Raw genomic sequence first — 127041 nt, 5'->3', positions numbered from 1 at the left:
ACTTTTTCATTTCCATTTTTTCTCTGTATAATGTTGCTTTGTGTTCAAGTATTTTGAGACTTAGGTTGAGATTGAAATAACTTTATTTTTTTGTTGTAAGTTAGAAAAGTCCCTTGAAAGAGATCTTTAGATATCATTATATAACTATATAGGCCGTGTTTGAGACTTCATTATTTCTATTTCTATTCATGCCATTAATATTTACTATAAAAAATATTTCTACTATGGTATTGACTCATTGATTGAAATTTTGAAATAAACATCAAATTATTAAAACTGAACAAAACTGGCATGTTCACCAATCAATAATTTACACAATCTCTTGAATGAGTAGTTGTAAAGGTGCTATTAAAATAATTGCAACTTGCTGGACTGTCGACAAAAACATTTTATAATGCAATTCGTCTTTATATGGCATTAAATAAGGAATTTAAATAAAATATAATTTATTTTGCAAAGTTTAAAAAATTAATTAAACTTTACATGTTGCTGCCCACTTCTATTGCAGTACAAGAAATCCAGAGGCGGCTGTAGTAAAAACATTGCTGGTACAAAAGTTAGAGCATCTCCAACAGCGGAGGACATCCAATAGTCCTCACATAGTCTTTCCACTGCCACATCATCAGCACTAAAATCTTCCTACCATATCATCTGGACATGCAACTGGACATCCAATAGCCCTCACATAGCCTATCCACATCACTAATAACAATTATACTCCCTCCGTCCGCGAATAGGAGTCCCATTTTTCCATTTTTGTCCGTCCGCGAATAGGAGTCCCGGTTCACTTTTACCATAAATGGTAATAGGGTCCCACCTTCCACTAACACATTCCACTCACATTTCATTTAAAACTAATATATACAAGTGAGACCTCTATTCCACTAACTTTTTTCCACCCACTTTTCTTAACATTTCTTAAAACTCGTGCCGCCAAGAAATGAGACTCCTAATGGCGGACGGAGGGAGTATAATTTAATTTACAATCGTAGCAACATACGGAATTTAATTTACGAGACAAATACGAGAAAATTGAATAATACTATTAAAATTTTAAAAAGTACAATAATTTTTTAAAAAGTACATTAATTTAAAAAAAGTACAAAAATTAAAAAGTACTCGTTGTTGATCTTGTACAGAAATTAAGATAGAGAGAGTACTCGTTAAAACAAGCGGTGCGAATGAAAATGACGTCCAAAGCGTGTATATATAGTGTTTCGGAAAATTTTTAAAAAAATAAAAAATCTGATGCCGGTCTGACGCCGATCCGGGGCCTACAATGGCGCCGTGAGGATCGGTGTGAGAATCGGCGTGGGCACGCCAATTTTGACGCCGATTTCGACGACACCGCTTGCAATGGTTCGGCGTCAGGGAAAAATCGGCGTGCCGACGCCGACGCCGCCATTGGAGATGCTCTTATTATTTTCTCACCTTTTTCCTTTTTTAAAAAGTTAATGCAATATTTTTGCAACCATCATTGCAAATTTAGATTAAATCAAAATATTCGATTCAATTTCATCGTTTCCTGGATTGTGTTAAACCTATGGTAGAATATGATTGTAACATGAAATTGTAAATGCAACAATTAACATTTGATCCTTTTTCCTTTTATTTTCTTTTTTTCCCTTTTTTATCTCTCTTATATCGAACTACTCCATCCTTCGCACAAGAATATGCATTCTTTTCTTTTTAGTCCGTCACACAAAAAATATGCACTTTTCAATTATGGAAACCCTTTTCATTTTACTGAGATGAGACTCATTCTCCACTAACAATACTACTTTAATTACTTTTTCCCTTTACCTTTCTCTTACTTCACCAATTTTGCATTAAAACTCGTGCAGAACCAAAAGCGTATATTCTTTGGGGACGGAGGAGGGAGTAATTATTATTGAATACTGATGAACCTGACCTAACATATGCATGTGAAAACATTCTTTTTATCTTTATATGATCACATGCAATGAAATGGTAATGTGTAGTATATAAACATATATTATATGTATAACTAAGCAACTTGGAAGTTAAGAAAGAAGAGAACCAATGAAACAGACATTCATTCTCACTTATGCTAAAGTTGAATAATAATAAAAAATTAGAGCAGCCAAAGCAAAATAAAGTCGCTTTCTATGTAATTAATTAGGTCCACCAACTTGGGTATATTGTGTGTACGCACAAATTGTTTTGTTGTTTTCACTCAAACTTTCCCCATAACCAAAAGCACAAAAAATTTAAAAAATAAAAGTAAATAATGATGGGGTTTTTTAATTTATTGAAAAGACCACAAGAGTGTATGTGCCAGGGGTAGCAAATTAAAGGACGGTTGTAATTTCATACAACCCCCTCACATTTTAAACTTTTAATACCTTTATAAAAACAAAGACGTTCTACACAATTTTAATCATTTTATATCTATTACTCCATTTATATCAAGAATGGATTCCCTCATTGAATTTTTGAGCTTTTTAAGTCAAAGACCCCACAATCACTGTAGGAAAAAAATAGTAAAGTTAAAGTTTTATTTTTATAAATTAGTTTTAAAATAATTGAATTGATAGAAAATGAGGTCCACCTGTGGTAAAAAATAAAATGTAATGAGGACCATTGGGAAAAAAAAGTGAAATATTTAATGAGAACCAGATGGATTATTTTATATAACCAGTCTTAGCTACGATGAGCCAAACGTCCAACAGTAAAAAAATACTGAAGTAGACGATGCCGAAAGAGAGAACTATTTATAAAGAAACAACAAGAGGAAGCCCTCTACTCTACGGCAGCCAAGAAAGAATTTGTGTGTATCCATTTGAAAGTGTATCGAATTTTGGGAATGGTACATGTTTCAACTTATTGGGAGAATTGTAACATCCAATTACTTGGATAGATTTCAACGCTATTACTCATTGCCATTTTGAGACAGAATTTCATTGGAGGGGTGAAAAATGTGTTTGGGAGAAAGCAATAATATGTACTATTTTGTCATTTGTGGGTATATATATTCCATTGAATCTTGGTTGTGATGGGTGAGTGGGGATCTATGCGTTGCCTCTGTGTTCGTTAGCATGTGGATATCTCTTTTGAGAAAACGAAATTTCACTTCACTTTAGACTTTTATGCCTTTTGGTCTTTCCTTAATTGATCACCTTTGGAAATTATGTAAAAAAGCTTTTCAACAATCAACTTTTTATGTCCTCTCCACTCCACCATTTCCACCTAGCCACCTAAGGGTCAAAATGCAAAAATAACTTTTCTATTCTACCAAAATGCTAGCTTCAAAAACTCCCATGCATATTAATAGAATTGATCTAGATCTAGTAATGGAGTGTGAATTCTTGACTCCGAATGTCTCGGTTAGGATTCCATGACCTTCTTCTAGCTTGGTCGAGCATATAGCATGTGCGCGCACCCTTGGTTTTGCAAGTATGGTTTTTCCGTCGTACGTACTCATATTATTTGTATGCTATCTCACATATTAGTCAGCTCAGATTGCAACATTTGTCATAATTTATAATGCTAAATGGTTGATATCTGATAATTTGTTAAGACATTCATGTATATGTATATGTGCAATGAGGTTTAGTTTAAGTGACAAAGTTGAGAATCTTTTTTCTAAGTAGTAGGTTTAATAATGTCTTGGTTCAATTCCACTAGGATGCAGGTGAATAGTGTTTTTTTTAAAACTTATATAGTACTAGTATACTAGTTTGGTTATTGATTGGGATATAAATTTATACAAATTTGATTAATTTTTGTGGTATAGTATATCAGAAAGAAATATTCTATTTGTATTTTTATGGGGTTGGCATGTAGGCGTGCCCATGGAAGGGACGACACATGAACATTTATTTGGATGTTGAAAAGACTAAAGATATACAGTATATCTCTATCAAAGTAGTTCATTAATTTCTCCACTTGACCTAATTCCAAATTTAGTATATCTCTATCAAAGTAGTTCATTAATTTCTCCACTTGACCTAATTCCAAATTTTATGAGTATGGACTGTGGAGTGAATAGTAATAATAGTTGATGGCCTCGATTAATGAGAAAGCAATGTAAAACCAATATAAAAGGGTTGAGGAATTAGTATGGAATAATAGAGCATATACTTGTAATAAAGTAGCCTAGCTAGTTTGGACAAATAATAGAATGTGACAAAAGTCATTTAAAAATATATTTCAAGGTTGTGGTAGAAGTTTGTGATTCATATTTCATTCATCCTAAACATACCATATTGTAATGTCTCTTAATTTAAAATAATATAATAAAGGGGAAAAGAAAAGAGAAGGTAATGACACATGAATTGAATTTTTCCACATCAGATTCACTATGATTTGTGGGATTACACGCAAACACCACTTCCATTTTGCCGACTTCTTACACGTGTCATTCTTCCAACTAACCCAAACGGCCAAACGTGACAAAAAAACGTTCCAAAATACATAAACTTTTACTACCTACACCAGAATTTTTTAAAATAAGAATACTTTGGGTGGTCATTTATTTGTTAATCCTAGATTATTATTATTATTTTAATTATTGTTGTTGTTGCATTAAATACTACTCCACAAGGGTAATAATGATCACAGTAAAGGGATTTTTTAAAATATTTTTTGAAATTAAAATGATTACCATCTTTTTAGATGACCCAACTTACTAATTGGAATAAAAATGTCTTAAGGGATATATTTACACGCATGATAAAAGTCAAATATTTTATATAGGCAAAAACCTCGTTTCTATTTCATTCCTTTTAGGACTAGTGACACTTGATTTATTTTTAAAATGGAGAATTAAATTAATAAGATGTGTGGATCTCCAAGGATATGACATGAACAGAGTTTTTCCACTACATCCCCATTTAATTACTGCTCTAGATTTGGGAAATCCAAGCTTCCACTAAGTTTTTGAAGACTGATAAAGCATCACTGTTGAAAGTAAAAATAATGTCAAATTAGTGTGTATTGGTAGTGTGGTTAACGTCTGATGTCAAAAGTCTTAGATTCAAGTTTATCGTAATGCACCTTTTAAATTTCTGTTCATTTATCAATAAGAAAATGTCAAATTATCTTGATAGTGTGGGTTCAAAATTATTTGTCTATACCTGATAAACCTTTATGTGCAATCAATTGCAAATCACATATGTGAAATATAATACATAAACTTAAAGAGAATCATCGTTGGAATCTGAATTAAAATATTTAACCTTAGAAATACACATGTGATCACTAGTGCATTACTATTTTAACATACCCTCTCTACATAGACAATGACGAATTTAGGTGGGCAGAGGAGGTCATCTAACTCCAACACTAACCCATGAGAAAAGTAGCAACGCTTCTTAAGCCTTCAGGATTGGGTTCACTTTTGTGCTTCATTCATCATCTATTGCTAACAACGATCTTCTTCACTTTGTCCAACTCTACGAGTTCAGTATCCTATATCCGTCGTTACTATACACATATAAGCGAGCTCTGAACACGTTATTGACCATGAAATTTAGGTCCAGCAGAATGGTCCATAAATAAGTAGGTGCCAAGCTAGGCAAAGCATATAAAAACAACATTGGTTAATGCTTTAGACACAATAGTGGTCCAAAAAAGTATTACAAATAACGAAAAGGTATAAAAGCCACATGAAATTTATAATTTTGAATGAAAATGACAGCTATCTTTGGGCCAAGTTTTCTTAATCCTAATTATGCATCTTAAACTGTGCTAAGTTTGACTTGTTAATTAATTATGTGCAAATCTGATAAGGACTCGTCATGCTTGAAAACTCAATGTCACTTTACTTTTCTTTCATAGTTAGTTGGGGTTTTGTTGGCATTCAAATATAAGTGACATTTCCTGTCTAGTTTCAATTTCCGTCAAGGAAAATCAACTTCATATCACTAGGACCTCCCTAGCCGACCCTCACTTTTGATAAATCGACTTTAGCAAAATCAAATTTGGTCGGATTATGGACCCAAATGTTAGGAATAATTACTCAAATGTGAACAATAGGATATCCTGAAAGGCGTGAAACACTTTCAGATCAAATCAATTTGGTGGTTCTCCCAATCTTTGATCGGATATAATTCAGGTTTAGAAGTTTCATATGTTGATTCTGCAATAACACTTTGAACCGAAAATGATCAATAAGAAGAGGTCTGAAACGAAACGTCGCGTCTCTTCGTTTCTTAACCGATTTTAACTGTTTTTCCAAAGGGTTTCGAAATTGCAAATTAGTCCTTCGACTATCAGAAATTATATTTCCGGATGAATTTTCTATACATCAACTTTAATGGAAATAAAAATTTCCAAGCTTGACCCCAGCCAGGGGCTGCCGCACCTTGGACCCCGCTACTCGGGGGCGCTGGCCCCGAACCCTCGTCTAATCATAATGAATTCAAACAAGAGTGCACTCCGCACTTCCCAAACTTGTATGATGTCTCATTATAACAATATTGATCAATCAAGTTAATTCAATTACACTAAAATAACCAACACCAAATTTATACAAAAATTATATATGTAAGATACTTGTAAATTCAATACTACTAATATGTTATGCATTCACTAAAAGATCTAGGCATAAGATTTCCTTATCAAAAACCCCTAATTAAACTCCCAGAAATGTCCATGACGAGCTATTTAACGATATAGTATGTTCGTATTCCGACATTCAATTAATCTATAATGGAATAATCCATTTTAGCGACGAGCCAATTTTCCCCTTTTCCGTTCAAATTCATTACAATATTTGCTATCCATAATTTTCTCATTACAAATTTGCAACCAAAGAAAACACTAACAAACATAATAAGAGTATTCTCCGCGGTTGTAAATTTATCATGAGAAGTGCGATACAACTTTCAGAATACAATAAATAGGCTTTTACATTTTCCTACAAAATGTATTTGGGCTTTTCTATAGGGATCGTCGCCGTACTCTCATTTAGGCCCACGATTAATATAAAAGTATACTTAATTACTGTATTATACAGCTTACATTTTTCTCTTTATAGCTGAGCTGAACTTCTATTTTAACCTTTTAAAATTGAAGTTTATCCGAAGTTTTCGAAATATTAATTTTATTCATCTTTTAAAATATTATCAATCTATCCCCAAATTAAATTTTCATGCTACATTATGTAAAAGTTACTACTATTCTTTTAAATCAAACGGTAGAGGTGTTCGATTTGTGTGTATTATGGAATGGAAAAAGGTGTAGAGTTGGAGAAGGATTGAAGGCTCTGAGATAAAGATTATGAATTAGGTTTAGAGGTATTTATAGGTTGGAAAAAGGTTTGTTTTTGATAAATTTCGTGCCCTACAAGAAATAGGAGAGATTTGGCTTCACAATATACTAATTTCTTTTCATCCGTGAATTTCCGCCTAATTTCCGCCAGATTTTGACTGCACTGCGCGATGTTTGTAAAATGGCCATAACTTTCTCCACATAACTCCGATTTAGATGTTTAAGGTATCCACGGGAAGGTCTTTCGAAGACGAAGAGACTGGTATCTATTAGGCACTGATTGGACTTCAAAATCGCTTCCAGAATGGGCTCGAACAGAGGCTGCTGCACTTTGGCCTTTTTTCACATTTTTCTATCTTTTTCTATCATTTATCAACAAACACGTCAAAATACCAAATGTATAACATATGCAATTTAAGAACATAATTTTCATGATTGACATTTAAAACAAGTCAAATCTAGTCCTTAAAAACATGCAAAATCTGTGTTTGCCACATATTTACGTACATTTTTTTAATGTAATAAGAGTATGAATTATTTAGGCAGAAATGACGTTTACCTTAAACACATCATCCACAAATAATGTGAAAGAGATATTGGGAAAATTGTCCATCTCCAGAAAGAGAGAAAAAGACATATAGTTTAGATGTGTAGAGTCATTAAATCCACGAAAATAAGAAGAAATAAAGGTACATAAACACAGAATTAAAAGTACCAATGATTTTGACATTAACCCTTGATCGTAATTTCGAGAATGGATAATTGTTGCTGATTTTCGTCATAAATATGAATGCACTTTATTTAAAAAGTAAAGAGCGAAAATGACAGATAATATTATGCGGCAGAAAAGCAATTTCATATATAATTCTCAAATTTATTTTCTATGTTACATTTTCATCCACAATTCTTTTTTAGATACTTTAGTCATGTTATCATCGTCATGCCACAAAAAGCTAATATTTCTTTAATAATTTAATTCAAAGAGAAAATATGTGAAGATAAATATAGGCCTACGACGTAGACACGTAGAACTAGTTTATATAGATTAATACATCTTAAATATTGGTTTTTATCATCAAATTAGTAGTATTGTTTATTATGTTGGCGAGGTTTGCATATGTTGTGTGATATGAAATCGATGGCGCTGTTTGCATATGTTGTGTGATATGAAATCGATTATTTTTTAAAGGATACAAATGAGACTGATATTGTTATGAGATTGTTGTTTGGTACTATTTGTTAGTTGATTTTTGTCATTTGTTAGTTTCTGTGTTGCTTTTTTGGTGCAGATTTGGGATTTAGGAGTATTAATGTTTTAACTGCTTTACAGTATTGAAAAATGAATAAAGATATTTAATGATATTTAAGTAAATCTCGGTTTTGGATTTTAAATGAATTGGGCTTAGCTATGTTGCTCAACATACCCCAATTCCTCACACGGCCCAAAGGATATCAATGTATATACACTCATATAGCTACAGCATTATATTACTCCAAGTCGATTAGTTTGTGATAGTGGTGTGTTGATCATTTTAATAAAATAAAGAAAATAATTTTGGTCTTGGATAATGATGGCGTGAGGAGGCAAAATCAGAATTTATAATTGTAAAAGGGAAAGTATAAAAATGAGATTAGCAGCGTATTGATAGCACGCGAACCAAAACTTAAAAGATTAACTTTTGGGAATTCCTGCCGGCCATGGCCATGGTCTGCACTCTGCAGCTTTAGCGTTGATTTTCATGTTTTATTTCCTAAATTCTTCAACAAAATTTAAAAAAAAAACAGATTAACTAACTTGTCTTATAATAATAATAATAATAATAATAATAATAATAATAATAATATAAATTCAATGTTATAAAACTTTATAATAAATTACTGTATTTTTTAATCTTTAATGATGGTTGACACTTCTAAAATATCTCAAAAACCAATAAATTCTTTACTTTTTCTTTTTTAGTAGTACCCCTTTGTTAAAGATATGGTATTTTAAACCTCAATTCCTTTTTGTTTCCTAATCTGTTGGGTGGCGACAAAAGAATACAAAACTTTCATATATGACTAATCTTGCTAGTTACTACTGATTATGCTCTACAATACAACTGAAAAAGCTAGTTTGAGAAATTACAGACATTTATTCCCTAAATTAATATCTACAGTTAGCTTTAAAAATAAAATAGCAACATCAGGACCTTTGAGTAATAAAGTAGGTATTTTTCAGGCCAAATATCTTAAGTTGAAATATCACTAATGTCTCTATAATTTTAATTCGACATGTCTGATTTTCCAAGTGTAATTTGACTGAAAAATAGCATTGATCCCCGATTTATTAATTTAAAATTGTTTATTACTATATTGTTTTCCGAGGATTGGTCAAACTGACAAGACAAGATGATGATTCGTACTTTACATTGTGTGACTAGAAAATTATTAGAGTACATAAGTATTATAGTACAGTTTTCATTCAAAAATAATTCTAAAAGGTCAATTGGAAAAACATTAATAGTGATTTTATTTTATCTTATTTATATCCGGGAAACTTTTGCACACTTTAACTTGTGAAACAACCACTGTATTCAATTGAGGTAGGAATGAGAAAGTAACTATTCTTTATCTAATTTATTTATCAAAGTAGTACTCAACCTTACTTATTTGTTTCAATATGCAAATATAGACAAATAAAAGGTTGGTCAATTTGAGAGTATAAGTATATTTTTTTCATTAATTTAAAAGGGGACGTTGATGATCGATCACCTTTGTCTATATATTTCGTTTAAAGATGATGACATAGAAATTATTACAGAAACCAGCCTTAATAAAGTGATGTTATTCTCAAGAAATATACTCAAGAATTAATTATGGCCCCCACATTTTTTTATATTTTCTCGTATATGATTACAGCTAATAATTTATTTAAAGGCCCACCCTCTAGAATATATATCTATATACAATACAAATATTACAAATATATAGATATATAATTTATATTAATAAAAATTATTTAAGTGAGTATAAAAATGAGAAAGAATTCAAAAATGAATAAGGCCCCAGTGATTATCCCTACCTCATGTACATATCACATGCAAGTTGTTGGAACTCAATTCAAAAATTTTAGTATTCCAAATAATTTGTCTCAGATTGTATTTAATTCGAGGGAGTTTGGTGAAGAATTTGTCAAACACGAGAGTTTTGGAATATGGAGATTTAATTTTTGGATGAACTGTGTAACGTTGAATAGTCGGAAAATCGGTGATCACAAATCACAATAGTAATATGAAAAATGGAGTATTTGATATTACAAATATGAGAAATAGGGAATTAGTAGCAATTTTTCTGGATGAGAATGGGGAATAACCTAGTACATTTTTGCAAAATATACATCCCCAATTATAACAAACGTTTATTTTAATTAATAAATGGTAGTATTTGAAACAATTTTGCAAGTTAAAGTATTATCCAACTATTCATGAACTTGAAAGGCAGTATTTTCTTTCTTTATTTTTCATAATTTGTATATAAAATTTACTGTTGGATTCAAATGATAGGTAATCTATGGACTCTTTGGCTTGAGTAATAAGACACTCCTACTGGAGTATAAATTATACTCATCTAAATGATCCCAACAATATGTCCCCCTCCAAAATCATCATTCATAATTTTATTGAATGGCTACACAGCTTGAGTTATACACTTAATTAATATATGTCGCAGCTATAATTATGCAGAACCAGTAATCACAGCCATCATAAAATTTAGGATATATTATTCTGCCTTAAAACTTCACAAAGAAGAAAAAACTCCCATCTTTTCTGAGTTGGAAAAGGAGAAAATAAATAATAAACAAACCAAATATAATGGAAACACACACAGTGCCATGAAATGAAACTGTGTGGACTACTACTACTAGTTTCCAAGGCTTACAATCTTTGACAGAAACTACTTCCTCAAAAAGACAGATTTCTGCATTATATTTTGTCATGATAATACAAAACAGAAAAAAAAAAGATGAACCACCACCATTCCATTTTACCATGTCTTATCCTTTTTTTTGTTGCTTCAGTCCTTGTTCATTACATACCTGAAAATTTTCAAACAAAGCATTGGACTCCAAAACAAGATTTCATCAACATTGATTGAAACACGGAATTTAGTGAAGTTTTTAATTACCCTGAGTTCTTTTGCAGTGGAGCACTGCTTCATAGATTGAGCTCTCCGAATCGCAAGACCTGCGCCAGTTATCATCAGCGGAGTAGGCCAAGCTCGTCCGTGGTGAGGTCGCAGCCGACAGCTCCCAGTTCCGGTTGCTGCTCATTGCGATGCTACTACTGCTATCCCGCCTCTTCCTATAAAGAAGAGGCCTCAACAAGAACTTGACATACTTCTGGAAGAATCTCTTCGACAATCTGTGGCACCTCCTCAACGAGGCACAGCGCACACGCCTTGTTGAATGCACCGTTATCTCAGAAGTGGAAGCAGTAGTTGTTGGCATGTAGCAGCCCTTGTCGTCAAACCTGACCATCTTCACTTCCTTGACAAAAAGGGGGACGAGGAAGCCGTTGGAAATGAGCTCATCGGCGTGAACAAGGCCTAATGGGGAGTCCGAGACAGGGAAATCGAAACCAAAATCAGAGGAAACTCGGATGAATCTCTTTGAGGGTGGCAGCCTTGGATCCATCTCGATGAAGGAGGCTCCTTCATCGTGATCGGATGAGATCAATGAGTCCTCGAACGATGATGGCTTCAAGTTAGCCAGCCAACTGTAGGAGAAACTCTCAATGGAGGGAGTCTGCAAGCTAGCTTCCATAGAGAGAAAAAGGGGGAAAAAGCTCAATTGTTTTTGAAGTGTGTTTAAGGTGTATGAGGCTTATAAGAAGCCCTGCTCTTACATAATGCAAATGTACATGTATTATCAAGTACATATTGTGTTTCTCTCACTATGCTGACAATAATATTTGTGGTGGTCTGACTTGATGACAAGTGTAATTAATAATTGACAAGGAAAGGAAATGGGAGAAAGGGAATAAAAGTATTAGCCCCACAAAGTACTCATTTTTGGGTCTAGATTTCTTCATTACACATTAAATACAAGATAGTGTTGCAAATACACACTGATAAATGCATTTGAAACTAGTGCAGTCACTGATTAATGCAGTAATAGACATCCAATATGCATCAAAGGTTCTACTAGACAGTCTAGACTTAGTAAAATTTTCAGTCTATTCATTCACTTATTCTAAGGTTGTTTTATTCTTGTCCTTTAACATTTTGTTGTTTATCATTCTCTCTTTCTACGTTACCATAAAAGTCGCAAGCAACTGTGGAATTTTTGCGTTCAACATTCGACATATTTGACTACTAAAGATTCATGTGGTAACAGCATGGATGGAGGAGGGCTTTGCCTAATTTGAGGAAATTTCACTAACTCTACTAATAGAAAGTCTAGTTTTGGCTCAATATACTAGTACCATCATCCTATATAGTTCAAGCATTCTGCATAATGAATTCAAGATTGCTTAATTAGTTTGACATTGACAGTTAAAGAATACCATTAAAAAAGCTAAATAAATCAGAGCAAGGAAACAATAATTCGATGATGGATAAGATTCGAGTGAAGCCAAATTACTCAATCAGTCATGCTGTGGCACATGTTGCCTAGAAGTGGCAGATAAATAAAAAACATCAGACTTTCAACACTACAGAGAAATTATACGAATTTAGAAATAGCAGTAAATTACCAAAACTTGAACTTCTAGTAGTAGGAGTACTAAACAAGTGAACTGACTTTGTCCTAAATATCCATCACACATGTAAGGAAATCTAGATATTTGAGTAATATGTTTCATCATGAGAGCTTTGAAATTTTGAAATCCAAGGGGAGGCCGGCAAAGAGGATAACCATATCGCGCTCAGCTTCATCAGCTAGCGGGACACTTGATCGTATTAGGGGAAGGAAATATCAGGACGTTCTCATGGTAAGGAAGTTTCGGGGCATGACATCCACCAACAACCTGAGTGGTGGTGATTCCTACAATAGTAGCTTTTTTCATGATAATGCTAAAACAGTTGTCTCTTTCGGGCAAAGTCCAGCTATTATTATAGCGCTCGCAAACAAGTTAGAGAAACAAAAATACCAGACAAAGGTCCCCCCTTGTTGTCTGAGAAAAGGGTAGCTGTTAGGAAGCAAAAACCACAACTCAAAGTGACTCGAGGCACCATTGGTCCCCCTTTGACGTTGCTCCCTATAAAATAAAGGTGTAACTTTGAGGAAAGTTATTCAAAGAGAAACCAAGCCATAGCACCAACTAGACTAGGCCTAGTGTTGTCCACGGATGTGAGGATTTTTATCAGGCAGACATGATCTAACTGCAGAAATAATGAAGATACCCTTCAATAATGAAGTACCAACGAGATCAAGAATAAACATAGACGACCACACAAAGCAGATTCTTGATCTCAAATACAGAATAATTCACAAACCAATGATCAAACACATGGGGGGCATTCATGAATTATTATTTTTTCTTCTTTTTCTTAGTATTGAGTAGTAATTACTCATCTAACAAAAACAAGCACAGAAATAATCTTTCATGCAGTAAATATATCACAAGAAGAAGAGCTGAAATAAGTCGAGTCACGATATTGATGTATACGAAAAAACCAAAAACGTTGTTCACAACAAATTGGACAGGAATATATTATGTGACCACATAATAAATTAATTTCAAATAATTGGAGACATTATTATAAAGTCAAATAATAATACTATGAGATGTTAAGAAAATCGATTGGTTTTACTGTAGATCCACATATTCTACCTGAAATGATTATTGGTATAATAGCATCAAAATTTTATTGCATCTAATCAACTCGTTTCTATGAAAAATATTTGAAGATCTAATTGAAGAAAATTGGAAAAGGACTTGAAATGAACTTAAATTGTGAATGCGTCTCTTAAGAGACAATTTTTTCCCAAATGCAATTAATTTTTTCCTAAATGCAATATGTATGCAATATTTTTAATTTTTTTTTTCTTTTTACAATGAAAATGGATTTTTACATTAAATCACTCTCATATACAGTAAAATTATTGGGCTCGCACTTTTCCTATTTCATCGTATTGTAGATGTATATCATATTTTCCTACTTCATATGCAGACCATTAAATCAATGTAGTGCCTATAATTCTTAAAAAAAATCATATAAGTATATAAATAAAAATTAGTTACATCGTGGAACCTTATAAAAATTGTTAATTAAAATTAAACTCCAACCCGGAACAGGTAAATAAAAGAACTTTTAAAGGGCAATTCTGTACACTAATTTGATTCGCTATAGATCGCCGAAAATGGACTATCCATTTGGGCTTATAAATAGCCATTGGGCCTATGGCCTCCTCAAGGCCTTAATTTATATTTTTATTTCGTCTATTCAGTTATTGTTTAACGGATATTATAATCGTTCATTCAGTTATTGTTTAATGGCTCGTACACTTGTTAGTCCCACTTGACTTACTCTTGAAAGTGCCAATTAAAGAATAATACTGTAGAAGAAAGTGAATGATAAATTCAAATAAGTATTAAATTAACAAGTGTAAATGTAACTTTAAATCCTAAACCATATAAGAAATACTCGTCTTTTATATATTAAAGTCTAAACTATCAACTTTGTATCAAAAATATCATTTTTCATTTTGAAGTACTGTATTAGAGTACCAAACGACGCCGTTTGTGTGCTCATGTAGAAAGTTAAAATACTACTTCCTCCGTCCCGTTTTAGCAGTTCCAGTTGCTTTTAGGCACTCGTTTTGTAAAAATGATAATAAATAGTTAAAGTGAAGAAATGGTAAAGTAAGAGAGAGGATAATGTAGAGAAGATTCTTGTCTACGTTATCCTCTCACTTACTTTATCATTTCTCCACTTTAATTATTTATTATAATTTTTACAAAACGAGTGCTTAAAAACAATTAGGACTGCTAAAGCGGAACGGAGAAAATACAGATTACACAATGACATCGAGTAAGATACGTCAAGGTTCTGGTGGAAGAATACAAAGTCAATAATTTAAGGCTTAATTAAATATTTCTCATAGTTGGATAAAATTGGTTACTCTATTACTCCCTCCGTCCCGGACTACTCGCACATTTCCTTTTCGGCACGAAGATTAAGGAATGAGTGTATAGCAAAGTCAACAATTGCGGCTGTAGGTGATAATTTTTATTAAAAATGGAAAGACTGCAAATAACTTGGGACGCCCATAAAGGAAATTAGTGCAAGTAGTCCGGGACGGAGGGAGTATTAATTTTAAACTAAAGCTACTACATATCAGTCGAAACTTGACAGCATACATTATTTACAAAAAGGACAGGTCTTAGAAAAATGTTAAATTTCAAGACTGAAAACTAAACAAATAAATTTGGCGTGTAAGTTAGTGTTAGTCCATGTAGTGAGGTAAGCTAAGACTAATTGCGCAAATTCAATCATTGAAATTGTGACTAGGAACGTTGACCCACTCAAGAATTAAGCCTACAATTAAATTCAATTTACTTCAAAAATACAGTTTATATGTAAGGCGACTTTATAAAATATGTGACACATTATCTTATGGATGTTCCATCTATGAATATAAATCAAATATGAAAAGAGTATGGATTACACAGTTTACTAAATTATGAAATAGACTCTTTGTGTGCAAATTAGTCGCTTTGCATTAACTGCCACGCCCTTTTCAGAGATGTGGATTTTGTGGGATAGACAAGTCACAAGAGGATTGGGGACTTTTAAATTTTTTTTTCATGTAATTAAAAGAAGAAAGAGAGATTTTCAAGCTAGTTTTTGGTGTATCATATTATATTCATCGAAATTTTGTATCAGGTAATGAAATAAAAAAATTACACAAAAGTAATGAGTAAATTAAACGAGAGATATACACTTCAAAGAAATAGACTAATACAGTTACTAATAGAGTGTTTTATGGGAAACGGCTACGGTTGTGAACATATGACTTTTGATGACATAATGAGAAATTGAAATGAAAAAATAAACATAAAAACTGCCTATTTAATTCTAAGCTAACTTTTCTCTCTTTAGATGTTGAAAAATTAATACACGCTTTAATGTAGAATTTGGTAGACATTAATTAGACTGTAGATCACCAAAACCCCTTTATTTTAAGTGATACACGAGAAATAGAATGGTTAAAAGTAGAAATGAGTAATTGAAGAATGTAAATTATGTTTTAAATGGTGTCTAAACCATGTCTCAAGCACCATGTTTTTCAATATACATAATGCAGTTCGACTATATATTTTAAATCGCTCATATTGGCATATAAAAAAAATGAAACTCTACAATTTTGATTGGACTGATAAAAAGTGAAATAATTTTGTAAAAACACTTAGCATCCCTGCAAGTGTGAAAATCAGAAAAACAGGGTGTGACAAGCATTGCTTCATCTAGATCTAGAATTTGAAATACTTTCAAAATCAAACCTAACTCAACATACATAAAATTAGACACGTGTCGTACATTATCCAGCCGACCATACTTCAATTTTCAACATTGTAGCTCAACAACCGTTGCCCACGTGTCACCTTACAACACTTTTACTCTCTCTCCACACAACTCTACTTCCAATATACATCCTCCCTCCAAATCCTTCTCATAAATAATGCAACCCTCAACTTAAACCTTCAACCAAGGCTTCTCCAAATTGAAATGAACCATATATTTTAAGTCATTTGTCTCTTCTATTAATATGCTTCGGTTCTATTATTTGCCCGTGTATTGGGCAGTCCTATCTCTATTCGGATCCATTGTGTCGGGTCGGGTCACGCCTGGCTCACGATTGGTTGCGCGGGAGAAGCAAGCATGGATTTCAGACAACGGGACTTTTGCCTTCGGGTTTGCCGAGGCAAACTCAAGAAATGATCAATTTCAGCTCGGAATATGGTTTTATCAACTTCCTAGTGATCGCACGTTTGTTTGGTCTCCTGACATGTAAGTAATGCTCATTTCCGTAATTTGCTCAAATCTCTCACTCCGTTATATGCCAATAAAACTCTCTTTTGCTCATTTTAGTCGGTCATACTCCCATTTTATTACTCTATAAAATTAATATACAAAAAGAGAAATTTTGTATTAGTATATACTCCATATGACGATTACTATACTTAGAAAATACGCGACACAAGTATTAATGGAAGTTAGAGTAACGATTAAATTTGTTGGCCAAACCATTCATTTTATCTAAATAATCTAAATATAGAAATTCTCCAGTCAGCAAAGACGCAATCCTTGAGTTCCAACCCAACGGCAACCTCGTCCTCACCGACGGCCGCGCCACCGTCTGGTCCTCCAACTCCACCACCCCCGGCTCCCCCAGCGCCACCATGTCCGACAACGGCAACTTCATCATCTACGGCCCCAACCAAAGCGTGGCGTGGCAGAGCTTCTCCCACCCCTCCGACACCCTCCTCCCCGGCCAACCCCTCACCGCCTCTCTCGAGCTGACCTCCTCCAAATCCACCTCCCGCGACGGCTACTACTCCCTCAAAATGCAGCAGCAACCCACCTCCCTCAGCCTCTCCCTCACCTACAATCTTCCCGAATCCCCCGATTCTCCGCCGGAGCCGCTGTCCAACTTCTCCTACTGGTCCGGGCCCGACATATCGAACGTCACCGGCGACGTCGTCGCCTTCATGAACGACGGCGGCAGCTTCGGCATCGTCTACGGCTCCTCCGCGGACGGCGCCGTCTACGTGTACAAGAACGACAACGACAGCGGCGGCTTATCCGCGGCGATGAACCGGACGAGTAGCCCGGTGGTTATCCGGAGATTGATCTTGGAAGCTAACGGCAACCTGAGGATGTACCGGTGGGACAACGACGTCAACGGATCAAGGCAGTGGGTGGCGGAGTGGGCCGCCGAGTCGAATCCATGCAACATCGCCGGGATATGCGGCAACGGGATATGTAACCTGGACAGGAGCAAGACAAATGCGTCTTGCTCCTGTCTGCCCGGGACAACGGATTCCGAGGAGGGAATCCGCTGCTCTGGGAATTCGTCCGCAATTATGGGAAAGTGTGAAGTGAATCATGAGAATGTGACGCCTAAGTTGAAGATGTCTGTGCTGAAGGATACGAATTACTACTTCTCTGATTCGTCGGTGATTGCGAATTATAGCGACGAGGGGACGGTGTCGAAATGCGGAGACGCTTGCTTGTCTGATTGCGATTGCGTTGCTTCGGTTTATGGTTTGAATGAGGAGAAGCCGTACTGTTGGATTTTGAGGAGGTTGGATTTCGGAGGCTACGAGGATCTCGGCTCGACCGTGTTCGTGAAGGTGGATTCGGATGGGGATGGGTTAACCAGTGAGGAAACAGGGAAGGTTTTGGTGCTGCCTATTGTTTTGAGCATCACTGTGCTGATAGGCCTTCTTGTTTGCTTGTTGTACATCAACGTTCGTCGGAAGAGGAAGCTGAGACGAGCTCTCGAGAGTTCTCTCATCGTGTCGGGCCAGCCCATCAGTTTTAGCTACCGCGATTTGCAGTTCAAGACCAGTAACTTTACACAGCTACTAGGAACAGGTACTGAGACTTATATAGTGATTTCAGTTTTTTCTTTATGGAAATAATATATAGATATGAAGATGTGTTGCTGATTCGTTTGTATGGATGTAGGTGGATTCGGGAGCGTGTACAAGGGAAGCCTAAGCAACGGGACATTGATCGCGGTGAAGAAGCTGGACAGAATCCTGCCTCATGGGGAGAAGGAGTTCATTACAGAAGTGAACACTATTAGCTCGATGCATCATATGAATTTGGTGAGATTGTGGGGATATTGCTCGGAGGGGATCCAGAGGCTTTTGGTTTACGAGTTCATGAAGAATGGATCGTTGGATAAGTGGATCTTCTCATCCAGTTGCACCAGCAGTAGTAGTTGTAGTAGTAGTAGCAGCAGGATTCTAGACTGGGAAACTCGGTTTCAAGTGGCGGTAGGTACTGCACAAGGCATCGCCTACTTCCACGAGCAATGTCGGGATAGGATAATCCACTGCGACATAAAGCCAGAAAACATTCTCCTCGACGACAACTTCAAGCCCAAGGTGTCGGACTTTGGCCTAGCCAAGATGATGGGGAGGGAGGCGTCGCGGGTGGTGACCATGATACGTGGGACGAGAGGGTACCTGGCTCCTGAATGGGTCAGCAACCGCCCCATCACTGTAAAGGCGGATGTGTATAGTTACGGGATGCTGTTGTTGGAGATCATAGGTGGGAGGAGGAATTTGGATATGAGCTATGATACAGAGGATTTCTTCTACCCTGGCTGGGCTTTCAAGGAGATGAAGATGGGGAGGGCCGCGAAGGCGGCCGACAGACGGCTGGAGGGGGCCGTAGAGGAGGAGGAGGTGGCGAGGGCGCTGGCGGTGGCGTTTTGGTGCATACAAGATGAGATTGCAGTGAGGCCGACGATGGGGGACGTGGTGAAGATGTTGGAAGGTTCGGTGGAGATAAACGATCCGCCGATGCCTCAGGCTGTGGTGGAGCTGATCGAAGAAGGATTGGATAATGTGTACAAGGCTATGAAGAGAGAATTCAATCACTATAGTTCATTTACTATCACTACTCATCCTTCTTCTCATGCAACATGTAGCTATTCCACCATGTCTCCTAGATGAATATCTATACCTGCATTTGATTGAGATTGGAAAAAAGAGATGAGATACATATACTAGTACTACTATACAATTTTAATAGGACTAATTGGACTTAGCTGCTTGCTTCACTTGAGCAAATCATTTGTTCTAAATTAACCTCCAACTAAAAAAATCACATTTTCTTGCATAACAGTGATGCATATATTTGATTGGGATTGGAACAAGAGATGTGATATGCTACTATACAACTCTATAATACTAGGATAAAATGGACTTCATCTCTTTGCACTTCATTTCAGTGATTATGATTCAAATGGATGGGATCTACTTTTGCACGTAATAGCTTCCCCATGAAAATTTACTTGCTAAATAACTTTACGAAGTCCTACTCTAGATCACTCTAAAAATATGTGACATATTTACTATGGAGTAAGCTAATAATATTATATAAAAATGAAATAAATATAAAAAAAATATTTCTAAATCCAACAAAAATTATAAACTATATTACCGGCCTACACGTCAGATAATCTCATGGATGTTTATATTTTGTTTTCTATAAAAAAAATAGACTGTTTCAGTTATGGATTTCCCGAAATTTAGCAGCTGCAATTTTTTTGCCGTGATTCGGGGTGAAGAAAAGGCTCTGTGAAATCCTACAAACCTATATATATCTAAGCCAAGATTCTTTGCAGATGAGAATCAAAGATTCAAGGAAGAAGGAATGGAGCAACTGCAATTCGCGGATGGATTAGTGAAAGAATTCCTCTTGTACAGAGGATTCACCAGCACGCTGCAAGCTTTCGAGAAAGACTTAGCAACTGATGTTGGCGAAGGATTTCAAGTCGACGACATTATGAACCTAATTTTCGGCGTCTACGTCCCCCAATATGAGGCTGCCAAGTTGATCGATCTGCTAATCTTTTTCAACACTTACACAAATTCGGATCAGAAATGCATTGATATTGTTGCGAAATTGCAGCAGTCAGTCTTGCGTTATTACGTTGTTTATTGCTTGAAACATGAGAAGAGAGACGCAGTGCTGGAGCTGTTCGAATATTATGGGAAAGGTCTCGCGCGGACTGATCCGAGTTGGTGTAATTGGTTCTGTGAGTATAGCTTTCGATTAATTCAATTCTCTGCACTGTTGTTATGGCTCTGATCTTGTTGATTTTTGGTCGTTGCAGCGCTTCCGTATTTGCCGAATCCGCTTTTGGATTCACGGTTTAACGTCTTCTTTTCGGATGTGTGGTTCCAAACGTTGTACATTTCTCTTAGGACTTTCTTGAGGAAGATTCTCACTGGAACTCATATCCTTAACCAATAGATTGAATGCTAGTATGTAAATAACTGCATCCGTGTTGTAATTGTAAACAATAGACATATCAGCTGCTTCTGGTTCATTGCAATAAGAGACTTTGACATGATTGATGTGTATATGCATATATTCAAGTTATTTGTTATGTTTCGTTTCTTTTCTTGTCTTTATCATTGACTTGGGGAGTAAATTATTTGAATTGTTAGTGTCCACAACTGATTACTACTTGTCAACTAGTGGAAAAATCAACTTCTCTAGATTTGCCAAAGGATGATATATGAGTTTTTTCTGAGCTTATCCACGTACCCCTGCCTTATTGGAGATAGTTTCTGAAAGGGACACTGTGAAGCAGCTGCAACAAGAGATACAGCAGCTTTCTCTCAAGTTATCTCAAGCTCAGACTTCGTTGAAGGCAAAGGAGGCACAATCCAGTGTGAGTCCTTTATCACATACCAAATAAAACAGCCATTTTCTTATTGGATACAATACTCAAATGGTGGAATGATGTGTTTCTCAGTCTGGTTCGAACGATCCTGCTGTTGATAGTAGAAGTAATGATGATAGCCAAAGCTGTAAAGAAGTCTCTGTTACAGGTTAGTCATTCCTGAGTTGTTTGGGTCTTTTACACAGGCAAAGCAAACTAAGGATGTTACTACTTCTTTGTTCATGTAGGATGAGATATAGCAAACACATAATACTATATGCACAATGCATGTTATGAACAAATCATGAATGGGCTATAGAAATTCACACGAAGTGCCTGCTGCCATCATAGACAGCAGCCTTATTGCTGATGTTAAATGTGTTTTTCCATCACAGGCAGTGATTCTGATCAGATTAATGAAGAAGATTTTCCTCAAGTGAAAACAAAGTTTCAGGTTAATGCTTTTGACAGAAATTACTACTCTAGTTGTTTTTGTGATATATGAATCTTTTCTATGTCTTCAAATTGATGGTCTTCTACTCCTCATGTACTTTTTCTGTAGTATACGTTCGAGGGCCACACAAGTCCAATCAGTTGTAGCCGCTTTTCTGCTTCTGGTGACAATGTAGCGAGTGCTTCTGTGGATGGCACAGTCAGGTAAATTTTGTCAACTTACTAACTCTTTGCGTAAGAAGCATGGCTCTCTTATACAACCAATTAAATGATGAATTCATAGGCAGAATAAAAATGTATAGAACTGCTACAGACAGAGGTTATTATTTGTTATGGCCATGGTAATCTTTTGTCCTGTTCAAATAATAATTTCAGATTTAATTTATGCCTCGATTCTATTGACATACTTGTTGGCTATCCTTTCTCATATTGCTGTGGTACAGTATATGGACCTTTGATTCATCAGCACCGACATCAAGAAATGCAACCATCCACTGTGGAGCTGAGATCATGTCTCTTGAGTGGGATTGCAGGTCCAATAATTTGGTATGTTTCTGAGTGTTTTTATATTTAAATTGAAGTTTCTTTTGGTTTAATCTTGTGAAATACATACCAAGTAATGAAGACTGAGCATCTGCTTGGATTTTATTGTCTGTTTGACTAAAGCTACTCATGGGCACTTCTGATGGATGCATAAAAGCATGGAATGCAGATGCTAAGCGACTTGTTTGTGATCTAAATTCTTCAGAAGCATATCCGAGGTGCTCTGCTTCTGTCCTTTGGATATTCATCTATAACCCTTGTGTCAATTATATTTGCTTCTTTCGCTTTCCACCTATCCTGATCATCATCATCATACTTCAGTATTTTGGACCTGAAATGCAGTCCCGTGGAGCCTATTTTGGTTTCTGCAGCAGCATCTGGGAGGTACCTATGAACTTTCCATATATCATTCACTTTAGCCCCGCAGGCACGCAATTCTCTTTCTGAGAGATGATAGTTTTAGGCTCTACCATTGTAACCAAGAAAGAATCAAAAGAATTTGTAAATCTTAGCATCCAATACCCTTTGCAGGCAAGTTTCTGGTAGTTCTGAATCTTCTGATAGCTTGGGTTTTGCCTCATTGACTGTATGGAACTTGAAGTCTTGGAAAGCTGTGGTATGTAATCGTTCCTCATGACGTTGTATGTGAATCAAGAAACATTAATACATGCTCTTACCTTTCCCTTCTGAATAAATAATCATAAATCCTCACTTCAACTTTTCTTGAAGACTGTCCTTCCTCTAGGAAAAGATCCACCAGCAATAACCTCTTTGAGCTTCAATGGCAATGGAAAGCTTTTAGCAGCAGCTGGAACAGGTGGATCGATTCATATGTTTGGTATCCTTACTCTATATCTTGTAAAGAATATTTGTTTCTTAGTCTTTTACACGTATAATAGCAAGTTTATAACATGTACCAAATACATTCCTTAACTGAGAGAAGATATGTCTTCTTGCAAACAACTTGTTGGATGGACTGCACATGATTGTGCGATTACGTCAATTCTTTTTGGGCCCAATGAGTCCAGTATCTTTAGCTTGGGAACTGACGGAAATGCAAGTACCTATGATCGTGTTGCTTGCACTAGTAGTATTATATATGCGGTCCCTTCAAATAAACAGAAATTGAGTAACAAATCTAACCAGAAAATTTTGTGCTCTCAGATATGTGAGTGGAGCTTGAAGAATCTAGGCAAAGTAATTTCGTCAAGAAATTGCAGCAGGTATAAAGTTGTTACTTACGTGCTACTATTATTCATGTTTTTCATATAGAATTAGCATGAAAGTCTAATCTCTGTTCGTGTTTCATTTTACTCTAGAAAAAGTGTTATTAACTCTCAGACTGTTACTATGATATAGGTTTTGCAACCTCGAAAATTCTTCTCAATGGAGACATGAAATGGCTTTCGATGCAGAGAGGAGTAGACTTCTAGTGACTTCTGGTTTAGAAACAGCACCAATATACCGGGTAAGCAGAATAGCATTCTCCACTCTCCTAATTCATTCTTGGCCGCATGACATTGGATGCTGGTTTGCTGATGCATTGGACTTGTTATTCTTTGTCTGCTGCGGACAGCTTCATGGTCAAAGTAGCATGGGAACTCTTCGTCATAAGGGATCGATCACAACAGTAGATTGGCATCCACGCTTGCCCATCCTCTTGACAGGGTCATCTGATCATTCTGTGATGGTCACATCAATATCATTAAAGTGATAATTCCTTTTTTCGATTGGTTGGGGCGTAGGTATGTTTGATTAGTTCTTGATGTACTACTATCCTAGGTTTTTTAATGACATAGTCGGAGTAGATGATATTCAAGGTTGCCTTGCTTTGTAAAACATCTTTATTATTGAAAATTTGAAATGTATATGACCGTTGCCTAAGTTTTGTTGCATTGGCTCATTTGTTGGTTTTGTTTTATTACTATAATTCTTATTTTGATTCCAAATACTTGTTTGCAAGTGTTATAGCATACAACATGAAATCACGTTCTTGATCATGTTGGCACAATCTTTTCTTTTTGTTATTTACACCGAGACTCTGGATAAGCCAATTCATGAGATTAAATGTAGCAGAAAGAAAGCAAACATGATGGAACAGAGAACAAATGCCAAAGCATAACTATTTGAAACAAAGCCATGCCTTGACATGGTTTGCATTATAGTTGACTATTCTACCTATTTGCAGCATTTTATATTTAGCTATACACAGTATAGATATGGTCATTGAGAATGTTATTCCTCATCATCTTCAAAGTCGATCACCATCCTCCTCTGCCTTCTCGATGCACTACTTTCCTGTGTGATGCTTACGGGCTGTGTGTCTTCATCAAAATCCGCCAGTTCATCACCGAGAGCTTCTTCGTAAGTTCCCTCTCCAATTGTTTCAGTTGCTAAGTCATGAGAGTCTTTAGCAACTGAAACATCAATCTCTTTGGAACCCGTCTGCTTGGATTGTACTATATCGGCCCTGATACTGGAGAGAATATTAGGAACTACAAAAAACAAATGCAGACATATACTGCAACCAATACTTGAAACCATTTTTGTTACTTTCTGAGTACCTCTCTGAGATTTGGGTATCCCTGCCAACTAAGTTGGTATCAGATAAATTCTCCCCGAATGCATAATCCAGAACTATATCGTCATCATCACTGATACGGGGTTTTTTCTTTGTTTTCCTGAGTAAAATAACAGAGTACTTAGCAACATATAACAAAGAATTAGAACGGAAAGAAGCTTTGCATGGTAAAACCAGCTTCTCTATGGTGACTGTATATGGTTGTATTTTTCACCCTACAGCCTTTTCTCATATACCAATTAATCCTAGCATAGGGCAGAACTATATAAAGCCTGCGAAGGTAATAAAATGTACCACAGCAATTTTCATTATTGTGATTAATAAAAAGTTATGTACCAATCAAAACGAAGAATAAAATTGAAAGAAAACAACATCATTGGCTAAATAAGTTACTGACAATAGAATAGAACCGAAGTTAAATACATATATCATACAAGGAGATCCTTAGATATTCCGAAAAATGATTTCTGAGATCAACCGTGTTTTCATGCTAAATATGGCAAAACAGAACATACATATTAACACGTCCTATGTATGGCTTTTTTCATACTGACACAAGTACCACTAGTTAACACTATAATCCATGATGTACAAGTGCATACTGAGAGAGAGAGGGAGAGACAGAGACTTACGCCAATACAGAGCTAAGTAATTCATCATCAGAGATGTCTCCTGGAGATTCCCGTGCTACCTTCTTAATTTTACTCTTATCAGTGTGCTTTCCATTTCGATTATGTTTGCCCCTAAAAGAAACACAACAGGAGTTAAATACTCTAACATTAGAACAGGTAACTGTGCCATTTTAATGTGAAGGAACTCTATTGCTATTTCACTAACATGCAACTGAGAGTTTGTAGCCTCAGAAGAGAGTTTAAGATGTGAAACCATTTTCATAAATAAAACTACCTTGTTTTCCTTTAATCAGATATTAGGCTCTTCATAGTTGGAAAATAAAGTACTAGGTCTTTTTGTTCAACTATTAGTTAGGGCTTGAGATATGCAATGACACACAAGAATAGTATTACAAATGTAGATGCAATTTCATGCAAAGAGTTGTGTGGTTTGAGATTACCTAATCTTCAGAGACGATAATGTTTCACTATCAGAGTTGCCTGCACCTTCTGAAGGAAATTTTCTTACAATCTCATCCCTCAAATGCATGCTAGCCGGAGGCTTCTTTTTTGGCCTAACAAGGCCAAGTTGCTTAAGTTTTCTAGAAACCTGAGAGGTGGAAATGCTGCCACTGCTATCTAGTGCATTAGCAATCATGTAGCTGCACCTCTTGTGATCTTTGAACCTTCAACAAGTTAAATATGACACGAAAATATCTTAATTATTTGAGTAAAAATTCATACAAGTAAACTACGCATGGCATAGTTCGAGAACTCTTACTGTTCGAATAAATCTTTGATCTCCTGTTCCTGACTAACACTAAATGCATCTACCCTTTTTCTAGAGTTCCTGACAAGGAAGAGGAAGAAGGCGCATCAATCAACTTGAACAGAAGACAGATAAGCTTGTTATTCAAAAATTTTCCATTTCAATTAAACCGACCTATGTGATAAATCAGAATTTAATAAGCATGAAGTAGGGCATATAAACTAGCGATAAACACAGATCATGCATAATGCTCAAAGCACTTACAGTGGTCTCTTTGGGGATGAACTTTTCTCTGTTGGAGTTAAATTGGGATGAGTCGTATCTTTTGAAGCATCCTTCTTGTTTCCCTGAAGTTGATTGGAGGTTTTAGAGCTTTGCTTCTTTTCTTTAGCTGGCAGTTTAAGTCCAAGCTGTCTAAGAAACTTAGAAATTTGTGGTTTTGAAATATCTCCATCTGGATCAAGCTCTCCAGCAATGAGCGTACTACATTCTGGGTTATCCTTATACCTAACATACCAGGATCTTAGTAAATTATTGCAATTTGGAATGTCAAAGCAAAATAAAAGTCTCAAAGTAGCAGGCAAACTAAACCAACAGTGATGAAAAGAATACATTCAGTTGATTAATAAAAGCTGAGTTCATGCTAGAGGACTAGTGTCTTCTTATGGTCCAAAAAGCTTTGTCAGTATAATCAAATTTAGGAAGAACTAACTTTTCATAGAGATCCTTAAGCTTTCCAGTAATTTCATCAGTAAGTATAAGGCCATTTCCTCTCCTTGATGATAGCTTGCCAGATTCCTCTTCAGAACTCTCCCTGAATTATAGGAAGCAACAAAAGATGAGAACAAAAAAAAACCCAGAAAAGAGCTAAAATTGTAAAGAGACCATACCTGTCAGATATTGCAATCTCTTCAATCATTTCTTCCACTGGATTTTGCCTGAACTTCTGAAAGTTTTCTTTGAAAGGATCATCTTCCCTGTACAACATTCATCAGAACCTCATCAGAGAAAATATCAACATTCTGAACTAGAAAAATGGAAATCATGCCAGTCATTATGCATTGGGTCACATCAGTAAATCCAAAATAAATTAGCTCTTATTCTAATTCAAATGACAAATTAGTTTGAGTTTTTAGCTCCCTCTAGAAAGCTGCAAGAAGAAATATGAACTGATCTTGAAGATATCTTACTCTTGGTTGTCATAATCATCATCACCTAGGGCATCAGCTAAATTCCTGCGAACCCATTTTTGATCATCAAAAAAGCCACTTCCACTCTTTTTGGTTCCATTTCTGCCTTCCCCAGATTCATTTTTTATACTGTTTAGCTCATTTAGCATAGATCCACAATTTATATAATGGCTTTCTTTTCGTGTCTTCACAAATAGAACTTCAACCAAAAGAAGGGGATAATTCTTCATTTTCCGCAGCATTCTCCGTGTCAAACTTGTCAAAAAGTCGACAATGTTTTCATATTCTTTGTGTGGCCTTGATTTCTGCTCTTCCAGGATATCAAAGAATATTGTGAGGAGTGATAGCTGTAGAATTGATTGAGATATTATCGTTAGACACTTGCATCTAAAATTATATTTTCCAAATGAAACAAGGTATATATTGCAAAATAACTGCTCATATATATACCTGATACAGCATCGGGGACAGTTCAAGATCATCACAAATACGTCGGAGCACAGTTACTATATAATGATTCGTCATGATGGAATTGGTCTTATAGAACTTCAGCAACCAGCACAACTTCTGAATAATAGTGTTGCTAGCAAGAGCGGATACCAAAGTAGATACCTTAAAATCAACTTCATCTGCCAATATTGGCTGCTCATCAGAAGAATCATCAGTGTGCAGACCATCGTTTTCAGTAATATTTCTGTCATCCACCTCTGCATTGTTGCATCCCAGGTTGGCTGGATTCGTTTCACCAACCTTAATGGCATCCCTGATGCTTTCATCAGCCTCTGTATTAAACTCGTCATTTGTTAATGTCTCTTTTTCCAACATGTTGACATCATTTGGTTCTTCACAAGTGGAGCTGCCTATCTCATTCTGGATACTAACATCACCGACACTTGGTTCACAAACATTTTCATTCTTGGTTTCTGCCTTCTTTTTTCTCTTTCTCAACTTTTTTGAGACCTTAATTTAAGAAAAGTTAAAATCTTAAATATACAGAACGTACAGTACAATATATATTGAATTTGAAAACATATAAGAAATGATGAACATTTGAGAATATGTGTGTTGTTTTCTTCAAACATATATAGAAAATAGTAAGATAATGCATTCAAATGCTACTCCTGTCCAAGTCTTGGCAAACTGATAACTCAAAGAAAGGGATAAAATTATCGCTTCAGAAATTTATGCTAAAGGAAGGCATGTCATAACTTGAAATGTAAAATCAGACTGAATTAAAACATGCCAGACATCATTTTGTTTCTCCAGACAATTTTCTATTGTGTAATTGACCTTTCTACAGAACATATACTGAGCCCTTGCTTTCGGCCAAGAAAGCGAAAAATCCAGAAACCCACTATGATTAGAATCAAGTTGGACAATGTGCAGTCGCACTTAAAAGGTATCTAATAAAAATTAGGACAAAGATTATAGATAAAATCTAATCACCTAAAAGAAAGACTCTTCAAATTATGCAGTACAGCAGTACAAGAAACTCCAGGAAATAAGTTGGATAACTTATAGCTCTACAATTTAAAATCTAAAGATTTTTAGACACTTCTGTGTGCAGCTTGATGAGCAGAGAATCAGGAATTTGAACCAAGTCTATAGAAAGCAAGTAGCTATATATAAAAAGTTATTGCAAATCAAATGTACCCTCAGAGTGCCTCGTGCTTGGAGGTTTTCCAGTAGTCGCAGAACCACATGCACAGTTTCCACCAAGTTGGCAAGATCACTAGAAAAATCATTAAAGCATGATTAACAAAGCAATACAAAAAAAATTAACATATATTTATTTTCGGAGAATAAAATTACTAAAGCCAATGCATGATGCATCCCAAATTTTATTCTAGCATGTGCATGTTGTGTATTCAAGTTGTGCATTTAGTTTCTAAGTTATAGCATAACATGATGCTGCTATAGGATTACCAGTACTTAAGAATTTGAAGCTTAAAGTGAATAAGGTAAAATAATTGACTCCTCTCTGCAACAAACAAGCTAAACTGGCACAGAGTTGCAGGTGAATCTAATAAGATATAAAATGGTGATTAGTAGCCTAATTTAGAGGTTCAAAATAACTTACTTTGCATTCATAATATAAAAACCAATCCCAGCCTTACAAAAATTAGACTATTTATAAGAATTGTGACTTGATTCAATACCAACAAGAGTAAACAACTATCAGCCATATTAAACAGATAATAATTTTCTTCATTGTGGGAGAAGTGCTCCTAAACACCAAAAAGTATGATAGTTGAAACACCCAATGCCTTGACATAAATGATGAACCTCACCATCAGTGGTAAAACTAAGACCAAGGAGCTACAAATTAAACAGAATGAGTAATTCATTTGTTGATGCAAGAGATTTCAAAGACAAAATCATATAGCATGGGTGTTCAAGTCAAAATAAGTTGCACTCTTTAGGTGAGCACAGTTTTTGTTGAGGTGAACACTTTTGTGATTAACAAAAATTGTTATAAAAATATATGTGGCAAACAAAAATTTGGGAGCACAAATACTCCTACCTCTAGTATCAATTGGCAGTAAAAAAATACTTAAGCACGGTGTTAAAGGAAATAAGTGGGAAACCTTTTAGATTGTTTATGAGTGTCAAAGGATTTAATCAGATTCAAGAGAAATCGAGTCATCCCTTCCTCAGTTTGATCATAGAATAACTTGTATAGAAGAATGCGAGCTGTCTGAGGTTCTTTTGAATCTTCTAGGGATTTCTTTAGCACCAAATCCAGCATTCGTATCTTCAAAGGAAATAATTGTATATGTCAGAAACAGCAACACATAGCATGCTTGCAGAAACTCATGGAAAAAATCCATTAAGAGAGAGATGTACATACTTCTCGAGTAAAGTAAAAGGGCATGCAAATTAGGAAATTGATATAGCAAGAGGTGTTATTAAACATTGAAGATGAATGAGGTAGAACTTGAGCCTGAAGATTAATTACCATAACTTTTGCAAGGGACCCTGCTGCTGAAAGAAACTTATAATCATTTGTTTGTTTCAAGGCTTCAAATGCATATCGCCATTTTGAAATGACCAGTAGAAACATCGACTCAGTCAATGTTTCAGCAATTGGGCCGCATATGCTACCTTTAAACAAGGCATCGTCATCAAGAGAATTTGCTGTCTCCTCATTGTTAGCATCAATACTAGGCTGTCAATGCATGCAGCAGCCTATGTAAGCTTTGAAACATGAAGCAAGAGCCATAAGATTTACAATAGGAAAGTATGATATATTTTAGTTCCACCGGTTGTTTCATACCTTAGAAGCTACACACTTGTGATACTGAAAAGATGTGACAAACTCAGCAACCTTAAAAAACATGATAACATCAGTGCTCTGAATCTCAAGATGCTCTTTATCAATATCCTCACGGATTGACTGCATCAGAACTGGAGGAAACATAATGTAAATGAGATCATATATTACACAGAAATCACACAGAAGGAAAAAAAATGGTAAAATATCCATGTTAGTAGCTAAAAAATTAATACCATTGTATCCTCCCATCAGAAATTGGCTTATAAAACCATCAAGTAATTGCAGGGTTTTATTTTTTGTTGACGGTAGTTCTCTATGTTCCCATTTCTCTCGTTTGGATGGACCTCGGATAACTTTAGGACCTTTTAACAAAGCATCATCAGAAGGAGAAGGGTTTCCCTTCAGAAGTGCTTTAGAACCATCCTGTTGCAGATTTACAGTTAACCCCACAAAATATAAATGTTCAATATTTTCACCAGAACTATAAGGCTGGAACATCAAGAGCGATTATATGTCATACCAAGGTGACTCTCGTATATGTTCCAGTAAACTTTGAATAGCAACTTAGATTGTGAAATCTAGTAAGCCTTCTTTTCTCTTGTTCCTCTGTCATGAAGGACTGGAGACTGCTAACTAAATTTTCAGAATCATCTTCAACCTAAATAACATATCATAAGATGTAATGAAGATGAAGCATGATCAATGAGATAGAAAGAAGCCAGGAAAGGTTCAATGGACACAAAACATACATACGGACATTTGATTAATATCTTAGAAAAAAAACAATCCACAAACCTCATAGCTCTTCAAGTATGCTTTTGCAATCAACTCAGGATTTTGACCTTTAAATATGTGATAGTAAGTCTCTAGTAAAAGCAAGTTATCTTGACGAAGGTAGCCCTGAGAACCACCAGTGTGTTGTGATAATACCAAAATCAGGTCCATAACATTTTCCTGGAACAATAATTCTAAAAATTTGTCTCGAATAAATAGAAACCGAGTGGCTGATCCTTCAGCGTTCTGTTGGGTTGAAATATCTTGAATAGCAAGGACATTTCGAAATAAAGTGAGGACCAGCTGAACAAGTTTCCAGTCATCCTCTGTAAAAGATTCACTGCAAAACATGAAGTAAATTTTCATGTTGGATTCAATGGTAAAATTTAAGACCAGAGAAAAATTAGGATGGAGTAAAATGCTATTGATCAACTTAAACATGCAAGTTGCAGTCTTTCATACTATAACAAGCAATCGCTATATCATTCACCACCTTCTTGTCTTTCGAACAACTAATTTTAAGAAATCATGTTGCCACTAAGTTTAACATTAATTTTATCTCCCTTTCATCTTTGCCACAACCGAAAGTGAATTTAGTTCTTTAATTTTCAGAATGATACACTCATCCTCCCAAAGCGTTAATTGTTTAGTGTGACATATCAAATATTTGTAATTGTATACTACCCTACCAATTATGAGAAGCCAAAATTGCCTGGACATTTCACAAATAATCAGAAGTAGTAGTATCTAAGTTCATAAAGTATCACACAAAAATGAATCACATTGATTCATCCGACAAAATTTTGGAACATGCTTCCATACTCTGAAACATTTTCTGGCCAACTACCGAAAATCATAATACTCTCATAATAGTTCTTCCCAACAGGTAGGAAAACCCAACATTGTGACAGTCTCCACTCTCCAGGCTCAGAGACACCACTACAACTCCCATTTCGATAACAAATGATAACAAAATCAATTGAAGTTCCAATAATCTAATCTGTGATGGTCACCAAAAAAAAGTAAACCAGTTGTTTCTGCAGGTAAAAACATTCCCATCAACAAACAAAGCTGACCTTTCAAGATTTTCTAATGGGTTTTCAAGAAGAGACACTATTACTGGAACAATATTACTGAATGTAATAGAAGACTTCAGCCCCCAAAGATACTCGATTTGCTGCGATATGTCAACCGATGTAGGCTCAATGGGCATAGTGAGAAATACCAGCACTTTCACTACAAGAAGACAAGAACTTGATTAGTCATTATTTCATCTAGAACGTCAGCATATTACACTCCTAAAATTCCAATTCAGTCTAACCTGCATTCAACACCAAATTACGATCTTCGTGGAAATACTCGATAATCGGTATTAAATCCTTCCCCACGGTATTCCATTTACAGATTTGCTTGAACACATCCCTTTTCTCCGGATCGTCCCGCCTTAGAAACCTTAATAGATCCTTCAAGTTATCTGCCAAATATTTTGAGCAAAATCGAATTAAAAACATTTAAATAAACATCTCTGTTATTTTAATTTCTATTAAGTAAAGATGAAGAAGAAGTGGCACCTAAACAATACTCTCCCTTATTATATCCAATGCGCTTCCCATTGTCATCTTCTTCGACTATACCTAGCCCAGCGCAAATGGTTGATAATCCATCCATGTTCCTCGAATTAAACCCTTAATTTTGGGGAAACTCTAATGCTGGTTGAAGGGGTGTAGGAGGTGTGGATCTGAGAATATCTGGTATTAGGGATTAGAGTTTTGAGTGATGGTAGTAGAGTAGCCAGTGGTAAATTTCCCGCCTTATTTCAAGAATTGGCGCGATTCAGAGCGTTGTTTATAACGTTTATTCATTTTCTTTTTCTCGCACACATGAATTAAAAGCACAGTAATTTATTTTTTGTTTTTGCTTTTTCAAATTAGGGGAGATGAATAATAATTTAATGAACGCTTAATTTGACTTTATTATATTGAATTTATGTGACGAAGGTTTGTGATCAATTGCTAACTTGATATATTATGTTGATATTATGTATTGATATTTTAATATATTGCATTAATAAATTAAAAAAGTTTGTAATTTAAAATGTTAGTAATATAATACACTTTTAAGAAATGATATATGGAATAATTTTATATGAGCATTTTATGTGAGAATTATCCTCTCCAATGCAGGTTAATGTTGGATATATAGCTCCACGCCAGGCGTGGCCTTTAAAAAAAATTTGAGCTCCAACCCTAGTAAATTGAATGTTTGAGAGGAGGAAATGCATTTCGCCCCAATTTGAATTTGGGAAACCCTATTTTAGCCCTTAAACCCCTATGCTGTCAACCTTGTGTGCTGTGCTGTGCTGTGCTGAGCTGAGCTACTGTTGGGGAGATCACCAGCCTCCATTTTTTTTCGATACAAACAAGAAACCGTTCATCCTAAATCATCGACCATTTCTCCCATCTCTCTCACAACTTATAAATTACTCTCCTCTCTCTCTCTCTCTCTCTCTCTCTCTCTCTCCACCTCTTCTCGTCCACGCTCTACAAGAGGTTACTTATTGCTGCAATGGCACAGGCGGCGGCGGCGGGGTTGACTCATGGCGCTGTTGCGGCTAATCCGGCCTCTGGATCACAGAAGATCCGTGTTGACAAGCTGAGGCCAGCTCGTGGCTTTGAAGCCAAGGTTTTGGGACCAACTGAGAAGAAGAAGGGTCACCGCGGAGTCACCGCCGTGCGCTCTGAACTGCAAGTGATTCCGGTGTGTTATTTGAGGATCAAGTTTCCAACGTTATGAGTGTTGTTACTGTTGGGAAGAGTTTTTTATTTCGTTGGCCCCATATTTTTTTCGATATGATTTATGCTTTGGGGCAGTGGTGTGATTTGCTTACTGTTGTTTATACGATCATTATTCATATGATTAATATTTGACATCTAATGCTAAAAGTTTCTTCCTTTTTTCTTAATAATTTGTATGAAACCTGATCTTGTAGGACATTGTTTCCAATTTGACCCAATCAAGTTAAGCGAGATATCCTGATAATATCTAATTTGATACTAATGGTTAGATAGTCTTATGCGGCATCTGAATGTGTCCAATGGTTTGCAAATGTCTAGAGCAGATAAGTCCATGGATATACTCCTACTAAATTAGTTTTCTACAAATTATCTTGACCAGGCAGAAGAGCAGAATCAATATGTACAAGTGATTCCGCAACCTGGAGGAACATCAGCGGCTATATGGTCTAAGCCTACTGTCGGCCGGAAGACAAAGATTGTTTGCACGATCGGTCCCTCCACTAACACCAGGGAAATGATATGGAAACTCGCAGAGGCTGGAATGAATGTTGCCCGCCTCAATATGTCCCATGGAGACCATGCATCTCACCAGAAAGTCATTGATTTGGTCAAGGAATATAATGCTCAATCCAAAGACAATGTCATTGCCATCATGCTTGATACCAAGGTGAGTAGATGGTTTTCTTAAAATTCACAACATGGAAACCAAACAGTTATGATGATATTTTCAGTGTTTCAAATGAAATTGCTTCTAATGCTTTTGTGACGTGTAATGGCAGGGTCCTGAGGTTAGGAGTGGTGATCTACCTCAACCTATTCCACTTAAACCTGGTCAGGAATTTACTTTCACAATTCGAAGAGGAGTTGGCACGGCAGATTGTGTCAGTGTGAACTATGATGATTTTGTTAATGATGTCGAAGCAGGGGACATGCTTCTTGTTGATGGTATGATACTACTACTACTACTACTACTACTACTACTACTACTACTACTACTAACTAGTGATTAAGATTGGCCAATAATCAGATTCTACAAAAACTGTTGACTTGTCGACTGTTGCTATAGGGATATCTCTTACGTCCTGTGTGTCCTTTGTATTAGACGGGGGAGATGAGTTGTTGAGTTACTGGTTAGGAAGGTGATAATTGCTGCTTACTAGTTGGCAATGATCAATGATAGTACATTTATTTTATTAGCTTAAATGGTAAACAAGGGCAGGATGACCTATTTCAAACACATAAGAAAGAAGTTTCCGTTCTAACATAATTATACTTGAACCATCATTTCAAAATTCAAAGGGAAGCTGAGTATAATATACTATGGTTTTTTTCCAAAATGTATTACTATTAGAATTAGAAGATAAAATGATCTTCATTTGTGTGGGTGCATTTCCCTTTTACCTTTGCAATCTATCTTTAGAGGTTAGCGGACAGAGACAGGAGGACTGGGTGGGGACACAATATTATGGTTCGCACCAATTGAATTTCACAACTTGGAGATGATTTCAAGAAACTTTTGTGAAGATGTCTTTGTATTTTTGCCTGTTTAATGTCTACAGCTGGATGATGCAGGTGGTATGATGTCATTCTTGGTGAAATCAAAGACTAAAGATTCAGTGAAGTGTGAAGTTGTTGATGGTGGAGAGCTTATGTCCCGAAGGCATCTCAATGTTCGAGGAAAAAGTGCAACACTGCCGTCAATTACTGGTTAGATCAACAATTATACTTTCTGACATCTGTGATGCTTTTATTACTTTCTGGTACCTTTTTCTATCAAATGTTGACTTTCCCAATTGTCTATAACAGAAAAGGATTGGGATGATATCAAATTTGGAGTGGACAACGAAATCGACTTCTATGCTGTTTCCTTTGTCAAGGATGCAGCTGTGGTCCATGAACTGAAGAATTATCTTAAAGGTACAAACAGCATTTGTAATTAAGCTTACAAGTATCTACGGTACGTTTTAATGCCGAATCTTAACTGAATGTTTATCCCTGTAGATGCTGGCGCAGATATCCATGTCATTGTAAAAATTGAAAGTGCAGATTCAATACCAAATTTGCATTCAATTATAACAGCATCTGATGGGGTAAGTTGATCAATGGTGATCACTTTTTGGAAAGTGATTTGCTGTTATTTGCACTAGCCACTTAGTATTGCATTTTCCAAAATAATTGGATCACTCACCACTTCTTGAAAAAGAAAACCTGAGATAACATTAGCTTCTGACACATGACAAACTAGTGCCAGTCGCTTGCTTGATTTGCTACTGCTTTTTTTCCTTTCATAATATCATCTATATTGATGCTAGATGGCAGTTTTAGCTGAAACTTGATTTTTTTTCAGGCTATGGTTGCCAGGGGAGATCTTGGTGCAGAGTTGCCGATTGAAGAGGTCCCTTTATTGCAGGTAACATTAATAGTGTGGTGTTAAAGGAAGACATATCCTTGTTATTTGCCTATGATTCTTGACTAGACTGCTGGAAAGATGGGTCACTGGATTTATCCATGCTAGTGACATCACTCAAATCCATACATCGTGCTATCAACACAAATATGCCATTTTTTTGCATTTGCAGGAAGAAATTATTGGATTATGCCGTAGTATGGGCAAGACGGTCATAGTGGCAACAAATATGCTGGAAAGCATGATTGTGCATCCCACTCCTACCCGAGCAGAGGTATCAGACATTGCTATAGCAGTTAAAGAAGGGGCTGATGCGATTATGCTCTCTGGAGAAACTGCTCATGGGAAGTGAGTTAACTTTCCGTTGTAACTAGGCCAATACTCCGGATATCTTTGCATTGTAATTGATTGGGTTAAAATTGCTCATTAGGTTCCCACTGAAGGCAGTTAACGTCATGCACACAGTGTCATTGCGGATGGAAGCTACGATAACTGCACCACCAACTCCAGCAAATCTGGGCCAAGCCTTCAAGGTAGGGCTAGTGTTTTCTCAGCGATGGATTATTCCATACTTATCTAATATGTGCTACATGATGTGCATGTTTTTTACTTCTTATTTTTGTCTTTTGCAGAACCATATGAGCGAAATGTTTGCATACCATGCAACAAAGGTGTCCAATAACCTTGGAACTTCAATTGTTGTCTTCACTAGAACTGGCTTCATGGCTATTCTACTGAGCCATTATAGACCGCGCAGCACAATCTTCGCTTTCACAAATGAGTGAGTTGTCTAATCTACATTATGTTAACCATATAAGCTTATTGATGATCCTTTTATGTCTCTGTCTGTCTCTTTATATTGAGATAATAGTAAATCTTTAAGAACAATTTGATATGCAAAACTAGACTAATTATACATCTTTTTAGCAAGTATGGCTTTTCCATCTAATAGATTTAATGCTTTACTTTTCTAACAGGAAGAAGATACAACAGCGATTAGCTCTATACCAAGGCGTTTGCCCCATACACATGGAGTTTTCTGCAGATGCTGAAGAGACTTTTAACAACGCTTTGACTTTGTTACAGGTGAACATTTTTTTTATTGACTACCTATTTCTGCTGATATCGTGGGAAATGATTATAATACAATATTTATTTCCAATCTTACAGAAGCAAGGACTAGCGAAAGAAGGTGAGCATGTCGCAGTTGTTCAAAGCGGTAAACAACCCATTTGGCGCTCGGAATCCACGCATAATATTCAACTAAGGAAAATATAGTTGGCAAACGGGAAATCATAACCACTGTTCATGGCCACACAGATTAGACGACAAGTAAACAGATTGTTAGCATTGTTCAATGTTTGTTGGATTTGATTTCATTTCATTTACCATTGGGGGAACTCATTTGTTCGAATAATGTATTGCATCCTTTTGATCTTCAATTTTACTTGGACTCATGTAATGATATTTCTAGTTGAATGAAATCAAGTTGAGAATTAATTCATATCTATAGATGGCTATAAATGGTAGTCGATTTTGAGGGATAAATGGCTAATCATAGTTTTGAACAATATTTTTGTCTCAAAAATTGCTAATTCAAAATGATCAAGGTAAATGGCAATGGCATTGAACCCCGAATGATTGTACTCGTAATTTTATTTTTTTCCCCAAGACATTTGTATACTATATGCTTTTAAATAGAGGGTTTTATCATCATAATGATGTGCTCCACATTTCATTCTCTACAATAATAATTCTCTCTCTATATATTCTAAATAAACTAAATATATTTTCAAAGGGTCCTCTTCCAAATAAGCATTAGTTAATTCATGATTGCATTTTTTTATTTATTTCAATGACTACTGATTGTCTGATGATTAACTTATCTTAAAATATGATATTTAACAATATTTATAACTTAAACATTAATTTGTTAATGATTACTCCTTATTTGATAAAATTGAGTATAATAGTTTCCTAATTTTAGATCATTACTTTCACTGACTCACAATATTAATATAGTACTCCTATAAGATTTAAACTACTCCGAATAAGTATTGTTATTAGAAATATTGTGATTACACAATCTGTTTCTATTTTTGTAATAACTAAATACGGAGTATATCAGTTTTCATAATACATAATCCAACTTAGATTAGTAGGAGTACTCAATAATTCTTCACAAATGGAGTATGTAGTAGTAAAATATAAGAACTGTATATATTCTCTGTTATTCCTCAAGTTCAAACTAGATACAAGATTGGGTCTGAGATAATGAAAAGCATTACTCAGTTGACTGTGAACTCAGACAATACACTTTAACATGAAGTAAAAAACATGAGACAGGTGAAGAAAACCAAACCAACCTAAACATCAACAAAGCATTTGTTGAGCTCCACTTTATCAATATCCAGAGTATCAGTTGGGAAGGTGCAGTCCACCTCCGTCTCCGCCAGCTCCGGACAAGCCTTGGGCGTCACATTGCTCGACACCCCTCCCACGTCCTCGCACTTCCACGCCTCCTCCTTCTTCTTATCCTCCTTCGCCAACTCCACCGTCACATTCGATATACAAATATTTGTAAAATCATCCCCTTTTATCCCCGACAAGGCCCCCACAACCGTCACATTCTTCCCCTTCATATCCCTATAGTTAATATTACTGATCTCGGGCAGCGCCTTCGGGTCAAACCCGGGATCCGGGTGGGACCCGTAGTCGCCGTTCATCCAGAAAAAGTACTCCATATTCTCCATTTCCACGCCTCTGACGTAGATGTCTTTGACATAGCCTCCCCTCCCGACTCCGGTCTTGATCCGGATGCCGGACTGGGAGTTGAGGACGTGGATGTCCTCAGCGCGGACGTCGCGGATGCCGCCGGACATCTCGCTGCCGAGGGCGATGACGGCGCTGTCGGGGGAGATGCAGGTGAAGGAGCGGATGGAGAGGCGCTGGGTGGGGGCGGCGTAGGCGATGCCGTACTGGTCCCAGCCGCTCTTGACGGCGATGCAGTCGTCGCCGGAGACGACGAAGGAGTCGCGGATGCGAGTGTCGGAGCAGGAGTCGGGGTTTATGCCGTCGGTGTTGGGGACGGAGACGGGGGCGAGGATGGTGAGGCGCTCGATGATGACGTGGGTGCAGTAGGTGGGGTGGACGTGCCAGGAGGGGGAGTTGGTCAGGGTCAGGTCCGAGATTTGGAGGTTGGTGGAGTGGAGGATCTCGATCATGTATGGTCTTGTGTGGTTCAGCTGTTTGCCCTTGAATTTCTTCCACCAGATTTCGCCCTGCCCGTCTATCGTTCCATTCCCACCTGCGTTCCATTCATACTTAACCAACTTTCTTCAAATTCACTACATTTACCAACTACACGGTAAAGTCCAAACACAAAAAAGTGATAAAATAGTCATGACATGAGACAAATTCTCAAAATATAGATTTTTTCGTAGTACATCCTCCATTCCATTTTAATCGACATATCTTTTAATCCTCACAGATTTTATACATTGTTGCTTTATAATTTAAGTAAAGAGATAATAAAATAGATAGAATAATACTAATTTCTATTTTATGAAATGCGTTACACATTTTTAAAAAGAAACTATGCCACTCACTTTGATTGAGAACGAATGAAGTATTATTTTCATAAAACTATTAATAACACAAAATTATCAAAATAACTCTCAAATTTTGTAATTTGTGGTATTACTATGATATAAACGAAGGGTGACAAATTGTGCAGTTTAGATCGTTATCGGGTCAATTGATAATGATCCAACCTAATCAGTAATCAGGCCTAACCTGAAACTGATTCACTTGATAAAAATTTGATATTACACCTACACAATTAAATCTGATTTTTAAATCTAATTTTAATTTATACAATAAACCCTTATTTTTTATATTTTTTAAAAAAAGAATTAAAAAATTAATTAATTAATAGCGATATTTTTAGCGATTACCCCAATTCCTAATGGGTTGGGCCCGATAAGGATACAGATCAATAACCAAGGGTCGGGTCTGTTAAGGATACGGATTAATAAGACTTGACTCAAACCATTTAATTTTGTGTTGTATTCGTATATTTGGCTGAAACAATTTAATTTTGTATTCGTGTTCGTGTCGGATTTTTTGCGGTCCTAATATAAACATATTGTAAATCAACAAAATACTTACCTGTTACTACGACATCAGTAAGATTGGTGCCAACAATTAGACTGGAGAACCTTTTCCCTGGAGCTTCTCTTCCAGCTCCATACGACGGCAACGGATCGATCAGAGGATAATCCGACTCTTCCTATAATTAATAAATGTACATTTCACACATAACATTAACTTTCACACAAATTCTAGTTATAACTAAATTAATAATGAAAGAGGCTATGTATATATATATATATATATACAACCAATTACCTGCGATCCAAGAATAACAGCCTTTTGGTCTACATACAAAGTGAAATGGCTAGCCAGACCGAAGGATCCGGTCAGCCATTTCCCTGGAGGGACGACTAGCAGCGCCCCACCATCGGATGCAACCGTGCTCAGGTTAGCAACGGCCGCCTTAAACGCGGCCGTGTTTGATGTGACTCCATCGCCTTTGCCTCCGAAATCAGTCAAATATGCAACGTGTTTGCGGCAGTTTATCGCCGAATATGGAATTTGCTGTTTGTAAGCTTTGAAATTTGTTGATTCTGCTGTGCTCACAAACATCAATCCTAGTAGAATGAAGGTCAGTAGCTTCTCCATGATCTGCTAAAAATTAGAACAAAAAAATGAAAGAAATTAAATCAATTGGTTTTGAAATGAAAGAAGGGAAAATCATCAAGTGTGTGTGATGAGACTAACATGGGGGGTTTGGACATGTCATTCAAATGAGTGTGAGATCCTATTTATATGTTAGAAGAAGAGAAAGTAGCAATTACTGATTTTAACTAATATTATCATGTGGTAAAGAGAATATTATTAAGTCGAATGGAATTGACAAGATCTTGATATGTATTTTATGTCATCTGTCATCTTTAAGAGGATCCTACAAAGCAAAATAAATAGAAAGTGCAAAAGGGTTCAGATTTTTTTTAAAAAGGGTAATGAACACTTTTTATTTCCATTAATTACCGATTATTAGTGTTATAATGAGAGATTGAATGAGCCGGATACATAATTCAATACTTGAAAATTTGAGAAACATATCCGAATGGGTATTGATAAATTAACAAAAATTGTATATACAAAATTGGATATTTTAGGTATTTTATATTTATAATAAATTTATGATAATTACTTAATTTAATGTATTACATAATTATCCTTCAATGCTCATTTAGGAAAAATAAGTTTTCCGTAATCTATATTTATTTACACATTTATGAAGGATTTAGTAATCAATTCCATAGAAACATACATTAATTGCATAATTTTTTCTACTAATAAAAAAGACTGCATCATGTATACGTAATTTTTAGTGTTAATCATCCAAATAAAAAATATTAGTATTTTGTATCTAATTTTTATTATTAAATAATAATTCTTAAAATTTTAACTTACAAATGGCTATATGCCTGTATACATAATTTCTAATTGTCATAATCCAACAATTTAATCATAGTCATTCACATCCAATTATTTTATTATTAAGTTATTTTTTAATTTCTAAATACGAATTAAAATACATGCATACTTGATTTCTTTGGGCTAACATCAAATGAAATAATCATAGTCTTCACATCCAATTATTTTATTATTATAAATTTTAAAATTTCAAGTTATAAAAATGGCTACATAATTATATACATAATTTCTTAGTGTTATTATCCAACGAAATACTAATAATATTAGTTATTACTATTAATAAACAATTATTAATATATTCTCATCTAGTTATTACTATTAATAAACAATTCTTAAAATTTTAAGTTATAAAAACAACTACATGCATATATACTTAATTTCTTCGTGTTATTATCTAAAACTTTATTCATAGTCATTTACATCCAATTATTTGTTATTTATAATTTATAAAAATGACTACATGCATATATACTTAATTTCTTTGTGTTACCACCAAACAAAATAATCATAGTCATTCACATCAAATTATTTTATTATTAAATAATTTTATAATTCTATGTTATAAAAATGAATACATGCATATATACTTAATTTGTTAGTGTTATCATCAAACGAAATAATAATACATTTCACATCCATTTATTTTATTATTAATTAATTTCTAAATTATAAAAATGGTTCTTAGTGCTACCATCAAACAAAATAATCATAGTCGTTCATGTCCATTTATTTTATTATAAATAATTTTTACAATTTCAAGTTACTAACAAATAACTATTCCTACATGATTATATACTTAATTTCTTACTGTTATCATCCAACAACTACATGCATATAGACTTAATTTCTTAGTGTTATTATCCAACAATTTAATCATAGTCATTTAAATTTGGATTATTTTACTATTAAATAACTTCTAAAATTTTAAATTATAAAAATTACTACATGCGTATAAATACTTAATTTCTTAGTGTTAGCATCAAACGAAATAATCATAGTCAATCACATCCAATTATTTATTGTTAAATAAATTTTAAAATTCCAGGTTATAAAACGACTGCATGCATATACACTTACTTTCTTAGTGTTATCATCAAACAAACTAATCATAGTCATTCACATCAATTTTTTCATCATTAAATAAATTTTAAAATTTCAAGTTATAAAAACGACTACATGGATATATATACACTTACTTTCTTAATGTTATCATCAAACAAAATAATCACACTCATTCACATCAATCGAAATAATCATAGTTATTTATATACAATTATCTTATTATTAAATTATTTTTAAAATTTTAAATAATCATAATTGTTCATATTTAATTATTTTATTACTGTAAAATTCTAAATTGTAAGTTAAATCATTTTTAAAATTTTAAATAATCATAGCTATTCCATATTTGCATCAAATAATATATTTTTTTGTAAACATAAATTTATATAAGAAATTAATTTAAAATTATAAAATAATTATATTTCCAATCTATTTTTGAATTGTTTAAGTGCAATTTAAAAAATCAGAAATAATTGCACCCTAAGATATAATTACAAGTAGATGGAATAAAATGACTAGGCAAAAACTATTAGATACAACACTATTAAAATCGGCTACCAAAATTTATTAGTATACTTCAATTTATGAAATTTCTCTAAATAAATGGCTCCATTTTGTTGCCTTGTTTATTCATATTTTTCCTATTTCCATATATAATCATGTAATTTGGTAGGGATTTAACTTAACAAATATAACATAAAGGGTAATCAAGTGAAGGAATAAGTAATTTATAAAAAAACCGGTTTAAATAAAAATCGGTTTAAAATTTAAGTGCATTTTGTATATACATTTTTTGTTAATTTATCTTTATTCTATCCGAATAAAGTAGTCTTTTCTTTAGATAAAGAAGAAATTAAATACTGTCATTTCTAGCAAGTGGTATTTATTTCCACATTATTATAAGTAGGAAATAAAGTGGTATTTATTTCCACATTATTATAAGTAGGAAATAAAATTAATGAGCTTTTAATTGTCATATTCAAGGAAATTTTATTGATTGTATAGATTTTGAGATGTGATGGTCATAATTATTCAGTGCTTCTTCTTTATTACTTGCCTTTTTCCTAATAAAATTACAAAGTCTACTATGAGTGTACTGACTTTAAAGTCAAATGAAATTATATACTTGTATATATATTGAAACAAATAGATAATATGTAATACGATAATTTTAGATAAATCTGCAATGTGAATTCTATAATTATATTTATTGATTTAATATTTGCCGATAAATTTGATTTGTACGACTGTTATATAACCATCAAATATACATCACATCATATTACTATAGAAAATCTGGTTCTGACACTTAAAAATTACAACAAATTTAGTCAATTTCCTTTTTGTGTTTACAAATCAAATAGGAAAACCCATCACAAAAAATAGCTTGTTTTGTCATAAGAGTTCATTTGATCTATGACAAGATCAACATTTCATGAGTTGTAACGTTTTAAGTTGTAATTAACGATGAGTTGAAAGGTTTTCACTTTGTTCAGCGAAATAGCACAAGAAACGTTTTAATTAGAAAATTTTCTTATTCCCTAATCATTAATGATGGTTATAAAAGATTATTTAATTTTTAAAATCCTATAAGATTAACTATAATTAATTTTTATGATCCTGCATTGAGGGGCTCTCAACTAAATGAAAAAGGACGCCTTAGTGGATCTTAATCCGGGTCATTGAGTTTTGAGTGGGTCTTTATCCGGTCGAGGGCCGGATGTTATCAAGTTTTGGGCCATGAGAAGACACGGGCCACAATTTTGGGCCTACTTATTCTCAAATTCGTAATCAATTCTATATCCATGATTAATTCACTACTTAAGGGGTGTTCGGTTTGCAATATTGTATCTGAGATTAAATTTGTAAAGTGTTTGGTTCATGAGATTCAATCTCATAACTCAATCTTAGATAAATAATCATGGGATAATTAGTCATAGCTAACCCCTATGACTAAAATAATCTCACAACTCAATCATAGATTATCTCACAATTCAAACCTAAATTATATATTGGTATTATTTTATCTTGGCAACCGAACGCCACCCAAATATAGGTAAAGAATCCAATACCAGTTTTAGAAATGCCTATGTATTAGCTAAATTTGAAAATTTTAAATTTGTTTTGCCGAAACAAATTCTAAAATTAATACTTATCGAGCAATTATAATAAATATATGAAATGAATTAGTAAAATTGAGTTAAATTTTATTTTGATTTCAAAATCAAAAGACAAATACATTCTGTTTCCCGCGAAACCAAATAAAGTTCCCAAATTTCACACTTTTGCAACAATGGCGGAGCTGTAACCACTCTGATCATCCCAATACTTGGACCACAGCATCACTCCCCCATAGTTGTTCGACCTCCGAATCACCGGTAGAATCTCCGCAGTAAGCACATCCGCCGCAATGAATCCGCTACCCGCGGCCTGCGGTGCCGCCGGCAGCCCTAGAAATATCTTCCTCGCCTTCACCGATCGCGTCCACCGCATCCACGAATTCACCAAATTCCCCGAGTTTCCTGACGCGTACTGGCACGGCGGATTATTGTAGAACTGCACCCACACGTAATCGAAGAGGCTCGTGTTCAGCGCCGCCCCCAAAACCCGATCGGGGAAGGGGCACTGCGGCGCGCCGCTCACGTACACTCTCCTCCCGTATTTCCCCAATCGCTTCAGATATCTCACCAGATCGTCGTAGTACAGCACCGATCCGTGCTCCACATCCAAGTCGACGCCGTCCAGAACGGCGTCGCCGAGGGGGCGGGAGGCGGATTTGCCGCCGAGGAAATTGTTCCATAGGTAAATTGAGAAAGCTAGGGCGTCGTCTGTGGAGGAGAGAGAGTAGTTTCCGATGCCGCCGCCGATGGAGAGCATGACCTTGATTCCGAGGCGCCGGCAGGCGCGGATGCCGTCGCTGACGACGCGGCAGGAGTTGGTGGCGGGGTTGCAGTGGCCGGCGAGGTTGAGCTCGGGGGTTTGGCCGCCGCCGAATTTGTTGAGGAAGGCGATGTTGACGTAGGCGAATCTGCCGGTGGCGCAGGTGTCGGCGAGACTGCCTTCGTTACCGTTTTGCCCCCAGTAGACAGCGATGCCGCCTCGTCGTCCTTCTCCTCTTGCGGAGGTGCGAAGGAGAGCTTGGAGGAGGAGGACGACGAGTAGTGAAGATAGGAATTCGCGTCTGCTTTCCATTATGGTTGATTTTTGAATGAGCATACATTGAGTTAAGGAATGTTACTTATAGAAATAATGGTTTGAAATTGTACTAGTATTTTACTCTTTAGGATATTGTCAGTTTAATACACTAATCTACAAGTAATAATGGGATTGGAATATTTTGACTAGTGAAGGTCTAACAATGGAATACAGTAGGAGGGTTGATCTAGTCAAGTCAACCACTAAGCTCAAATTGAGTTTTTTGTTGAAAATTGATGAAGGTGGATGCACTGTAGATGCACACAAAACTTTGCTTATATGGTAGAACATATTTTCTTTGTTATCCATATCTATAATGGAGTATTTGATTGTTGTTACTTGTCATTGCCATTTACTTCGAATCGAATATTCCAAGATATTTATTTCATTGTATATTGGGTCTAGTTGGGATGTTACCATCAAATTGTCAATACAAGTATATTCATCATATAGTCTTCATGCTCCAATAAAATATATGAAATGAATTATTACTTGACCAGGAGACTTGCAATAGTACATTTGGAAAGAGGCTTGAGAGTTGAGAGTTGAGACAAACAATGTGACAGACAGCACCACGATATTTTGATACAAGTTGTGAAGTGTAGAGTATGAATACATCAGTTACTACGTTCAATTGCTGGACACATCGTATTAGATTTAAACTATGCAAGTATATAAGATATACATAAAAGTAATGAAAACAAATGTTTCTTCACCAACTTATTGGCCATTAGTTTCTGCATAAATCAATTGAACGGAATCATCATCAGTTGTCTTGAAACAAAGCCTTGGAAACAGTAGAGAACGACGAGCTGCCAAGATCATGTGTTCCAGCTCCAGAGCAAGCTCGTTTATTTCCAGTCATTGGAGTCTCACAAACCACACTATAGCTGCGAGTATGCCTATCCTTCCGTTTTGATTTGTTGGGGCGAGGATCATACTTACATTTAGTCGCCTTGGGTTGCTGCTTAGGTGCCCAGACTCTCTGCAGATCAAGAGCCCTACTTACAAAGGGTGCAAATCTTCGAGCCTTCTCCCTTCTCTCACGAGCTTCATTAAGGCTACGTGCATAATCATCTATTCCACTCTCTTGTAGACTAATGTGCATACTTGTGAGAGACTGTGAGGACTCTCCTTCAGCAGAGACTGAATGGTTGAGGTTGTTGGCCTCGCCTTTGTCATTTCTATCGTGCTTATCTCGCCATGATTGACTGCTATCCTCACTGTTGAACAGGAGGCTCGGAGCTTCATCTTCCTCACCAAATGGCAGCAAGTCCATTTCAGTGTATATGTCTTTCACAACATCTTCGAGCTTGTCTGAATACCTGGAGCAAATATGGATGTTAGAATTCCAATCATACTCCATTAATCCTCCCTTCCTGTTTATTCAGGTGTAATATTGATAACCAGTTCCTCACTTTATGCTGAACATCATCCAGGAATGATCTGAAAATCAAAAGCTTAATATAAAAATAATAAAAAGTCGTTTCATATTTCTTGACTCAGGACTCAATTCATAGCATAGAAGACTGCAAAAGGGGAATGACACTCACTCGCAAAGCAAATAGTACAAGTAACCATAAGAGCAGAAGATGGATTAAACCAAAATGCTTTATTGCTTCTACTTTCAAGTAACTTTACTTGAGTTCTGCATCTTTTCTTTTTCATGCTTAGCTACATTTAGAAAAAAAAGGCTAAATGCATAGATATCTACGTGGGCCAATTGTTGATTAAAGAAGAGTGTTTACCTTGCTGTGATAGTATGCTCAACATAATCGTATAAGCTAATATGACCATGAATCCCACCTGCCACGAGGAACTGAATGATCTCTAACTGGGAACATATCTGCTTCAGTAGCTTCCTTTTGCTTGATTCTCTTATCAGTGCTGCAACATCTGACCGCAGAATCTCCATTCGAAGCAGAATCTGCAGCTCATATCTTGTGCAGGTCAAGGGAAAGCTAAGGGCTAATAATTTCTATTCGAAAAGAAAAGCTGAAGTAAACTGACTCAACAGAATAAATGCACAAAAAGGATACTCTCGAACTATTGCTTCCGATGATAGAGAGGAACTTGGATTCTGGTGCACCTCCTTCATTTCCGTAGGTGATCTAAGTAGGAGTTTAATTAACTTCCCAACTACATCCTCACTCTTAGGATCATCTGAAGTTGATTCCCGTGGTTGAGCTTCAGTGTTAACTTCACTCTCATGCTTCTTATGCAGCCAATGAATGGAGAATTTGACAACTCGCTCTGCCAGCTTCTGCAAGTCCATACCCGACTCCAGGCCATGACGGATTCTTTTAGAGAGAATGTTCAAAAATGCATCTTGAGTCTCTACTTTCGAAACAGGCACAACTTCCTCTTGCACGGGAGAACACTTGGACGGTAATACATTAAAACCAGATGTTTCCCCCATGGACTTGATTCCAGGCAATAATTTCAAGAAAGATTCTTCAACTTTGCTAATATGTTTCATCCAGCATTTAAGGAACTTCAGCTTCTTGGATTTTTCCAAATATCTGGCAGTATAAAGCTCAAACAAGTCAAAATTTGATCCTTCAAAAGCGGCTTTGCGGAAAGAACTCCATGTCATCTCCTGATAGAGATGCCTTTGGCTCCTTTTCCTTTTTCCATCTCCGTACTGTTTACAGTTACCAGACGTTGATGCATCAGTTTGGGAGCCTGAACATGTGTTTGAGTCGATCATTTCCTCAATGCAGAAATCACGACTGGCGCCATCAAATCCACTTCTACCTCTCAGAGAACCAGCATCTGAGATGTGGAGGACAGCCAAATGAGCTGCCAAAGGCTTGAGACTGCCCACTAACGTATCTCCCTTGCTACTCGAGAGGGAAATCGATGCCCAGTAACCATTCATGTGAAGAAAACTCAAAAACATTTGCCAGGTGGGCAACTGATCCCTGCAAGCCAATCCGCCCATTTCTTCATGCAGAATCTCAAGAACCCTGTCTGAGAAAAGGTCAGCACCATTCTTCTTCTTGTTCTTTTGTGACTCCTGGAAACACTCACGCACCAAAATAATATCTGATGTGCCTCCAGTATTCTCCTGCACATCATAGCTATGAACACTCTTAACATGTAGCTTCATCGTTCCTTCACCAAATTGAGCCCAAAATGCGTTTCGGCTGAAGAAACTATGTGAATCTCTAGATTCCGCTCCATTAAAAATGTCATCAGTTTCAATAGTACAAGGCAGACTCTTTAGGATCACAAGCTCAAGGTCACAGAACTTACATTCTAAAGGCTTCCCTTTCACATCCAATATCTCAAGATTTAGTTCTCCACTATATTTTCTTCTACGGATACCACTGAAATCAGCAAAGTCGAACGACAACCCAATTTGGGGATAGATCAGCCCAAGAGGCAACAGAACCGAGCACAAGACAATGAAATCGCTAGAACAAAAACCCCATCCAATTTTCCTGATCCCATCCCTTATCGTCACTAAGTTATCCCCACACTCATTTTTCTTCTCATCAATTTCAATCTTAACATCAACCCAGCACAAATGAATATCCCTAGCAGAAAATGCTTCTCGTACAGCGCAAAATGCACCATTAAACTCACGCAATTCCAGATAATCAACTAAAGAATTAACTGATTGGCCAATCGGTGAAAACAGAAGAACCAAATTAGAATGAATTTTCACAAAACCTCCATCTAGAAATTCACCATCACCTGAGAGCTTATACTGCTCGCTCTCCCACGCGTAGTCGTGAACTAATTGAAGCAACGAGCTGGCGGCATTCGAAGCGCGGGGGCAGCACGCTGAATTCGGCAGATCGGAGCTAGATATGCAATTTAACGTTGTGGAGAGGGATTCGAGAGTCTCTTGGGGGAGATTGAAGGATAGGGAATGTGTAGAGAGATCGCGGGGGAGAGCTGCAGCACAACGCAGCGGAGAGAGGGAGGAGAAGAAGAGTTTGAAGGCGGAGAGGGTGGCCGCGAGCGGAGGAAATCGGAGGAGGCGATTTGCCGCGGATATGATGGAGGAGAAGTAGGGGGAAGGGTTTTGGAGCGTGAGAATTGGATCTAGGTCAATGAGGAGGACTACACGTTGAGTTTTGGAAAAATCCAGTGACTGCCGATTAGCCATTGACGGTTGGCTCATTTGGGGGTGGATAAGACTAACGTGCGCCGGAGGTGAAGTATTTCGGCATCAAGATCAAGCGAAAGGAGAAAACTTGATAAATCTCAAGGTATCTAATATCTATGCTGCGGCTGCGGGCGGGAAAAACAATTTGCAGAGGCGGGCGAATTTTCAAAATCTTTTTTATTCTTTTTAGGGCAGTTTCGACTTTGGGAAAGCTAAAACGACGACGTACTAAACCCTATCTTCATCATCTTCTTCTCCAGAACAATCATTTACTCCATAATAACCAGAAAAGGGAAAGAGCCCAAAAATAGAAAAAATGCCCCCACTTTCTGCTTTCAAATTTTCAATTCTCTCGCATCCACCACTCTCTAGCCGAAGATCATTTTCACCGACAAGCCCTTCGATTTTAAGAGAATTCCGGCCTCGCCCAGATTTATCCTCGCCATTGTCCATTTCCAGAAGGGCCCTTTTCCGGCGAAAATCGTCGGAAGAAGAGGCGGATGTTGCAGAAGCGGAGGACGAGTGGCTGCAGAAATTGCCGGAGAAAAAGAAAGCGTTGTATTCTCACAGTTTGCCGTGCGTAGAGGCGTGGCTCAGAAGTTTGGGGTTTTACCAGAGCAGAGATGATAGAGCTGTTTGGTATGTCGAGAAGCCTGATTGGCATGCACAGCTCTCGCTTGATGTCACTGATTTGTACATAAGGTTTGCGCTTCTAAAGATTGCTTTTTTGCTCTTCCGGAATGTGTTTGCTGAGTATTTATCTGTTTGATTGCCATGCAACTGAAATTGGTGTTTGTGCTCTGTTTCTTGCTCCAAGTAGTTAAAGTAATTCGGTGTGTTATGGAAATGAAGTTGGTTTAAATCGATAACTTCATCATTGTATGTCTCTGGATATCAAGTGATTGAGTTTATGATGTGATTATTATGCATAATATTTTGTTAGACTTTATTTGTATCAAAGGACAAATGGTATATTTGTTTGAATAAACCAAGAGGAAGTGAAATAAGTATTTAGTACGTGTATGGAACTAGGGAGTTTCCTTTGGAGGATTCGGTAGATGAAATGGTTAAGTCTTAAGTCTGTCACTACATAAATTTGGAGATAAATTGTAAAACTTGATGTTAGGTTCTTTACAATAGAGTTCTATCTAATTTTGATTTCTTGCAAAAGAGTTCATTTCACTTGTATACAGGTCTAACTTCATTCTCTATTAAAACGTAAATGCAAGGTTGTGTTAACTTTATAAGAAGGCTTTAACTTCTGGCTCATGCTACGCTGTTGTGTGTGAAGCTGATTGTAGGCAACGCTACCGAGACTGCTGGTCAAGTACTTAAAAATCTAGTTGCTTGACTAACACTTGAAACTTTTTCATTGATCTATGTCATAGCTATAATTTTTTTATCGATCTATGCCATAAGTAGATGTATCTTACTACTATCTTTGCAAAGTTAATGTCTTCTTGTCTACATTTGTTTCATGTGCTTGGGTTATTTGTATTGGTATTTCTTTCCAATTTAATTTGATAATGTGTAGTCCATTTGGATTTTGGATATTAATCATCTTTCGTTCTTCAATCATCTCTTCATTTGGATTGACTATCATCTCCCACAGTGATGCACTTGGAATATACTTTGTTATAAGTATATATTTCAATACACGACTAAAAATCCCAAACAATTTTATGATTGCTACTGCAAGATAGGAAGCTTTTATATAATATGATTTTACCACAAGCTTTAGCAGAGTCACACTTATCCGAATTCAGTCCCTTAGATTTGACCTTTAGCAAACATTATATGCTTTCACTTGTGTTGCTCATGGAAAAAATTGCTTGTTGGACATCTATGATCTATCTGCATCCACTTGATCATGTTAAACTAGTGGAGATAATGCTTTTTGGAATAATTTTTCTGGTAATGATATCTCTTTGTTTTGCTTCCCAAGCATTAAAAACATAGCTGTCAATTTATTGAAGGGTACTTCTTCAGTTGTTTAAAATCTCACAGAGATTCTCAATGTTATGTAATATCGCTGAACACGTTTGCTGTGCAGGTATCTGAAGAGTGGAGCAGGAAATCTCGAGAAAGACATCGAAAGACGATTCAGCTATGCCCTCAGTAGGGAAGATATCGAAAATGCCATACTGGGAGGACCATGACGGCACGAATATATTTCTCTTAATCATCATAATTTGTGAGAGTGGTGAATATCCATCTAAAAAAATAGCATGGATTTCTGATAAATCATGTACCAATTGTCATCGGGGTTATGGATATATTCTTGTTATACAATATGTTGTGAAACCTCAGATTCAATGTGCATCTTTGACTCAAAGTTATGACATCAAAATGAAGTGCAACTTGTACATATCCTACTACTCGATTACATGCCTTATGGATCTTGGCCTTCTATGAAAAAAATAATTTTCGTGCCAAATCAATCTCGGATAATATCAGTATATTTTAACCTTGAGTAGCCAAACTGCCAAACGTCCCCCAAACTAAAATTGACATTTCTTTTTTTTCTCTAAACCCTAAACTAGAAATGACATTTATTTCGCCACACTCACGTTTGCTTATAAAAAATTTATCCAGAAAAAGGGATTTATCAATGGTTTAACAGGGGTTTTTATTCTCATTCAATATAGTAGTATTAAATAAGTACCATTGGTCAATGTTATTTTTCCGTTACAATTATTACCACCATGAAACGTATTTGGATAAATTTTGTAGTAAAATCATTGACTGTCATAACTTATTCTCAAATATTATACTCCACGTAGTCCCACACTCCGCCCCCGACATCATGTGAGGAGGTTCAATCAGGGTACGCAGTAGCTCGTTAAGAGGGAGGCCTTAACCCACTAGCTGCCAGAAGCCCATCTCCCAAGGCCTCACAGTTGTGCCTAAGAGATGAAAACAACTACACGACAGTAGTGAGATTTGAACTCAGACTCATTGCAGCAAGATCTGCCCCTTCGTTGCCAACTGCACTGCATCTGCGGGCACTCCACAGAATCATTGTTCCAACATATACTCATTTTTATTTTTAGCAAAAATTAATAAATTTTCTCTCTTAATTTATCCACTCTTTATTTTTCTTACTTTATTTTTTCTCCTACTTTATTATCTCCATTTAACATAATAAATATTTATTTTTTAATTTCTTTGCCAAAGAAAACACCTATATTAACAAGAAACGGAAGGAATAGTTACTAACAATTCAATAAGCGAAGACAATATAGCTAGAAAAAAATTTACACTTTTATTACTTTCAATAATTCCATTTATTTATTATATTGTTCCTCTTTGAGCCTCTTTGCAGTCCATTTATTTTGGGCCTTTTCTAATTCGAGCCCAATAAATCAAAAACATCATAATCAAAAATGTAAAACCGTAATCTCGAAGGAGTAAATAGGAATATTGCGGTAAGCTTTTCTAAATCTAGTTAAAAAAAAGTCTTACGAATAGTAATCTCTTCCAAAGGAAGAACCAGAAAAATAAATTTGATCTTCTTTATTGTTTGGCACTGAAATCCACACTCCAGATTGTCCTAATCGTTCGCGTTCTCTCTCTACACTTCATTTTCAAAATATTTTACTTCTATTGAATCGGAACACCGATTCAAATGAGTGTTATTGCTGATTACTAATTTCCATTTCGATTGTAAACACTCCGATCGGCTGAATTAGACTCAGTAACTGGATTGAATTGGAAGTGAGTTGATAAGCAAAGCAAATGCAGAAAAAGGAGTCGGCTGTGCAATTCACGGGGATGGTGATTCGATCCCGAATTTCGATTCTCTTGTTCTCAATGTTTTCAGCTTTTGCGTCTCTATATGTCGCCGGACGGTGAGTTTTGGCTGTGTGGTTTTATGTATTTATACTATTTTTGTTTGTAGCAGTTATGAAAATGCGTTTATTATTTTTTGGGTGGTTGAGTTAATTATTTTGTAGCTGATGAGGCTTAATTAGTTGACAGTATCATGTTACTGGTGATAAGATGCGAATGCTTTTGACACATTGGTATTTGAAGCTGGAAGCCAGAAATTGTACTTAATCACATGTAAATTTAAGTGTGGAGAAAGTATGCTATTGAACGTAAATTGAATTATTTGGTTTAAGGGGAAATAAGTTAAAGAGACAAAATACTTGTATAACCTGCGGTTTTTGAAGCTGGGGCTGCATTATATCAACTGTATACCGAATTGTTTATTATCATCATTAGAATAGGAAACAAGGAAAGTAAAAATGTAGTTTGATGTGTGGAATTGGGTGTGGCAGATTGTGGCAGGACGCAGAAAACAGAGTTTATTTAGCTAAGGAGCTTGATAGAATTACTGGTCAGGTATTGAGAATGTTTTTTTACCTCGAGATTTACTTCCTTGACTGGTTTGAGTAATCGAGAAATCGGTGACCTTTCTGATCCTTCATTTGTGCTCAGTTCATTGCATATGTTCAATCTTTTGTGTTTTATATACATATTCCCTTATGTTATAGTTCATTCATTTCTACTGTTAGTTTAGGTAATTTTGGATTCACATTTACTTTTTAGATTTATTGTTTTAGGACAAGTTGCATATTAGCTAGCCTATTTAAGCAGTATCTTTATGGCTGAATTTGCTCCCAGATGTCTGTCATTGTCTCTCAATAATATTTCGTCATAGTGATTCAAGTATTGTCTTTTGGAACATCTTATGTTGCTATTGTACTAAATAAAAAAATTGTCTGACATGATGCAAACTGGCTTATGTACTTACAAATTGTCTCTCAATAATATTTCATGAAATTGTCACGATACATGGCATTGGCTTCCCTGATTTGTAAATGTGGTCAATACCCTGATTTGTTTATTGTGTTCAATTATGCAATGAACTGCAACATCTTGTTCATACCCGTGGATAACTTCTAATGTCTCTTTTATACTCAGGGAAAATCTGTGCTGTCAGTTGCTGATTCATGGAAAATCATTGAATGCAGGTGACATTAACTTGTTTCCTTTTCTTTCTATGTGCAGTCTTTGATGTTAGAATGGTTGTGAATGCAGCAATAATCAAAACTCACATGCAGGGAACAGCAGAAGATATTGTCCGGCTTGGAGATGGAACTTGCAGCTGCTAAACAGGAAGGTTTTGTTTCAAAGCTTTTGTCTGAAACTGATAAAAGCCCTAAGAGGAGGCCGCTCGTAGTGGTTGGAATACTTACAGGATTTGGTCGTAAGAGCAACAGAGATGCTATAAGGAAGGCATGGATGGGCACAGGTATATGATTAGCTTTACACCAATTGTTGACTGGGTTGTACCTTGAATGGAATTGCTCATATGGACTGTTTTCTTGTGTTCTGGGATACACTTCGATATCTATCCATGCTTTTTAAAGTTTTCTTCACAATTTATAGTTATTTATCAGAATGATCACATCTAACTCATATTTTTCTTCTTCACAGGTACAACTTTGAAAAAGATGGAGGAACAGAAAGGCATTGTTATCCGTTTTGTCATCGGCAGAAGGTATGCTTTTCCTGCTCTCTCCACTTTCCCCCCTTCCACAGGTCCTACATGTAGCGAACTGCTGAGGTAGTATCTATTCAATACTCACTTAATTTGCAGTTCCAATCGAGGAGACAGCTTGGATAGGGGCATTGATAACGAAAACGAACTAGCAAATGATATTTTTATCCTTGTAAGTCATTTGACTCCATGTTATTATTTTTAAATTGTTATAGTCTTGTAATTAATGCAGTGCTGCTTAAAAGATAGTATTACTACTTTGTTAACTGTTTGGGATACATGCTGCAAATTTATTCTCTGGCAGTTGTTCAGCAATCATGGTATAGGGAAAATTACACCAGTCAATTTTTTACGTGAAATGTGGCCACTGTCAACAGACTCTCACTCTTACGCTGTAGTTATTGATTCCTCTAGCAAATTTTTAATCAGGATAACCATGTGGAGGCCCCTGAGGAACTACCAAACAAGACAAAGTTATTCTTTGCTCAAGGTGCCGAACATTGGGATGCAAGCTATTATGCAAAGGTCAATGATGATGTCTATGTAAATATTGGTAGGTCTAAAGTGCAATTACTTGCAGATACTCTATATGATTGATAATTGTTATTATTAGAAAACATTCTATCTTGAATAGTGAATGCATCACAAGAGGTGAATGACGCATATATCTTCTCTGCAGATGCCTTTGCAAATGCACTTGCTGCTCAAGAGTACAAGCCTCGTTTATATATTGGGTGTATGAAATCAGGAGAAGTTTTCTCTGAAAAGTGAGTCTGATCAAACTTTGATGCTGTGATGATTTTGAAAGCAGCTATGGACCGTACATCTTGATATCATATAGTATCATGAATTGCTACTTATAAGCTCGTCACTTTGGGTAACTTGACAGGGGCAAAAGATGGTATGAACCAGATTGGTGGAAATTTGGGGATGGGAAAACGTAAGCATATTACAGTACGCTTTCATATAACAGCACACAGTTTCAAATGTATTGTTTCATACCGGCACATCTGTGGCTTCTTTAACGAATGCTTCTTGCTTGTGTAAACAGTTATTTCCGCCATGCTTCAGGCGAGATGTTTGTGATAACTAAGGCTCTGGCCAAGTTCATATCAATTAACAAGTAAATTCTATAATTCTATTTGAACTCATTAGCATTCATTGGATGCTCGAACCAAACCTGAGCTCTCCCTCTATTTTTTGGTTGGCAGATCTTTCCTTCGTACATATGCACATGATGACATCAGCGTAGGATCGTGGTTTATTGGTCTGGATGTGCAGCATGTGGACGAGAATAAGTTTTGCTGCTCATCTTCTTGGTCCACAGGTTCGATATCTGCAAAACCAGTTCAATAGTATTATTACAGCAATTAACGAAGCAAAGTGAATTATGGTCGTTTTGTTTTCAGGAGCCTTGTGTTCAGGTGTATGATGTTGTTTTAAGATTCTGAGAGAGCTCCTATTCTTTACAGCGGCGTTGACAAATCTATTGCACATACGATGATTTTAGATGAGGAGGCATTCTTTTGTTCTTGGCCCCTTACATGTTCAAAAAATTCACATATATATACTTTATTTTGAGATGTAGTAGCTTTTTGGAACCACAGTGTTTCTCTGTAGCAGTTGTGCTCTAACATATACTCCTTCCATACGCATATCCACTCTTTTCTGCATTCACCATGTATTCGGCATACATTTATATCGAGTAGATGTTCGATTTTGTCATCCTTACTTTTAGCTCTCTAGCTCAATTCTACGATAGTTGCAAAAACGTACCTAGCGTTCCAGGAGCATTTTGTCTTGACATTTTTTTGGCAGGACATCTCAAGATTGAAACATTGCATACATTTTTACAATTATCTTGAAACTGATTACATTTTAGCCAATAATTAAAAGTTTTTTTAATTTGTTGTGCAATTTGTCACTACAAATCGTTGGAGAACATACTTATTTTTGTGTACATATCTATTTCACAGTGTGTGTTTACCGTATGCTACTACTTGCATTGCACTAGGAGTCTTAAAAATTCTGAAAATTAAAATAAATTATGCCATAATGTTCATTAAAAAAATATGTTATCGTACATTAGTGTAATATCGATATATTTTGTATGCTTAGATATGCAATTATAATCATTAGATCAAAATATAAAATAATAATAATGGTCTACTAATCATTATTAGCATAGCCGCCTAGGAATCTATGTGTATGTGTATGTGTATGTGTATGTGTATGTGTATGTGTATGTGTATGTGTATGTGTATGTGTATGTGTATGTGTATGTGTATGTGTATGTGTATGTCAAAAATATTTTCCATAATTAAATTCCTCATTAAAATTTTTATTTTCTCGTCAGTTTTCAGCTCCAAGTTAGAATCGCGTATGTCAAAAATATTTTCCATAATTAAATTCCTCATTAAAATTTTTATTTTCTCGTCAGTTTTCAGCTCCAAGTTAGAATCGCGTTAATTTTCGATGAAATTAAATAACAGCGCCTGATTTCCACCAAGAAATACAATGGAGTACGATTTTAGAAAACGGAACCCGCCCCAGTATGATTCCAACACGCCGCCGTACGGCAGGGCTCCCTCCTCTTCTCATCCGGCCTACGGTCAACAGTCCTTACTATACCCTAAGATCGGCAGCGCCGACCCTCATTCAGGCGCGCAGCATGTTCGCAACCCTCCGTTTCACCATGCGCCGCCTCCACCTTCTAATCGTAAGTCGCCGTTTCATTTTCCCCTTATATGTGTGTTTAGTTGCTTAGGATTCTTCGGCTACGATTGATTTCTGCTACCGTTGGGCTAATTTGCAGCTGGGATCGGGATTAGGGTTGCGATCAAACCTGAATACAGAATCACTCCGCCGGTATATCTCTTTATTTTTGCTTTAGATTTCAAAATTGTCGTTTATTTGCCTGGATTTGAAAATTGATTAATTTGATCGTTGTAGCCTCCGTTGCTGCCACATCTGGGTGAAATTCCGCGCAGCAATTTCCACTTGGATTTCGACTTTGAAAGGAATGTGCTGACGGAAGCAGTTAAGGAAAACCCCAACTGGGCTAGGCTTGGAATCGACAATTCTCTACCAAAGGCAACTGAGCCAACACCATCTTATGTACGTGCTCACTTCCCTTTCAATGTGTGTGCTTGTGCCTGCTTATCAATCCAGAGTGTGCCTCTTGTTGAATTTGGCTGGTGATATTCGGCTTTTGAATTCAGGGTGCGGCTGCAGATCCAGTGGTGAGCAAATATATAGCAGCTGGTCTCAGCAGAGAGGCTGTGCCGCTTGCAGTTGCAAATTATGGAGACAATCCCTCCAAGGTAATATCTCTCTTTCTTCGTTTCATAGTCTTGAAAATGATGTGTTCGATCAGTATATCTTGTTGTCTGCGTTATTGCAGAAACCTACTATGAACTACCACTCTTTTGGTGTTGCATGTATAATTTTAATGTGAGATAGGATTTCTTACCATAATAGTATGTATTATCAACCCACGATTAAACAGAACCTATATAACTCAACTTGTCACAGGTTAAGGAATTCACCAATGGATTTACTCTACTACGAGAAATGGGATTCCCGTCGAACAATGTAGCTGAGGCCTTAATTATGTATGACAACGACACAGACAAGGCATTGGCTCAACTTATCAATGCTCCATCCTGAATAATGCTACTCCATATCAGAATATTGCAAGTGTTGTTTGATACGAAATCAGTTAGCATCATGTATTGATTGTCGTTCGTTGTAAAGAGTGAAATTCTATGATTGTATACACATTTGTATGCCCCTTTATAGCAATTACCATTTTCTTTCCTCTTTCTTTCTGTGCTTCATTCCAACATCAGTTTAGTGCACTTACGTTCATGATGAATACAAACTTGTATAGAATATACAACATCATTTGCATACAACTACAAAATAATTCACTGTGGATCACAAGATACAAACTGCCAGGTTACAAATTGAATATATTGTCGCTACTAAATATAGATGTATTAAAGTGCCTTGTATTTAGGTCACCGCCTTCGAGAGCAGAACTGAAACGGTCGAGCCACTGAACCGGGCTTGGGTTTTCAGTCTCTTCGACCCATTCTGAAGTCATGTCAATGTCATCCAGCTGAAGGGAATCTGCTTCCGACGAACTCGATTTCAAGGATTTGTCTAGTTTGAGGTTGTAATAAATGTAGAGTAGGTCGTTCAGTGTTTCCTTATCAATCTTGTTGCGCTTCTCTGAATGGATTTGTTGAAATGTGCTCCACTGCCTCTCAGAAGTCGACGTACTGCACACTTGGCTCAGTACTCGAATCGCCACCTGCTGCAGCGTTGGAGCTGCATCGCCAAATTGTTCCCACCATATCCCTGCAACGCCATTCACCATATATTTAACTCTAGAAAATCTACCTCAAGTCAGAGCTTGCACAGTTATACTGATACAGAGCATTATTTGAAAAACTTAACAATTCCCACCCTATATATGAATTGAACGCAAGTGATATATGCAAGAACAAATCACGTGAATTTACCAGGTGAAACGCTATCAATGGCCTCCTTTGCAAGGTTGCAGCCAAACATCCCCTTACCCCTTGAAAAGAGCAGAATCTGGTTGGTTAAATCATGCCTATGATCAGGTGTGGGAAGAAGCTTCTCCAGAACTGTATAAAAGTCTTCCTTAATGGCTGGAAAAAATTTGATCTCTGGATTATATTGGATGCTTGGGTTCAGAAAAGCTGCCGCAGAATGTAGAGGAGAGTGAAGGTTGTTCTGCCAGTGCTTATCTACAATATCCAAAAAAGTCTTGCATTTTATCTCATCCATAATGTAGTATGTCCGAATCGACTCTTTTGCCCTAGTCATCAATTCATAAATGAACCCCACTGCAGGCTTCCCTCCCGACACTTCCCTCATTACTTTCAAAAATGGCTCGGACACAGCAACACTTTCTTCTGCTGCTTTCCAAAATTCATTATCATCAAGAATGCTGACACAAGTTGCTGCCTGAGGCTTGTTTGATAAAGCTGATCCTGTTGAAAACTCCGGACTATTGAACATATGTTTCAACCTTGACTTCTGTTTCAACATGGATTGTAAAGAGAGAAAATTGGACACAGACTTAGTGATGCCACTCCTGATGATGTCATGTCCTCCTGTAAACATCCTCATCATGGCAAGCATTGATGAATTATTGTATATATACTTTGAAACAGCCTGTGCCTGTAAAATACACCTACTAACCCAATCTACGTTGCAGAACTCCTCCAAAATCCCATTCATGCATTGTGAAGCACAAGGGGTGACGAAAATAGAGCCATAATTCTGCAGGATATGGTTTGCTAAGCCAGGGCAGTTGAGCTCATTATCTATGATAACTTGAACTACATTCTCAGGACCAAAATCTTGAATGATTGAGTCGAACAAATCAGAGAGGTACTTTATATTTTTATAATACGAAGATGCATCAACAGATTTGTGGAAGAAGGTTCTTGAAGGGGATGAAACTAAGAAATTGATTAGAGCCCTTGATTTGTTATCTGTCCATGTTTCTGCAATAACAGTGCAGCCAGTCATAGCCCATTCTCTTTCAATATCTTTTGATTGTAAACTTACTTCAGACTTAATATTCTCCAACCATGTCGTCTTCAAAGTATCTGCTGATGGTCCTATAAATCCTACACCACACTTCCTTACTGCATCAATCATCTGCTGATAAGATGAAGAACGAGCTATGCTGAAGTCCAGTCTATTTTCAAAGAAGAAGAGAGCTATACTTCTCTCAGCATTTTCATGGTCACTTCTAGAAGTAGAACCCGATGTAGTGCTGGATGAGAAGAATTTACCAGTTACAGGTGCTGCTTCAACAGACATTAGAGACTTCCCCGTGGAATTACTTACAGCAAGAGGAGATTTAAATTCAGGTAACATTTGCTTCTTAACAGTCAAGGTTTCCTTACTGTCATCCTTTGATGCAAGAATTTCCCTCACCTTATCTGTCACATCATCCCTCACTTTTGTGCACGGATTCACACCTTTACTCGGAAGTCTAGATAAATGATGCTTCAACCTGCTGATTCCACCATTAAGAATTCTGTCACAGAATTTGCATCGCACCTTATTTCCTTCCAACCTATCAGCATATTCCCAGCAAATATCCTTCTCCCGAACCATCGAGACAACTATCAAACAAATTTCATACTCTACACGCCTACGTAATCATATGTTCTTTCAAAGACATGTTTACTGACCAGCATTGTATTCTTTCAGTTGAGGAAATCCTTCATGGCAAGACATAGACTGCGAAACTACATAAAATCCAATCAGATTTTTACATGTATTCAGGAAATGCCTAGTAATGCTCATATTAGACACACTAAAATTTATAAACATTCATTGCACTTCTCATTTGGGCAATTGCAATCAAGATAAGTTCATTTGAACAATTGATATAATGATTTCATTAAGCTTGTCACATACCATGTCAATAATCCAAAACTAGCAGAATGAAACAGTTAAAAACAGAGTGTTCAACCATAGCATAAATTGTGTATACAAAACCAATAATTCGTTCTGCAATAAAATATAGGAAGAGGATCCCTCTCAAAACAGACTTAACAGAGAAGTCTAACTAAGGAACATGGTTAAAATCAATGACTGTACAAGCAAATAAGCTTCTTAGTACTAAAATTTCATACTAAATTTTTTTCTTATTAAACATTCATCTGACTTAAAAATCCATCTAACCACTATCTTCTCCGTTTATTTTTTCCCAATCCAACCGAATTTAATTAGTCAAGTTTCAGATATAGGTATCAACAAATATTCAATCGATTATGCATAACCAATCATAGTTTAGTTGCAAGCTGCTTGCATGAACCAATCATACTTTAGCTGATCGTACGATTCACGCTTCTATCCATTGTTTTGCGGTACGAAAAACAGTTTATAATAGATAGATAGATAGATAGACAGAGAGATGAAGATAAAGTGAAATCGGAGAAGACGAGAACTTACAAGCAGAGAAGTTTCGCAGATCTGCAGAGACAACTCGCCTTATTTCTCGCGATATTTTGATACTCAGCTGCCGATTTTTTGTTTTTCTTTCTCACCTACGCTACGAGACTTATCTTTTGCTTTTTGGGCTGATTTTACATTTTCTAAATTCTAGACGGAGTTTGATGACGATATATCGCGGCTTTATCTATATATACGTGCTTAGCATTTATATTTAACACTTTGGAAAGATTGCGCGAAATTTTGTAATATCAATTTCAGTCGAAAAAATATTTTACTCGTGCACGGTGCATGATAATTAAATTTGCCAATTTTTATGCTAAACTATTATATACTCAAATAGAACCATTTATAGAGACGACTTTTTGTCACTATTTATTTTAATATTTATATACTATTACTAATGTTAATTATGATCAACATTCAACAATTGTATAAAACGGATTATTTATCACAAAAAGATTGACTATCCGTGATAAGCGCCATATATTCATAAGACAAAAACATTGTTAAAATCTAAAAATATAGCAAACCAAACACGGACTATAATTTAATTTATCTGTAAAAATTAGGGTTTAATTTAACGGTAAAATTTAAATAAGCACAAATTAATTTCTTGTTTTGTGAAAAAAAAACAACCATTAATTTATGTCGATTGAAATCTGAGTTTTAGTAACGGTAATTGGATCTTTCATGGCTCAACATAATTAGAGCATCTGTAACGCAAGGGGCCGGGCCGCATCTCGCGAGTCCCGGCCCGTCCCGGGCGTTGCACGGAGGAGAGTCACGGCCCAGGCCCGTCACGGGGCCGCGTTCCCGGCCTGTCGCGCGTCCCGCGTCCCGGCCTGGGACGGCGTTGCACGGTGACGGGCCGCAACCAATTTTTTTTTTAATTCAAAATTTTTTTCTATAAATACTACTCCATTTTCATACACATTCAACTTCATATTCAACTTCAAATCTCTTCCTAGAATTCGAAAAAATGCCTCCACGTCAAAGAATATTCGAAGATCAAATGTCCCGGTCGTTAGCAGAGGCGCTACCGGCAATCCAAGAAGAAATCAACAACGAAGTTGAACGCTACCAAGCTGTTATTCAAGCTTGGAACGAACAACAAACCCGGGTACCACGTACCCGGATGTATATTCACCGAGACCGTGAACAAGCTGCCTTGCGGCTTTTCACGGATTATTTCTCTAGAGATCCGCGTTTGGACTCGCACCAATGTTTTCCAGAATTGACGTTATGTTTTTATGTATTTTATTTTCAGTTTTAAAATTTCTATGTTGTAATTTTGCAGTATTCGATGAAATTAAATTTTCCGTGTTATAAATTTCCAGCATTTTTTATTTTACGAGTTAAATAGGTTGGAGTTGTGAATAGTGTCATTTATTAGTTGCGGCCCGGGCCGCAACCTGCAGGGCTACAGCAGTTGGGGCCTGGGCCGCAACTGTAGAGGAATGATGACGTGGAGGGGACTTGAGGCCGGAAATGGGGACGGGGTTAATGATGCCCTTACACTCATAAGTTTGAAAGAAAAAACACTCATAACCATCGTCCAAGTTTTATTACCAACAATACATAAATAGTTAAATTTGATCTCCATAATAATTACTAAAACTTACTTCTTTCCAAAAAATAAATATAATACTCCATCATTAATTTGCAGTTCTCGAAACACATATAGTACTTTCTTCGTCCGCGCCGTTCACCATTACTTATAATTAATTTTCTTTTTAGCGTGTCCGTCAATATTTATTACACTTATTTTTTTATTATTTTTAATAATAAATTTCACATTCTATTTACAATTTATTATAAAAATTAATTTATAAGAATATAACTCACATCTCATTAACTTTTTTCATTAATATTTTTTTATATTTTTAAAAATCTAAATCAGATCAATATTTGACAATTAGATAAAATAGCACTACCATTTGAATTTTAAATGATTAAAGAAATTAACTCCGTTTGTTAATAATAGCCTTATCGAGGGTCTTCAATAAAACAGTTAAAAGAAAAAATATTTTAACAATTATGTCATCCAAATAAGAGCCTAATTAAGAGCCTAATCAGTAATCAGTTTTCCTGATCTGATTAGTAGTATCATTATCAGGTTCTCTCTATAGTAGATTTTTAAAATTATTCAAAATTGAATAAATCTAATTACAGAAAAGCGTGATTAAATCACCCAAAATGAGAATATTCTAACATTATTACGAGAAGACATTCAACTTTAACACTTCCTATTTTGACATATTTCATCATAAATATAACAGTAACACCTTCTTGCTTTCTGAGTAGCCGTCCAAATCAAGCAATTTTCTTCTAGATTTTGCGCTATAGCACGTGCAGATCCCACTCTTCCAGTGCCAATTAAATTCAGATGAGAAAAAAAGTAATAAACAAGAAAAAAGAAAACATCTGCTGAACTTACTTTTCCAATCATTAATTTCTCTCAAGCAAGAAAAATATCCCTTTCCATTCATCACATTTCCACCAACCAACCTCTGTCTCAATCTGTGTTTGGATTCTTCTTACTTGTTTGCATGTTTTGTCTCTGCTCTTTTTTTCCCATTTGGAATTTCTGTCAGTGAAACTGCGACTGCTGGGTTTTGTTTCCATCACAATTCTTGGTTGTTGGGCAGCTGAGTTTGGAAGTTTCTGATCTCTGTATCAGAGGTGAGTGCTTTTTCCTGCTGAATTCATGAGGCTTATTAATATTATTATTTTGGATTTGGTTGCAATGTTATTGGTTGATGCATGATAGTTTAGAATGATGCTATGAAACAGTGAGGATTTAAAAAAGCCCAGGAATAAATTATTGAAATTGGGATTGTTGGTAAATAGAAAGGGGATGTTGTTTGAAAATGCAGAGTCAAATTAGTCAATGAAGGTGGGAGGAAAAAGGCCTCTCCATTAGCCTCAAATTTTGTTTCTTTTGTGTTTGAAAACTATTGGATTTGGTTGTTTACCTAACATTGTTTACCTAGTCATTGATAAGTAGTAAATTTAAAATGATCACTGTTTCTCCTTAATACTTAAGCTTGTTTTGTTTTTTCATGATTTGTAGTGATTATTTATCCACAGGGCTTTATTTTAAGTTCTTGGCTGAAGAGATGGGAATCAAGTTGATCCTTTCAGCAGTGCTACTATGTGGTACTCTCATGTTATTAGCAAGTGCAGAGCCTGTTAAGGATAAATCCGCTTTGCTCGATTTCATTCGATACATGAACTATTCGAGGAGTTTGAATTGGGATGGGAGAACTTCTGCTTGCACTAGCTGGATTGGAATCACTTGCAATCATGATAGTTCAAGAGTCATAGCTGTTAAGTTACCTTCTGTTGGATTCAAAGACAGAGTTCCTACGAACACTCTTGGCCGACTATCCGCCCTTCAGATCTTGAGTTTGAGATCTAATGGTATAAGTGGTCCTTTCCCTTCTGATATTTTAAAGCTCAGGAATCTGTCTAGTCTTTATCTCGAGTCGAATGATTTTGAGGGTGGTCCATTGCCATTGGACCTATGTTGAACTTGTCGAATAATAGGTTTAATGGGAGGATCCCGTCTTCAATCTCGAAGCTGACTCATTTGGTAGCTTTGGATCTCGCTAATAACTCTCTCTCCGGTGATGTTCCTGATCTCAACATCCAAACTCTGCAAGTGTTGGATCTATCCAACAACAATCTCACTGGAAACGTGTCTCGATATCTAGAAAGATTTCCTAGATCAGCCTTTTCGGGCAACAATCTTTCGTTGCAACCATCTTCTGATTCTTCACCTAAACCTTCATAACAGAGGCACTCACTTAAATTCAGCAGAGTCTGCAATTCTTGCAATTGTCATTGGCAGTAGTGCGGCGGCCGTTGTGGCACTCGCCTTGCTGTTGGTTGTCACCAACAGATGGAAGAAAGGCAGCGAGAGTGGGGCGTCACAGAAGACAGAGAAATCAGCAAGGGGGATGAGTTCGCAGCACACGCAGGAAGGGGATGGGAGGATGATATTTTTTGAGGACTGTAATCTTGTTTTTGAGCTTGAGGACGGCCTCAGGGGAGGTGCTCGGGAAGGGGACGTTTGGGACTACGTACAAGGCGGCTCTAGAGGATGCGACTACAGTTGCAGTCAAGAGATTGAAGGAAGTCATTGTTGGGAGGAAGGATTTTGAGCAGCAGATGGAGGTTGTTGGGAACATTAGGCACCCGAACGTGGCTCCTTTATTACTACTCCAAGGACGAAAAGCTTATGGTGTATGATTTCTATAATCAGGGAAGCGTCTGTTACAACTTATTCATTGATCATTTTTCTGTGTGTTGTTTGTATTATTTCGCATCTGTGATTCAGCCTCTCGTGATTTAGCAGAGTTTCATTCTTTATTGTGTATGTCCACTCTTCTGTGATGTGTCATTCTTAAGTATGTTTTTTGTATTGCTAGTTGCTTTGGTAGATTATTGCCTTCTTTTTTTCTAGGTTATTGCCTCCATTAATGATGCTAAAATGTCTTCAAATGGAGATAAATACAGTATAAGTATAGCATGAGTTTTGATCTTGTTAATCAATCTTTATCAAACAATTCAGATTGGCCTCAAATTTGATGCGTTTTGCCATATTTTTGCAGCAAAAAGAGGCGAAAACCGGTCTCCACTAGACTGGGAAACAAGGTTAATTTCCCAACACGAGGCATTGCTCACATCCACTCGCTATGTGGGGGGGAGCTCGTTCACGGAAACATAAAATCATCAAATATTTTCCTCAACAGTACGGCTGCGTGAGTGATCTAGGGCTAGCAACGCTGATGAATCCGGCCTCAGCACCCATGGTGCGTTCGGGGTATCGTGACCCAGAGGTGATGGACTCAAGGAAGGCATTGCAAGCATCCGATGTGTATGGTTACGGGGTTTTCTTGCTGGAGCTTCTCACGGGCAAGTCCCCTGTCCACACCTCGGGTGGGGAGGAGTGGACGGGTGAGGTGTTCCACGTGGAGCTCCTGAGGTACCCAAACTTGGAGGAGGAGATGTTGTCGATGTTGCAAATAGGGTTGAGCTGCGTTGCCACACGGAATAGCTCGCATGGCGGGACTAGGTCTTCGAGTCCTAATATCACACCACGTGTGAATGAGATTGGATCCTAGCTAGATTCTTGGCAATGTGATTTAGTTCTAAGAATTGTTATTGATTATGGTTTTGTATGCTAAGAATTGTTATTTGTCCCATTAATTTGTCAATAGGGAGTCATTTTTTTTGTTTTTTCTACGGAACCATACTGAATATAAATCTATATTATAGCTACAATAAAAATTTTGTAAGACATGTACTAAAAAATTATACTACCTCTGTCCCGCATCAAGTGTCACATTTACTTTTCTGTACTCATTTTATAAATATGATAATAAATAGTTAAAGTTGAGAAATAGTAAAATAAAAGAGAAAATAAGGTATAGAAGAGTCTTCTTTACATTATTCTCTCTTTTATTTTACTATTTCTTCACTTTAACTATTTATCATCATTTTTACAAAACGAGTGCAGAAAAATAAATGTGACAGTTAATGCAGGATGGAGATAGTATAAAATTTGAATTTAGTGTAAGATCATGTCTAATGATACACTAAAATCCAAAATCAAGTAGACAATTATCTCCATTAGTACTTTATATTTACACTAAAACAAACCTAACTCACCTTTTCAAATTGTTTGACTAAAAAAATACTATAATATAAAGAATATTTTTTAAGTTTGAGTTTAATGTAAATAGTTTGAGTAAAATTACTATTTGATGTAATACTGTTTATACTAAATTGAGTTCAAATTTAGTATAAATGATTGGAATAAAATAACTTTTTATTTAATATATTTAAAATAGGTTTAAATTTAATGGTAATGATTTGAGACAATACTATTACTCTCTCCGTATTCAAAAAATAGAAATATTTGAAATGACACGAGTTTTAATGCACAATTAGTAAAATAAGTGGGAAAAATTAGTAAAGTAAGAAAAATGAAAATAAAAATGAGTAAAGTAAGAGAGATGAAGAGAAAAGATAGAGATAGTAGAGTATGGGTTCCATGTCCTAAAATAGAAAGATTTTAATGTTTCTATTTTTAAAGTTCAGCTTAATATGGAAATAGTTGTTATTTTTTAAAAAAGGAGGAATTATAATTTATAAGAAAAAAAGTGAGAGGTGAACAATAAAATGTTATTAAAATGGTATTAAAGAAAAAAAAGGAAAAGGAAATTACATTCAATTTAAAACTCATCAGTGAAAAGTAAAAACAGAAAAGGAAATTACGACCCAAACCAGATTAGCCCTTTTATCCGCTGCCGCTGCTGCGCCATCACCTCTCACCCGCTGCGCCGCCCGCCTCCTCTGCTCTGCTGCCGAGTGCCGTACCCCCCCCGAGCCCGCCCTCGTCCCGCAGCTCGCCGATAGTTATCAGCTAAAGCGCTGCTGCCCAGCCTGCTGTGTCCGCCGACCCTTCAGGCCGATTGAGGTTAACTGATTGTGATTTTTTCTGATCTTTCTGTGGTTTAATTTCAAGCTGTTTACTTGAGGGAAATTGGGGGATTCATGAATTGTAGTTAGCGCTTAAAACTGAAAGGAAAAAAATCAGAAAATATCGGGTAATTACCGTAGTCGGTTTGTTATTGGTTACTGTAAAACCAAGACTTACACGATCTAGGATCCAGCTACGGGATTGTAAACTGCAAGAATATTTTCGTAAATCTGTTTCCTTTATAATTTCATGTCGGATTTGACGGTGACTTGACCTTTTTTTTTTTGTTGCAAAGCCATTTGTTTTGATTCTAATTTGGTGCTAGGTTAGCCCTAAATTAAACTGAATTGGACCTTATGAATTGATGCCCCCGGATTTGTTGACTGGTTGATTGGTGGTTCATTTGGGAATTAGTTGTTTGAGAACTGATGTTTAATTTGTTATATTTGACAAGGCCATAGCCCACTGAAATTAGTATGTTGATTGTATGAAAGTATTTGGTTCTCGTCATTATTCTTTTGTACGATTAGTTATTTGCTAATTAAACTTCATTTGTTGGTTTCAATCTGTGGTTGATTAGCCATTGTTGAAATGGGTAAGAAGAAATCAGATGAGTCTGCCGCTGGTACAAAATCCAAGCAGGGGGCTAAGGAGAAGTTCTCGGTGACTGAATTACTCGCGAGCATGGATGCAAAACCTGATAAACCGAAGAAAGCAAGCGCCTCCACTAGTAAACCCAAGCCAAAAGCTGCTCCTAAAACCTCGTCTTATATTGATGGTATAGATCTTCCTTCATCTGATGAAGAGGAAGATGTTTTGGGCTCAGATGAAGAGGCGCATCTTAATGAAGTAAACAGCCGCAGAAATATTGCAAAGCCTATTGACACGGGTCTAACTGACAAAGAGTTAAAGAAGCGTGGAAAGAAAGATGTGCTTGTAGCTCAGGCTGCAGAGGTAGCCAAAAAGGAGGCACTGAAGGATGACCGTGATGCTTTTACTGTTGTAATTGGTAGCCGGGCGTCGGTACTTGATGGAGAAAATGATGCTGATGCCAATGTGAAAGATATAACAGTTGAAAACTTCTCTGTTGCTGCTCGGGGGAAAGAACTCTTGAAGAATACTTCAGTGAAAATCTCCCATGGGAAGAGATATGGGTTGGTAGGGCCCAATGGAATGGGTAAATCTACCCTGTTAAAGCTTCTTGCTTGGAGAAAGATACCTGTGCCCAAAAATATTGATGTACTTTTGGTCGAACAAGAGGTCGTTGGTGATGATAGAACAGCTCTTGAAGCTGTTGTTTCAGCCAACGAAGAACTTGTCAAACTTCGACAAGAAGTTGCTTCTTTGCAGGATGCCTCGACTATGTCCACTGGTGACGGTGATGAAGAAGATGATGATGAAGGGAATGATGTGGCAGAGAAGCTGACTGAACTGTATGAGAAGTTGCAGTTAATGGGATCCGATGCTGCTGAGGCTCAAGCTTCTAAAATTCTTGCTGGGTTGGGTTTTACTAAAGATATGCAGGGTCGAGCAACACGGTCCTTTAGTGGTGGTTGGAGAATGAGAATTTCATTAGCCAGAGCACTTTTTGTTCAGCCTACTTTGTTGCTATTGGATGAGCCTACAAATCATCTGGACCTCAGGGCTGTTCTCTGGTTGGAAGAATACTTATGCAGGTGGAAGAAAACTCTTATTGTTGTCTCACACGACAGGGATTTTCTTAATACTGTTTGCAACGAGATTATTCATCTCCATGATTTGAAGCTTCACCTGTATCGTGGAAATTTTGATGATTTCGAAGGTGGATATGAGCAGCGTCGCAAAGAGGCAAATAAGAAGAGTGAGGCTTATGAAAAGCAGCTGAGAAATGCCAAGAGATCTGGCAGTCGAACTCAGCAGGAGAAGGTCAAGGATCGAGCCAAATTTAATGCTGCCAAGGAAGCCTCAAAGAGCAAGAGTAAAGGTAAGGTTGATGAGGATGAGCCTGTACCAGAGGCACCACGGAAATGGAAAGATTACACAGTGGAGTTCCATTTCCCTGAGCCTACCGAGCTAACACCACCACTTATGCAACTACTGGAAGTTAGCTTTAGCTATCCAAATCGTGAGGATTTCAGGCTGTCTAATGTTGATGTGGGCATTGATATGGGGACTCGTGTAGCAATTGTCGGACCCAATGGAGCTGGAAAATCAACCTTGCTCAACCTTCTCGCTGGAGATTTGGTTCCAACTGAGGGTGAGGTGAGGAGAAGTCAGAAATTGAGGATAGGTAGATACTCGCAGCACTTTGTGGATCTCCTGACAATGGATGAAACACCAGTTCAGTATCTGCTTCGCCTACATCCAGAACAAGAAGGACTCAGCAAGCAGGAGGCTGTCCGGGCAAAGCTGGGCAAGTTCGGACTTCCCAGCCACAACCATCTAACTCCTATTGCAAAACTATCTGGTGGGCAGAAGGCGCGCGTGGTTTTCACTTCCATATCCATGTCTAAGCCGCACATTCTTCTGTTGGATGAGCCGACCAACCATTTAGACATGCAAAGTATAGATGCATTGGCAGATGCGCTTGATGAGTTCACTGGAGGCGTTGTTCTTGTGAGCCACGACTCGAGGCTTATATCACGTGTCTGTCAGGATGAAGAAAAGAGCCAGATATGGGTGGTCGAAAACGGAACTGTTGAGGCTTTCCCTGATTCATTTGAAGATTACAAGGATGAGCTTGTCAAGGAAATCAGAGCCGAGGTTGACGATTGATTGGTTCGCAATAGATTCGAGTTATTTAAACAAAAGACCATATTTTTACTTTCATGATTTGCGTTTATTTGGTGAAAATAGTAATAGTGAGTTTTTTTTGACACTGTAAGAGGAGCTTGATCATTTTGAGGCTACAGATATGACCTGATTACATTTACTTGTAATTTTACTATATTTTCAAAATTTCGGTTAGTGGTTAATCAAAAGTATTAAATTGCACCATTCTATTATATCGAATTATTTTATTGATATTAAACATTGCAATTAATATTTACAGTTAGAATAATACTCCTCAATGGAATCACAGTAAAAGAAACCCCACAATCCAATAAGAGGAGTATTATTGTAACAATGATAATGTCACAATGACTGCATATACGTAGAACATTAAAAATCGTTATCCAACTCCAGTAAGATTCCAGCGAGAATCCCCACTTAGCCCACTATAAGAGCATCAGCATCGCCGTCTCGATGCCGGCTCGGTCTCGTCTCAATCATTATCCAAATCATTATCCAACTCTAGTAAGATTCCAGCGGGAATCCCAACTTGAGCCCACTATAAGAGCATCTGCATTGCCGTCTCGATGCGGGCTCGGTCTCGTCTCGGCGAGACGAGACGGCGATGCGGGTTCTCCGTCTCGTCCCGTGTCCCTCCGCCAAGAGGAGGTTGGAGAGCTGGCTCGCCACGCGCGTTGGCCACGTAGCGAGCTCCCGTGCGGCCATGACGCCCACTCGCCGGCCTGCGAGTGAGCGTCATTTATATCCGTTGAAAAATGTTTTTTTTTTAAATTTCCGAAAAAATTCAAAAAAAAGTTCCCCAAAAATACTAGCCGTTTATAGCCATTTTTTCCAATATTTTAAATTTTTTCTATTTTTAAGCCCCCAATCACTTCTATAAATATCAAATCATTCCCACAAATTATCTACCATGAAAAAACTCTCTATATTAGGATTTCAATTATGTACTTATCGTATTTTCGGATGTTGTAATTTTCGTGATTTTTAATGATTTTATGAATTATTAGTATTAATTTAATATTTCAATGAAATATTAATTGAATTTGTTGAAAATAAAAATAAAAAAATGAAATTGAATGAATAGTTAAAGGATGAGATGGTTAAGAGATGGAGGGTTGCCGATGTTGTCTCCTAGTTAAGAGATGAGGTAAAAAGTGCAGGGGTGTATTGAGGATGAACCTTATAAAATATAGTTATATCATCACCAGAATAAACAGTGCACATAAAGTTAATTTCACCAGATATTAAAAACCTAAAAGCAAAGAAAATCTCATTAATTTAGAATCTGTACTTATTATCAAGCAACGATTAATGAGTACTTGCGTTATTACTGAAAAAGTAAACTTTATTTGAAAAAGAAAAAAGGGAAATTATAAATGTGTAAATATTCATCGATTAGATTCTCAACCATCCCTATAAAATCATCTCCTCACTCGACAAACATTTTATCTGCAATTTCATTTTCGTCGTCCACTTTCTGTGAAATAGTAATAAAACTTTCCCCTCGAATTTCGCAGGCAGGAGGATCCAATCTTTGTATCAGGTACAATTTCAACCACTCTCTCTCTAATTCTATCTATCTTTCTAAGAAAATTTAGATCTGGCTTATTTTTGGCCGATCACAGGAATCGCTTATGGCTTCAAAGCGGATCTTGAAGGAGCTCAAGGATCTCCAAAAGGATCCTCCTACCTCTTGCAGTGCTGGTACGTGTTCCTACATTTCAAGAAAACTTTAATCGGAAACTCGTCAATAAAGATTTGATTTTTAATTTCTGTATGTGAATGTGATTTTTATTTTTATCCTGCTTTTGTATTGGGTTCTAGTAATTTGTTTGAGGTTTTTCTGCGTGCCTATATAATTAATCTGAGGAATTTTCTTTCCTGTTGTTATTAGGGGATTTTGATGGTTTTATAAAGGCGATTTTGGTGGTTTACTTGATTTTGTTTTCAGTTTTGAGTTGGGTTAAAAATCCATTTTGTTGAAGAAAAAGCTGGGATTGTAATGTATCTTGCTGGATATGATTTCTTCTTCGATTTTGACTGTGAAAAATTGACCCAAGTTTTGAAGTTTTTACCCTTGAGGGATGGGTGGGGCGTCTCTAAATAGAGATCTCTTGTGGTGAAGCTTTAAGAACCTGCAATAAAATGAAATTGTATGTGGAGGGCACATTATCTCTTCTGTCTGCACTGGAATGCTTGCATTTGAATTTTGAAGAGTGATAAGTTTAATTCAAAAAACTTACACTGATAACTGATTTGGGTGGGTTGAGGATCTTGGCCATGGCCATCCATACCTTGCCACATACAAGATAATCAAGTTCTTGACAAAGTTTTAATTTGATGAACTACTTTTTTGATCATCATGCAGTAGCTGGCACCATTTCTGATGAAATCCTTTAGTTTAGCATCTGATTTAGAGTATAACATGGCTAAATTCTTTAAAAAGCTGTGCGGGCGACATTTTGTATTCTTTTGCAAAATCTGTTCTTTGTATAGTCATATACTTATTCTTCATTGCTATTCACAAATTTCTTGTTCTAGGTTAGTTGTATGACTTGTATCGGAAATGGTAAAATGGTACCACAGAAGGTGGATCGGCATTGGGTTCCTCAGGCATTGAACTACCTATTTTCTCTAACATCCTTTCCATTATCCCTCTTTATTATTTTGCTAATGTTATGGTATTTTGTGCTTCTGCATTTTTCATGCTGACCCATTCAATGATTATTATGTATCATTTGTAGTCTTTACACTTGAAAATTCAAAGTCAACCCCAAGATTTCTAAATGTGTGGTTGCTTTTCCATTCTATGTAATTGGCAGGTCCTGTCGCTGAGGACATGTTTCATTGGCAAGCTACAATCATGGGTCCTCCAGATAGTCCATATGCAGGAGGGGTTTTCTTAGTTACCATTCATTTCCCACCAGACTACCCTTTCAAGCCTCCTAAGGTATTGATTTATTTCACCATCTCTTGACACTTGGAAGTGCCACATCTCATTCACCATCTCTTGACACTTGATCTTCCCTGTGATGCCTCTTTGCCAATTATGATTAGCTCATTTGACATATTCTGCTCAACGAAATCTGCAGGTTGCTTTCAGGACCAAAGTTTTCCACCCAAATATAAACAGCAACGGAAGCATATGTCTTGACATATTGAAGGAGCAGTGGAGCCCAGCCCTAACTATCTCCAAGGTTCATATGTTTTTATATCTAATCCAACACATCTCTTCCTCATTAGTCCAAACAAATTGCTGAAGAGTTTGTTTTTGCTTCAGGTGCTGCTTTCCATATGTTCTCTGCTGACAGACCCAAATCCCGATGATCCATTGGTTCCTGAGATTGCCCATATGTATAAAACTGACAGGACCAAGTATGAGACCACTGCAAGGAGCTGGTCTCAGAAATATGCCATGGGCTAACCTTAAATTTGTGTGGACGAATGTGGTTGGCCCTTTTACCTTTGAACATTTTACTTTTTACATTTTATGTATTAAATAGTGTAATCCATCTTTGAAGTCCTAAATATGGACTACATAGAGGTCCAAGAATTGCCCTAGAGTAAAAATGACCGGCACATTGTTTTCAAGCTGTTTGTATGTGTAGTTCATCTATCAAATGTTTTTTCTATAATTCATATCATGTGCTTGTTATCTCAACTCCTCCCATTATTGTTATTCCATTTGTTTGGCTGCAAACTTGTTTATGAATTTAAAAGATAGACAGTGACAGAAAATAAAATTTTATTTCATGTCTGAATGAATGGTCCCAGATATTGCATCTTTACATGGCTAGTCACCTATCTGGTCCATACTGAAGTCTGGATTCAGATTTCGTACAACATCCCGACCTGCAGCGTTGCGTTGGAAGGTGTCCGAACTGTTGAAAACGCAGGCATGCTATTCTTTTGCAGAAACCTATACATATAATCTATGGTGAACCGCGAGAGCATATCGCTCTTCTTGTTTGCCTTGAGAATAGTCCTTCCAGTAACAAACTCTATCCCTTTCTGCATCGAACTCCGAATCTTGTGCTTCTCACTGTTATCATCGGTCAGCTCAAGGAGCTTTGCGGCTATGTGATCTGTATATTTGGCTCCGTCGATGTCCTCTGCATCCTTGTACCCGAACTGGATCAAACACTGGTACACCCCGTTGCGCCCCAGCTTTCCCACATGGAGACGCTCCTCAGCTGAGACGGTTTTGATCGGCAGAGTCCTGATGGTGACGACGACCATGATCTCACGCACCGAGTTCATGTGGTGGATGTAGCGGCGGATGATGGGCGGAAGGCCGTGGACGAGATCGGTGAAGAACAAACAGACCCCTGGAGTCCGGTAGATGCTGGATAATGCCTCGTCGAGTTCTGTCACACTCATCTTGTTCTCGGCCTCGTACGTCGTCTTCTTGCTCCTTCCGTACGTCCACGACATCATCACGGTCATGAAGAGAACTGATATGGCGAACGGAACCCATCCCCCTTGCGGTATCTTCCTCAGCAAGGAAGTCATGAACGCGCCCTCCATCAAAACGTACGGCACCAAGAATCCCAACACGGCCACCACATTCGTCTTCCAAATCACCAGCATCACGAGACTCGTGAGAAACGTGGTGATCATCATGACCCATATCACCACCACGCCGTACGCATTGGCGAGCTCGACTCCGCCCTTGAATCCGACGACGAGCGCCACCGTGAGGATAAGTAGAATGGTGTTGATCTCAGGGGAGTAGACCTGGCCTTGGTGGTTGGAGGATGTGTGGATTATGTTGACCCTGGGGAAGCAGCCGAGCGCCAGCGACTGCTTCACGATGGAGAAGCATGCGGAGATCATAGACTGGCTTGCAACAACTGCAGCTAGCGTGGAGATAACGAACATCGGCCAGTAAACTGGATTCGGAAGAGAACTGTAATAGGCGTCGGTGATGTTCTCAGGGTGCTTCACTAGGTAAGCCGTTTCGCCTGCGTACGTCACTATGAGTGACGGATAAACCACCAAAGAGAAGCCCAACTACAAGACCATACCACACATATTAGATGATGAGAAATTCATGAAAGAATGGTTTTTCTTTACCTGAATAGCCCTTTTGTTGAAGTGCCCCAAATCTGTAAACATAGCCTCAGCTCCTATTACCATCAAAATTAATTATTAATTATTCCACCCTCCGTCCCGCTTTAGCAGTCCCAGTTACTTTTTAGCACTCGTTTTATAAAAATGATACTTCATCCGTTCCATAGTAATAGAGTCATTTTGCCATTTTGGAACGTTCCATAGTAATAGAGTTATTTCCATTTTTAGTAAAAGTCAACATATTTTTCCACACCTACTTTACTCTCTTTTACTTTTTTCTCTCTTTATCTCTCTACCTTTTTCATTTTCCACTTTATTCTCCATTTACTTAACTCACCTAATACAATTTTTCTTAATCTCCGTGCCGAAAAGAAACGCCTTCATTACTAAGGAACGGAGAGAGTAATAAATAGTTAAAGTGGAGAAATGGTAAAGTAAAATAACTGAGACTGCTAAAGCGGGACGGGGGAGTACATGTACATATTTTGATTGTAACTTGGGAAGTGTTTTGGATGTGTGAAAGAAACACAGACACACACCTGTGATGCTCAAGAAGACTGCTCCGAGGAGATCCCACGCAGTCTTGCCGTTGGCCATGAAGAACTTAACGATGTAGTGTGGCGACACGGCTTTGAGAATGGAGGGGTCATACTTGAAAATGTTGTAAACACCAATTGAAACATTGGTGGCAAACCAAATCAACATGATTGGAGAAAACAAGAAGCTGACTTTGCTAGTTCCACATCGTTGGAATACAAACAAGGCTACTAAAAGAACTACAGATATCCACACCACATGGTCTGAAATAAAACAAAACATTTTTTTTATCAAAAAAAGTTATTTTCTTGATTAAAGGAAGAATAGTTTTCTCCGCAAACCTTGTGTGATCTTGGATGATCGTGACTGGATTCCTTGAAGAGCTGAAAGAACTAATCACACAAAAATTATTAAATGAGATTTTCGTATGCATAATAATACTATGAAAATGAGTTGTTAATTAGTACCACAAGTTGCAGGGGTAAGAGCTCCATCTCCAATAACCATGCAGGTTCCGAGGAGGACGATGACGGTGAGGAAATTCTGAGCAGAAGAGCTTCTCTCGAGAAAATTCTTGGCCCTAGTGGAGAGAGGGCTGTGGCCCCCCCCGGTGTAATAAGCCATGGCAGAATCCGGTTGTAATTTGGTGTTGTGGATGGTGAATTTGGTGTTGAAGTGGATGTGTCGGCAGATGTAGGAATAGATGGCGAAGGTACCTCCTTCGCCATGATCGTTGGCATGTAGCACGATGAACACGTATTTGACCAACACGAGAGATGTGAGGGTCCATATAATGAGGCTTAGGGTTCCCAAAAGATCGTCTTCACTCAGGTTAGTGAAGCTGGTCGCGGAGAAAACGTTCACCGGAGAAGTTCCCAAGTCGCCGTACACTACTCCAAGAGATTGGTAGGCCAAAACCATGCTCTCCCAATTTGAATATACCTATAACCACAAAACACGGATGATGATGATGATGATGATGCTCATGTAAAGTAAATAATGTTTGAAATAATACCTTTTCTCTTTGGGGAGTTTGATAAGTTTTAGTGAAACTCATGGCTGTATCAATATCAGCTTCTACTTCGATCTGCCTGGCGATGTCTCCACCACCACCTTTGCATCCGCCATTTTCGGGGTCAGAGTTCATGATAATATACGACTTCTTGTTATGCCACAGACAGAAGAACCTCTTCTTGTTAAATAGAGCTAATTTTCATTTATTTTTTTGCCGATTCATTATGCATTACACTACACAACAAAGGATTTTCAGCCACAAACAACCATTTTCTGTAAATTTAGAGCAGGTAAAACGACCTCATTTATCCTACATTATCAATACGTCCAGCTAAAGTTAATAATTACAAATGCATCTGTTTTGCGTCTATTTTAATCATGTAATTTTCCTATATTTTCTTTAGCCAAAACATGCAAAATATATCCCAATGTTATTTCAATTCTATTTGAATTAACGACTTATTTATTCAAATTATAAGAAAAATATGAATGTCTATTTTCGGGTATAAAATTGCGGCCTGTGCGTATATAAAATAACATGGAATTACAAAAAAATATGCATGTCAATATATCAAAGTAGAAGTAAAATTAATGGCGAGAGTAATATATGTACCTTTAGCCTTCTTTATCTAAGTAGAAGAAATATACTTTCTTGGACATTCTTTCTTCTTGAAGGCATATAACGCGCGAAAGTAATTTGTAATATAGTACTCCATCCCCGGTCTCTGAAAATTTGTCACATTTTCCCATTTTCGTATGTCTCACAAATTTTGTCACATTTCATTTTTTTATCATTTTTTTGATAATGAGCCTCATATTCCACTAACCCATTATCACTCACATTTTATTATAAAACTAATACTTTAAAAGTATGACTCACTACCTACTAACTTTTTCAACTCATTTTCCATTACATTTCTTAAAACTCGTGCTCGGTCAAACTGTGATAAAATTTAAGGGATGGAGAGAGTAGTATATTTGTTTATTTTGCCCTTTCTTTATCCAGATAGAAAAATTCTACTCCATCCATCCCAAATTTTGTTACATTATTAGCCAAAAATGCTATTTTACTAAAATAGTATACATTATTAGCTAATTTACAGTACTAGACTAATAATCTACATTATTAGATGACATGTGACATTAATCTAACGGTTACATCACAAGAACCAATGACTGGGATTTGCTTTGATATTTGACAGAATTTCACTTATTGATTTGATCACGTCCCATACTATATATATGTAATGTCATCAAAGGGGCAATTACACTACAACTGAAAAATATTTAATAACATTTTAATGCAATTAAGGACGTTAATTGTGTCTCTAAATATACAACCAATGCTTCAATTAAAAAGCGTCTTCATTATTGATGTCCCAGCTAAAATTACGAGACGCAAATAAAAATACCCTATAAAGCAAAAGATTAAGATAATTCGTCATCAATTTAGATACTCTATCTTTTGGGTCCTAAAATTGTGGTTATTTTTCAAAAAAAATTCAACGCAAGTAATTGCGTCTCTATTTCCTTAGTTTATTTTTAGTGATACAACAAAAAATGTAATAATTATCACGTTAATTTTTGCCGGTAAGCGATATTTACATAACAAAATCTTTCCCATGATATATCATACTCCTCCCGTCCCATAAAAATAAGTCATTTTCCTTTTTTGTCCGTCCCACAAAAATAGTCCATATCCATTATGACAACCTTTTTCTCCTCTTTTGCTTTACTTATGAGCTCACCATCCTCTATACAATTTCAATTATTTTTTTCCTTCTTTTTTACTTTAGCAATTACACATTTAAATTCGTGTCCATCCCAAATGATCTATTTCTATGGGAAAGAAGGAGTATATGCAAAATTGCAAATGATGTTTTTCCCTTTTATCTCATAATAACGCGGAATGTACGAGCATGTGTTCGAAGTTCTTTTACACACATGTATATAAGAAAATAACTTGGCTGCTCTGAGACTCTGAGCTCATATGTGCTCACCAATTATGTCCAATAATAATGATTAATTAGGTATTAATCATGGTAATTAAGTATTGACCATGATAATTAAGTTTTGATTACAGTATTAAATGGAAGAACATCCCTATCTATATCTATATCTATATACATCAACTGCTCCAATAGTTAGTCGGTTCTTAATTAGTTACTGGACTATTATCTTCATCTGATAATTCATTATTTTACTCCTCAACTGGTATGATAAATGCATAAGAAATGTTATCCAATCTTCATCCGGTTTAAAGAAAGGTTCTATGTACGAATATTCATTAATTGAATCGACTAGACCTGTCTCACTAAGTGATTTGTGACACTCATTATCTTGTACTGTTTAATAATAAAGAAAAGAAGACCCCCCCCCCTCAATCATTTGTCATCAAGCTATAATGAAAATAGAAAATTATAAAAGAAATAAAAATGACGATGCTATTGCTACCGAATTAAATACATATTGCACCTTGTGTTTTTAAGAGGATCTATCATCTATGTACGGAGTTATATTAACAAATTAAATTAGTGTCTCATTTACCATATATATCCCACCATTAAATTATCTATTTAAAGATATTTGTTATTAAAACAAAAATCATTTATAGTATAATCATAGTAATAAACATATATTCAAAAAATCAGAAATATTATACCCTACTTATGACTTTATATGCTCTAATGACCAATTTCATTAATAAAAGTGACATTAAATTACAAAAAAAGTAATTTTAGCCTAATTAGGTATTGTGAAACTTTGATAGAAAGTACAACATGCAACCAAAATTAGTAAATAATGCATAAAAAAGCAACAAAAACTGAATTTGAAGAAAATTATAAAAAAGTGAATCACTTAATTCCTTTGGGAACTAAAATTATACTCCCTTCATCCCACTTTAAAAGTCACATTTAACCATTTATGTTTGTCCCAATTTAAGAGTCACATTTAGAATCTTCCATATTTGAACATAAAATTTTAACCCATTATTCATCAAAATTACACCCAAATGCCACTATTTACATAAAAATAAACCAAAAAAAAACATAACCTGCCCCCAACCGCCCCAAACGCCACCCCTTATTTGACTTTCATCTATCTCTCTACACCTTCTCGTCTCTCCTCACTCTCATCCGGCGAAACCCTTATCGGAGCCTCCTATAATCTCCTCTCTATCCGCCATTATTCCATCACCGTTCGATTCTCATGGCCGATGAATGGGATGCAACGCCGGATTTTGAATCGTTGCCATCTTTGGATATCATCGTCCCTAATACACCACCGGAGGTCATTGACAGGTGGGAAATCAAACGAGCGGTCGATTGGTACCACTTATCGAGAAATCCACGACCGTTTGGGGGCGTTGACGGGTCTGAAAGTCTTCCACCATCTGAGGTCGTCTACGAATCTGAAACTCTTCCACCGTCTGAGGTCTTCGATGGATCTGAAACCCAACCACCGTCTGAGGGATTTCACGGATCTGAAAGTCAACCACCGTTCCAGCCCTATGACGACTCTGAAACACAGGCACCCTCCCTGCCCTTTGACGACTCTGAAACTCAGTCACCGTCCCACCCCTTTGACGACTCTGAAACTCAACCAACGTCTTCATCAAAGGTGGAGTACACCGAGAATGAAAAAGCAATGTTGTTGATCTTGTTGCCTAGTCTCAAGGATCTCATCTAATCTATGAGTATTTTTTCAATTCTAAGCCACCCCTGTGTAGGGTTTGGAGGTTGTTTTTAGGGAATTGATTGAGGGTTATTGCTGCCTTGGCAATGTTGGTTTGTATGCTCCTTTATGATGAAGTTTTTCTGAGAGTTAAACATGCTAATCTATGTACTCTCTGCATTGGTTGGATTATTGTGATTTTAGCCACCCCTGTGATGGTTTGGAGACTATGAGTTGCAATGTTTGTGGCCTCTGAATGGTTTGTTGGCTCTGATTTTGTGTTATTGCTCCTCTGTGATGAAGTTTTTCTAAGAGTAAAGCATGCTAATCTATGTATTCTCTGCATTGGTTGGATTATTGTAAATTTAGCCACCCCTGTGATGGTTTGAAGGCTCCGATTTGCAATGTTTGTGGCCTTTGAATGTTTTGTATGCTCTGGTTTTGTGTTATTACTCCTCTGTGATGCAGTTTTTCTAAGAGTAAAGTATGCTAATATATGTATTCTCTACATTGGTTGGATTATTGTGAATTTAGCCACCCCTGCGATGGTTTGGAGGCTCTGATTTGCAATGTTTGTGGCCTTTGAATGGTTTGTTGGCTCTGATTTTTGTTATTGCTCCTCTGTGATGCAGTTTTTCTGTGAGTAAAGCATGCTAATCTATGTATTCTCTGCCTTGGTTGAATTATTGTGAATTTAGCCACCCCTGTGATGGTTTGGAGGCTCTGAGTTGCAATGTTTGTGGCCTTTAAATGGTTTGTTGGCTCTGATTTTGTATTATTGCTCCTCTGTGATGAAGTTTTTCTGATGATACACCCCTGTAATAGGTTTGGAGGCTTAAGCTATATGATGAAGCTTTTATGATGGTTTTTAAACAAAAACACATACCTACATCACTTACACCTGGAATTCATACAAAATGCAGCTTATAATGCTGTAATGCAGCCTATTTACCCTAACCCAAATGCAGGCTATAACCCAAAAAACAAGTTTACATCATAAACACCAACCTATTTTGATGCTTATACTGTAAACCCCATGACCCAAGTGGCCTATCTAGAAACCTTAAACATTGCTTAGATGCCCTATGTCATATGAGGCACCCACATCATTCTCAGGGAGTAGTAGATACTGCAAGCTTTCCCTTAACAGATTCTCTTCAACTTCAAGTGAGGTAGGAAGCCCCACTGTCCAACTCAACCTATCTTTGTTCAAGTAGGGAATTTTGTAGTTGTTGCCCCCATGGAATTCTAGGATCTTGCTGAAACAGCTTTGCAATGTTAAGAAAACATTGTTAAGAGTTTGTGGTGTGAGTTCCTCAAAAGAAGTCCAAACATTACCCAACAATTCATCTATATTGGTGGCTAATTTGTCATCTTGTAGTGATTGTATGGCCCTAAAAAAGCCAAGGTCCAATACATTGGTGTTTAGGGAGTTGGCTGGTTGGCTAATTAAATGGAATTGAAAACCATCTGAACTTGCAAGAGCCTCAAATTGTAAGTCAGATGATTTCAGGTGGGGTTTGGCATTATCTTGTTGGATATATATCTCCTTGCTTGCATTGGCTGGCCACTTAGCATTGATTGTTGGAATAATATGTGCATAATGTATGAATGAATGAATGACTAAGTGATGACATTACCAATGTCTGATAGTAACGTGAGACAAATAAAATGTACATACCTGATTCAAGAGACATTCTCTCATAGCTTCCTTGTTAATTGATGGGATATGTTTTGTCTCAAGTATCCCCTTGGCCTATTCTTTGACTTCCTTTTGGCTGGAACTTGTTGTGTGAATGGAAATACGCTTATTTTACCATTAAAGATGGTCTGCCCATCACTGTCAAATTGTGACCTACTTACAACAGACATGAACATCACTTTAGTGATGAATCTTTTTGACTTACAAGACCTGTAAGACTCATCCTCATCCGACAACAGATAGTATATGTCTGAAGCCTTTGTCATGTAGAACCATTTCTCATCGATATGAACCGTGTTGTGCATTGCATGATAAAGAAGCTTACTTTCAGCTATAGTTGGCTGAATATGAGTAAGACACCATCTCATTCTAGCAATTTTGTTTGCTTCAGTGAGTGCTGGCTTTATGGCATTTGTATGTGGTCTTATCTGGTTATCCTTCACCTATCTACCAACTGTGGACTTGCTAACTTCCATCTTAATAGCAAGTTTTCTTATTGATGATCTCTCAAGCACAGACAAGTGTCTAAACTTATCTTCATCCAGAATTACTTTACCTTTTTTCTTACTATATCCTGATGCTTTGCCTGTCATGACAACAGGTTCCCCATTTTCAATTTGCTGCTTGGCTATCCTCCATAAGCGGCTGGGGTTCCTTGCATGCGCTTTGAATTTTTTGGATGCCTCTTCAAATGAACCATGTGGAAGTGCTCCAGCACGGCATTGCTGTTGAAGGAACCGCACAATAAGGTTCTTCTCTTGGCTGCTCAAACTCAGAGAGGCCCTCGGCCCTTGCTCTGGCTCTGCCTCTTGAAACTGCTCCCGCTCCATCTCTTGCTCCATCTCCATTGCCCTATGATGAGAATTTTCTGAGGGTAATTTAACTATAAATATGGTTGTTTTGTTTTTGGTAGGTAGAATTGAAGTCTTTGATAGTAATGGTGGAGTGAATGTATTTATAAGTGTAGTTTAGCTTTTGAATGGTTTTGGATTTTTCCCTCCATGGGATTGTAATGTTTCCCTCCTTAATTTGGAGTTTGAGTTAGTGAAAAAGTTGTTGGTTCTCTCTTTAAATTTGTTTGAGAAGTGATGGCCGATGTACTCATTCACAAGTGTTAATCAATTTTTTTAAGGTTGGCAACATGTTTAATAAATTTAAGGAAGAAAGATTAATCAAATTGAAAGATTAAAAATCATAAGTTTAAATAATTTAATGAATTTGACGTACAGGTAAAAAAGAAACATCTTTTAAATCCAAAAGGTCAAAAGGGACACACTTTCCACCAAATCACTTAATTTATTACACACTACAACAACCCACTTCATTTATTACACACTCCACTAATTTCTTAAAACTCGTGTCATAACTAATTCTAACTCCTAAACTGGGACGGAGGGAGTACTATATATCTCAATTATTTAAACTTTAGAGTAATTGAGTTAATCTAGTCTTAACTAATTATGGAACGGAGGGAGTACTATATATCTCAATTATTTAAACTTTAGAGTAATTGAGTTAATCTAGTCTTAACTAATTAGTTTAATTTGCATGTATTCTTCCTTTAAAGCCGATTTCATTGGACAGAACCAACAATCATTGTCGATATATGATTGTTTGTTTGTTGGTGCAATGAACGAAGGCTCAAATGTCAAATCATTTAGTTAGGTTTTTCACTTTTTAAATTATTTTTAAGTTTTAACACTAGCTAGTACTTTTGGTTGATGGGTCGATTTGATCATTGAATAAGGATTTCAATCAATTTGGTCTTAAACAAATGAACTTAAACATATTTTGGTGGATCGGTTGGATTTGTTACTTGAATCTAGAGTATAGTTACAAAATTGATTAGATTTTGTAATCTGTTTAGATTATGAGTTAATTAAGTGATAGTTTTTTACTTGCGTGTGTCATAATTTTTCACATAAAAACAACCCAATCCATAATAACATATACCCCTCAATCCCATATAAATATGTTCCCATATAAATACGTCATATTGAATTCCTCACAAAAATATCTTAAAACTCGCGCTATCAAATTAAAAGTGATAATTTTTTCTTTCTATATTTGATTTTTTGGTTAAATAAGAGAATTGAGAATACATTTATGATGTGATGAAATTTTATGAAAATTCGATGTGGAATGACAAATTAGAAACGTAAAAGAAATAGAAATAAAATCCCACAAAAATATATTTGATCTGGCCCATCTTTCTAACGTCATCAGCCCATTTTCTTTGTTGGGTATATCAGCCCACTATAAATAAAAATAAACAAAATCAATTGCGCCTAATATTAGTTGAATCCAATAAACCCAATTAATAAAATGTTTCATTTACTGGGTTATTTCGTTTTTGGATTAAAATGTTTCAGTTGATGAAATATACCACCCAAAAAAGTGATGGGCCACTAATTTGCCGAAAGCTCAGCATATCGAATCCAAAATTGCCAATTCAGCTAAACATGAAATAATTATTTCATGATGATCAATCTTGTGGACCTGCTTAAACTCTTATTTTGAACATTGACTTTTAAGTGATTATAATTGTTATTTAGAGCAATTAAAACATGTTTAAGTTTGGCATATACTTTAATTATATAGTGGTATGGTATTTTTTTTCTATAATTGTTGACTCAAGTCTATACGTTTAAAAAAATATTATCCTTTTATGTACTCTTATTATCTTGATAATGGAAGAGGTAAAAAGTAGTTGGCCGACAACCGTAAAAGAATTTAGTATTTTAAGCCCCACAATTTAAGTACGACAAACTAAAGTTTGAAATTGAATTTGTCGAATAATTTATTAGAACTAGTTTATTTTGATTTTAAAATGTCATTGATTGTGAGATGATAACGTTCAGAAGTTGACAAAAAGTAGAAGGATTTGAGCAAAAAGAATGTTGGAAAAGCTAAAGTCGCATGTCTCCGCAACTTTTGACTTCGCAAACATGCACTTAGCTTGTAGTTACAACACACTAGCATGTTGAGACACACTGTTGGAATTGTTAGCTGGATATAAAATTGAAATGCTTAATAAATTATTAAATAATAATGTTCGATATGAAAAAAATGCAAGAGGGGGGTAAATCGTTAAATACTTGGATATTGACTTCTTTTATGAAGGTGTAATATTTGTTTATGAATGGAAAGTGTTCAAACTACAAAATGATGAATATAAGTTGGTACAAAGACAAAAAAATAAGTAGAAGAAACATGGGTGGGTCAAGTAAGAAAATGTCAAATAACAAACAATGCACAAGTAAAGACCTACCTTAGGAGTTATGACACCTATGAATGAGAGAAAATGCCAAAAGTTTAACCTGAATCAATCACAATTATAACTAATTGTGCTCCTTCTCTAATGTAAATCAATCATCAACGCGTGTTTGGTCTGAGATGAAGGAGAAATTTGGATGGACCTCAACTCCTAATCCAAGCTCTGAGATGCTAAAAGAGTAAGTGTCTTGGCTTGGCCACCCCTAATCAAGCTCAACGCCTTGGAAAATAGGGTTCAACTCCCAATTTTTCACTATCATTTTCATTCAATCCGTATACTCATTGGACGACTCTAATAATAATAAAAATAATAATAATAATAATAATAATAATAATAATAATAAACAACGCCTCTTCTAAACATAATAATAGGCGTGGATTTGTAATTAAAGGTCCACATATAAAGCCCACTAAGAGCATCCGCAACGGTGGGGTGAGCGCGTCTGTCCGCGCCGCTGGCACAGACGTGTCTCGCCGCCGCTGCGCTAGCGCCGCTGGCACGGCGCTGGCCGTGCCAGCGAGCATGACACGTGGCGCGCGGCGATTGGGCACGGCTCTTTTTTTTAAATTAAAAATCGATTTTTAATTAAAAAACCGATTAAAAAAAATTCACTTCCCAAAAAAAATATATCTGTTTATTACTGTTTTTTACCACTTTTTATTTTTTTTATTTTTTTCTCCCAAAAATACACACTTTCATCTATAAATACCCCCACTTTCACACCAAAAAATTCACATCAAACTACACAATTCTCATGTTCATTCTCCCATATCCAATCTCATCTTCATTCTCTCATATCCAATCTCATCTTCATTCTCTCATACCCTACAACATAACAATATCCGGCCAAGGCGATGACCACCCTCCCTCTCACGGTTGGAACCCCGAATGGTTTGGTGGACAACTGTTTCCTAGTCCGGAAACGGAATATTCGGCCCCTCCTCAAACCCAAGATTCGGGCACGAACGGGTGGCTACCGGCTATACCCAATCGACGACCAAGGTGCCTCAGAAGGGCGATACGGGTGGACACCGGAGCCTAGGCCGACCGCCCCCTCCCAAACTCCGCCAGCTCCTACTCGTGGCGGTGTCCGCACACCGTACACTCCGGCGGAGATGGATAAATTGTTCAAGGCGTACTTGGAAATCTCCGAAGATGCGGTGGTTGGCACGAACCAATCCGGCGATCACTTTTGGTGGCGCGTCTCTCGCCGGTACAATGCAAACCGGCCACCGGGAACGATCAAGCGCAACGAGAGTATGGTGCGCAACTGCATCGACTGAGCCAACGAAGAAATTGTCAAGTTCATCGGCCGGAGCGAGGTCGACATCATCACTACCGCGCTGAGCACCTACCAATCTATGAACGACAAGTCGTTCTAGTACCTCAACGTTTGGCAGGATACGCAGACGCACCCGAAGTATATAGGAGGCGTAACATCCTCCTCTAGCGGCTCCTCCAAACGGTCAAGATCGGTATCCCTATCCGACGTCGGCTCCGAAGAAGTGGCTAGCCAACTCGCCGGAGCTAACTTGGGTAGCCCCGACGCGGGACCAAGCAGTTCCCGACGCCGACCACAAGGAAGGAAGAAGGAGGCGGCCGACCGCCGTCGCGCTGCGACTCCATCTGCCCCCGCTCCCGAACCCGCTCCCTATGTGCCACCTACACCCCAGAACAACTCGATGTGGATGCTCTTACACCAACTCAATATGACCGATAGGTCAACTATGACCCCCACGCAACTTCAAACGCACGAGACCATGATATTGGGTCTCCAAAAACAATTGGGGTTAGTGCAGCCGGATGAGTAGTCTTCCTCGGGTAATATTAGCCAATAATTATGTAATTTTTAATTTTTAGGAGTTTAATTATGTAATTTTTTATTTTTAGTATTTTAATTATGTAATTTTTAATTTTTAGGATTTTAATTATGTCCTTTTTATTTTATTTGTAATTTGTAATATTTATTGTGGTTTTTTAATGAATTTTAGTATTATGGAAATGTTTTTGTTTAATTGAATTTTAAATTAATTGTGTTCGTCCTTGCGGAAGAGCACAACTGTGGGTGTTGTGCTCTTGCCAGAGAGCAGGCAGAAAAAGTGGGGCCGGGCCCACAACCGTGTCGCTGGCAAGAGCATGGTTGTGTATGCTCTAATAAGTAATACTAAGAGCATCTGCAACGGTGGATGGACGGCGTCCGTCCGTCCGTGCCGCTGGCAAGGACGAGCTCCGCCGCCGCTGGCACGGCGCTGCTCGCTGCATCGAGCGCGCGATTGGACAACGGCATAGCCGTTGCCTTTGAATTTATTTTTTTAAAAAAATTGGTTTTTAATAAAAAAACCGATTAAAAATAAAAAAATATTTTTCCAATTCCCAAAAAAAATATATCCGTTTTTAACCATTTTCTGCCCTTTTAATTTTTTTTTTATTTTTTCCCCCCAAAAATACACATTTTCATCTATAAATACCCTCACTTTCACACCAAAAAATTCACACCACACTACACAATTCTCATCTTCATTCTCTCATATCCATTCTCATCTTCATTCTCTCATATCCATTATCATCTTCATTCTCTCATCTTTCATTCTCAACAATGTCCGGCCAAGGCGATAACCCCCCTGGCTCTCACGGTTGTGCTCTTGCCTAAGAGCAGACAGGAATAGTGGCGTCGGGCCCACAGCCGTGCTCGTTGGCAAGAGCACGGTTGTGGGTGGTATGCACTACTTTTACATTGACTTTTACATAACAATGTAATTCCTATATTGGCGGCTGCTTTTTTTTTCGCTACTTTTTTGCATTTTAATCTTAAACAATTTTCTTTATGCCTATGTTTGAACATGAATATAATATAAATGTACATTGTCTTTACATTTTGATATGCTATAAAATATTATGCAGTTTTTTTTCTACGTACAATACTAAAAATGAAATATCTGACTTAAATTTCATTGAAAAGATCAGAGTTGCGATTTGCAAGGAAAAGTAATTTGGCCTAAAAAGTTAGTGGCTGGAGATAACTGAAATTAACAGCAATGGGTATAATATTTGTGTCTAAGAAAACCATTTCTTGGTCAAGCAATATAATAGAGAAGATATTAATGAATAATTGATGGGAAAAATAAAATGTAGAGCCAATGTTTGCGTGACCACCGCAAATAGGTAGACATGGTCGAGCCCACTCCAACCTCGACTAGTATTGTATATAGTGATTTAAAACCATGTGACAGACAAGCTATGATTTGTACAGATTTTTAGGATTATGATTAGCAATAAATATGAAACAGCAGCAGCATGTTATGTTTCACACGCTTTCACGTTCCGCCTTCACTCAATCTAAACATGTGTCCTCTGCTCTCTGCATTTGTGTTTTTTACCATTCTAACACATTATATTTTTAAATTGATATAATACATCAATTATAAATTTGGTCAGTGTCATAATTCAGTTTGAAAAATAGATAACATTATGTATATTATCAAGGATTTAGAGAGAGCATATCATTACCAATCATAACATGATTATAAATTACGAAGTAATTCTATTTGTTATACCCCTTCTTTTCACAAACATGGTCTTACTTGCCATTTTTGGATGTCCACAAGAGGTTCTATTTCTAAAATAGAAAATTTCTTTCTCGTAAATACTTTATTTTCCATCCTTTTCTCTTACTTTATTCACTTTTATCTTTCATTCTCTTTTAGTTTATCCACTTTTATCTTCTTCTTTCTTATTTTACTAATTTTTATTATTAATTCTGTGTTAATAAATGAGATTATTTTAATTTTATGGAGGGTTCTCTTTTAGTTTATCCACTTTTATCTTCTTCTTTCTTATTTTACTAATTTTTGTTATTAATTCTGTGTTAATAAATGAGATTATTTTAATTTTATGGAGGGAGAGAGTATATATCTCTAACTAGTTTAAACCGAGGCAATAATTTTTATTGTTATATCGAGAACCTTTAATTAAGTATTCTCCCATGAAGGTTTTAGCGTACATAACTAAATTTCTGTAGGACTTCTCTTTCTCAGTCCTTTCTGTCGGTCTTTTAATTATTATATATAGTTATTTTTTATATTTATTTTGTGCATACATTTTCTTCCTAAATCCTCTGACAGCCGAAACACATGATTGAACCGTTCTCCACCGGATATTTTTATTTTGCATAAGACTATTGTTTTACTATACATTTTTAGCTCGGTTATATAATCGTATTGGATTCGTACTAGTACATTGTATAATTCGATATTTTGAACACTGAAAAATACTCCATCCGTCTCATCATCTCAACTGATTGATTTTTTTATATTGTTTTACGAAAATGATAATAAATAGATAAAGTGCAAAGAAAGTAAAGTAATTAAGAGAATAATGTAGATACAACTCTCTTCTATACTCCCTCCGTCCCATGTTACTTGAGTCGTATTCCTTTTTGGGTTGTCCCAAGTTACTTGAGTCAATTTTTTTTCCTGACTAAAAACAAAACATCTAATCACACTTACTTTATTCTTTCTTTTACTTTATTCTCTCTTCTTTCTCTTACTATATTCCATAATCTATCTTATTTAACTTACTAAACACAACTTTTTTAAATCTCGTGTAAAAAAGAAACGCCTCAAGTAACGTGGGACGGAGGGAGTATTATTCTCTCTCTCATTTTACTTTATCATCACTTTACCTATTTATTATCATCTTCGCAAAACAACAGTTTAAAAGAAATCAATCACTTAAAATGCGACGGATGGAATAATAAGTATATAATCGTATTCGTATGTAAAATTGTGTATCTATTTGGTCATATATTGTCATACTGTCGTATGTAAAATTGTGTATCTATTTGGTCATATATTGTCATACTGTAGTGATTAGATGTTCTGTTAATTGCAATATACTAGTACTAACTAATAAATGGAGTAATATATTACCCCAAAACAAAAGCAAAAAAACTTAGAGATCCGGCCACGTTATTATCTTGAATGGATTAGACTGATTAAACAATTGAATTCCACAATATCTATCTTTCTCTAAAAGGAGGTAACATCTCATGTGATGAAGAACATAATGACCGAACCACATGTAAATAAAATTGACAATAGTCGAATTATCTTAAAACAAATGATTCTTTAAAAATTCTATCATTTAGGTCATTCACTACGCTGTCTCTATACCGTCCCTTAAACTACTATTTGAGGGCCCACTGTACTTTTTTACTCCATCCCTTAACTAAGGGACGGAACCTGCAATGCTCCGTCCCTTAACCGTCTCTTAACCGTCTCTTAAATTACTATTCATTCCATTTCATTTTTTTTATTTTTTTTCCCCACAAATTCAATTAAAAAACACACTTCATTAAAATTAAAACAACATTACAACTTAAAATTTAAAAAAAAAAGGAAAAAGACATAATTAAAATCCTAAAAAAATAAAAATGACATAATTTAATTTTCTCCGCCAAAATTTTCCCAAATGTGCTCAATTATATCCTCTTGGAGTTGGGCGTGGGCGCTAGAGTCGCGTGTCCTTGCCCGAATAGACAATCGTTCTTGTATAGACGAATGCGCTCCACTTCGCGGCGGACTACTTGCGGTTGAGCTTCCAGGGGATTCGGGGGTCGAACCAATTTCCCGCCTCGGGTCCTTCGTCTTGGACAATCATGTTGTGCAAGATTATGCACGTATACATGATGTCGACCATGCTCTCCATGAACCACGAACGAGTCGGGGCTTTGATGATGTTGAAGCGCTCTTGGAGAACCCCGAACGCCCTCTCCACATCCTTGCGAGCAGCCTCCTGCTTCTGCGCAAAAAGAGCCTGCTTTGGGTTCGCAGGCCTGCTGCACGTCTTCACGAAGGCCGGCCACTTCGGGTAGATGCCGTCGATGAGATAGTACCCCATTTTATACAGCCGGTTATTGGCGACGAAGTTGATGGCCGGCGCTTTATCATCCAAAACTTCGGAAAAAAGGTCGGACTGGTGGAGCACGTTTACGTCGTTGTTCGAGCCAGGGACCCCGAAGTACGTGTGCCAGATCCAAAGCCGGTAGTCGGCAACGGCTTCGAGTACAACGGTTGGGTGGGTCCCTTTATGGCCGCTCGTGTAGGACCCCCTCCACGCCACCGGGTAATTCTTCCATTGCTAGTGCATGCAATCGACACTTCCAAGCATCCCGGGGAATCCGTGCACTTGTTCGTGCAGGTTGAGGAGGAACTGACAGTCAGTCGTGCTTGGCCTCCGGAGAAATTCGTCGGTGAAGGCTGCCCGGATGCCTTTGCAGAATTTGAGCAAGCACGTGCGCCCAGTGGTGTCTCCGATGTGGAGGTATTCGTCGAACATGTCGGTCGTTTGTCCAGTCGTAAGCTGACGGATTGCTGCAGTACATTTCTGCAGCGTCGTGTGGCTGGGACGACCGACCGCGTCGAACCCTTCTCAGAAGAACTCTTCCCGGGCGGCCAAAGTATTCGCGATGTGGAGAAATAGCGGTTTCCTCATGCGGAAACGGCGACGGAAGTAGGTATCTCCCCAAATCGGGTTATCGCAAAAGTAGTCGCGTACTAACCTTGCGGTGGCTTCCTCCCGGTTACGATGGATGTACGCCCGAGAGCGTTGTGGGGGCGGCGCGGCTTCCTCCGCCTCCCGACGTCGATCTTCTTTAAGTGATTGTTCCATTATTTGACGCATTTGCTCAAAATGATCCATTAGTTTGAGTTTATTTGAGATGGAAATTGGAGTGGATATAGAGAGGATTTGAGATGAATAGGTGTGTGTTTGTGTGTGAAATGAGTACGAAATAGGAGTATTTATAGAGTAAGGAAATAAAAATAATTAAAAAAAATTGAAAAACGGCAATTTTTTTTATTAAAATTCAAATTTAAAAAAATTTGAATTATTGCGTCATCGTGACGACGCTCACTCGCGGGCCAACGAGTGGGCGTCAAGCATGCATCGGGAGCTTGCCACGTCGCCTCGGCGCGTGGCGCGACGTCGCGTCCCGCGTCGCTTGGTCGCGGGCTACGGGACGGCATGGAGACGGGCTAGGGACGAATCGCTTCGCTGCAACGCGTCCTGCGGCGGTTCCGTCCCTCCGGAACGAAACGCGCGCCGGTCGCGGGACTCATAGTGGATGCTCTTAGAGATGTCTTTAACTCTTACCCAAGTATTAATAGAAGTAAATATTTATGTGTGTAAGATATATCCGATCCTTGTATACCCCAATTTTAAAAAGTGATCCTTGTATTTTATAGTATTAGTATTTAGTACTTTTTTGTTTTTCTCCCCTTTATAGGCATGTATGCTAATGTTGATGAGGGCGACTTGCTGCCAATCCCCTACACATATTTTTTCCTTAACTTGCTACAATCTACCTCAATTCCAACATCATAATATAGTCTACGTCATGTTTAACTAGCATTATATTCACATATTCAATTTTAATTTATATTATCTTTACGTTTTCCCTATATATTTGGAGCTATTTGTGTGAGTGTAAGTATTGTGTGTTGTGTTAGTCTATGTATATTGTGTGTGCTTATTTCAAATTTTAAATATTTACTTTAAGCACACTTCAAACTGAAGAACTGAAATAATTTGACATTCAAATTTAATGTTATACTTATATCTTAAATCTAAGCATATTTAAAAGATCAAATAGTAAATTTAGAATTAAAAAGGTCAAATTCCAAATCCACACACTCCATATAGCATTATTCATATCACCAAGCACAAACTTAATGATATGATTTACATAGTCAAAGATATATATAGTTGTTCGAGATAACCATCTTAACTAGCTTTATTTACAAATAAAAATTCTTAATTGATAGTTTGGTTCCCAAAATATCTTACTATGATTAGCTCGAGTATAAATTCATAGTTAATTAAAATTTTGCTTTTATTTAAGATACTACTAGCTTATAAAATTTCTAGAGAGCTGTGTTGCATCTTAATTTGTTTCCATGAATTTATAAAATGAATTCAGAAACCGATAATTAGAGCATCCACTACGCTGTCCCCCCACCGTCCATTAACCGTCCCTTAAACTACTATTTGAGGGTCCACTGTACTTTATTCCTCCATCCCTTAACTAAGGGACGGAACCTGCAACGCTCCCTAACCGTCCCTTATTCCGACCCTTAAATTACTATTCATTCAATTTCATTTTTTATTTTTTTTCCAACACAATTCAATTAAAACAAACACACTTCATTAAAATTAAAATAACATTACAACGTAAAATAAAAATATAACTTAAAATTTTTTAAAAAAGAGAAGCAACCAAGAATGAGTTTCATAAATTCGTAAGCCCATCAAATATATGTGGGCTATTACGAATTTCTTGTATTTATTTATTTGTAAAAATTGTTTTTAAATATAAAAACAATTTTTATAAATAAAAAGTAATTTTTTAAAAATTCAATTTTTTTTAAAAAAATTGATTTATTGCGTCAGCGTTACAACGCCCACTCGCCGGCCCGTTAGTAGGCGTCACGCATGGCACAGGGGCGCGCCACATCGCCACGGCGCGTGGCGTGACAGCCCGTCCCGTGTCTCACAGGCACCGGCAGCGGGACGGGATCGGGACGGGCGTGGGACGGGACGGCTTGTCGCAACGCGTCGCACGAGCGTTAGCGACGGAACGCGGGACGGTGGCGCGCCGCGTTGTGGATGCCCTAATGGTATTTGTCAACGAGCAGTGACAAAAAAAAGTGTTCAGACATAATCATTTCACTATAGGGGTTCGTCTCGACTGCTTAATGCTATACGACTTGTCGTAGTTTCAAATTAAATAAAAATATCAATTTCATAATGTATTTAATTTAGTTTAAAATAAAAATAAATTTTCTATTATATAAATATTTTCATGATGTTAAATCATCTTATCTTTTTGTACTAATAAATAGAAAAATGTAATATATACAGAAAATCGATTAAAATAATTATCATTATTTTTGTTAAAATTTGTAGAAATGCTCTTTATGGCCAGCTATATTCTTACTGCATAGCTTTATCGTTTTATTATTAATTGCATGCCCTCCCAATCTATTACCCACGCACGCATTTAAATTTATAGTACTATAATTTAATATGGGGACTTATATAATCACGGTGCACTAACCATGATGCGAACTTTTAACTTTCGCCCTACAAAAATTCTATTATTTGTGTAAAATCCAAGTTATTTTTATATATATGGACCATGTTCATTATTTTTCGTACAGGACTCTGAGCCCACAATATCGTCAAATAAATTAATTACACTAAACAATTTTCCTCTAAATTATATTATGGGTGCGTCACTATGTCATGAATTCGTCACTAATCCGACTTGTTAATGGTGTATAGTCATTTATCCATATTCATGTATGTCGGCTTCAATATCTCAAATTATATTCTGGATTCGTCATTGATTACCAACACATTATTGATGTACATCACTAATCTATATTTTCATATGTTGGCAGGGATGGAGACACCGGCGGCCAAGCCACCGCTCCAGCGGGGGCTTGGACGCTGCCGGACCCAGACCCTCCCCCTCTGTAGCCGTGCCCGCCTAATTTCCACCCCGGCGCCTCGGATGGCCAGAATTTGAAGGCTACCTCTGAATTCGTGTGACTGTAACGGCGCCTCTGTATCTATGCGCGAAGAAGACTCAATTGGACTTTTTGTCTTGTGCCTTGGGCTTTCATATTTTTTGGTTCGTAAATTTGTAAAATAATGAAAGGAAATAAAAAAACACTTGAAAGTTGAGTTTGAAAGCCCAAGTACAACAGCTCTCCTACACAAAATACATCAAATCTGCATTCACAATCACCGCATAACAACACTATACAGTAGGGGTGGGAAATTATACCGAAATACCGTAATACCGGACTTACCGTACCGAAAAAATACAGAAAATACCGATTTTTCGGTATACCGCAGTTTCCGGTACGGTATGATACCGTACCGCAGTGTTTCGGTACGGTAACGGTATCAATTTTTCTATACCGCGGTATACCGAATCCTCGGTATACAGGTATACCACGGTATACCGAATATTCGGTATACCATGGTATACCTGTATACCGATAGATTATTATATATATATTAATATTAAATGTGTTGTAATATATATATTACATTTATATATATTATATTAAAAAATTTAATACATCAATTAATACAATAAAATTAAACATTCAAATGATAATTTATTCAAACAAATTCAAAATTAACCTGAATTATTTTTTTATCAACTCATCCTATTAAATATAATAAACACAATAGCACATAACACCGAAAGAAGATTGGAAATACGATATCGGGAATATGTTTCAACAGAGCACATTTGAAAGAATTTGTATTAACTCACACCATTTAGTATATGATTCTTTGTGTAATGTCATATTCCAAATATACAAAGTAATTAAAATTTTTGTTTTATTCTTCGTCCCACTTCATAAAATGTCAATTAAAAATATGTGCAGCTGAAAATGAATCAAATCGTTTAATTAGTGTTTAATTCATTGTATGCTATCTTATTTTATATACTACTTAAATTGAAGGATGAATAAATAGGATACTGATCAGTCATTCTTAATTCTTAAAGAGAAATAAATGTCCAATTTAAATTACTAACTAGTGTCACTCCCTTATGATGCACGGGTCATTTTAATTTCTTCATATTTATTTCATTATGAGAAATAAAAGTCGTGAAATGATAAACAAAAGAATATTCGACATTCTCTTACTTTGGATTATACTTTTTCAATCACATTAACCCCACATAGCCACAAGAATGTGTTTAAATGCCACCTTTTATTAAAAATGTCAATACGATCACATTAAAATTTCAACACATATTTGTGTTGACATTTTAATAAATTGTCTTGACATTTAAATATCAGACTTAAAATTAAAAAGCATTTTAAATCTGTGAAAATATGAATTAACCGTTGAGTTATAACTGCAGGAGCAAGTTTACGTTGCAATAATTAGGTGTATTGATATATGGATGTTACACTCCATACATTTCTTTTGGTTTGGTTGTTTGTGTATTGTGATTATGCTCGACTATTAATAAAGGTTATCAAATGCAGGGTCATCTTCAACGATTTTTTGTGGAATTTTGAGAAATGAAGACAACGTGGTTGCAAGAAATGAAGATAATGTTGTTGATCATGACTTCATAAATTGTTTTAGATTTGAATGTTGAAGTTTTATTAATTTGAATGCTATGAACAAGATTTGATTGTGATGAAGTTTTATTATTTTGGGCTTTTTTAAATAGTTGAACACTTGAATTGTTATTTTAAATATTTTGTACACAATAGGTTTTTTTTTCGGTATACCGTTACCGTTACCATACCGTTATTACGGTATACCGAAATTCCGGTTTACCGAAAATTCGGTACGGTATCGGTATTGAATTTTGTCATACCGTACTTTCCGGTACGGTATGCGGTATGGCACGGTCGGTACGGTATACCGTACCGACCCACCCCTACTATACAGTAGTTCTAGTATTTATAATTGTGAAACACTATAATTTGAGATTTAATTATAAAATTATGTAATAGTGCTCGAGTAGTTTCTTCTTTCTTGTGCAGGTAGTACTTATTCATAATTTTATTCATTATGCATCGATATTTTCTTAAAAATCAAGAAAAATTCATTAAATTTTAAATTCATATTTTCTCATAATTGTTAGGTTCTTGTTACTTATTATAAGAGATGAATAATTATTCCCAAAAATAAATACACAATTGCTTACTTATATAAGTTGTCTTAGTCAAAAAAATCCTTTGCTAGCACTAAATGTATGACTCTTTCCAATAAACTTAAAAACTTTTATTAGTGATATACTCCGTAGTTGATAAACTCGAGTTTCCAATAGCCAAGATTTTGTTTACTACCACAAGATATAAGGTTTCAAGAATTGACGACTCATTGAAAACAATTCATCTACGGTCTCGTAAAAATTGTAAAGATATTATATATAAATTTAATATTTTAATATTATTATTATTATGTTTTTTAATATTCAGCACCGGCTTATTTAGAAGTCTACCTCCATCCCTGTATATTGGCTTCAATATCTCAAATTATATTTTGGATTCGTCAATGACGAGAACCGACACGCACCCATTTATGTTTGCCCCTATTCCAATATTGGAAGGTGAAACTGAATGCAATTAGTTAGTAACAAAATAAATGCAGACAGCAGAGAAGTTGTTCTCTTTTTTCCGAAGGAGACGGTAGCGAGGTTAAATGAAAGTAAATGCCTCAAATTAAAAGCGTTATATAATTGCATTTCAGTATTTAATTATTTTCCGTGATTGATAAGAATTTAATAACCCGTACAAAATTAAGTATAGAAGTTTAATGTTTGTTCAATTTTCACTGCAGAAAAATCTTTCGCAAAAGAAAGAAAAAGATATGACTGTTCCTCTTTTACAGTTGCAAGTTGCATGGCCTCCGCTGACTAGTCAAATATACCAATATGCAGCTAATCTTGGCTCCAACGACCTTTATTATAAATTGAGTAGCAAAATTCATTAAAAGTAAAACATATTCAAATATAATCTTCCATTTTATTGCTCATCATGTATATCACGGAAAATAATTAACAGAAATTAATCAATCTCCGCTACTAACTACACTTGACTAAAAAATAAACACTGTAGTAAAATAAAAGCCGATAGCCGGAAAAAAAACACAAAATTTGCCGTTAAATCGGCATTTTCCGGCTATATATGTTAGTAGTACTCCTATAACATAACATTGATCATATCACTAAGAGTGCATCAGCGGCGCTAAAATCATTCATGTCTTGAAAATAGTCTTCGACATCGAGCGAACCCAGTTCTTGAAATGAATCCTTAACATCTCCAAGCTTCACGTCGTTGAGGGGAGGGAAATCCTCGAATCTCATCGTGAAATCGTTGAAAAAACTCGGATCCTGGCCGAATAAGTTCTCTTGTGGCTGAAAATCAAAAAAATTGTCAACAAATGGTGTGTCCAAATATTCATTGGAATAATTAAGTGCCATGCTTGTTTCCCCTAGACACTCATGCACCTCCGAACCGGTAAAAACCGGATCAGACCGGTCTAGATCATGAACCGGAATAGAGTAATTCTGTCCCGGTTCAGTGTAGTCACTCGACTGACTACTCAGACCGGTTTCGTTACTCAAATTACTGCTCTTTCGGCGGAGAACAGAGATTGGAGAGGAAATGTTGTGTGATTCATCACTGGTCTCGTAGCCGGAATCGGAGGCGGGTTCCTTCACCGGCGGGGTGGTGAAGTTGGTCTGAGCGGCGGCGCCGCGGAGCTTAATGGCGGCGTTGTCGTAGACCATGGCGGCCTCCTCGGCCGTGTTGTAGGTGCCTAGCCAGAGCCTGACCCTTCTGCAAGGGTCTCTTATCTCGGCGGCCCACTTCCCCCACGGCCGCTGCCGCACGCCTCTGTACTTCATTGGCGCCGGAGCTGGCTCCTTTGGCGCTTTCATCGGCTTCGGCGGCAGTGTCTCCGCAGCTCTCATCCCGCCGACAGCTGTCTCCATTCTTGACCCGTTGACGGCGGAAGATGACGTCGAATTCTTCTTCCTGGTTGTCGGAGGAATCGGTGGCGTCGGGATCGGTCACAGAGATGCGGACAGTTCTTACGGCGCTCGGCATTTGGGATTTTCTAGGCTTGATGATTTTGGTGGTGGTTTTTTTGTGCTCGGTGTATTTCAATGGGAATAAAATGGTTTGGTCCATGGAGAAAGAGTTGGTGATTTTGATTAACAAACAAATGAAAACATTATTGTAAAGGGACAAGTTTGAGGGCAGAGAGGAATCAAACCCATGCTTGCATAGCGGAGATGGGAAAAGAGATAGTATTTTTGTGAGAGGGAGAGTTTGAGATTTGTGATTAAAACAAGTTAAGAGTGAAATGGTTGTTATAGGAAGGGTGAATTGGGTGACGCCAAAAACAATACTAGTAATTTGCAAATATTGTATTCCTATCTGTATTGTAAATGTGGTCAACTAAGCAAATCCAAATTGGATTCCAAAGTATGAGAGTAGATGAAGAAGAGAGTGAGGATAACCACTCCGGGTAGCCGCAGCACCCAAATACACCGCCCCCACACCGAGTTGGTCCAATCAGTAACTGCTTACTCACTTCCTCTGGGTCTTTTTTAACCTCCAAGTTCGTGTGGCCCCCTCGCCCCACTTTAAATGGAAAATCATCCCTATATATTTCTCAATTTCACTTCTTTTTTATTTTCATGGAGTATTTTATTTTTTATAGTTGAACAAACTGATTTGTTGATAACTAATTACTAACTGGCTGTCAAAATTTTTTACTATCTCCCCTCCATACTCACAATTTGCTATTTTAGGATATCCACAAAAATAATTTTAATTCTAAAAATGAATAGTTTGTCTTTCATATTTAACCATTTTTTCTTTATCTATTTTTTCTTTTTATCTCTTTATCAATTTTTTTCATTAAAATCATGCAATCCACAAATGGAACTACTCTCTCCATTCCTATTTATAGTCTCATTTTGACTAGGCATATATTGTAAAATATTATTTGACTTAGTGAAGAAAAATAAGAGAATGAGTTAGTGGAATGTGGACATCACTTTATATATTGATTTTAAAATATAATGTTAGGATAAAGATTTAGGTGAACGGTGGGATTTATTTACTTAGAATGAGAAAAGATAAATGAGATTTTAAATTGCGGATATCACGAAATGACAAAACAAGACATTATTTCACATATAGATTGAAAGTATTTTTTACTGACGAATGGACTAAATGGAAAAGAACAACAGTGGCGAGTATTATTATTAACCTATCATTAATGCCAGTTATTTAGAGAAAGTACATGATTAGCTGTTTACTAGCAGGATGGCGCGGTTATTTTTGGGGTGGTTGAATGTTTATTTCCTTTTTTCTTCTTGAATTTTCATTTTTTAGGGGGTGGGTGTGAGGAAATAACATATTTTTAAAACATAAATGCTGTTATAATAAACATTTTACAGCTAGGAATAACGTGGCGAGCAACCTAGGATTTGCCGCTATTTATAATTCAGTTTTGTACCGGTTTTTGAGTTTTACCATGTTTTCCGGTAAATTCCATCTATCGAGAAAGTTACCTCCACCATCTTAACCGCGCGTGTTTGTCAACTCAATTTTGGGAGCAATAGTGGAGTATAAAATTTCGTCAAACTGATTTTTTTGAAAAATCATACCCATTGCCATTTATGAAAATATCTCATTTGCAATTTGGGATATCAACTATTTAAAAAATGAGCTTTACATTGTATTAACCTTTTATTAAAATTATTTAACATTTTCTAATGTTTGCCATGAATAAAAATGTGATTTTGGAGTAAGTCTATAAATTAAACTAAAGAGTTAATTCATAACTGGAGTGCTGTGTATTATAATTCCAGACTTATGTAATTCGTTAATTATTATAATTCATTCCATATACAGATCAGCACAATTCACAAACACATATCTCGAATAATAAAGTTGTTAAGCATTAATGTTGAGAGATATGAGTTGATTTGAAGATGGGCGGGCGGTGGAAAAAGTTATCTTTAAAATGTCATATTATTCTAGTCGCCGTTGAACAAAATTGTGTGACAATTTAAATTAATGTAATCACATCCAATTTGCAGATAATTAGAGATATACATACCATATACAGAAGGTGGAATATAGAATTAATTACAATATTTATATCAGATTTGAACAGTGTATATGCTTTGGTTTTTAAATTAAGAGAGCAAAGGCTCAAGTCGGCATATATACTGCAAGTATAATTTTATGACAAGCAATCAAGAAATATATTGCACAAATCCACAAGAAAATAAACCAGAATTCTAATTAAATAGAAAAATGCAAAACAACACTTATCACCTACTTAATTCAAAAGCAATAATAACCGACAAAAAAACATAACAAAGAAAACTCTGGGACGCCAGACACGACAAAAACAATAAACATGTGGGTTGGTGAATATGTATTTATAGGCAAAGCTAGGGTAATCGTCCATTTTAAAATAGGAATGTCGATGTGTGAAACACGAGTGATTATCTACTCCGTATTAAACATGTAATGATGGAGTTGTTACAAAATATGATTATTTTAAGAAACCGAATCTTTACCATAAAATCTAAATCCAAACCAATAATTCATCAAACAAAAAGTTACTAATTACTTTACTGCGATTTTACAAAGGCAAAACACTTACATACACGCGCGTATAGTACGCGCTGTAACGTGTATTACCAATTATAAGTCTTTAAATGTGAATAACATACTTTTCACTGGTTACCATTCACAGTCAAAATCGATCTTACTTCTAATTCAGGTTAATTAATCGATATTATACACAATTAGGTTCGTTACCACCTCACAGTCTCACAATATTATCAAACTTGCCACTGCCAACGTTTAAACCCATCATCAGCAAGCCTACCTCATAAAGACAAAAATATTTGTCTATAATCAAACAAATCTCAAACTCAAACTTTAAGGATTCAAAAAATAATTTTTGGACTATATAAATATAGATTTAAGTACACATTCTTTATCATAAACCAAATTAATTTCATATTTAAGCTTAGTCAAGTGGAGTATTATCTAGGGCCTAGGGGGTTATGTTTTAATTCTTTTGACTGAATTGATATTAGTGGTGTCATGTGTACGGTGTACCTTTCAGATTTTTAGAACAAAAAATAAATAAAATAATAAAAAAATTGATTGGATCAGTGTCAATTGTTTTTTTTCTTTTTTTCAGCAACCAATTAAATTTTATTTTCCACAAACATAATCGAATTGCTTCGTCAAAAAATAAAAAATCAAACCAAATCGCACTACTTATATTACAAAAAGGTTATTCCATGTAAAATTATATGAATTTATTTTGAAATTTTTTGCACACTTTTATTTTTGAATCTAAATTCACGAATTTTAGTGTTTTGTTGATTTTTTTTCTAAAATTAAATTTTCTCTAAATGGCAAAAACGACATTGTTTGAAATAAGATCAGTTGACAAACTTTTGACTGATTTTCCTCCCTCAACCATAGATTTCTCTCTAGAATCATTTAATGCCTAACACTGTATTACAAACGCATACGTTTTCATTATTGAAACATCAAACACAAGTGTCTCAGCAGTGAAATGAATTTTTAGAATGAGCCATTTATATATATTTTGAGAAGACTCGTGTAATTATATTTAATATTATATGCATTTGTGCCAATAGGATAGCAATTCGCGTACAATGGTATCGTAAAATCAGTGAACCAAATTTATTTTGAAAGACTAAAATCACAAATATTTCAAATGCATAATGTCTAAAAAAATATCATAACATTCACAATAGAACTGTTATCCTCAAAAAAGTTAAATCAATAAAAATTAGAAAAGAGCTAAACCAGTGCAATTCACAAAACAATTCGGATTTAATCCAAATTATTTGTCGATGAAAAAATCAGAAAATATCAAATTTCATGTAATTAGATTTGCGAAATATTAAAGTTTTGAAGAAAATTACTATAAAATATCAAAAGTTTGTGTGTTTACATACAAATAATCCATCATATTGTGTTGCACATTTCACTTTGTAGATGGATGTGCACACTACACTAATTTCATATCCTTGTGAAAACTTTAATTTTGGTTAATTGCCTTGAAAGTCTGGAGTTGTTACTTGTTACTCTATTTTACAATAACAGTATGCTTTTTAAATTTTAACAATGCAAGTATTACACATCTATAATATCATTTTTATTAATAGCAAAATGGAGTAAATAAGTCGAATAAATAACATATAAATAACGAAATTGAACTCCAACCCCGATTCGCTGAAAGGATCTTACTATGTGGTGGACGATGGAATTGATTGACCCCGATCTTACCTGGATCCTCATTGACGTCTTCTCCATCTACTATGAGTGTGTGGTTAATAGAAAAAGTCTGCTTGGTTAAAAATAGTAACCGACAATTTTTCCATTCTAATTTTGGAGTATAATTTGGCACGTGGAATAGTGCGCGTGTGGGGAAAAAATCTTTTACCTCACGTGATAACTGAACAGAATACACATGAGTTGGATTTTTTACAATTTTACTACTACTTATTTACTATGTACAGTGCGCACGTGACTACTCTTACTAATTTATACTTTTATCTTTTTCATCTTTACTCTTTAGTCATTACTACTACCATTTTGTTTTTTCGTTTTCTTATCTTTAATTAAATGTATAATAATAGCCAGTTGTATCGTCAAACCAAGGGCTCAAGACTGTTAAATTTGTACGGATTAAAAAGTTAACTATTGCTATTAATCAAAATCATATCGGTCTTAATTTATTGTCTCATATTCTATAGCTAGTGAAGTGAACATGTAACAAATCCTATATTCATATTCATAAACACACGAATTTACAAGAGTTGGTTATTTTATGAATACATAATTGCTCAGTCATTAATATCTTACGTTTGGTACATGAAAGTCTAATTTTTTTAAGATATAAGTACATAATAATCTTTTAACTTTTTTGTCCTTTGAGACATTAGCTAATATAATATCAGATAAATGGAAAATGAGATTCGTAAAATTCACGTTTATAGTTATATTAAATCTGCAGAGTAGGCATAATTGTCATCTATGACATCATGAACTTCGGATTTTATGTCGTATAACGTTATTTCTAATGACTTAACCGTTAATAATTAAATGACTGGAAGAATTAACGAATTTCAATGCTTTAAAATCAATCCATTGTTATACCGATGTAACTTCCGCTTAAAGGGAAAAGAAGAAAAAAAAAGACTGTCTCTACAAAAAACTTACTCCATTTTTTAGGAATACATAAATTGAGTTAATTGCAATGGAAAATTTTAAAAGTTAACAACAATTTAGGACGCAAAAGAAAACGTTCCTAAATGAAGGATAAATTAACTTAATCTTTTGATTTTTTAGGACACTTCCATTCGCGTCCTTTAATTTTATTTTGGACACTAACAATAAAGACAATTTTTGAAGCGTTGGTAGTATATATAGAAACACAAATTAGCGTCCTCAGTTGCATTAAAAAATATCCTTAACGGGTTGTTTTTATTGTAGTGCGTATTGTTCGCATGTTTTGAAGTAGATAATCCACTATTGAATTGAATCATATGATGTTGAAATTTAGAGGGGAACCAAGAAAATACTTATATTAGAATTAAAATCCCCAATTCTCATGACGGATCCCATGGTTTTAGAAAATGAGAATTTATTTGGATTTGTGAATACAAAGTTTACAGAAATAAATTTTCAAGAAGTACTAACACTTGGAGCTTGGCTTGCCTCTTCACATTGAGCCATGTGAGATCATAAAACAAAGGACATAAATACGTAGAGCTCGACAAAATCAAAACTAGTGTATACGTTCAAGGTGATTAATTTGTTTTATTAGTATTTATCAATTATAGTTAAAACTAGTGTATACGTTCAAGGTGATTAATTTGTTTTATTAGTATTTATCAATTATAGTTAAAACTAGTGTATACGTTCAAGGTGATTAATTTGTTTTATTAGTATTTATTTATATCGAACGTTTTACAGAATCCATGATTCCATGTACGTATGATATTCTTTTCCCAATTTATTTTGTGCATGACGAGTATGAGATAGAGAAATAGTTAAGTCAATGAGCATCAACTCCAACGCATTTTAAATTCATTATTAAATTAGTATTTAGAAATGCTCTAGATGATCAAATAATTAACTAATTGTCATCAAACCCTAGATGCCCTTTGTTTAAGTGGAAAATCAGCTTGTTATACTCGTCATGTCTTTGCACTTTGAAAGTTATGTTATGTAAATCGTATATATGTATAGTTGTTGAATTTTAGTAATACTCCACTTGTATATATGATGTTGTGTTGTGTCTTTTTGTCACTGTTTTTTTTTACTAAAAAGGTTGTTAGTTGTTAGTGTTGGAAATGGAGTCAATGGGCATATGAATAGTCAAATAGAAGTAATATGCCATTTTATTATTTATTGTTTTGTTTAAATACTTTTTAAGGTAAATGATCGATTCGGTCTCATAGTTTGGACACCCGAATTTAGTATATAATATTAATCACACACTATTTTTCAACTCTTTCAAATTCCCAAAAGATTTGATCCATGATTAAATACATAGATATAAGACCGTAAGGAGTAGTATAATTTTTGTGAAAAGTGTTCCCCATTAATTATAATATCTCACGAGATTTTAAATGATGAAAGATTTTAACTCCACAGGATTCTAACTAGTAAAGATTTCAAATATTTTATTCATATTTAATTAATTATGCATGTTTTCAACTATAGTATCAATACGTATTAGTACAAGAAATGGAAAGTTTTCCCTCATGTAGTCATGTCGGGGTTGGGTGGCCGGTTGGCTCGCAATAGAGAGTGTTCAAGCTATATTGATATCTAGTTATAAAAAATATTTATATTAGTGAATTTGAATTCATCACACCCTCCATATATTTTAGTTTAATTAATGTGTGATTAAGAAGCGCTAGCTTGCATAAGAATTTTTTTTATTGAGTTCAGTATTTTGTCATGCCATCAAAATTAATTGGTAGAGAATATACATGCATGCCATCGAAAATCAAATCACTCTTTTTGGTTGCAATTTATCGTATCATATTTACTTATGAAACAAATATTCTAAGCGATATTAATTGTATAAAAAATAGATACTATAGAAATATAGTAGTAGTAAACAATAGCTAGATGACATATGTGCCTTTTGGGAAAGAGAAGAAAACGCAAAACTATGACTGTTTGGTAGGAAATTATTGGTATTCCTCAAAATGAATGCAAACTAAATATTTGAGGTAGTGCTCATAACAAAAATCGAAAACCAATAAATGAGATTAATCCCTATGCTTCTTCTCTAATTAATCACAGTTGATAAAGAAATGGCCACCACATAGTAGAATGGGAAAGCTCGCATTTTGATGCGAACAAATTGATGGAAACATTTGATACCACGCTTCTTCGTACAACGAAGTAAGATATGTTGGCCTCCCTCTCTTAATTATTTTAATTTATTCTTTCATTAATCTTAACCACCCTATAATGAGACATTTTACACTTTAATTTGGCCGAATTTTTGTTTTAAAACTAACTGAACAAAATTGCAAGTCTATGATGAAAAATAATGTACTAAAAACATGTCAAAATAGGGTACAAGAACATATTGCAAAGCCTAGATGAATTTCAAAGCAATCCCTCGAGCCCACCCCGAGTGAGCCACTGACACATTCGCACTGCGAGCTTCTCGTGCTCGAACCAAACATTTGGCATCATATCAACAATACTGAATATAGCCAACCTTCAACTTTTTATAACGAACATTGACATTTTTGAGTACGTATTGAGTAGTTAATTTATTAATCATAAGCATTTCTAATTAAAAATAGCTTTGGGCAAGAAATTAGTTTCCCGTTTCTAAAAGAGGAGTATGTTTCTATTTGAAGTGAGAAAAGTCTAATTTTAGAGATGCATCTTTTTGGAAAAAGAAAAAGAAAAAGAAAAAGAAAAGTTGGGTAGCCTAGATATTCCACCTAACATATCCCTTCTCTCTTTTTTGTCAAGCCATCGGATTTTTTTTTCGAATGGGCAATTCTAAAATTTGTTTATACTTCCTAACAATACTATATGATCAACAAATAGTGAAAATTTTCTGACCTTTATTTTACATTATTGTAATGTTTCCGTCTAGATTAACTTAATTATTTCGAGGCGATTACGTACACCATGAATCAGCAATATCAGTATTATTTTAGAGCACAAATCAGATGATGATACCTGGCATTAATGAGGGATTATGCAGTCGTAATTAACGTTCGTGTGCAAATCAAAGTAAACCATATGATTAAGAGATAATTGAAGACAGTTTAGGGGCAAGTAAACATTTTTACCATACTTAATCACAAAATAGTTGTCCACTTGGAGTTGTGTGACAGTGACCCTTGCATTTATCAATGGCTACTCTACATGGATGCATTTAATGTAGGTGGCTCATGCATTTTGAAAAATCGCAGGGATATTTTCGTAATTATACTGACAGCTGCTCTACGAGATAGAACTTCATGCTGCATAAGAGCATCCACAATAGCGCCTAGCGCACCGCCTAGCCGAGCGCAGGCACTAGGCGGTGCGCTAGGCGAACTATTGCAACCGCCTAGCCGATTTCGCGGAAAAAAACCGCCTAGCGCTCAGCGGTTCCGCGGCGCTAGGCGGTGCGCTAGGCGATCCGCTAGGCGCTATTGCAGCGTCCGGATCGCCTAGCGCACCGCCTAGCGCGAATTTTTAATTTTTAATTTTTTTAATACGAAACACTATATATACGCGACTTGCCTGTCATTTTCATTCGCACCACTTGTATTATCGGGTACTCTCTATATCTAAATTTCTGTACAAGATTAACAACGGTAAATGGATCTCAACAACGAGCCTACTTCAGGGAGTAGCGGATCTCAAACTCCCCCGATCCCCGTGGGAGGTGGATGGAGTCAGATGCACCCGAGTCAGATGTACTTTTTTAATTATTGTACTTTTTTTAATTATTGTAATATTTTTAAATTATTGTACTTTTTAAATTTTTAATAGTATTATTAATGTTTCCCGTATATGTCTCGTAAATTAAATTCCGTATATTGTGTGATTGTTAATTATGTCATTTTATATAATTATTATTAGTGATGTGGCTATTGATGTGGCTGGGCTATTTATGATGTGGCTAGGCTATGGCTGGGCTATTTACGATGTGGCAGGTGGATTTTTAGTGCTGATGATGTGGCAGTGGCTAGGCTATGGCTACGTTATTGCTGGGCTATTCCTATTGTGGATGGCCTAAGAATACAGCATAAGAGCATTCCCAACCATCCTCTTGCCAAAGAACATGCTTGTGGGCCCGGCCCCATATTTATTGATTTGTACTTCATGTTCTTCCCAAAGAGCACAACACCCCATCTATACTCTTCCGCAAGGACATGATCAAGTGTCCCACCATTCTATTATTCAATTTAAATAAAAACATTTCCACAATATTAAAATGCATTAAAAATATCCAAAATACTATTACTAATTACTAAAAATTTTAAAATTACATAATAAAAAGCTTAAAAATTAAAAATTTCATAATAAAGTCTAAAAAATAAAAATTACATAATTTAAATCCTAAAAATTAAATAATTAAATTCATAAAAATTAAAAAAAACCACTACTCGTTGATGAATTTCGCTCAAATATGTTTGATTAAGTCATCTTGTAGCTTAATGTGGGTTTTGGTATCGCGTATAGTGTGTCTTGTTTGGATCCTCTCGGGCACCGTCGTATGCATACATCGGCGTGGGGGAGACCTTGCGGTTGAGCTCCCGGCTTCATCCTCGTCGTTAAAGTTAGCCGCCACCGGTCCTTCGTCAGCTATAATCATATTGTGCAAGATAATACACGTGTACATGATGTCGGTAATATTCTTAACGTACCGCAGCCGAGACGAGGCCTTCACAATGTTGAATCGGCCTTGAAAGACCTCAAAAGCTCTTTCGACGTCTTTCCGAGCAGACTCTTGACGCTGCGCATAAAGAACTTGTCTCGTGTCTTGTGGATTGTTGAGCGTCTTCACGAAAGTCGACCACCTTGGGTAGATACCATCGGCGAGATAGTAACCCATGTGGTATGGATTTTCCATTGACGGTGAAGTTGATCACCAGTGCTACACCATTCAAAACATCATTGAAGAGTGGTGAAGAATAGAGCACGTTCAAGTCGTTGTTGGATCTGGCAACACCAAAATATGCATGCCAAATCCAAAGGCGGTAGTCGGCGACTGCTTCAAGGATAAACGTTGGGTCGTTGCCTTTGTGGCCGTATAAGTGTTGCTCTCTCCAAGCATTCGGGCAATTCTTTCACTTCCAATGCATGCAGTCAATGATGCGAATCATACCGGGAAATCGGTGGACTATTTCGTGAAGATGAAGCAACCGTTGACAATCTTCGGTGGTAGGTGCCCAAAAGATTCCTCACTGAAAGCAGAACGAACGCCGTCGCAAAATTTTTTGAGGCATCTGATTCCAGTTGACTCACCCACATGCAAAAACTCATTGAAGAGGTCAGCCGTTTGCCCAGTAGCAAGTTGTCGGATGGCACAAATACACTTCTGCAACGCCGAGAGACTTTGCCGACCAGTTGCGTCTCTACGTGATTGAAAGTATTCAACACGGGCGGACAATGTGTTGACAATACACATAAACAACCGTTTTGACATGCGAAAACGCGCCGAAAGTAATCTTCCGGAAACTGCGGCTCGTCGGAAAAATTGTCGGCAATGAGCCTTTAGTGGGCTCCCTCCCGGTCACGAGGGATGTAGCGGCGATTTGATCTAGTTGGTCGAGGAGGAGGGGAGGTGGTAGCGGCGGCGACATAGGATTCACAGACGGCACAATATTGTTAATAGTATTCTTGTTCTTCGCGCTCCGCTTCCGCAATGATATCGTTGAAATCCATTTTTTAATTTAGAGAGGGTATGAGTGAGAGAGGAAGATGTAGATGAGTTGTATGAAAAAATACGAATGAGAGATAATTTGATGTGAAAAATGGATGATGAATGTGTGTATTTATAGATGATTTTGGAATTAAAAATTTTTTAAAAAAAAATAAAAAAATTCAAAAAAAATGGTAATAAAACGGCTATATTTTTTGGAATCCGAAAATATATTTTTTAAAATTTTTAATATTATTTTCAATTTAAAAAAAATAGAAATTGCAACGGCTAATCCGTTGGCCAATTGGGTGCTGCGACGTCGCCCTGGTCAGCGGCACGGACGGCGTCCTTCAGCGCGAGCACCGTTGGAGATGCTCTAACATTACATTGCAAATAAGTGGATAGAAAAATATTACTATAACCGAAGAGACAAAGTTAGACACGAGATGTGAAGAGAGGTATAATAACAATATGGTCAGTATGTCAGTAGTGACGGTTCATTCATAAAGAGGAAAGCCAGTAAATCAAGTTGAGGTAGCAATTCCAACGAGTTATACTGCACACTAAATCTCCCAAAAATGGACACAAGATGTGGCAAATTTCAGAGGGACCATGGCTGCAATGAGAGTGAGAGAGGAGCAGCAAACGTTTTGTTGTGATTGTGGATTTCATAAAAGCATTTACTTCTCTTTGTGTGCCCTCACTCTCTGCTTCAGAGAATACAGAGTACATATATGGTCCAGGGAATGTTCATGTTCATGAACAGTAAAAAAAATGGACTACTAATATATACTGCCTAAACAATTAACCACTCAGAGATTGGTTGTTTCCATTTATAGTACTGATTTATCGTTTAATTGCTGAATATGTCATGATTTATGTATCTAAAACTCGATTGAAAACAAATACTCCCTCCGTCCCCTAATAGGAGTCGCTCTTTGACCGGGCACGAGTTTTAGGGAATAGTTGGCTGAAAAAATTAGTGGAATGTGGGACCCACATTTTTATATTGGTTTTATAATAAAATGTGAGTAGAGTGAGTTAGTGGAATGTGGGTCCTACTACTATTTATGGTAAAAATGAAGAGTGACTCTTAATGGGGGCGGCCCAAAATGGAAATTAGCGACTCTTATTCGGGGATGGAGGGAGTATTAAACAAGTTCTATTTTTATCAATTATCACGCATGTACTATATAGCTGATCATTAAGCTCGTTTAGTTCTAAAGTTGAAGAAATATAACAAAACTAATCTTTATTCTAAAATTTCACTTCATTGACTGATGTAGTAATTACGGTGCATTAACTATGATTACAAGTTACAATCTCATGCTGACAATAAAACGCAACTCAATTGATAAGACACTTCTCCTTTAATCAATATGTCAGATTCGAATCTTTACGAAAATAAATGAAAAACCATTATAATCAATCTTCTTTTAGAAAAAAGGTTACAACCTCCTACTCTACCTACATACATTCTCTTATTTGAGTGAAATGTAAGTTAGTGATCTTTATTAATATATAGTAGTAATTTTGTATAGAATTAATATCATTTCCCCCTACGAAAAAAAGGAACAAATAACTCAGACCTTTTTTTCTTTTTGTCCAATGAATTAAATAACCCGACCCGATACAGAATTGCTGGTGCCCACCCATTTAACATTCACGATGGCCTAGTAATATTCAACCATAGTAAGTGGAAAATGAATACAATTACTAAATGTGAAATAAATGCAAGACCTACAAAGTCAAAATTCATAAACCGCACCAACCTTAAATGCATAATTTATTGGGTTTTTTCAAGAAAATTAAGTATAGAAGAAGTTTAATGTTTGTTCAAACATCACTACAAAATCTTGCACAAAAGAAAATTAAAGATACGGTCCTTCCTTCTTACACATGTAAGAAGGAAGATATAGTGTACAAAACGAAAATGTCATTTTTGGCAGCCTAATTTTGTTACATCAAAAAACACACGTGAATGTGGGAAAACAAATCCATTTTATTGTTTCAAGATTTGTATCACGCCTAATACACAGAACTCACTCATGACACAACTAAACCTCCATTTTCATTTTGAATGGAGATCGATGCATCTATATTAGATACTAACTACTAACTATACTTAATTAAAACAAAATACAAGCCGACAGTCGGAAAAAGATAACAAAATTTGCCAATATTCAATCGGCAATCCGACTGTGTTCAAACATGTAGTATCATTTTTTTGAACATTGTTATATTGCTAAGACTTCATCAGAGCCACCAAAACCAAAATAATCTTCAACATCGATTGAGCCAAGTTCCATAAACGAATCATTAACATCTCCGAACTTCACCCCGAGCGACGGGGGATCGCCGAAACAACTCGCTTCGTCCCCAAACAAGTGCTCCTCTTGCAGCCCCAAGTCGAAGAAATTGTCGAAAACCGGAACCTCCATCCCCAAATATTCGTTCCAGTAATCCGGTACAGTACTCGTTTCACCTTCACACTCCAACATCTCCAAACTGAATTCGTTACTAACCGGTTCGGTCCGGTTCAGACCATCTACTAATTCGGAATACTCACTACACTGGCTACTTAGACCGGCCGGTTCAGCACTCTCACTCGAGCCACTGTTTTTAAACCGAAGAACCGAAACTGGAGAGGAAACGACACGCGCCTCGTCACCGGAGTCATATCCCGAAACCGATGCCACATTACTCGCCGGCGGCGGGGTGAAGTTTGTGATAGCATCCGGGCCACGGAGCTTTATGGCAGCGTTATCGTAGACCATGGCGGCCTCCTCGGCCGTGCTATAAGTCCCCAACCAGAGCCTGACCCTTCTGCAAGGGTCTCTTATCTCGGCGGCCCATTTTCCCCACGGCCGCTGCCGGACGCCTCTGAACTTCCTTGCCCCGGCGGCCTCCGTGGGCTTCTTCATGGGCCTGGGCTTGGGCCGGAGAGCGCTGACTTTGGCGCCGCTGATCAAGCCTCTCTCCATTTTGATTTCAGTGATGTATTTCTTGACGCGTTGCCGGTGGAAAAGCTTGTCTTCTTCTTGTTCGTCGCTGGAGGAATCAGTGGCGTCGGGATCGGTCATAGTGATACGGACATTTCTCGGAGCGTTGGGAAGGGTTTTTCTTGGGTTTTGGTGTGATGGTTTAATGATTTTTGTGGTGGTTTTTTTGTGCTCGGTGTATTTCACTGGGTTGTAGAGTATGCTATGATCCATTGTTGAACATACAAGAGAAACTATGGGAGGGAGTAAAGACTAAAGTCGGTAGAGAGATAAAAAGATGGCGTCAAAGAGAAGTTTAAAGAGCGAGAGAGAATCAAACCCACGCTTGCAAAAATCTGACAAACAAAAAAGACAATACCCTAAAAAGGAGGATTCAAAGGTAAAACAACCAAAGTGAAAAAACGACGCAGTCTACTCTACGCCTTGTATACTGCTACCACTGCTACAAAAGAAGAGAGAGAGAGAGAGAGAGAGAGAGAGAGAGAGAGAGAGAGAGAGAGAGAGAGAGAGAGAGAGAGAGAGAGAGAGAGAGAGAGAGACTGAGAGTGAGCTTGATGCTTCTGGGTTTTCAGAGAGTAATAGTCATACTCCTATATAACAAGTTACACTGAAATCGGTGTGTTATAGGATCGGTGAAAATGGTAATGCCGATAAATGCGCACACTAATTTATTTAATTATATATTATATTGATTTCTCTGTACCACAATATGGCGGAATCGGAAACTGCTCTTTCTCCGATGAAGATTAATATCGATTATTTTGGTTAGAATTGAAGAGATGAAGTTGATGAGATTGGGTTGAGTGTTTATATATATATATTAGGATTGGTATAAAGATACGTATTTGATCATCGTGTAGTTGTCGGAGTCGGTTATATATTTTTAATGAAGAAAAGAATTCTTGAAAGAAAGTTAAAAGTTTTAAAAGTAATGAAAAAACGATAAAGAATGTGGAGTGAGTATTTAATTTCGTTTGATGTGGTACATTTGAAAAAGGACTTCAACGATTATTTCAGCCTAAGAGTGAATAATTAATGACAATTTAATTGCTAAAGAAGCTACGGTGGACATAGAGTATGCACTTCAAATAAATGTTAATAATTTCCCGAATTTTCATTAGTTAAAATTAAAAAGGCTACCTCCGTTGATTTAGTTGATTCTCTTTCTCTCTATATATAATGTTATTAGGAAAAAAAATATCATTTCTAGTTAATTCGATTCTTGTCCGAGGATTGTTTGTTTTAATCTTCAAACCAAATAGGAGTATAAAATATTTTAATTTTGATGACCTTCCTTTCTTAATTAATTGATAAAATAAGTAGATACAAAAAAATAAAACACGAGAAGCGCTGGGGAATTGAAGTGTTAATGATTTGAGGTAGCGTGATCGATCATAACAGCAAACGGAAGGCGGGAAGAGAAGAGTCCTTTGCTTACGGATGCTTCCGATTTTAATTAGAAAAAGAGAAATAAACTTAAAAAAGCAATTAAGTAGATGATTCGTTGTGAAAAGAAGGGCCACCACACCACGTTAGTAGTTTCCAAATTATTATTGGGAGGTATTGGAATTAGTGTAATTAAATGTTTAAGTAAGTACACATTTTCATAACTCACACTCACCCTCCCTATTCAAACCATCATTAAATCATTAAAATCTCCCACGATTACCGTGTCATAATGTGTCTTCTTGAAGTAAGAGATGTTGGTCTCTCTCTCTTTCTCTCTCAGTTTTTGAAACTGGGAAACAAATCTAATCATAAAACACCTTACTCAAACACTTGTTGTATATGCAATTTCTCATACCAATCGGATCAAATGACTCAAATCTCATAAATGTAATACATTGGCGGATCCAATTCATAACAAGTGAGTACAATTCTACCCTCAAACTTATTGTTATATTAAGATTAAAATTACAAAATGTATCGTTAGTCTAGTGGTTGGCCGAATTCTTCTTCTCAATATAGACCGAAGGTCGATTCTTGCCCGACTCATTTTAATTGTTTATTATAGTACTCCTACTAACTTTTTAAATATTTATATTCATTGGCCGAGTTCTTTCAGCATACTAGGTGATATTTTGTATTTTAATACATGTGATTAGGCATGCACAATCCGGCCCGGCCCGCCGGTTAACCGCCGGTTCGGGCCCGCCGGTTCATGAACCGGAACCGGGCCCGGAACCGGCGGGTTGAACCGGCTGAAGGGTCGGAGGGTCATAAGGGCCGGTTCAGGTTCGGGCATAACTTGAACCGTGAACCGGCGGTTCAAAACCGGCGGTTCGGCGGTTCGAACCGCCGGTTCAAAGGGTCGAACGGCTAGGGTTCGTAGGGGTTCGTAGGGGTTCAAAGTAGGGATAGGTATGAACCGGCGGTTCGCCGGTTTTGGGCGAAAACCGCCGGTTTTGGAGGAAAACCGCCGGTTTGAACCGGCGGTTCCGACCGGTTTCCGCCGGTTCCGGAAGCTTTTCAGGCGTAGGGGGCTAGGTGAGGTCAGAAACCGGCGGTTTGTGTCGGAAAACCGTGGACCAACCCGCCGGTTTCGTGGAAAAACCGCCGGTTTTGAGGTTGAACCGCCGGTTCAGGCGGTAAACCGGCGGTTCGGCCGAAAATTTGAAAGTTTGAAATTTGAATTTTTTTTTATTTCTTCCAATTTTACTCCTATAAATACCTCACTTCTCCTTCATATTTCCTTACCCCATTCTTGTGTTAACAAGGATTTCATTCTCAATCTCCATTTCTCTATTCTCTCATCATTCTCTCTAATTGCGCAAGTTTAATTCTACACTTTCTACTCACTACTATATTTGTTGTGCTCATAATTTACCACTTCTTTTATACTTCATACATATTTTATTCCAAGTCCATATTACTTTTCATTTATCAATATATTCAATATGTCTTCTTCTCGTGGTGGATCGGGACGTGGTGATCGGGGCAAGGGAATAGCCCAAGATCAAAGCACTACGCGTCCCTCAAAATCTCGACGACCTAGTCGTCGAGATGTTATGGACGAGGTTTCCCGATTGGCAGCCGAACGCATGCAAGTAAGTAATGAAAAATTTGTTTTCCAATTCACATGCACAAAATTTCATTAATTTTTTTTTGCGTTCATACTTTTAACTTCTACGTACATAATATTTGTAGATGGAAGAAGATCATAGGACCGCCATGCTACTTGCTGAAATGCAACAAGGCGGGGGTAGGGGAGATGAGGAGTTCGACGTTACTATATCGTCGGACTCGGACAACAACGAGGATAGATCGCATTCTCGTATTCCTTCTAGCACCGGCGGAAATGAGGAGATGCCTCCCCCTGCACCCACTAACACGGCAAAACCTTTGAAATCGGACATTTTTATCAAACACTACAAGAAGGTGGCGGTGGTGATTCCAAGTCCTCACGATCCGAACTCTCAAGAAGAGACTTCGGACTTTCATGTTTATTGCAACTATTGCGATAAAGTGTACAAATGGTCCGCCGGTGGTGGATATGGCACCCTCCGTCGCCATTTAGTGGCAAAGCATCCGGTAGAATGCGGCACTGCCTCTACCCAAAGCCAACTAAACTTCCAACCCGCCGGCGCCGGCTCGGGTTCGTCAGGTGCGCCTCTATTTAAATATGATAAAAAGAATTTTGATGATACAATGACTAGATGGGCGGCTATGAAGCATATGCCCTTTAATGTTTTTGATGACAAAAGTTTTGAGGTTACTATGCAAAGTGGGTTGAATGTAGCAATCAAAAGAATAGGTCGAATGACCGTGCAACGATCTACCGTTCGGCAGTGCTTGGAGAAAAAGGTAGAATTATCACGTTATTTAGTTAACATGGGCCACAGGGTGAACATTTGCTCAGATGTTTGGACGGATTGTTTTAACCGTCATTCATACATGGGTATTACGGTTCACTTTGTGGACAACAGTTGGACTTTGAACAAGCGTTTAATTGGTTTTAGAGAATTTGAAAGTCCACACACTGCACCAGAAATTGCTTCTTTGATTATACAAGTGTTGAATGAGTTTCAGCTATGCAACAAGATATTTTCTATTGGTTTTGATAATGCAACTGCCAACACCGCAAGTATTGCCGATTTGATTGCGGCTTGTACACCGGTAATTGGAGGTAAGTATTTTCATCAAAGATGCATTTGCCATATTTTAAATTTATGTGTACAGGATGCCCTTGAATTATGGCAAAAGCATGTCTCTCCTATTAGAAATGCAGTTAGATTAATCCATCAAAAGCCAGCTATTGGCAAAGCATGGAAGAAATATTGCCATCAAAAGAATGTCAGGTACACGAATTTTACTATGGATGTGTCTCATAGATGGAATTCGACATATGATTGTCTGAATTCTACCTTGACACATAAAGATGCTTTATGTGATTTTTATAGAACTAGCCCCTACCGTGATTTATATCTTTCGCATAGTTGTTGGGATAACAGTTTGGCTTTATTTAAATTGTTCAAATATTTCAAAAATGCTACTGTTGAATTGTCGGGTGTTTATTATTGCACTGCTGTTCGTGTTTTGGAGCATTGCATGTACATATCCCTTGGTTTTAAAACTTCAATGAAAAATGCTTCCTCTTCTCCCGAGTTAATGTGCGTTTTGTATTATATGATTGAAAAATGGCTCAAGTATTTCAGTGAGATTCCTAACGTGTTTTTGATTGCAAAGGTATTGGATCCAAAATGGAAATTAGCAGGTACCTCTAGAATTTTAGATTTTTATTATAACAATTTGAGTTCAATTGATCTTGGTCCCCTTCAAGCAATCCAATCCGATACCAGTGACGAATTTGGAGTCGACCTCTCAGAAACCTTTCAAATAAACCTCCCGGACCGGTCAGTTGTGCAACAAAACCTCGAGTATAACTTGCGCTCTCTCTACACCGAATATGAAACCAAGTATAACACCACTCACCAAGTCAGAAGACCCCCTCCTCCACAACATAACTATGGCTTTGCATTTCAAGCCGATTATGATGACCCCGACGCGCAATCCCAACTAGCCGACCTATACAACTACAGCACCGGCGGAAGGTCCTCAGGTATGGTCAGTGAATTAGATTTATATTTTGAATCACTCTTTTCCTTTGGTGATGAAGGTCCTACTCCTCCCGCCCAAATCGACGTCCTCGATTGGTGGGGAACCCACGAGAAAGATTTTCCCATCCTTGCTTCAATGGCCAAGGAGATTTTTTCTGTTCCGGCTTCCACCGTCGCCGTCGAGTCCGCTTTTAGTGTTGGCTCGCGCGTTTTGGATGAATCAAGAAGTAAGCTCTCGGCGAAAAATATGGAAGCCGTGATGTTACTTGATGATTGGGCCAAAGCTGACGTCCGAGAACAAGAAAATGATTGGAATGATCGTCAAGAGGGATCACAAGATGAATTCACCGGGGATGAAGATTAGGCCAACCGTCAACCGCCGCCGGCCAAACCAAATAGGTAAGTAAGGTAAGAGAACTACGTGGACTTTGATTCCCTAATGCAAATGAGCAATTGGGATACGTAGGCACCTCAACTTAAATTTTTAATTTAAGTTGAGCTCAAGTCCTTTTTCTTTTATTTCTTTTTTTTTTCCCATTAATTCCTACTTTAAAAATATGCAAATACAATTACATAATTGTATTTGTATATACTCTAGTCGATGAAGTATATTTCTCTATACGGCTAAATGAGGGAAACTTTTGACAATTCTACTATAATTGTTGATTGTTAGACGAAACTCAACATTTAAAGTTGAATTGCTAAAGGTGTCCTTAATTTAGTTATGTAGAAAGATCTTCTTCGCCGGTTAAGAGTATATATATAATACACTTATACGTTTAAGAACTTCAACGTCGTTTCTTGTCATTTGTAATTAGTTCTTCACTAGTAGTCTCATTTGTATTTAAATTTTGTTTAAGAATTCAAGACCGCCATATGTTTTCAATTTGTAATTGTTGTAACTTGTAACGTGTAATTTGTAAACATGCAATTTCAATAAAATTGCAACTTTAGACGTATTTTTTTCAATTTTATTTACTCACATTGCATACAAAAGCAAACTTGAAAAGTGTAATGTAATTTGATTAAAATTGAAAAGTTGAAAAATGCAAAAAAAAAAAAAAAATCGTCAACCCGCCGGTTCGGGCCCGGAACCGGCGGTTCGAGCCGAAAACCGGCGGTTTTGAACCGGCGCGTAACCCGCCGGTTTTTTGAACCTGAACCGGAACCGCCGGGAGCTAGGCGGGCCGGTTCAGGTTCGCGGATTTTCCGACCCTTGACCCGCCGGTTCGGGCCCGGAACCGGCGGGTTCCGACCCTTGTGCAAGCCTACATGTGATTTTAAAAATTAAAACTGAAGAGTAGTTTTTTATTTTTAATACTTTATTTATATATGCGTCATAAAACTCGCACCCCCATTACAATTCAAAAAATTTAGATCTGCCACTAATGGTAAAGCTCTAATTGCATATGAGTGGAAAATTTGGATTTTACATTTAAACTAACTAATACGCTCAGTGTGTCTGCAACTCCCATTATGTTAAATCTTACTAGACTTCTATTTTGGTAAGTATAGTAGTTTTGAAGTTTTTAATGTTAAATGAAGTTAAAATTTGATCAATTACATAAATAAATGTATAAATGGTGACACCAAAAGCTAGCCACTATGGTGATAAGTGAATAGGACAATTTTGCCTCTTTGAAGAAGTGGTATTTATATTCGGAAAAGGCACCTCTCCCATTCGTGGCTTCGAGTTAGCCATTGGAAGATGAAACCCATCACTTTTCATTAGTCAAATAATCTACAAACTCACCTACAGTTGCTACTTCATACTTCTACCACGGCTACAATGCTTACTTCAATCTAAACTAAACTCTCAACTAAAGTGATTTTTTTGGTTGGATTTTAAGTGCATACTTTTCGAATGTAAATCAATTATACAAATCTTTTTCAAGATTAGACTTTTACTCCATTTTTTAAAATATTTATAATATTGCATGCGATTAAATTTTCCTTCATTTCTAAGTAGTTACGACCATTTTTGTTTGAAAAAGAGTGTAATCTCAATCAAATGAAAAAGGTAAGTTTTAATCACAAATAAGAATTAGTTTTAGCTCGTTGATCACAGAGATTTACGGTAATGTATCTCTTAATTTACAGTAAAGATAAATGCATTTACCGCATAATAAAACCATTTGTTGGAGCCAAAAAATGGTCAAGAGGAGAAAATGGAAAGAATTTATCAATATTAGTAATCTTATTTGACAAATTGAAAAGTAAAAGAAAAGGGAAAAAAGCATATTTCGGGAAATAAATAAAAAAAAGAATAGAAAGTGGGCCCACTTTTCCTATGATGGAGCCCACCTGACATCTCATTCTCATTACCGAGCCACCGCTTCATCGGCGCCTTCCACGCCCATCCGGCTAACCACCTCAAGCCACGTGTTCATGTTCACAGGCAGTGACGTGGCTCCTCACACTTCTACTATCATTTCCTAAACTGCCCTTTTAAGTTGTGAAGATAAATATACTTAAAATTCATTGATTTTAATTACTAGTAATCTGATTCTTGTAATTTAGACAGCTAGGAGTACAAATTTATTCCAATAGGATGTTCTTTGCTGGACTTATTCATTCCTCTCATTATTTATGACACGTTCGTTTTGGGTAATATGTATGTCACAGGGTTTAAAATTTGTTTAAATTAATATAAAGAAATATTATTTAAATTGTATGAATAATAATCATGTCTTAAAAAATAAGCGTCCGGGGCATGTTAGCAAATCGAAAATCTATGTATTGTGGTTTTCAGGAATTAAATAAAGTTTTGTGTATTTACATGGCAATGTGATCAACTTAATCAATTTTAGGACTAAGTACGTTTTCAGTTCAATTTCGAATAACATATATAGATTATTATTTATTTTGTGTATTGGTATATTTTGTTAGTAATGTATTCAGTACATTAAATTTGTCTTACATAGAAATATATGTATTAAGAAATTGAAATTTGGTAGTTTTGGTATGGTATGGTGGGATTTATGTCTGGGGTTGTTCGTATAGTGCTTGGAAAATGAGGGAGACATGAAAATTGCATTTTTAGATGATACTAGTAATTATTATTCTAAAAAATTATTGAGTGCCTTAAACTGGGGGAAAAGATAACTTTTTTACTTAACCTTTGCCATATGTAATTATTCTTTTGGCATTTAATATTTGTTTCATTGTTACTTGGTTAATATACCTTAATATTTGGATATAAAAGTTTAATTTGCAAGTATTTAATTTGTTGTTTTGGTTTAATATTAAAGTTAGTATATATCGATTCATGAAAAATAGTAGTAGTAAACAATTTTCTTATACCATTGAAATAATAGGACTTTTTTTTAAAGCTGTGTAGCAGCACCCAAACAATTATATTACTTTGTGTTTAGTATTAGAACTTCTACTTTTTTTTAAGCTATGATGAGTCTATTATCCTTTAATGAGGATTCATGACTAGTACTATTATGATATGTGCAACTTATTTACTTCTGTAATAATTTTAGATAAAACAATAATTTATTATTTATATTTTGAATTGTTTGTGTAATTCAGTGTTTTTCCAAAAAAAACATAAAATAATAATTTCGACACTAAATCCCCCATGGCCCACCTAACAATGTGCCTCCCAACATATTATGTTTTGACTATTATTGCATAATAATTGAAGGTTTGGACACCCTGAACCAACTGACCGCGCCGCTTTTCTCCGGCGGCTGAGCTACCGCTCCGCCACGCAATCCTCCACTCTCGCAGTGGGTCTCAACTTGCCATTCCAAATCTTGTCTTCACTTAAGACAATTCCTACAAGTACAAAACCAAAATAATTAAATGAAAAGATTAGTGTTAGGTTTATAAATTAAATTGAAGCAGATTTTCAGGGTCCATGCTTTCTTCCCCTCCACTCGTGGGCACGACCCTTTTGCCGGATCTTTGTTATTATATATAGTTCGACTCAGATTCTTCCATAGATATAGAGCCGACATGTGTAGATTTTTGTAATAGAGTAGTTTCTTTAAGTAGAATACATATTATTAATACATACACGACATGGGTCACCATGTACTATACTCCTACTGTCTATTTAACGGCATTTAGGGCCAAAAAGGAATTAATTTATTTACTACTATATGAATAATCAATATTGATTTAGGATTCCTAGGGACCATGCATTTTCCCACTTCTTACTTTCTGGTCTTCATTCGTTTAACTAATTACTTACTTAGTAATTTTTTAGGATGATTCCTTTAGTTGATAGTACTCATAATTTAGTGAAATGAAGTGACTCTAAATGCTACTAGTATTATCTTATACTCTTTCTTTGTCAAGATTTCGAATTTTAGATAGTATTGAAGGAGATTAAAGTTGTTGGTGTGAAATGCAGCAAGCCCATGAATTTTTGATTCATTAAAAATTACTACTACTATAATGGATACGGTGGAGTTAGATAATTACTTATATCATGTTTCCTTAACCTAATTAATTAGAATGATGTACTCTTGTTCGGGGACAAATTGAGAATTTATATAACTACTTTTTTTTTTTGCAGAGGTAGATGTATATAGAACTAATACAAAAAGATTAGTTTCATACTATATATTATGATTTAAGAATAAACATAACGAAATGATTAGATAAAATAAAGATCCGTGTATTTTTATGAATATCATTATTTTGCCTATTTGGAATTGTGCTATTTTTTTCAAAGTATCTTAATAAACATAATTAACTCAGTAATTTGGCAATTCGACAGGCTTTCTCAAAATCAAATGAGTTGATCATATTGACATCCCTATGTAGACATATATCTTCTCATACACAACTTTATTTTATGAATATGAGCTAGAGTGAAAATCTCAAAAAATCAACGATCACTGCTTAGAGGAGATCTCAACACAATTTAGAAGCAATTTGCATGCTTTTTTTATCCTAATACTAATAACTAATCACAATTGTTATTTTTCTCAGTGTCACACAAGGTTAACAATCTGGAGTTAATTTTGTTCAATTCATGGTCTGAGTCTTCTGACTGATGCAATTAATGCGGTTGAAAAAATAGACTTTTTCCAAAATTCTATGCTTGTTTGTGAAAGTTAAACTCCGGCAGCACTATGTCACAGTTTGATAATCCATATGGAAAAATATTTAAATTCTTAAATTCAAAATAATGATTAAAATTTTATTATCTTTTGGATCTCCAAAGTACAGCCTTTCAGAAATTATAATTTCAAACATTATATACAAACGGCAAACCTTATCATTAAGTTAAACCATCTTAGTTATGATGTGGATGTCACGTAACTATTGATTAAATTAGTTACATGATCGAGAGGTCAAGATTCTTATATTACTCACACTAATTGCAACAAATGAAAATAAATACACAATTTCCTCTAAGGCTTTAACTTATAACTATGGGGCAGCTTGTGAAATCTCTTACAACTATATAAAATATGCATGATCCATGCTGCACGAGCTATAACACCTTTTTTTATCTTTTTCTTTTCTTTTCAACTTGCACGAGCAATAACTTAGATAGTTAGTGGGTGGAATAAGATTGTATAACAATTGGTCAACACATGCATGGAAGTTGATCTCAATCATTTCACTTACCAAATACTAGGGTTTTTTTTTCATTCTTTGTTGTACAAATACTATGAAGTAGTGCTTGTATATACTTTAATAAAATAGGTACAATTATTTTCTCATAATAATACTTCATCTATTTTCTCATAATAATACTCCATCTGTCATTTTGTTAAGTGATTCATATTCATTTTTCTGACACTAAATTAGTCATTTCCTTTTTTGTCATCCATCGCTTACTTTTTCCTCTCTACTTTTTCATCTATCTTGATTTATTCGTTCCACGTTTAAACCAAACTCCATTTTTATATATTTCGTGCCAAAAAGAAATGTCTCACTTAATGAAGGACGGAGGGAGTATCATTTTAGGGGGAGTTAGTGAGGGACGAAGGGAGTATCATTTTAGGGTGTGTGTGTGGATCGTTTGGAAACTAAATTGAAATAACGTCGCTTCAAATTTTTAAACGGTACAAAGGGTTTAGAGTGTAACAATCCAGAGAACACATTTCAAATCACAAAGTTTATTCATAAAATAGGTTACTAAATTTGGGGCAATTTTTAACAAAAAAAGTTAGTAAGTAAGGAAAAATGGAGGTTATTAAACAAGACTGCAATGAATGGGCCTCCGCTAAATGGGCGAATAAACAAGGCTGCAATGAATGGGCCTCCGATAAATGGGCCAGTCGAATAAACAAGGCTGCAATGAATGGGCTGCCGCTGAAACAATTTATCTTTGACTGAAATGATATAAATTAAAATCTGAGTCTGTATTTTAAATACTTGCTGCGTTACTGCGTAGGTTAAAATAAAATAAAATAAAAGGACGTACTACAATAGAATT

General features: G+C 36.3%; 16 protein-coding genes and 2 pseudogenes across 20 annotated transcripts; 9 read left to right on the top strand and 9 right to left on the bottom strand.

Moving 5' to 3' along the window:
• Positions 1-10953: 10953 nt before the first annotated feature.
• On the bottom strand, positions 10954-14121 carry LOC121750261 (probable membrane-associated kinase regulator 6). The gene is made up of 2 exons (XM_042144768.1): positions 11404-14121; positions 10954-11314 (listed from the first exon to the last, which is right to left on the bottom strand). Exons 1-2 carry the CDS (start codon positions 12038-12040, stop codon positions 11307-11309), a joined length of 645 nt encoding a protein of 214 aa, XP_042000702.1. The 5' UTR covers positions 12041-14121; the 3' UTR covers positions 10954-11306.
• Positions 14122-16917: 2796 nt separating this feature from the next.
• LOC121750229 (G-type lectin S-receptor-like serine/threonine-protein kinase At5g24080) lies at positions 16918-19960 on the top strand. 2 transcript variants are annotated; one of them, XM_042144722.1, is made up of 3 exons: positions 16918-17232; positions 17501-18822; positions 18916-19960. In XM_042144722.1, the coding sequence occupies exons 1-3, from the start codon at positions 16991-16993 to the stop codon at positions 19911-19913; spliced, it is 2562 nt and encodes an 853-aa protein (XP_042000656.1). In that variant the 5' UTR covers positions 16918-16990; the 3' UTR covers positions 19914-19960. The 2 variants fall into 2 exon arrangements, with proteins under 2 accessions (XP_042000656.1, XP_042000657.1); XM_042144723.1 differs by having other exon boundaries at positions 17029-17232; positions 17512-18822.
• Positions 19961-20490: 530 nt separating this feature from the next.
• On the top strand, positions 20491-24503 carry LOC121750757 (WD repeat-containing protein 91-like). The gene is made up of 15 exons (XM_042145361.1): positions 20491-21001; positions 21080-21202; positions 21513-21643; positions 21728-21803; positions 22030-22088; positions 22197-22291; positions 22531-22633; positions 22754-22848; positions 22952-23014; positions 23162-23246; positions 23360-23468; positions 23574-23686; positions 23795-23853; positions 23990-24098; positions 24207-24503. The coding sequence occupies exons 1-15, from the start codon at positions 20617-20619 to the stop codon at positions 24342-24344; spliced, it is 1743 nt and encodes a 580-aa protein (XP_042001295.1). The 5' UTR covers positions 20491-20616; the 3' UTR covers positions 24345-24503.
• A 220-nt stretch (positions 24504-24723) lies between these two features.
• Positions 24724-33670, bottom strand: LOC121751461 (protein timeless homolog). 2 transcript variants are annotated; one of them, XM_042146213.1, is made up of 20 exons: positions 33404-33670; positions 33154-33306; positions 32909-33068; positions 31854-32172; positions 31579-31716; positions 31292-31481; positions 31059-31189; positions 30741-30950; positions 30370-30536; positions 29435-29513; positions 28232-28741; positions 27782-28128; positions 27482-27568; positions 27304-27405; positions 26856-27098; positions 26604-26672; positions 26284-26508; positions 25844-25954; positions 25195-25311; positions 24724-25106 (listed from the first exon to the last, which is right to left on the bottom strand). In XM_042146213.1, the coding sequence occupies exons 1-20, from the start codon at positions 33498-33500 to the stop codon at positions 24866-24868; spliced, it is 3696 nt and encodes a 1231-aa protein (XP_042002147.1). In that variant the 5' UTR covers positions 33501-33670; the 3' UTR covers positions 24724-24865. The 2 variants fall into 2 exon arrangements, with proteins under 2 accessions (XP_042002147.1, XP_042002148.1); XM_042146214.1 differs by having other exon boundaries at positions 24724-25100.
• Positions 33671-34059: 389 nt separating this feature from the next.
• Positions 34060-38534, top strand: LOC121752371 (plastidial pyruvate kinase 2-like). Its single transcript, XM_042147402.1, has 12 exons — positions 34060-34589; positions 35007-35294; positions 35407-35572; positions 36200-36334; positions 36434-36544; positions 36629-36717; positions 36975-37037; positions 37207-37382; positions 37465-37567; positions 37667-37815; positions 38012-38120; positions 38205-38534. The coding sequence occupies exons 1-12, from the start codon at positions 34398-34400 to the stop codon at positions 38310-38312; spliced, it is 1689 nt and encodes a 562-aa protein (XP_042003336.1). The 5' UTR covers positions 34060-34397; the 3' UTR covers positions 38313-38534.
• A 701-nt stretch (positions 38535-39235) lies between these two features.
• On the bottom strand, positions 39236-41840 carry LOC121750786 (probable polygalacturonase). The gene is made up of 3 exons (XM_042145396.1): positions 41445-41840; positions 41205-41325; positions 39236-40341 (listed from the first exon to the last, which is right to left on the bottom strand). The coding sequence occupies exons 1-3, from the start codon at positions 41775-41777 to the stop codon at positions 39401-39403; spliced, it is 1395 nt and encodes a 464-aa protein (XP_042001330.1). The 5' UTR covers positions 41778-41840; the 3' UTR covers positions 39236-39400.
• A 4007-nt stretch (positions 41841-45847) lies between these two features.
• Positions 45848-46925, bottom strand: LOC121750464 (hevamine-A-like). Its single transcript, XM_042144999.1, has one exon. It carries the CDS (start codon positions 46875-46877, stop codon positions 45939-45941), a length of 939 nt encoding a protein of 312 aa, XP_042000933.1. The 5' UTR covers positions 46878-46925; the 3' UTR covers positions 45848-45938.
• A 491-nt stretch (positions 46926-47416) lies between these two features.
• LOC121752904 lies at positions 47417-51126 on the bottom strand. The gene is made up of 3 exons (XM_042147999.1): positions 48896-51126; positions 48605-48796; positions 47417-48181 (listed from the first exon to the last, which is right to left on the bottom strand). Exons 1-3 carry the CDS (start codon positions 50989-50991, stop codon positions 47623-47625), a joined length of 2847 nt encoding a protein of 948 aa, XP_042003933.1. The 5' UTR covers positions 50992-51126; the 3' UTR covers positions 47417-47622.
• A 20-nt stretch (positions 51127-51146) lies between these two features.
• On the top strand, positions 51147-53344 carry LOC121752906. Its single transcript, XM_042148000.1, has 2 exons — positions 51147-51678; positions 53030-53344. The coding sequence occupies exons 1-2, from the start codon at positions 51293-51295 to the stop codon at positions 53133-53135; spliced, it is 492 nt and encodes a 163-aa protein (XP_042003934.1). The 5' UTR covers positions 51147-51292; the 3' UTR covers positions 53136-53344.
• Positions 53345-54418: 1074 nt separating this feature from the next.
• LOC121753357 (hydroxyproline O-galactosyltransferase HPGT1-like) lies at positions 54419-58222 on the top strand. Its single transcript, XM_042148638.1, has 12 exons — positions 54419-54827; positions 55260-55323; positions 55906-55955; positions 56046-56236; positions 56422-56485; positions 56585-56657; positions 56915-57038; positions 57165-57252; positions 57375-57425; positions 57537-57608; positions 57697-57812; positions 57895-58222. Exons 1-12 carry the CDS (start codon positions 54715-54717, stop codon positions 57915-57917), a joined length of 1029 nt encoding a protein of 342 aa, XP_042004572.1. The 5' UTR covers positions 54419-54714; the 3' UTR covers positions 57918-58222.
• Positions 58223-58881: 659 nt separating this feature from the next.
• LOC121750833 lies at positions 58882-60311 on the top strand. Its single transcript, XM_042145452.1, has 5 exons — positions 58882-59204; positions 59301-59353; positions 59438-59602; positions 59707-59808; positions 60020-60311. Exons 1-5 carry the CDS (start codon positions 59003-59005, stop codon positions 60152-60154), a joined length of 657 nt encoding a protein of 218 aa, XP_042001386.1. The 5' UTR covers positions 58882-59002; the 3' UTR covers positions 60155-60311.
• A 25-nt stretch (positions 60312-60336) lies between these two features.
• On the bottom strand, positions 60337-63656 carry LOC121750832. Of its 2 annotated transcripts, none has more exons than XM_042145450.1 (3): positions 63497-63656; positions 61015-62787; positions 60337-60850 (listed from the first exon to the last, which is right to left on the bottom strand). In XM_042145450.1, the coding sequence occupies exons 2-3, from the start codon at positions 62651-62653 to the stop codon at positions 60447-60449; spliced, it is 2043 nt and encodes a 680-aa protein (XP_042001384.1). In that variant the 5' UTR covers positions 62654-62787; positions 63497-63656; the 3' UTR covers positions 60337-60446. The 2 variants fall into 2 exon arrangements, with proteins under 2 accessions (XP_042001384.1, XP_042001385.1); XM_042145451.1 differs by having other exon boundaries at positions 61015-62779.
• A 2156-nt stretch (positions 63657-65812) lies between these two features.
• Positions 65813-68709, top strand: LOC121750458 (annotated as a pseudogene).
• Positions 68710-69764: 1055 nt separating this feature from the next.
• On the top strand, positions 69765-72957 carry LOC121752503 (ABC transporter F family member 4-like). The gene is made up of 2 exons (XM_042147614.1): positions 69765-69986; positions 70570-72957. The coding sequence occupies exon 2, from the start codon at positions 70581-70583 to the stop codon at positions 72741-72743; it is 2163 nt and encodes a 720-aa protein (XP_042003548.1). The 5' UTR covers positions 69765-69986; positions 70570-70580; the 3' UTR covers positions 72744-72957.
• Positions 72958-74144: 1187 nt separating this feature from the next.
• LOC121753035 (ubiquitin-conjugating enzyme E2-17 kDa-like) lies at positions 74145-76422 on the top strand. The gene is made up of 5 exons (XM_042148179.1): positions 74145-74304; positions 74387-74465; positions 75584-75711; positions 75854-75958; positions 76042-76422. The coding sequence occupies exons 2-5, from the start codon at positions 74396-74398 to the stop codon at positions 76183-76185; spliced, it is 447 nt and encodes a 148-aa protein (XP_042004113.1). The 5' UTR covers positions 74145-74304; positions 74387-74395; the 3' UTR covers positions 76186-76422.
• A 138-nt stretch (positions 76423-76560) lies between these two features.
• Positions 76561-79538, bottom strand: LOC121753034 (potassium transporter 26-like). Of its 2 annotated transcripts, none has more exons than XM_042148177.1 (6): positions 79387-79538; positions 78839-79313; positions 78713-78763; positions 78374-78634; positions 77838-77890; positions 76561-77774 (listed from the first exon to the last, which is right to left on the bottom strand). In XM_042148177.1, the coding sequence occupies exons 1-6, from the start codon at positions 79516-79518 to the stop codon at positions 76590-76592; spliced, it is 2157 nt and encodes a 718-aa protein (XP_042004111.1). In that variant the 5' UTR covers positions 79519-79538; the 3' UTR covers positions 76561-76589. The 2 variants fall into 2 exon arrangements, with proteins under 2 accessions (XP_042004111.1, XP_042004112.1); XM_042148178.1 differs by having other exon boundaries at positions 77838-77869.
• A 21166-nt stretch (positions 79539-100704) lies between these two features.
• Positions 100705-102082, bottom strand: LOC121751401 (annotated as a pseudogene).
• A 12482-nt stretch (positions 102083-114564) lies between these two features.
• On the bottom strand, positions 114565-116025 carry LOC121751267 (ethylene-responsive transcription factor CRF4-like). The gene has a single exon (XM_042145982.1). It carries the CDS (start codon positions 115786-115788, stop codon positions 114811-114813), a length of 978 nt encoding a protein of 325 aa, XP_042001916.1. The 5' UTR covers positions 115789-116025; the 3' UTR covers positions 114565-114810.
• Between the last annotated feature and the right edge of the window lie 11016 nt (positions 116026-127041).

The sequence above is a fragment of the Salvia splendens genome, chromosome 10, assembly GCF_004379255.2.
Source record: "Salvia splendens isolate huo1 chromosome 10, SspV2, whole genome shotgun sequence".
In the NCBI taxonomy this organism is placed as follows: domain Eukaryota; kingdom Viridiplantae; phylum Streptophyta; class Magnoliopsida; order Lamiales; family Lamiaceae; genus Salvia; species Salvia splendens.
This window is presented reverse-complemented; position numbering and strand designations above follow the sequence as displayed.

Excerpts from the sequence above, each read along its gene's own strand:
- LOC121750261 (XM_042144768.1), bottom strand. The coding sequence starts at position 12,040 with ATGGAAGCTAGCTTGCAGACTCCCTCCATTGAGAGTTTCTCCTACAGT.
- LOC121750229 (XM_042144722.1), top strand. The coding sequence starts at position 16,991 with ATGCTTCGGTTCTATTATTTGCCCGTGTATTGGGCAGTCCTATCTCTA. Across the intron at positions 17,233-17,500 it reads TTTGTTTGGTCTCCTGACAT|AAATTCTCCAGTCAGCAAAG; the intron begins GTAAGTAATGCT and ends ATCTAAATATAG. Across the intron at positions 18,823-18,915 it reads TACACAGCTACTAGGAACAG|GTGGATTCGGGAGCGTGTAC; the intron begins GTACTGAGACTT and ends GTATGGATGTAG.
- LOC121750757 (XM_042145361.1), top strand. The coding sequence starts at position 20,617 with ATGGAGCAACTGCAATTCGCGGATGGATTAGTGAAAGAATTCCTCTTG. Across the intron at positions 21,644-21,727 it reads CAAAGGAGGCACAATCCAGT|TCTGGTTCGAACGATCCTGC; the intron begins GTGAGTCCTTTA and ends TGTGTTTCTCAG. Across the intron at positions 22,292-22,530 it reads TCTGTGGATGGCACAGTCAG|TATATGGACCTTTGATTCAT; the intron begins GTAAATTTTGTC and ends GCTGTGGTACAG.
- LOC121751461 (XM_042146213.1), bottom strand. The coding sequence starts at position 33,500 with ATGGATGGATTATCAACCATTTGCGCTGGGCTAGGTATAGTCGAAGAA. Across the intron at positions 31,190-31,291 it reads TCTGATGGGAGGATACAATG|TTCTGATGCAGTCAATCCGT; the intron begins GTATTAATTTTT and ends TGTTTCCTCCAG. Across the intron at positions 30,951-31,058 it reads ACAAGTGTGTAGCTTCTAAG|CCTAGTATTGATGCTAACAA; the intron begins GTATGAAACAAC and ends ATGCATTGACAG.
- LOC121752371 (XM_042147402.1), top strand. The coding sequence starts at position 34,398 with ATGGCACAGGCGGCGGCGGCGGGGTTGACTCATGGCGCTGTTGCGGCT. Across the intron at positions 36,718-36,974 it reads TTATAACAGCATCTGATGGG|GCTATGGTTGCCAGGGGAGA; the intron begins GTAAGTTGATCA and ends ATTTTTTTTCAG. Across the intron at positions 37,383-37,464 it reads GGAGAAACTGCTCATGGGAA|GTTCCCACTGAAGGCAGTTA; the intron begins GTGAGTTAACTT and ends ATTGCTCATTAG.
- LOC121750786 (XM_042145396.1), bottom strand. The coding sequence starts at position 41,777 with ATGGAGAAGCTACTGACCTTCATTCTACTAGGATTGATGTTTGTGAGC. Across the intron at positions 41,326-41,444 it reads CTGTTATTCTTGGATCGCAG|GAAGAGTCGGATTATCCTCT; the intron begins GTAATTGGTTGT and ends TATTAATTATAG. Across the intron at positions 40,342-41,204 it reads TACTGATGTCGTAGTAACAG|GTGGGAATGGAACGATAGAC; the intron begins GTAAGTATTTTG and ends AATGGAACGCAG.
- LOC121750464 (XM_042144999.1), bottom strand. The coding sequence starts at position 46,877 with ATGCTCATTCAAAAATCAACCATAATGGAAAGCAGACGCGAATTCCTA.
- LOC121752904 (XM_042147999.1), bottom strand. The coding sequence starts at position 50,991 with ATGAGCCAACCGTCAATGGCTAATCGGCAGTCACTGGATTTTTCCAAA. Across the intron at positions 48,797-48,895 it reads TCGGAAGCAATAGTTCGAGA|ATATGAGCTGCAGATTCTGC; the intron begins GTATCCTTTTTG and ends GACCTGCACAAG. Across the intron at positions 48,182-48,604 it reads GAGCATACTATCACAGCAAG|GTATTCAGACAAGCTCGAAG; the intron begins GTAAACACTCTT and ends TATTTGCTCCAG.
- LOC121752906 (XM_042148000.1), top strand. The coding sequence starts at position 51,293 with ATGCCCCCACTTTCTGCTTTCAAATTTTCAATTCTCTCGCATCCACCA. Across the intron at positions 51,679-53,029 it reads GTCACTGATTTGTACATAAG|GTATCTGAAGAGTGGAGCAG; the intron begins GTTTGCGCTTCT and ends TTTGCTGTGCAG.
- LOC121753357 (XM_042148638.1), top strand. The coding sequence starts at position 54,715 with ATGCAGAAAAAGGAGTCGGCTGTGCAATTCACGGGGATGGTGATTCGA. Across the intron at positions 55,324-55,905 it reads TTGATAGAATTACTGGTCAG|GGAAAATCTGTGCTGTCAGT; the intron begins GTATTGAGAATG and ends TTTTATACTCAG. Across the intron at positions 57,813-57,894 it reads CTCATCTTCTTGGTCCACAG|GAGCCTTGTGTTCAGGTGTA; the intron begins GTTCGATATCTG and ends TTTTGTTTTCAG.
- LOC121750833 (XM_042145452.1), top strand. The coding sequence starts at position 59,003 with ATGGAGTACGATTTTAGAAAACGGAACCCGCCCCAGTATGATTCCAAC. Across the intron at positions 59,354-59,437 it reads AATACAGAATCACTCCGCCG|CCTCCGTTGCTGCCACATCT; the intron begins GTATATCTCTTT and ends TGATCGTTGTAG. Across the intron at positions 59,809-60,019 it reads ATGGAGACAATCCCTCCAAG|GTTAAGGAATTCACCAATGG; the intron begins GTAATATCTCTC and ends AACTTGTCACAG.
- LOC121750832 (XM_042145450.1), bottom strand. The coding sequence starts at position 62,653 with ATGGTTCGGGAGAAGGATATTTGCTGGGAATATGCTGATAGGTTGGAA. Across the intron at positions 60,851-61,014 it reads CATTGATAGCGTTTCACCTG|GGATATGGTGGGAACAATTT; the intron begins GTAAATTCACGT and ends ATGGCGTTGCAG.
- LOC121752503 (XM_042147614.1), top strand. The coding sequence starts at position 70,581 with ATGGGTAAGAAGAAATCAGATGAGTCTGCCGCTGGTACAAAATCCAAG.
- LOC121753035 (XM_042148179.1), top strand. The coding sequence starts at position 74,396 with ATGGCTTCAAAGCGGATCTTGAAGGAGCTCAAGGATCTCCAAAAGGAT. Across the intron at positions 74,466-75,583 it reads TCCTACCTCTTGCAGTGCTG|GTCCTGTCGCTGAGGACATG; the intron begins GTACGTGTTCCT and ends TGTAATTGGCAG. Across the intron at positions 75,959-76,041 it reads CAGCCCTAACTATCTCCAAG|GTGCTGCTTTCCATATGTTC; the intron begins GTTCATATGTTT and ends TTTTTGCTTCAG.
- LOC121753034 (XM_042148177.1), bottom strand. The coding sequence starts at position 79,518 with ATGAACTCTGACCCCGAAAATGGCGGATGCAAAGGTGGTGGTGGAGAC. Across the intron at positions 77,891-78,373 it reads AGTCTTCTTGAGCATCACAG|GAGCTGAGGCTATGTTTACA; the intron begins GTGTGTGTCTGT and ends TGATGGTAATAG. Across the intron at positions 77,775-77,837 it reads TCAACAAAAGGGCTATTCAG|TTGGGCTTCTCTTTGGTGGT; the intron begins GTAAAGAAAAAC and ends ATGGTCTTGTAG.
- LOC121751267 (XM_042145982.1), bottom strand. The coding sequence starts at position 115,788 with ATGGATCATAGCATACTCTACAACCCAGTGAAATACACCGAGCACAAA.